General features: G+C 43.3%; 1 protein-coding gene across 1 annotated transcript; it reads left to right on the top strand.

Annotated features, from left to right (window-relative positions):
• Nucleotides 1-47,114: 47,114 nt before the first annotated feature.
• AZI2 (5-azacytidine induced 2) lies at nucleotides 47,115-121,168 on the top strand. Its single transcript, XM_089690803.1, has 8 exons — nucleotides 47,115-47,480; nucleotides 58,821-59,049; nucleotides 64,888-65,007; nucleotides 71,351-71,450; nucleotides 72,905-73,047; nucleotides 78,945-79,006; nucleotides 110,290-110,414; nucleotides 118,620-121,168. The coding sequence occupies exons 2-8, from the start codon at nucleotides 58,825-58,827 to the stop codon at nucleotides 119,015-119,017; spliced, it is 1,173 nt and encodes a 390-aa protein (XP_089546929.1). The 5' UTR covers nucleotides 47,115-47,480; nucleotides 58,821-58,824; the 3' UTR covers nucleotides 119,018-121,168.
• The last annotated feature ends 16,266 nt before the right edge of the window (nucleotides 121,169-137,434 follow it).

A 137,434-nucleotide genomic window follows, 5' to 3' on the forward strand; every position in this document is an offset into this window, starting at 1 on the left:
TCTAATATCCAGTGCTCAGGCAAATCTCAGTGCCCTCCCAACACAAATAATATTTTCAATAACCCCCAACAGCTGGAGTTACTTTATCCCTGTTGAAAGGTAGTGAATGTATTGTAAAATTTCAGGGCTATAGTAAAAACACAAACCATTGATCCCATAGAAAATAAAGAACAGAGCATGTCTCCGAAGCAAATAAAATTGTTTTATATGTGACCATATTATATGTGACCATATTATAGCACATATAGTTTACAGTTCCATGCAAATATCTATTCCAATCACTGGACATCACCTCCATGCAACGCACCACTTAAAGTTGGACTCTCACCAGATAATAAGACCCTTAGAAATCAGTGGACCACATCATGTACAATGTAGATAAAAGTACAGCATCAGACGTCTCTCTCCTTCTCTTAGGTCCACCTTCTAGACATGCATCCAAGTCCCAGATCACTCTAAGAAGTAGTCCAAAAGGCCATATCCATAGTGCATGAAATCGGTAACAACAAATATGGTAGATACATAACTTCCAGTTCCAGTCTTGATGTCACTTCCTTGACACATTTCACCATATAGACTATATTTTCTGTGCAATCATTGTTTTGTGGTCTAAATAAAAGCATGGAATTTTTCAATACAAACGCAAAAAATTACGTAATTTTTTGGCAAAAAAATGGGCTTGTGTCAAATAGCTGCAGCCATTTTTTTGGTAGAACCGTTTGCTCCCGGGGCCATATATATACATTCTTAGGACAGTAAGTGGTAAACAGTTAATTTGCGAAAAGCTGGCCCAAATAAACTATTTTCTTTACTAAGTGATTTGGCCGCTGTGTGTTTTCTGCAGACATATGGGCAACTTCCTGTCTGCTTCCAGATTAAAATCATTACTCCCTAATAAAATATGATACTTATAGGTTTAACCTGGTCTTTTCCTTTGTTGCTGATGTATTATCTTTCGGCAGGGTGGAGTGAATTACACCGAACATTCATTAACCGCTTTAGCACCGCCCTATAGCAGAAATGCTGCTACAGGGCAGCAGCTGTGCGCAAAATCACGTATATATACGTGATTTCGCATTTCCGGAAAGGACCCTACCCCCACCGCCATTCGCAGCCTCGGCTGTCAATCACCATGCGCTGGCCGGTGATTACTTGCTGGTGCCCAGAGATTGCCGAGCATCTCCGACGGGGGGAGAACTGTTTGTAAACGAAACAGTTCTCTCCCCTGTCAACTCCTGCAAAGCACAGCCATGCAAAGAGTGTGCTTACAGTGAAGCACACACACAGCACACAGTTATAAACGGCACACAGCACACAGTTAACCCTTTGATTGCCCCACATGTTAACCCCTTCCTGCCCAGTGCCATTAGTACAGTGTCAGTGCTTTTTATTAGCACTGATCACTGTATTGGTGTCATTGGGAATGTCAGTAACACCAAGTCAGATCCCCCAGTGTCAGAATGTCCACCGCAGTCCTGCTATAAGTCACTGATCACTGTCATTACTAGTAAAAATAAAAAATTTAAAAAAGCCCTGTATATATACCGGCATTTGTAAACGGTATAACTTTCATGCAAACCAATTAATTTACACGTATTGGGATTTTTTAGCAAAAACATGTGGCAGAATACAGTTTGGCCTAAATTTATGACGAAATTTGAGTTTTTACATTTTTTTACTGGATATGTTTTATAACAAAAAGTTAAAAATATATTTTTTTTTCTCAAATTTGTCTGCCTTTTTTTTTTAATAGCGCAAAAAATAAAAACTGCACAGGTGATGAAATACCACCAAAAGAAAGCTCTATTCATGGGAAAAAAAAGTACATAAATTTAATTTGTGTGCAGCATTGCATGACTGTGCAATTGTCAGTTAAAGTAACAGCGCTGTAATGCAAAAACTGGCCCGGTCAGGAAGGGGGGTAAATACTCTGGAGGGTGGTTAATACAGAAGTGCAGCAGCCATCTTTAACAGCTTCCCAACCACCCTATTATAGAACTGCTGCTACAGGGTGGCAGGGCTGCGCAAAATCACATATATATATATATATATATATATATATATATACATGATTTTGCATTTCTGGGTAGGGAGCGCGCACACTGCCCTACCCGCACCGCCATTGGTGGCTACAGATGTCGTTCACCAGGTTCCAGTCGGAGATTCCCCACCAGCACCTGGAGATCGCTGAGTATCACTGACAGGGGAGAGACCTCTGTGTAAACAACACAGGTTTCTCTCCTGCCAGCAGTAGCATGCCGCTGTGTAATTCTCGGCACAGCAGAGAAACACTCTGAAAGTCTGAAAAATATTGTTTGTTTTTTTCAAAAATGTCAGTTTTTTGTTTATAGCGCAAAAAAGTTAATGCACAGGTGATCAAATACACTGAAAGAAAGCTCTATTTGTGGGAAAAAAGGACATATCATTGATTTGGGTGCAGCATTCCATGTCCGCGCAATTGTCAGTTAAAGTAACGCAGCTCCGTATTGCAAAAAATGGCCTGGTCGGGAAGGGGGGTAAATGCTCTGGAGGGCAAGTGGTTAAGGAGACTACTTTGCAATGCTCATCTATGGAGTGTCTCCAGTACAGGGGCCAGCCATCTCCTATCCATCTGACTTGAACTTAATTTTTACTGAATCAGAACACATGTCCGGAGACCCAGAAGAGGGTGTCCTGGGTCTGGTAAGAGACTAACACTGTATACGTTATTCTGTTGTCTTCTGAGAACTGTTGGGAACTGTTGTACCGGCCAATGTTTTTTTTTTTTATCAATCACTGACCAGTGGGATAAAACTGGGACTGTGTCAGGGAAATCGTATGCATGGATGTGCACGAAGATGTGCACATGCTCATAATATTTCTCGAGTGACAACTAGATGTGCCCTAACTTGAGCAAGTGCCTGCACATGCATATTAGTGTAAGCGAGCGTGAATACTTGGTGAGTGTGAACACTCTCTTGCTATTTAAAGAGACCACAGGATTGCTGAGTGGTAGTCAGCTTCTACCACTTGTGACCTGATCCTGTACTACCCGGCTTGTCTTCACCCTGCTTGTTTCTGATACCCCGCTGCTGATTCTAGCTTGTGACCTGACCCTGCCTTCTGCCTGCTGCTTTTGTACCTTCTCTGCTTGTCCGATACCAACCCCAGCCTGGCTCTGATTCTGTTTTGGCCACTCTGTGCCCTTTTATATCCTGTCCAGGAGAAAAAAGACAGAAGATGTAAGGGAAAGTCCTCTCATCAGCTCGGCCTCAACCAGGTGACAGACTGTTATAGTAAGTTAGGACTGTCTTTATATATTGTTGCTAGGTAAATGCAGTTCTGTTTTGTTACTTACTGTTAGACGGGATACTGCAAGTTTTTAACCATATCACTCAAAGTAACAATATTAGGTTATTAATTGTTTTTATAAGTACACTTGCTAATCATTTCTCCTTTTTAGGCTATTTTTGTCTTACTACTAAACCCACAACAGTAAAATCAGTCTGTATATGCAATAAAGCATGCTTGTTATACTCACTGTGGGACCTAAGGGGTTAATCATCTGCATTGTGTAAAAAGGCTGTTTGATCCTTTCTTCCCTGCCCCTCCTCTTGTTGAAATGACCACCTGATACAGACTGAATCGTAGTCACATGCACATGCTCAGTTTGATGTCTATTGCTAGAGAGGTTTTTTTTTTCTTGGGAGAATGCATGTGATCAGCACAGGGCCAATCAGCACTGTCCAGACAGAGGGTCAGAGGTTTCACATCCAGCAAGAGCAGAAAGAAAACTCCTCCTACAAGCTTTAACCAGTGATCTGCTGGACACTGATAGAAGTCACAAGACTGCTCTAACTGCTGATGAGAAAAGGTATTTAGCAGTTTACATTTACTAAAATAATTGCATTTCCATGTTCTGTGTACTGTGGGAGACCAGATATAGTGAATGCAGGGTCCTGGGTTTAGTATCACTTTAATAGTTTCTTTGAAATACCTTAAGGTTTGTGGATAGGTGCTGGATGAGCAAGGTGTGTCATCTTCAGGTGTGAAGACAAAACAGTTCAGCGAATCCTCTTAGGGTAGCGCTACACAGGCTTAGGGGTTATGTTTTTTTTTATCCAAGAATCATGCAACTTTCATCCAAGATAGTTCATTTAGGAAAAATTATACATCCTGGGTTAAAGTTGTGTGAATCTTGGCTGAAGGTATTGATAAATAGACACCTTAGTAAACACTTTTTTTTTATGTTTTCCATTATATTTGTAAGGTCCCATACATTTTGTGAATCTCTCTATATAGCACTGATACAACACCCTCTTATGCTACCATATTTACTTTATATAACAAGGAATTGGCAGAATTTTTGAAAAAACCTTGAAGCTTGTGAGGGCAGTTTTGTCATATCCACTATAGCAGAAAGGCACATGAATAATTTAAAAGTGGAAAATTTAGTCTGGAGCAGTAAACAGGTTAATGACCCCAGCTGTATTTTAAGCATTTCATTGCAGACCAATGACTCATATATTTTACAAGCTTAGTTATCACTGTTTGCTATATGTAATTTGAAAGGATTGCATCTCATGAATTTATAGAACATTCATGGATGTCATCGATTTTAAAGGATAAGTTCACCTTAACCAACAAGTTAAATTTTTAAACCATTATTTAGGGTGTAACATGTAACATGTTGATAATCACTAGTCCTCCCTCACCCCTGAGAAAAGATTCCTCTCCCCCGCAGCAGCTGTAACATTTAAAATCAGCACAGCTGTGTGGGGCTCTACCAACACAACCGTGTCATTCAATCACAGGGATTTGTGAGTATAGAAACTATAATCCCATCTGCCACCATGGCATTAGTCCACTGACACTTCCTGCAGCACAGTAACAAAGAGTATGTAGGTATGGGCACAGAGTTGTAGGCGGTGTCTGCAGAAGCCTGACACTGCACCTGCAATCCACTGATCACGAGTGCAATGCTTTGCGGTCTCCTGGGTAAAAATAATAATAAATGCACTTTTTTTATTTTTTTTTTACTGCAAAATCATGTGCATTTATTATTTTTTACCAAGTATGAACGTTGCAGGTAGGTAGGTGGTCTTTTTCCTTTTCCTTGGGGGCCCCCTCAGGTACCAATGGTCACACCTGGACACAGCTATGAGATCTTGGAAAGTGAATGCACTCAAGTCACCTCAGCTGCGATTGCAAACACTTCAGCTTTATTGGCATAACATCAGAGTTTTTAAACTGTATCTGTTAGGCAGACACACCTTCAGACCATCCAATCAAATACATGTACATTATTTTTACCTTAACTCAACAATTATTTGTATGAGGTCTGCATTTACACTTTTCTGCCTTATCTCTCACACCATATCTGGTCTAATGCCCAGACCATGGCTATAATCTGACCCAATGCCCAAGCTGTGGATACAACTTTTCAGAAATGAAAGTAAAGGTTATCTGCTTTTTTGTAAAGTTTGCAAAAACACTTATTTCTACATGAAGCTGGCATGGACAGTTTTGTTAGTAGTGTACAAAGTTCATATATATATGTATGTTAAACAAGCATCTTGTATTAGTGTATACAGAATGGATTTGGTTATATTCCATTAATCCTTTCAAATGTAACCTTAAATCCTCATGCACACTGGGCGTTTTTACAGCAGCTGCTTTTGGCGTTTTTTTTCTACAGCCAGTAAACTCCCCAGCATGTTATCCTATGTGTCCATGCACACATACACTGTAATCAGCATTTTTTGGCAGGGACATTTTTTGGCTGGAAAAAAAAAACAAAACTAGTGAGTTTCTAGAGGAGTTGTTTAGCTGTAAAAATGCTCTAACGTGGTAAAATGCGGCAAAACGGCTTTTTTGGAGGGATTTTTTTAGCAGTAAAAAAACACAAACGAGACAAAAGCGGCAAAGCGCTGCTAAACGCTAATACAAAAACGCTGAAAAACTCACGTTTTTAATGTGACTTTACACAGCTAACGTTACCAGCATTATTAAAATGCCCTTTGTGCATGGAGCCTTAGCATACAGAAATATTTCTAATCAAAGGCAAAAACCAGGTGCACTCCACTGGAACTAACAGCAGGAAAAATACTCAATAATGTGTTAACTGCATGCAGTCAAGCACAGTCTCAGTGAATAACTATATAGTAATTGCAGCACTTCACTACCTTAACTATCACCAACAAAATGCAGAAAAGTAGATATAATGTCCCAAAGTGTGAAGAAGAGTTCAACATTCTTCCAATCAATAGTACAGTGCTTCATTAAAAAAAGGTAGACTCCTTGGTGTTTCAATATCTACCATCATCACAGCAAGAAGCTTACCAGTAAAATGGACCCCAAGATATAAGAGCTCATTACACATGTGTGTATGGATTAATCCCCATACTGGATATCACAAGGCTAGGTCCAGATCCTGACGATACCATACTCTACTTTCCCTCCAATGTATCCATGATTTAAAAAACAGAAAAGGTTCCAAATAGTGCATGATCCAAAAATTATTTTTATTATAAAAATGCCACATAAAACAGAACTAATATCAGGGTCCAGGAACAAACTTGCGACCTACGTGGTGTCTTCTCGCTGTTCCACCTGAAATTCTGGACAGCCTTCTGTCTGATGCCTCAGGACAATCTTATCTTGTCTCTTGGTTCTGGGGAACCTTGAGCTGTTTGCTCTTCCTATGAAATTCCTGATTTATGTCATGTCTCTGCACTTCCTATTTGCCAGATTACTGTGCTCTCTCCAGCAGATATCTCACTGCTTGGTGTACCTGCAGCTGTCCTCATCTCCACTACCATTTGTTATTGACATTTGGCTTGTTCCTCAACTATGCTTCTCCTTGATCCCAACCTGTAACCTCTTGTTTACTAACTACACTTCTGCTTGATCCCTACCTACAATATCTGTTACTAGACCCCGACTTGCTCACCTCCTAGTGGGGCATTCCTAAGGACTGCAACCTGGTACTAAATCCATCTCCACCATCAAGAGCTCTGGTGAATACCGGTTAGACCTTAGACCCCACACAGTGCGTAAACCCACATTCTCCACCAGGGTGACCTGCTTGTGTACTCATTGTGCTGGTCAGTGGGAGCTGTCACGATCGCACGGTCACCGCCACCAACATGCGACAATCGCACGACCGCGACTAACAGTAATACGTCCCGCCCGCGGCGTCAGACCCCAGACCTTCTCACCAAACTCATGACCAAAGGACCGGCCGATCTAAAACCGCGGTGTGACGCGCGTAACAAGGCCCCACCCAGCTGCACCCTGCACAGCGATTGTCCAGCTAATGGGCCACAATCGGTGCCTGCAGCCTGAATGCGCTTGTTACTGGGTCAGGTTTATTACACCACTAACCCTTTCAAACTGCCACCACCGTCTTTTGTACAGAGAAGACGGAAACTCTGTCAGAAATACACTATAATGATTGAAAAGTCACCTGTCCAATATGGTCAACTACAGGCCAATTGGGGAGGGAGTAAACAAACACAGTAGCGTCTCTTCAAAAGGCAGGAATTCGTGAATTGCAGGTAAGCGCTTAAAAACTGTTTAACACTTACAGAAAGAAAGATTTATTACTAAAAGAGTCAAACAGGTGCAATAAAATATTTACAAAGAGATGTCAAAAAAAAAAAAATATATATATATGTATATAAAGATACAGCAAAGAGATGATAGGAAGAAAGTTACAGGGTTAAGTTACTTGCCAATATGCCTTGGTTTGCAGATCCAAATTGCAGAGCAGGATGATTCTTTGATCTCCTTTTGTTACGATGTTCAGCTGAGGAGATCTGTTAAAAACTCTAACTCACAGGCTTGCTAGCCTGTCTCTTTTTAAAAAATCCCTCTGAAAGGGGGGTTGCTCTCACTACGCTGTGTTGGGAGGGGTCAGGGGAACTCTGAATTAAACTAACAGCTTCATACTCCATGATATGAAACATACAGTTGACCTGAGGAATGTTCAATTACTGCTGGTCAGTTTTATGATGTGTGAGCTTACACAGTTTTGGATCAGTGCTTCCCAATTCTCTGAGAAGTGCTGGCCTTATCAGAACGTAGGTGAGAAGGGTTACATTTTCCCCAGACTGCTGGCACCAAACCAGGGATGCCTTCACCTGTGTTGACCCCCCACCATCTGTCACTCAGGAGATAACGTTTGGCTCTCAGGAAGGGAGGTGGTAGGGAATGAGGGCTGAGGAATAGAAAAAGGGGAACTCTGCGTCCAACTCTGATGAGCAAGTTTGCTACAGGAGCCTCTCTACTACTATAGCTACCAGACTCTGAGCGTGACCCTTGACCACGACAGCTAAACAGAAAAAAAATATGTCGCTTTAAGCTTCCAATATGCACCGTAGAGTTGTCAATGTCCAGGTCTCTTTTTTACACATTTCATCACAACTTGACATCTTTAGGGATCAGACTAAGTAAAGTTAAATCTTTTTGGCGATTGAGAAAAAGCAGTCAGCTTGCTAACAGAATACCCAACAAGGAACTGACAGTGCAGCATGAGCTGCAGTGATTATAACTAAAGGAAGTAAAAATAATAATAAATATTTAAGCAGAATCAGCAGAATCATGCACATTAGAATGAGCAAAAGGCACCCTAGTGGCCAAAAAGGAGTAATACTACAACCATTACACACATCAGGGAAAAGGACAAGGAAGTTTGATGAAAGGGACACACATCCCACATCCAAATTATACTAATCATTAGAATTCCATGCAGCAGGGTGAGCAATAAGCACCCTAGTGGCCAAAAAGGATTAGTACTACAAACACATCAAGGCAACAGAAAATCAGGCAAAGAGAAGAGAAAAAAGGAGGAGAAAAGAGAAAAATAGAAAAAAGTGAGTAGATCATCCAATAGATAAAAGGGGGCAGTGGTGGGTGATAAAGCCAGTAAGGTAAATCAAACCAGCAATCCTTGTTCACCCCAAATGTAAATAAAATATCAGAATAATGACATGTGCAGAGAGCTCCACTGCAGAGGGCATCTGGAGGCAAAAAAGTGGTGCAAGGATATTACACTACAGAACAAAAAGTAAAAAATTAGTAGTGGTGCTAATAAAAAAAAAAACATATCAAAGAAGAGATGTGGCACAAACATATACAGTATACCCACTGGCAAAAAGGGATTAGAGTATGTGACATAGAACTCAAAATCAACCATGTTGTTCTCATCACATCCCCAAGGGACAACAGATTACACCACAGGTAAGTAGCTGCGAGGGGCGGACTGACCATATGGAAACTCGGGCACTGCCCGTGGGCCCGGGGTCAGTAGGGGGCCCCATGAGATGCCCCTGGTACCTTTTTCATAGGCTTTTTTGAGTTTGGGCAGGACACAGGGGCCCCATGATCCCCTATTGCCCGGGGGCCCCATGAGTTGTCAGTCCACCCCTGGTAGCTGCATAGTGTCCATAATGAAGGCAATGGTATGACAATTGTCTTTGAATGTTGCTGCAATATATCATACTGTGGAGAAAGTGCAGATTGTGGAACAGGGTTTGTGAAGAAATGTTGCACTCCCCATCATGTACCAAAGAGGTGTAGATCACAAGAAACAGTTCATGCCCAGTTGTTCGTTGACACCCCAGGGAGTCATGATGTCCAGATAAAAATTCCAACAACATTTTTTTGTAGTAAAGTCTTGTGGTAGTCACTGCACTGGGGATTAGGAACATGAGCAAGGACCATACATTTCAGAGTGGAAATAGAATGTTTGTGTTGATGAAAAATGTCAGATTACAGGTTGGTTACTGGTTCCTAAAGCAACTACTTGTCTGAAGTTTGGTTTACAAATCTTTCCTTGAATTTAGTAATTGTATTTCCTACTTAGTAGAAGCAATATGGGCAGTGCAGTAAGTAAACGACAAACTCCAATGTGCATCAAAGTCTATGTCTAATGTGAATATTAGAGATGAGCGAAGAAATGAAAAATTCGATTCGACTGATTCGGCGAATTCGTGGACAATATTCGATTCGAGTCGAATAAATTCGCTGTGAATTTAACTTAAAAAAGGGTGTTTCTAGGCTTCAGAGAGACTTAATATTAGTGCAGAACACTGTACCTTTAATTTAAATGCCCTTGGAGTCTGCTGGGGAAGAGAAATAATACTGTCTGTCAGTATGACATGCAGATGAGTGCCGTCGATCTTAGAATCACTGCACACTTCACTCCTTTGGCCAGTCACGGGGCCAAAACCAGTGTTTGGAGCCACAGTGTGGCGGTGGAGGCAGCAGCAATGGGAGGCCATACAGCAACCTATGACAAAATGGAAACCAGCAGGAGCGTGAGGAGACCTGAAAGTGGCACATGGCAGAGTGGGAGCAATGGGAGGCGGTACAGGGACCCAGGTCACACTGTGGGCCCAGCAGCAGCGTGACCAGGCGGTACGGGGGCCCATGGCCGATATGGGGCTTGGTGGCACCTATGGAAGGCCTGTAATCTGCCAGCAACCTATGACAAAATGGACAACCGCAGGAGTGTGAGGAGATTTCAAAGTGGCACATGGCAGAGTGGAAGCAATGGGAGGCCGTACAGGGACCCAGGTCACACTGTGGGCTCAGCAGCAGCGTGACCAGGAGGTACGGGGGCCCATGGTCGATATGGGGCCTGGCGGCACCTATGGAAGGCCGCTAATCTGCCAGCAACCTATGACAAAATGGACAACCGCAGGAGTGTGAGGAGATTTCAAAGAGGTACATGGCAGAGTGGAAGCAATGGGAGGCCGTACAGGGACCCAGGTCACACTGTGGGACCAGCATCAGCGTGAACAGGCGGTACGGGGGCCCATGGCCGATTTGACCTCATTCATCCCATAGTCCTGCCGACTCACGAATAGCGTGGCCTCCTCAAAGGGCCTGAGCAAGCGCAGGTGTCACACATGAGCTGACAATGGCTGACATCTAAGTTACACAGGGAGTACCTTTATCCGCTTTTAACATCAGGAAAACTGTGATGGCCTTTAGCTGTTCGTAAAGGCGGTCTAACATATGTAGGGTTGAATTACACCTTGTTGCAACGTCACAGCATGAGGAGTCGGTACGGGGGCCCATGGCAGATTACATGTCTGGCAGCAGCAATGGGAGGCCCGTAATCTGCCAGCACCCTATGTCAAAAAATTCAACACACCAGCAGTGTGAGGAGACCTGAAAGTGGCACATGGCAGAGTGTGGCGATGGAGACAGCAGCAATGGGAGGCCGTACAGGGACCCATGAGAGACTCTGGACCTAGCAGCAGCATGAGGAGGCGGTATATAGGGGCCTATGGCAGATTAGGGGCCTGGCAGCAGCTATGGGAGGCCCGTAATCTGCCAGCACCCTATGTCAAAAAATTAAACACACCAGCAGTGTGAGGAGACCTGAAAGTGGCACATGGCAGAGTGTGGCGATGGAGACAGCAGCAATGGGAGGCCGTACAGGGACCCATGAGAGACTCTAGACTTGGCAGCAGCATGAGGAGGCGGTATATAGGGGCCCATGGCAGATTAGGGGCCTGGCAGCAGCTATGTGAGGCCCGTAATCTGCCTGCACCCTATGTCAAAAAATTTAACACACCAGCAGTGTGAAGAGACCTGAAAGTGGCACATGGCAGCAGAGTGTGGCGATGGAGACAGCAGCAATGGGAGGCCGTACAGGGACCCATGAGAGACTCTGGACTTGGCAGCAGCATGAGGAGGCGGTATATAGGGGCCTATGGCAGATTAGGGGCCTGGCAGCAGCTATGTGAGGCCCGTAATCTGCCTGCACCCTATGTCAAAAAATTTAACACACCAGCAGTGTGAAGAGACCTGAAAGTGGCACATGGCAGCAGAGTGTGGCGATGGAGACAGCAGCAATGGGAGGCCGTACAGGGACCCATGAGAGACTCTGGACTTGGCAGCAGCATGAGGAGGCGGTATATAGGGGCCCATGGCAGATTAGGGGCCTGGCAGCAGCTATGTGAGGCCCGTTATCTTGCAGCACCCTATGTCAAAAAATTAAACACACCAGCAGTGTGAAGAGACCTGAAAGTGGCACATGGCAGCAGAGTGTGGCGATGGAGACAGCAGCAATGGGAGGCCGTACAGGGACCCATGAGAGACTCTGGACCTAGCAGCAGCATAAGGAGGCGGTATATAGGGGCCTATGGCAGATTAGGGGCCTGGCAGCAGCTATGGGAGGCCCGTAATCTGCCAGCACCCTATGTCAAAAAATTAAACACACCAGCAGTGTGAGGAGACCTGAAAGTGGCACATGGCAGAGTGTGGCGATGGAGACAGCAGCAATGGGAGGCCGTACAGGGACCCATGAGAGACTCTAGACTTGGCAGCAGCATGAGGAGGCGGTATATAGGGGCCCATGGCAGATTAGGGGCCTGGCAGCAGCTATGTGAGGCCCGTAATCTGCCTGCACCCTATGTCAAAAAATTAAACACACCAGCAGTGTGAAGAGACCTGAAAGTGGCACATGGCAGCAGAGTGTGGCGATGGAGACAGCAGCAATGGGAGGCCGTACAGGGACCCATGAGAGACTCTGGACTTGGCAGCAGCATGAGGAGGCGGTATATAGGGGCCCATGGCAGATTAGGGGCCTGGCAGCAGCTATGTGAGGCCCGTTATCTTGCAGCACCCTATGTCAAAAAATTAAACACACCAGCAGTGTGAAGAGACCTGAAAGTGGCACATGGCAGCAGAGTGTGGCGATGGAGACAGCAGCAATGGGAGGCCGTACAGGGACCCATGAGAGACTCTGGACCTAGCAGCAGCATGAGGAGGCGGTATATAGGGGCCTATGGCAGATTAGGGGCCTGGCAGCAGCTATGGGAGGCCCGTAATCTGCCAGCACCCTATGTCAAAAAATTAAACACACCAGCAGTGTGAGGAGACCTGAAAGTGGCACATGGCAGAGTGTGGCGATGGAGACAGCAGCAATGGGAGGCCGTACAGGGACCCATGAGAGACTCTAGACTTGGCAGCAGCATGAGGAGGCGGTATATAGGGGCCCATGGCAGATTAGGGGCCTGGCAGCAGCTATGTGAGGCCCGTAATCTGCCTGCACCCTATGTCAAAAAATTTAACACACCAGCAGTGTGAAGAGACCTGAAAGTGGCACATGGCAGCAGAGTGTGGCGATGGAGACAGCAGCAATGGGAGGCCGTACAGGGACCCATGAGAGACTCTGGACTTGGCAGCAGCATGAGGAGGCGGTATATAGGGGCCTATGGCAGATTAGGGGCCTGGCAGCAGCTATGTGAGGCCCGTAATCTGCCTGCACCCTATGTCAAAAAATTTAACACACCAGCAGTGTGAAGAGACCTGAAAGTGGCACATGGCAGCAGAGTGTGGCGATGGAGACAGCAGCAATGGGAGGCCGTACAGGGACCCATGAGAGACTCTGGACTTGGCAGCAGCATGAGGAGGCGGTATATAGGGGCCCATGGCAGATTAGGGGCCTGGCAGCAGCTATGTGAGGCCCGTTATCTTGCAGCACCCTATGTCAAAAAATTAAACACACCAGCAGTGTGAAGAGACCTGAAAGTGGCACATGGCAGCAGAGTGTGGCGATGGAGACAGCAGCAATGGGAGGCCGTACAGGGACCCATGAGAGACTCTGGACCTAGCAGCAGCATGAGGAGGCGGTATATAGGGGCCTATGGCAGATTAGGGGCCTGGCAGCAGCTATGGGAGGCCCGTAATCTGCCAGCACCCTATGTCAAAAAATTAAACACACCAGCAGTGTGAGGAGACCTGAAAGTGGCACATGGCAGAGTGTGGCGATGGAGACAGCAGCAATGGGAGGCCGTACAGGGACCCATGAGAGACTCTAGACTTGGCAGCAGCATGAGGAGGCGGTATATAGGGGCCCATGGCAGATTAGGGGCCTGGCAGCAGCTATGTGAGGCCCGTAATCTGCCTGCACCCTATGTCAAAAAATTTAACACACCAGCAGTGTGAAGAGACCTGAAAGTGGCACATGGCAGCAGAGTGTGGCGATGGAGACAGCAGCAATGGGAGGCCGTACAGGGACCCATGAGAGACTCTGGACTTGGCAGCAGCATGAGGAGGCGGTATATAGGGGCCTATGGCAGATTAGGGGCCTGGCAGCAGCTATGTGAGGCCCGTAATCTGCCTGCACCCTATGTCAAAAAATTTAACACACCAGCAGTGTGAAGAGACCTGAAAGTGGCACATGGCAGCAGAGTGTGGCGATGGAGACAGCAGCAATGGGAGGCCGTACAGGGACCCATGAGAGACTCTGGACTTGGCAGCAGCATGAGGAGGCGGTATATAGGGGCCCATGGCAGATTAGGGGCCTGGCAGCAGCTATGTGAGGCCCGTTATCTTGCAGCACCCTATGTCAAAAAATTAAACACACCAGCAGTGTGAAGAGACCTGAAAGTGGCACATGGCAGCAGAGTGTGGCGATGGAGACAGCAGCAATGGGAGGCCGTACAGGGACCCATGAGAGACTCTGGACCTAGCAGCAGCATGAGGAGGCGGTATATAGGGGCCTATGGCAGATTAGGGGCCTGGCAGCAGCTATGGGAGGCCCGTAATCTGCCAGCACCCTATGTCAAAAAATTAAACACACCAGCAGTGTGAGGAGACCTGAAAGTGGCACATGGCAGAGTGTGGCGATGGAGACAGCAGCAATGGGAGGCCGTACAGGGACCCATGAGAGACTCTAGACTTGGCAGCAGCATGAGGAGGCGGTATATAGGGGCCCATGGCAGATTAGGGGCCTGGCAGCAGCTATGTGAGGCCCGTAATCTGCCTGAACCCTATGTCAAAAAATTAAACACACCAGCAGTGTGAAGAGACCTGAAAGTGGCACATGGCAGCAGAGTGTGGCGATGGAGACAGCAGCAATGGGAGGCCGTACAGGGACCCATGAGAGACTCTGGACTTGGCAGCAGCATGAGGAGGCGGTATATAGGGGCCCATGGCAGATTAGGGGCCTGGCAGCAGCTATGTGAGGCCCGTTATCTTGCAGCACCCTATGTCAAAAAATTAAACACACCAGCAGTGTGAAGAGACCTGAAAGTGGCACATGGCAGCAGAGTGTGGCGATGGAGACAGCAGCAATGGGAGGCCGTACAGGGACCCATGAGAGACTCTGGACCTAGCAGCAGCATGAGGAGGCGGTATATAGGGGCCTATGGCAGATTAGGGGCCTGGCAGCAGCTATGGGAGGCCCGTAATCTGCCAGCACCCTATGTCAAAAAATTAAACACACCAGCAGTGTGAGGAGACCTGAAAGTGGCACATGGCAGAGTGTGGCGATGGAGACAGCAGCAATGGGAGGCCGTACAGGGACCCATGAGAGACTCTAGACTTGGCAGCAGCATGAGGAGGCGGTATATAGGGGCCCATGGCAGATTAGGGGCCTGGCAGCAGCTATGTGAGGCCCGTAATCTGCCTGCACCCTATGTCAAAAAATTTAACACACCAGCAGTGTGAAGAGACCTGAAAGTGGCACATGGCAGCAGAGTGTGGCGATGGAGACAGCAGCAATGGGAGGCCGTACAGGGACCCATGAGAGACTCTGGACTTGGCAGCAGCATGAGGAGGCGGTATATAGGGGCCCATGGCAGATTAGGGGCCTGGCAGCAGCTATGTGAGGCCCGTAATCTGCCTGCACCCTATGTCAAAAAATTAAACACACCAGCAGTGTGAAGAGACCTGAAAGTGGCACATGGCAGAGTGTGGCGATGGAGACAGCAGCAATGGGAGGCCGTACAGGGACCCATGACAGACTCTAGACTTGGCAGCAGCATGAGGAGGCGGTATATAGGGGCCCATGGCAGATTAGGGGCCTGGCAGCAGCTATGTGAGGCCCGTAATCTGCCTGCACCCTATGTCAAAAAATTTAACACACCAGCAGTGTGAAGAGACCTGAAAGTGGCACATGGCAGCAGAGTGTGGCGATGGAGACAGCAGCAATGGGAGGCCGTACAGGGACCCATGAGAGACTCTAGACTTGGCAGCAGCATGAGGAGGCGGTTTATAGGGGCCCATGGCAGATTAGGGGCCTGGCAGCAGCTATGTGAGGCCCGTAATCTGCCTGCACCCTATGTCAAAAAATTTAACACACCAGCAGTGTGAAGAGACCTGAAAGTGGCACATGGCAGCAGAGTGTGGCGATGGAGACAGCAGCAATGGGAGGCCGTACAGGGACCCATGAGAGACTCTAGACTTGGCAGCAGCATGAGGAGGCGGTATATAGGGGCCAATGGCAGATTAGGGGCCTGGCAGCAGCTATGTGAGGCCCGTAATCTGCCTGCACCCTATGTCAAAAAATTAAACACACCAGCAGTGTGAAGAGACCTGAAAGTGGCACATGGCAGCAGAGTGTGGCGATGGAGACAGCAGCAATGGGAGGCCGTACAGGGACCCATGAGAGACTCTAGACTTGGCAGCAGCATGAGGAGGCGGTATATAGGGGCCCATGGCAGATTAGGGGCCTGGCAGCAGCTATGTGAGGCCCGTAATCTGCCTGCACCCTATGTCAAAAAATTAAACACACCAGCAGTGTGAAGAGACCTGAAAGTGGCACATGGCAGCAGAGTGTGGCGATGGAGACAGCAGCAATGGGAGGCCGTACAGGGACCCATGAGAGACTCTGGACTTGGCAGCAGCATGAGGAGGCGGTATATAGGGGCCCATGGCAGATTAGGGGCCTGGCAGCAGCTATGTGAGGCCCGTAATCTGCCTGCACCCTATGTCAAAAAATTTAACACACCAGCAGTGTGAAGAGACCTGAAAGTGGCACATGGCAGCAGAGTGTGGCGATGGAGACAGCAGCAATGGGAGGCCGTACAGGGACCCATGAGAGACTCTGGACTTGGCAGCAGCATGAGGAGGCGGTATATAGGGGCCCATGGCAGATTAGGGGCCTGGCAGCAGCTATGTGAGGCCCGTAATCTGCCTGCACCCTATGTCAAAAAATTAAACACACCAGCAGTGTGAAGAGACCTGAAAGTGGCACATGGCAGAGTGTGGCGATGGAGACAGCAGCAATGGGAGGCCGTACAGGGACCCATGACAGACTCTAGACTTGGCAGCAGCATGAGGAGGCGGTATATAGGGGCCCATGGCAGATTAGGGGCCTGGCAGCAGCTATGTGAGGCCCGTAATCTGCCTGCACCCTATGTCAAAAAATTAAACACACCAGCAGTGTGAAGAGACCTGAAAGTGGCACATGGCAGAGTGTGGCGATGGAGACAGCAGCAATGGGAGGCCGTACAGGGACCCATGACAGACTCTAGACTTGGCAGCAGCATGAGGAGGCGGTATATAGGGGCCCATGGCAGATTAGGGGCCTGGCAGCAGCTATGTGAGGCCCGTAATCTGCCAGCACCCTATGTCAAAAAATTTAACACACCAGCAGTGTGAAGAGACCTGAAAGTGGCACATGGCAGCAGAGTGTGGCGATGGAGACAGCAGCAATGGGAGGCCGTACAGGGACCCATGAGAGACTCTAGACTTGGCAGCAGCATGAGGAGGCGGTTTATAGGGGCCCATGGCAGATTAGGGGCCTGGCAGCAGCTATGTGAGGCCCGTAATCTGCCTGCACCCTATGTCAAAAAATTTAACACACCAGCAGTGTGAAGAGACCTGAAAGTGGCACATGGCAGCAGAGTGTGGCGATGGAGACAGCAGCAATGGGAGGCCGTACAGGGACCCATGAGAGACTCTGGACTTGGCAGCAGCATGAGGAGGCGGTATATAGGGGCCCATGGCAGATTAGGGGCCTGGCAGCAGCTATGTGAGGCCCGTAATCTGCCTGCACCCTATGTCAAAAAATTAAACACACCAGCAGTGTGAAGAGACCTGAAAGTGGCACATGGCAGCAGAGTGTGGCGATGGAGACAGCAGCAATGGGAGGCCGTACAGGGACCCATGAGAGACTCTGGACTTGGCAGCAGCATGAGGAGGCGGTATATAGGGGCCCATGGCAGATTAGGGGCCTGGCAGCAGCTATGTGAGGCCCGTAATCTGCCTGCACCCTATGTCAAAAAATTTAACACACCAGCAGTGTGAAGAGACCTGAAAGTGGCACATGGCAGCAGAGTGTGGCGATGGAGACAGCAGCAATGGGAGGCCGTACAGGGACCCATGAGAGACTCTGGACCTAGCAGCAGCATGAGGAGGCGGTATATAGGGGCCTATGGCAGATTAGGGGCCTGGCAGCAGCTATAGGAGGCCCGTAATCTGCCAGCACCCTATGTCAAAAAATTAAACACACCAGCAGTGTGAGGAGACCTGAAAGTGGCACATGTTTGAGGCATGATTCATGGCGGATTTAGTCAGTTGTGTCAGGAACTGGTGGTTTGAAATCCAGACTAATCCACGCCTGATTCATTTTCACAAACGTGAGTCTCTCCACACTTTGGGTGGACAGTCGTGTCCTCCGCGGAGTTACAATACCTCCTGCCGCACTAAACACGCGCTCCGATGCCACGCTACTGGCCGGGCATGACAGCCTTTCAAGGGCAAATTCAGCTAGTTGGGGCCAAAGGTCAAGTTTCGTTGCCCAGTAGTCAAGGGGATTGTCTACCTCGGTTGGCAGGGTGCTGTCCAAGTAGGCCCAAGCCTGTTGTTTGAGCTCCTGCTCCAGGTCCACCTGATGCTGCTGCTGCGGCTGGTTAGTAGTTTCCTCACTGCGCTGGTGAAGAAAGCTACTCATCATCGACTGCAGACTGAGGCAGCCACTGCTGGTGGAGCTGCCACTGCTCCTACCACCCCACCCCTCCCCTGCTGCCATGCCAGCGGAACGCGAGCGCACAGGGCCCACAGTGTCTGAGGATGGACGTTGGCGCACAAAGGCAGAGACCAACTGACTACATAGGTGGTTTTTATAGTACGTAATTTTGGCCTCCCTCTCAGCAGGTGTGAAAAAGGCCACCATTTTGGACCGGTAGCGAGGGTCCAACAAGGTGGACAGCCAAAAGTCATCCCTCTGTCTGATGGTTATTATTCGGCTGTCGCTACGCAAGCAACCGAGCATGCTATGGGCCATTTGTGCCAAGGAATGCGAGGGACTCCCTGCCTCCATCTCCACAGCATACTGCCACGGTGCGTCTGGGTCCTCTGTCTCCTCCTCCTCCTCCTCTACCAGATGCTCCTGCTCCTCCACTCCTGTCCGCTGAGTGGAAAAACCACCCATTTCACTCAATAATTCCTGAGCACAAATGTCCTCCTCTACCTCCTCCTCTTCTACCTGTCCTGCCCCCACAGGGGTCATGTGGCGTTGAGATCTGTGCGCCACGTCTACCGCACCCTGACCAGCCATTGTTAACAGCATTTGTTCCAGGACGTGCAACAGAGGAATGACGTCGTTCATCCCATAGTCCTGCCGACTCACGAATAGCGTGGCCTCCTCAAAGGGCCTGAGCAAGCGGCAGGTGTCACGCATGAGCTGCCAATGGCTGACATCTAAGTTACACAGGGGAGTACCTTTATCCGCTTGTAACATCAGGAAATCGGTGATGGCCTTTCGCTGCTCGTAAAGGCGGTCTAACATGTGTAGGGTTGAATTCCACCTTGTTGCAACGTCGCAGATCAGGCGATGCTGTGGAATTCCGTTCTGCCGCTGCAGCTCAATGAGGGTGTTCTTTGCGGTGTAGGAATGGCTGAAATGCATGCACAGTTTACGTGACATTTTAAGGATGTCTTGCAGTGGGATGGTGGATTTTAGGAACCGCTTGACAACCAGATTGAACACGTGAGCCATGCATGGCGCATGGCACAACCTTCCTTGACGCAGAGCAGACACCATGTTCTTTCCGTTGTCAGTCAACATGGTTCCGATTTTTAGTTTGCGCGGAGACAGCCATCTGTCGATTTCTCTGTTCATTACACTCAGCAGTTCCTCCCCTGTGTGACTACGTTCGCCAAGGCATACCAGGTGCAGCACAGCGTGACACCGTTGCGCCCTGCACATGTGATATGCCGGTCGGGTAATGGGACTTGGCACGGGGGTGGCGGCTGAGGACACGGCGGAAAAAGAGGTGGTAGAGGCGGACATGCTTGCTGGACCAAGGACGTGCAAACGTGGAGGCAAAAGCGTCGTGACCTGTCCAAGTTGCTGGTGCGGCTGTGCCGGCACCACGTTCACCCAGTGGGCCGTAAATGACATGTACTGTCCCTGACCGTAGTTACAGCTCCACACGTCGGCGCTGCCGTGCACTTTGGCAGAGACCGACATGCTCAAAGACTGGCCCACCATCTCTTCTACATGTGAATGCAGGGCTGGCACTGCCTTTTGGGCAAAGAAATGACGGCTTGGCACTCTCCACCGCGGCGCGGCACAAGCCATCATTTCTCGGAAAGGTGCTGAGTCCACCAGTTGGAAAGGGAGGGACTGCAGCACCAGCAACTTGGACAGGAGGACGTTCAGCTTTTGCACCGTCGGGTGCGTGCTCGCAAACTGTTGTCTCTTGGATACGGATTCCAAGAAAGACTGTTGACGGAATCCGAGAAGAGGAGTAGCAGGAGAAGGAGCATCTGAACGAGCGGAAGATGCCAACGAGCGACAACTCCCCTCAGCAGAGGTGTTGGAGCCTTGACTGGCTGATAGAGGGCGATTGACGACGTCGGGTGACGGAGCAAGTAACGGAGCGGGTGATGGAGCGGGGGCTGGGGCAGGCAGAACCGCCGTATGTTTATCACGGTTTTCCCAGGCCACCGAATGGTGACGCTGCATATGCTGACGCAACGCTGTAGTCCCAACATGGGCCCCCTGGCCACGCTTGCATTTCTGGCCACATAGTCGACATACGGCTACGTTTACTTCCTCGGGCGGCTTGAGGAAAAATTGCCACACCACCGAGTAGGAAACTTTGCCCCCGCTACTCTTCACTGGCTGACTGCTACTTCCTCCGTGCGCACCGGCACCACTACTGGCCGTGGTGGTAGGCTGCAGTGGAGCTGGTGCTCTACTCCGTGGACGTTTGGCTCCACTGACACTGATGCGACCCTGCTGCTGTCTCCTGGGCAACCCACCGACTGTTTTGCTCGCTGCCAAGCTGCCACCCTCTTCTCCTGATGATGCGGAAGAAATTGCCTGATGACGACGAGGCTGCCAAGTGCGATCAACCTCCTCATCATCAAGTAGGGTCTCCGCCTCACTACTAGCCCCCTCGGCTGCGTCTGGGTCAGGAGACAGACCTGTCTCTAGACCGGCTACCGAGCCACTCTCCTCGCCAGTACTTGTTCGCTTGGCTGCTGAAAAGGCCGATGTCTCCCCCCGTTCCTGACCGCCCTCTGTTAGCTCTTCCTCACTGTACAGTGGGGCTGAGCCCACAGCATGCGATACTTCGCTTGGTGAGGGAACAGCAAAGGACAGGGGCAGGTAGAGGACACGTGATTTCAGTGGGCTTGGTCCCGGGCCATGCCAACTAACGGTTGTGTCTGACGTACCCACCGACCGTTGGCTGTAGGTGTCAGAGGTGACCTGGGAAGAGGAAGACGACCGAGCCAACCAATCAATGACGGCAGGGTTGTCGGTGGAGACACGACCGCTGGATGACACCGGGAGCACTGGCCTCTGGCTGCGAATACTGCTGCCTCGACCCCTTCCTCTGCTGCCACGTCTGCTCGCTCCTAAAACATTGCCTCCTCTGCCACTCCTCTGCATGTTGTCTGACATACTATTTAATTCAACGATTAGGTGTCCCTGAGTAACAATTCTCTGGCACTCAGTAACAATTCTGTCTGTCCCTGAGTATGAATTCTGTGGCCCTGAGTAACAATTCTGTGTCTGTGCGAGTAACAATTCTGTGTCTGTGCGAGTAACAATTCTGTGTCTGTGCAAGTAACAATTTTGTGTCTGTGCGAGTAACAATTCTCTGGCACTCAGTAACAATTCTGTCTGTCCCTGAGTAACAATTCTCTGGCACTCAGTAACAATTCTGTCTGTCCCTGAGTAACAATTCTCTGGCACTCAGTAACAATTCTGTCTGTCCCTGAGTATGAATTCTGTGGCCCTGAGTAACAATTCTGTGTCTGTGCGAGTAACAATTCTGTGTCTGCGCAAGTAACAATTTTGTGTCTGTGCGAGTAACAATTCTCTGGCACTCAGTAACAATTCTGTCTGTCCCTGAGTAACAATTCTCTGGCACTCAGTAACAATTCTGTCTGTCCCTGAGTAACAATTCTCTGGCACTCAGTAACAATTCTGTCTGTCCCTGAGTATGAATTCTGTGGCCCTGAGTAACAATTCTGTGTCTGTGCGAGTAACAATTCTGTGTCTGTGCAAGTAACAATTTTGTGTCTGTGCGAGTAACAATTCTCTGGCACTCAGTAACAATTCTGTCTGTCCCTGAGTAACAATTCTCTGGCACTCAGTAACAATTCTGTCTGTCCCTAAGTAACAATTCTCTGGCACTCAGTAACAATTCTGTCTGTCCCTGAGTATGAATTCTGTGGCCCTGAGTAACAATTCTGTGTCTGTGCGAGTAACAATTCTGTGTCTGTGCAAGTAACAATTTTGTGTCTGTGCGAGTAACAATTCTCTGGCACTCAGTAACAATTCTGTCTGTCCCTGAGTAACAATTCTCTGGCACTCAGTAACAATTCTGTCTGTCCCTGAGTAACAATTCTCTGGCACTCAGTAACAATTCTGTCTGTCCCTGAGTATGAATTCTGTGGCCCTGAGTAACAATTCTGTGTCTGTGCGAGTAACAATTCTGTGTCTGTGCAAGTAACAATTTTGTGTCTGTGCGAGTAACAATTCTCTGGCACTCAGTAACAATTCTGTCTGTCCCTGAGTAACAATTCTCTGGCACTCAGTAACAATTCTGTCTGTCCCTGAGTAACAATTCTCTGGCACTCAGTAACAATTCTGTCTGTCCCTAAGTAACAATTCTCTGGCACTCAGTAACAATTCTGTCTGTCCCTGAGTATGAATTCTGTGGCCCTGAGTAACAATTCTGTGTCTGTGCGAGTAACAATTCTGTGTCTGTGCAAGTAACAATTTTGTGTCTGTGCGAGTAACAATTCTCTGGCACTCAGTAACAATTCTGTCTGTCCCTGAGTAACAATTCTCTGGCACTCAGTAACAATTCTGTCTGTCCCTGAGTAACAATTCTCTGGCACTCAGTAACAATTCTGTCTGTCCCTGAGTATGAATTCTGTGGCCCTGAGTAACAATTCTGTGTCTGTGCGAGTAACAATTCTGTGTCTGTGCAAGTAACAATTTTGTGTCTGTGCGAGTAACAATTCTCTGGCACTCAGTAACAATTCTGTCTGTCCCTGAGTAACAATTCTCTGGCACTCAGTAACAATTCTGTCTGTCCCTGAGTAACAATTCTCTGGCACTCAGTAACAATTCTGTCTGTCCCTGAGTAACAATTCTCTGGCACTCAGTAACAATTCTGTGTCTGTGCGAGTAACAATTCTGTGTCTGTGCAAGTAACAATTTTGTGTCTGTGCGAGTAACAATTCTCTGGCACTCAGTAACAATTCTGTCTGTCCCTGAGTAACAATTCTCTGGCACTCAGTAACAATTCTGTCTGTCCCTGAGTAACAATTCTCTGGCACTCAGTAACAATTCTGTCTGTCCCTGAGTATGAATTCTGTGGCCCTGAGTAACAATTCTGTGTCTGTGCGAGTAACAATTCTGTGTCTGTGCAAGTAACAATTTTGTGTCTGTGCGAGTAACAATTCTCTGGCACTCAGTAACAATTCTGTCTGTCCCTGAGTAACAATTCTCTGGCACTCAGTAACAATTCTGTCTGTCCCTGAGTAACAATTCTCTGGCACTCAGTAACAATTCTGTCTGTCCCTGAGTAACAATTCTCTGGCACTCAGTAACAATTCTGTCTGTCCCTGAGTATGAATTCTGTGGCCCTGAGTAACAATTCTGTCTGTGCGAGTAACAATTCTGTGTCTGTGCAAGTAACAATTTTGTGTCTGTGCGAGTAACAATTCTCTGGCACTCAGTAACAATTCTGTCTGTCCCTGAGTAACAATTCTCTGGCACTCAGTAACAATTCTGTCTGTCCCTGAGTAACAATTCTCTGGCACTCAGTAACAATTCTGTCTGTCCCTGAGTAACAATTCTCTGGCACTCAGTAACAATTCTGTCTGTCCCTGAGTAACAATTCTGTCTGTCCCTGAGAATGAATTCTGTGGCCCTGAGTAAGAATTCTCTGGCACTCAGTAACAATTCTGTCTGTCCCTGAGTAACAATTCTCTGGCACTCAGTAACAATTCTGTCTGTCCCTGAGTAAAAATTCTGTGGCCCTAATAACGTTTCTGTGGCCCTAAGTAACAATTCTCTGGCACTGAGTGAAAATTCTGTCTGTCCCTGAGTATGAATTCTGTGGCCCTAACTAGCGTTTCTTTGTCCCTAAATAACGATTCTGTGGCCCTCATTAACAAGTCTGTGTCCCTGAGTAATGGTTCTCTGTCCCTAAGTAACTTCTCTCTGTCCCCAATTCTCGTTTCTGTGGCCCTAACTCTGTCCCTGTCCCTAGTACAGAGCGGTCTGCCTCTGTTCAATGACTGCAGGCAAATGAAGATTTCCAAAATGGCCGCTATATATACCTCGACCATTACACAGTGCTGGCTGGCTGGCTGCTGATTGGCTGATGCGATCACATGTCGTTGAGGAATGCATTATGGGGCAGCGCGCCTTGTCTGCGCGCCTTCCCCGACATCCCCGCTCCGTCGCCGCACATGTCAGCCGCCATTTTCGGAAAAATTTCGATTCGCGCGTCCGAATTAGGCTGTTTTTCGGATTCGGCACGAATCGAAATTTTTCCGATATTCGACTCGAATTCCACTTCGGATACTTCGATTCGCTCATCTCTAGTGAATATGTTTGCCAGAATGTGGATGTGAGAAGTGTCCTGTCCCATACTGGCAAGCTGTAGTCGAGGCACCAGTAATAACCTGGTCTACAAGTTGTAAACCATGTTGACTGAGAATTAGAGAGGGAGAAATCAGTTTTCAATAATATATCCTTGAGAGTATTCCCTCCTTGATAGCTCTTACTGGGTGGGGGAATTGGCAGTTTTTAGGTCCTGGTCACTGGAGACCAAGGGTCAGTATGATTCTATGACTTCCTCAGCCATTGAGCTGCCTGTGAAGAAGCAGGTGAGAAAGAAATTGCATTCAGGGTGGGGGGCATCTCTGCAAGCAGAGTTGGAAGTTCCCTCAGAAGAGATTGCTTTCTGCCTTTGTGGGAGGAGTAGGTTCTTAGGATAACCTCAATCAGTGAAGTGATTGATCATCTCATCAAGCTAAACTTCAGTGACAGCGGCATCTGAAATACTCCAGATGTTTACTAGCAGCTGGCAAAGCTATCATACAATCCCAAAGCACTAACTGTTGATTCACAATTGTAACAAATCCGTTAGCACTGCGGTGCTGTGTCATAGATCTGCTGGGTGCTAATAAACATCCATTGCACCAGATCACACAGCCCCTCCGCGCTGACTTATTTTTTTTAACCCTCCTTCCCTACTGTTCTGAATGATGACATTTGTCTCCAGAGTGTGCCTACTGCCAGAGATCAATTACCTGTCAATCAGCCCTACTTGCAAGCAACGAGATCAGGCAGCAGCGGGGGAAGGTGGGGCAAGTTGTCCAGCCAAGGGTGAAACAGGAAGGTGCTTCTAAGTACAGTATTCCAGGTCAACGTTAATAAAAAGCGGTTAAAAACACCTACAATGTAGTACAAACAGACTCTAATGTAATCCGTCAGTAGCAGGGCTTTGTTTTCTGAGTGATGGAGCCACTGTGCCAGCCAGCAGTTGCAGGGGGAGCTTGAGGAGAGGTGTTAAAGATGGCCGCCGCTCTGTTTGGACCACTGGAGCACACAGTGGAACGCACGCTGTCCACAGAGCGGAAGTGATGTGAGCATGGAGTGGTGACGTGTTTCGGAGCATGAGCAGAGCTCCTTCTTCAAGACCAATGTCCAGGCTTAGGGAAAGCCAGTTAAATAGGGTAAAGAGATGGGAAAAGGGGCAGTCAGTGGGAAGGAAGGTACATGCCTCCCAAAGACCAAGCTGGATGTAAATACAGAGCAGACTGTTTGGTGTGAAACAATAGGTAATATTGTTTCACACCAAACAATCCACTCTGTAGCCCTGCTACTGACGGATTACATTAGAGCCTGTTTGTACTACCACATTGTAAGTGTTTTTAACCATTTTTATTAAAGTTGACCTGGAATACTGCACTTAGAAGCGCCTTCCTGTTTCATCTTCTTCTGCACAGAGTTTGTCTCCACTCTTTAGAAGTGCTGCTCAGTACCGGTTTCCCTATACAACATCCATCATTGGCTGCCATACTTCCACAGCATCGTCCAACGACATGCCCTGCTACCTACCTTACAAGTTGTCCAGCCAAGCCGCTCAACAACTACAGGATGGAACAGAACATGCATTTGGTCTCATGTGGGATTTAATAAATATTTTAAAGCTATTGTGATACTTTGTCTTTAACAACACAATTAACTTGAACATTGAACACCTTTCTCAGACTTAATTATACTATGGTGGCTGGGTATGCAAATTAGAACATGGTGTTTCCCAAAGCCTCATGGCTTAACTGCTTCATCTTCAGATATATCTCTAGTTGGAGTACTTGAGCCCTGGGTTATGTTGTGACTATGATCTCTAGGTGCAAGAGAACTTTTAGGTTAGGAGGTATTATACACACCTCATAGTAGAGACTAGGTTCTTCAAACCTTGACCCAACCCATTAACTCTGAACAATTAGCCCTACTCACAACCTGCTTTTAAATTTACTCATGACAGCAACTTGATAAAAACCTGTAAACCCCAATATCACCAACCCTACTTTAACAGCTGCCATACTACACAAAGCTGCCAAGATGCAAAAAAAAAACAGCTACAGAATGACTGCCTGTGAAAAACTAAGGAACAGATAAACAGACCTACCACAGTTGATATAAATAATAACAATGTTTAATCACTAAAATAATTTAAAAACACTTTTTCCCATTTAATTATTTAGGGTCTCAGACTCAAACTAATTCAATCTGACAAAAATAAATAAAAAAAATATAAGAGAATTATGACCAGCAAGATAGATGATTAAAATAAACATGTCCTGTTAATCTTAATTGTACTTCATTATGTAAATCAGTTCCATCTAAAATGCATTAGTCATTTTCCCCACAGAAATTTCCCTCCAAAATGTTGGCATACAATGCAGCTAATTTAATAATGTTGGGCTTTTTACTTTGTGGCAAGTGATGCATGCTTGGCTGTGCATGCTTGCATATGAATGTTCACATGGGTAAACGTAGCCGTGCTCAGTGAAAGATTCTTGAAATGTAGTTTGATCAATTAACACATTATTAATTGAAGAACAGTCTGTTCTAATTTTTTTCTTTCAGAAGGCTTTAGATACTGTAGAAAAATAATAAAACCACTTAATAATATTAAAAATATATTGTAAAAATGTAATTTTATTAAATTAAAAAAACCTTACATATATCATATGTACAATAATTCCAGGGAACATGTCCCCACTGCTTTGAAGATCCCCCCCAACTTCCCACATACCTTATCCATTGGAGACAATCCTGCAACTGCCTGCCTGTCTCTGGACTATGCACACACAGCACAGAACAACAGACTATGCAGGACTATGATTTGGTTCTGAGGAAGAAGGAACCCCTTTGAAAACCTGCCATTTTGAGTGTCGTCCCAAGGTTGGGACTTGCACAGTGGACCAGGTCATGCAGTACAATGTGGATACTGATGTGCTTGAGATTTTATGCTGTTTGTGAATATACATGTTTTATCACTTCAATAAAAAGATATGACAAGGGTAGTGCGCAAGGCTGGTGCCCTTTCTGTTCTTGTTTTTACAGCACAGAGTTTTTGTTTTCCAGAAATTTCAGAAAAACAGTTGATTTTGTTTTGCCATTTTGGTGAAATACGTTCAACGGAGAAGGTGAATATATGGTAGTTTTTGGTGTTTATTAAGACTTCAGTGGGCTTTCAATGGCTCCTGGTGGTTACAGAAGTGCCTTTTAAACATTCTGACAGTTGCGGACAATTAGCTCTCATGCACACTGAACATTTTGATAATGCTGGTAACATTAGCTGTGTAAAGTCACATTAAAAATGTGAGTTTTTCAGCTTTTTTTAGCATTTTTGCATTAGCGTTTAGCAGCGTTTGCCATGATCAGCAGCGTTTTTCTGTGTTTGTGTTTTTTAGAATATTTTGGGTCAAAAACACATCTAAAAATGCCAGTTTGCAGCGTTTTACCGCATTTTGCCGCATTTTCAGCCTTATAACATTTTTACAGCTAAAAAATTCCTCTAGAAACCCAATAGTTCTGGGGGGGGGGGGTTTCCAGCCAAAAAACGTCCCAGCCAAAAAACGTTAATTACAGTCTATGTGTGCATGGACACATAGGATAACATGCTGGGGGGGTTTATTAGCTGTAGAAAAAAAAGTCAAAAGCTAAAAACAGCAGCTTTAAAAACGTCACGTGTGCATGAGGGCTTAGAGGATAAGTTCACCTTTGGAACATGTTACATGTTCCACCCGTTTTTAGGGTAGAACATGTTACATTTTCTACCCGTTTTTAGGGTGGAACATGTTACATTTTCTACCCGTTTTTAGGGTGGAACATGTTACATTTTCCACCCGTTTTTAGGGTGGAACATGTTACATGTTCCACCCGTTTTTAGGGTGGAACATGTTACATGTTCCCATAGCTGCAGCTGCTACCCCCTCTCCCTCTGACAGATAGTACGGGGAGAAGTCTCCCCGACTTCTCCCCGTACTATCTGTCAAATTTGAAAACAATGCGGTCATGCAGGGCTCTGCCCACACAGCTGCAACATTCATTGCCGGACATCCGTGAATGAATGAACTGCAAGTCCCGACAGTCTTAGCTGCTGTGGGCTTGTAGTTTTTTTATGAACTGTGGAGCACCATGGTAGTTTATTGAAGCTTCTTGTCAGAATATATGCTTGCTCGGACACTCGTACATCAAGCAGATCTTCTGACAGGTCTGCAGGAGATCTGAATGGCATGAGTGATCTACTGATCGCTGGTGCAATGCTATCCAGGCTCCTGTGGAAAAAAATAATTAATGCACATTTTTTTTACCCGCAAAAAAATTTGCATTTATTATTTTTGTCTAAAAGGCCAACTTATCCTTAAGGGCCAGTTCACACTACATGCGTTTCAGTTGCTTTTTGTCTGCATCCAAAATGCACAGAAAGTAGGTTATATGGTGGTCAATGTCATAGTTCACATCGTGCTTGCAGTTCATGTGCGTTCTGGTTGCAGAAAAAAAAGTAGAACATGCTGCATTTTTTCTGCACAGAACTGTACTGGAACGCAGTAAAATGCATTAAAAACGCACCAGAACACACTGGAATGCACCAAATACGTACTGGAATGCACATGTCCCTATTTATGCTGAAGAAAAAGAGAGGGGTAAAAAATTAACTAGAATGCATAAAAAACACACTGGAATGCGTAAAAAAAGCATAAAAAATGCATCGGAACACGTCAAAAACGTGCACGTGGAAACGCATCTTAAAGAATAAAAGAAATGTAAAGCAATAGTGAACAAATAACAATAAAATACACCAAAAATAAAACTCAAGCCTAAGCAGCTCATTTAATGAAATTGAGAGCTTCTAGTTTTGGAGCAAAATTATTTTTACCAAAATCAGTATGCTCATCCTCAGCTATGACGTGGTTCCTGGAGGCTTCTTCCTTGGCAGATAACCAGTCCCGGAATCTGCTGCTGATCCCTGATTGTGTGGCTAATTCCCCATGATGGGATCACATAACCTATATTCTAGTGATGATGTCAAAGGCTCACTCATATTTTAGGGTGGCAGAGGAGTAGACCGGATCACTGTGGGAGGCTGCCACTATTTATTTTTGCTGCCAACTCAGATTTAGATTTAAAAAAAAAAGAAAAGGATGATTTACATTAGAAGGTAAATATATTGCCTCTAGATTGCACGTTTATAAATGGCCACCCGCTCCTGCACTGCTCTCGTCCGGCCGTTTATGTACATGGGCCGGACGGAAAGTGGTTATCTTTCCCCGGCCTGGACCAGCTGGGTGAGGTCAGCCAACAGCGGGATTTAGCCCTCTGTCAGCTGAAAACAGGTCACAGGAGTGCTGAGCAAACTGTGTGAACTTCTACTTTAAAAACTTGAAGTGTATATGAAGCCAATATGTTTAGTTTAGAAAGAGTGGAAAATAATGGAAGCCTCTATAATGTTAATGTTTGCTGCCTTTGTCTCCCTCTAGAGTATTCAGTTAGTTTCCTCTCCTAGAGATACAACAGGAAATTAGAGGAATTCTCTCCAAAATGAACGGAATTCCCATCTTAGAGAGTTGTCACAATCTCTAGGTGCCCCACCTGGAGGATTTCCCACACTTCTTGCTGTGATGACAACTCTAAATTGTTTGGATTACTATCACTTTCAGTGACGATGGTCACCGGGAAAACCAGCAAGGGTGAATTTCCCCAACATGAACACAGACACAAAAACCTGGGTAGAAGTGGAAAACCCAGTTGGACTCAATGTCATTAGGACCACATAACGACCAAAATACTGAACAAACAGAGGGAGCACCGGCCTAGTGCATTACCTTAAAAATATGTTTAATTAATGTAAAAATAAGTATTGTACTCACAAATAGTCAATAAATAAAAGGCACATCATAAAGGAACAGCTCTGTCCAATTCACACTGCGTGTCTGTCTGTAGTGAGAACTCTGGACATACAAAAGGATGACGCATTTCGAGAACTAGCCTCTTCCTTAGAGCCATAAATAAAAACCTGAGAGGGGTTCTTAACCTTCCATACTCTAGAAATAAAATAAAACTTGTCTTCAAATACACGCTGTGTATGCACGCTATCTGCTGTAGGAGCTTGCTGCAGGGTGAAAAGGCTGAGAACGTACAGAACACTAAAAGGTGCAAGTGCTGTCTTTTTTGTTTCAGGGGACCCATTAGGTGGCACCCTGTCAATCAGGAACTTACCTGAGTTTTTTTAGTTATTAATGATATGCATATGTTTTGCCCCCCAATACTCCCCCCCCCCACACACACACACACTGAAATGGTGTTTCTTTGCTGCTTTGCTGAGTCAAAGCGCAGGACAAACCAGCTTGGACTGTTGCTTAGTGTCCCTGTCTATGCCCCATTCACCTCTGACAAAATCAACCCAGCCTGCCCCCCCCCCCCAACAATAAATAAATAATAAAATATATAATGTTGAAAGCTTTTTAAATCTTTATGCCTACACTATCTAACATCTAGTAGCAGATACATTGATATATTCGTAATTACAAGTTCAATTTAAAAATCTTTTATGTCTATGCCGTACCACTGCTTTTAGGGGAAAGTACAGACACATACACATATTTGAATACAAATGGAAGCATTTTGCACAGAATGCAGAGTCGTGGATCTCCAGGGCTATTATTGGAGACAATAAATGACTAGAATTTTTATCAGGAAATAAATACTCAAGGGGAAATTAGAGCAACCACAGCACTACTATTAGCAGTGCAGAAACATTAGCAGCTGGCAACAATTTTAACTACAAAGTGGCATTTGCTGGATAAAGGTTATAAAAATTCTATGTTTATAAACTATGTGTATATTTTAACCCTTTTGCTGTCAGGTACTACCTTACACTATGCACCTCAGGTGGGCAGAACATTTTTGCTTTTTTTATATGACACATTATTATGAATTATAATGTAACTTTACTGTCTCCTCCTATATTGTAAAGCGCTGAACAAACTGCTGACTGCTGATAAACCCTGTATAATAATAATTATCATTAAAGAGACTTCAACTGGCCATAGATGGTTGAATATCGGATGGACCCTGCTGAACTGGCTTAGATTCAAACCATCTATGGGCAGGCGGACTGTACCCAATTCGATTGTTGTACAACTTGGGTACAATCAGCCTTTCAAATTTTTTAAGCCACTAACAACAATCACTCTAGGCAGGGATAGCTCCCTTTCGTGCCCCCCTCCCAACTGGAAAAACACAATAGCCATGTGGGAGAGATTCCCCCATCAACACTGACTGCGTTAATGGGGGAATCGAGTGATTTTCTTTCTTGCAACCTGTGGCTGCAGGAAAAAAAATCTCATCATCTATGGCCGGCTTTTGTCATTAAAATGGAAAAAAGCAAAATCCTTGTCTGAAATCTCTTTAGAAACCATCACTTTAAGAAGTGATCTTCTGGCTCCTTGCTGTGCTTAGTGTTTTGTCCCACCAAATCCTTTTCTTCTGCCCCACCGCACTGCACTGTGCATGAACCCAGAAGTGCTCATATTTGAGAACTTCTGGGTTTTTCCTCAAAAATGCAAGGAGGTTGGGGAACACATGAAGCATTTCCAGCTAGAAAGGCAGAGCAGCAAGAAGGGAGCAGATTATCAAAAAAACACTGAATACCACTGGAACCATAGGGCTATTTTACCTCATCTGACACTAATATGGGGCTCATTTTTCTCCCATTAACATCAACAGTGCTTTTTTTCCCACTCACTGTGACACCATGAATAGACCTACTGTATTTGTATGCCACTGACAGCAATAGTACTTTTTTTTAACTATCACCGATACCAAATATGGGACTTGCATTATTTCCACTTATAGCAACAATGGGACTTATTTTACTCACTCTTTAATGGGGTTTGTTTCACTCTAAGGGCAACTATGAGATTTTTTACTCCCATTTTCTTTTCAGTGTACCCTTGGCCCTATTTTAAATATAGGAAAGCAAAGGGGGAACATGCTTGTAATGTTACTACAATCCATATGATGTGAAGCTATATCCTATACCCATTTATTTTAACTTTCTGGAAACACCCCTGTAAAGAAATATATCTTTAAACTGACATCCATTTTGTATAATCCCTCCATTCAGGGATGTAACAGCTTTAGCTTCATTTCTCAGGAATTGCTTTCATTTCTCTGTAAACGGATGTACCCCTCAGCCATTTGCAGTTTCTGTTCTTCACATAACTATACTAATGAGAGTAAAATGTTTCATTGGTTATCCTGACTTAGAAATGCCTTTTGAGTTTCTGTATATCATCTCTCTCTTTGTATTAAACTTTTAGAAAAACCCATTCACAACATCCAGACAAGTGAAGGACACTCTCCAGGAGGTGGGCGCATCAAGTCTACACTCAAGAGAAGACTTCACTAGAGCAAGTACAGAGGGTTCACCACAAGGTGCAAACCATTCATAAGCCTGAAGAATAGAAAAGCCAGATTAGACTTTGCCAAAAAACATCTAAAAAAGCCAGACCAGCTCTGGAAAAGCATTCTTTGGATGGATGAAACTAAGGTGTACCAGAATCATAGGAAGAGAAGAGTGTGGAGAAGGCTTGGAACAGCTCATGATCCAAAGAACACAACGTCATCTGTTAAATATGGTGGAGGCAGTGTGATGGCATTGGCATGCATGGCTTCCAGTGGCACTGGGTCATTGGTGTGTCTTGATGATGTGACAAAAGACAGAAGCAGCCAGATGGATTCTGCAGTGTTTAAAGATATACTGTCAGCCCAGATTAAGCCAAATGCACCATAGTTGATTGGACGGCGCTTCACAGTACAGATGGACAATGATCCAAAACACATTGCAAAAGCAACCCAGGAGCTTTTGAAGGAAAAGAAGTGGAATATTCTGCAATGGCCGAGTCAATCACCTGATCTCAACCCAATTGAGCCTGCATTTTACTTGCTGAAAGTAAAACTAAAGGCAGAAAGACCCACAAACAAAGAACAACTGAAGACAGCTGCAGAGCCTGGCAAAGCATTAGAAAAGAGGAAACCCAGTCTTTGGTAATGTCCATGGGTTCCAGACTTCAGGCAGTCATTGCCAGTAAAGTATTCTCAACACAATATTAAAAATGAACATTTTATTTATGATTATATTCAAATGTCCAATTACTTTTGGTCCTTTGAAAAAGGGGGGATGGCACTCTTAAGAGCTATAATTCCTAAACCCTTCCTCCAGATTGGATGTGCATACCCTCAAACTAAACCTGAGAGTGTGCACTTTCAGCCCATATCCATTATATAACTATAGCTTGAATATGTTTTGGTAAATACCTGAAAAAAAACTAAAATTGTGCCTGTGTCCAAATATATATGGACCTAACTGTATTTGTAGATGGTTCTTGTTCCAGGCCTTCAGATGATATCTTTTTAACAGGCAGTGGTTCAGCTACCTGATATTGTTCATGAGGCACTACTCCTCCCTCACAAGTCAGCACAAGCAGCAGAGCTTGTGAACTTTTTGAGAATCAGAATGTAAATGTTTACACATATTCTAGGTATGTTTTTGCGGTTGTTTATGACTTTGGAAAAATATGGCAGAAACAGAGATTCACTACTGCAGATGGAAAAGGAATATCATATGCAGACCTAATAAATAATTTTTTAGATGCCATTCATAAACCTAGGTCCATAGGGGTAATCAAATGCAAGGCACACACATCTTTCTCTGAATTTGTAGCCAAAGGCAATTTACTTGTTGACTGCACTGCTAAGAATGCCGCCTTACAGCAACAACTTTCACAAAACTCACATATGTCTATGACCATTTTAGACCCACCTATGCTACCGGAACATTCTTTTCTTAAAGAACTGCAATATACAGCAACTGAGGAGGATGTAAAATACTGGAAACAAAAAGGGTTGACATTAGATACAAATGGTCTAATGTCAAAGGGAGGTATAATAGGACTCCCAACATCACAGTGGGGGTTAGCAGATAGTGAGAGATGAAATAAAGAAAAGATTTTTTGCAAAGAAATCATCCTTCGATGGGGATGTTCGGTAAGTATAGACTCAGACAAAGGACCAACATTTACCTCAAAGGTTACACAACAGGTAACCAAACTGATGAGTATTGACTGGATGTTTCACATACCCTACCACCCACAAAGTTCTGCTCAGGTAGAACGGGCAAATAGGACCCTGAAGGAAAAATTAAGGAAGGCAACAGGTGGGACATTTAAGGGATATGAGGTGTACCTGCCAGCTGTATTGGCTGAGATGAGGATGACACCTAATAAAGTCACTAAACTTTCCCCTTATGGGCAGGCCATTTCCCACCCCTTGGACAAGAGGCCCTTTGGTAGTTATGCCAGGTGATTTAGAATTAATCCAGGAGATATACGTCCAAGAATTGATTAGGGTGTTGAATGGTGTTTACGGTGATGTCTCTCTCTCGTTTCCTTTTCCCACAGATGATCCAACCCACCCATACAAGCCAGGAGATCTGGTAGGGGTGAAGGAACTTCACAGATACAAGACCACAGATCCACTGTAAGGAAATACTGTATGTCTTATTAACTGGCATCCATTTTGTAAAATGCCTCCATTTCTAGATGTGTGAACAGTTGGTTTCAGTTTTGTAACTTCCCTCTCGTTTTCTTAGACTAGTTTCATTTCTGTAAATGGAACTACCTTATATGGTATCCCTCAACTATTTGCAGTTTCTGTCACATAACTATATTGATAAGAAAGGAATGTTTCATTGGTCATTCTGAGATTAAGCAATGCCTACTGAGTTCTGTATAACTGTTCTTGTCATGTATTAAACTTTCAGAGATTTAGCTTGCACACTTCGTTGTCTGGAGTTTTATTTCTCCCAGGCCTGAGGGTGGAAATAACGAGGAAAGGAAGAACTTTTTTTTGATTGGTTGGCTCTCGGTGATAACTTTTTCAGTGGCTTACTGGACTTGCCACTGCTACTATCACCAAGAATAGCCACCAATTTGTGGCCACAACAGTGAGACTGTGAATGACACTGAACTAATAAAAAAGGAACAGATAATATCATTGACTGAAAGTATATCACTCTTAAAATTTAAGTACAGGTATGCCAAACTCTTGGGATTTGAGAGCTGTTGGGTTTGCAATATGCTCCACCCTAAAACCATGAACATTCCTTTGTAAGCTGCTCTAAAAAATGTGACCTCAATGTTTGTTGGTAATCTGAGATTTATCTTTACGAATGTTACTACAAGGCCTAAATTTGAAGTGTTGAGTATTTTCATTTAGACAATAAACTAAATGAAGGGGAGGAATTTTGTAGCAAGTCTAAACTTAATGTTAATGGGAAGATAGTTGAAGATGGTAACTTTGTACAAGTAAATACCACTAAGAATAGATGGAAAAAAATATAGGAAACACAACTACAGGCGGGTCTTTTTAATGTTGAATTTGAATGCCTTTTGAATGTTGCATTGAGGAAACAGGTGCTCATAAATGAAATGAAAATAGAACAAATGGGTGCAGCATTGACTGGGCTTTGTGAGTCTACTACTGACTATGAGTGTTGTACATAGATACATAACACATCTTCTGAGATCCCAGACTACTATGAAGTCATTGATAATGATAAAGTCCAGGTAAATGCTTTACAAGCTTGAGCTCAATCCATAGCTGAGGATGGCTGGAATCCCTTTAAAGGGTTGGGAAGTTTTAGAGATTTTTTTTAGAAGGTTTAAGAAAGTAGGCATGCTGAATTTGTTATGTATTTTACTAATATTTGTGTTCTATGTTGTTGCTAAACTTTGCATGTGCACTTTTGACAAGCTTTTAAAGAATCCTGATGCATATTGGAAACAACAACTGTGAAATTTGGTGTATTGTCATGTTGTGACAAAAGGGAGAAACTGTAGGAAAATTTATATTTAAACTGGCATCCATTTTGTATTATGCCTCCATGTGGAGATGTAGCAGCTTAAGTTTTGTTTCTCAGGAATTGCTTTCATTTCTCTGTAAATGGATGCACCTTATATAGTACCCCTCAGCCATTTGCAGTTTCTGTTCTTAATGTAACTATACTGATAAGAGTATAATGTTTCATTGGTTATCCTGACTTAGAAACACCTGTTGAGTTTCTGTGTATCATCTCTTGCTTTGTACTAAACTTTCAGAAATACTGCTTTTGCTCTTCTATGTAGAGAGCTTGATTTCTCCCGGATATGGTGGTAGAGGTAAGCGAGGACAGGTCGGGGTACAGGCAGACAGAAATTGACCTTATCAATCCCCACATGTTTAGAATATGGCACAATTAGCATGGCACTCTTTTTCTTCTTAAATCCTTGAAGGTGTCACTCTTAATTATTTTCAATTCAATTTTCATTTTTAGGGATCAGTGACTTGGCCAAGTTCTGTTTGCAGGAAGTTCAGTGAACCCAGGAAAATTTCAACTAATCTCGAACATAGGGTCAAAGCCCATTGAAGTCTATGGAATCTTGCAATTTTTTTCTGGTATTTTTAAAGCCAATTTGTAAGCTTTTGTTTGGTTGGTTTTTTTTGTTAAGAACTTGATCGACTATAAGGAAGGACAGATGCATTCCACTGTATGGAAACCAGTGATGGCTTATGCGCTCATAGCATTGTGCATAGGTTAACTGCTGGGTGTGCATGTGTGTGCGTAAAAATTAGCGTGCATGCTTGGAATTGGTATTGGCTCCAACTGCCTAAATAAACTAGAGCAATGCTGAAAGAGGTTGAGTAGTCTTCAGCTTGTTTCTGTTGACCTGCGATTTTGCTGATTCTACTACTTTGTGTATAACCTGGCTTGCTTCCCAACCTGCATCTGAACTTTTGCCTCTTTGTTGTGACCTTGGGTTGCCCCCTGGACTTTGCTTACCATCTTCTGCCTTGTATTTTGTTTGCCAGGCTGTTACTAACTGTGGCTTGTTTCCTAGACTCTGTTTTTTTTTTCCTAACCTAGAACTATGTACATTCCTCGGCTGTTCCTGACCTTGGTTTGTGCTTCTGATCTGGTACCCCATTGCTTGACCATGTACACCCTTGGTAAAGGCCTCATCCTAGTTCCTGTAACCTGTGACATACCATGATTTACCCGGTATGTGATAGTCAGCCTTCTGCTCCATGCTTCTAGCAACAGCACAGCTTATGCCACTCCATGCCCTTGCACTCTCTGTCACCATCTTCAGGATTGTTGGGCAGGAGGTGCATGAGGAGCCCCTCACCTACTCGGTCTCTACCAGATATGTGATATCAATGTTGGATGCACAGGAGAAACAGAAGATAAGTGAGCGCTTATGTGACAATATATACTAAGCAGCAGCTGTACACTAGAAAAGGCACCGTATCAAACCTTCAATAGCATATATATGTAAAGGGAGGGAGGTGCAGCGCTATATATGCAGACAAATGATGAATAAACACCGATAATGCACAATAATAAACGGTGACTGTAAGTTAATAACGCCACTAAATGGTGGCTAAGGTGAGAAAAGTAAACAGTCCAATGAAGGAGTGCTCTTAAGATCCAGGGTGATCTTCAGACGTCCAGTAAAAGGACCATCGGGTGATAAAATATAAAGACTGCGCACTCACCAGATACGCAATCTTTATGCGCATTTGTGTAAATATCACTGGACCTCCTGTGTCATCATCCTGGTCTGGTCAGATCTGGTCAGCATATCCCTCATGGCCTGGTACCCGGATGAATGCAGCTTTTCTGTAGATTTGGCCGGCTCCCACCAGAACTCTGATGCTGATGCACGATGAATGGAAAGTAAAGTGAGAGCCCTGCTGTTGATGCCTTTACAATGTTGGATGCACATCACAGGCTTTGTTCATGGTCAGGGTGTTTTATTTACTATTTAAGTTTTTTTTAGAATGAGTAAATTAGTAAGTATTAATAGGTAAAAATAAGTAAGTAAAGTAAATTGGTAAGTAAAAGGTGGCAGGATGTGGGGACAAGGCCCTTGCACCCATCCACATAGGGACCATTCACCTACCTAGAACAGGTGAGGAGGCTTTGAAACTCTTCTGTGCAATGAACCCTCTCAATTTGAGGTCATGTGGCCTTATAGGGTTCTGAAGAGAGCATGTTTGCTGTCCCACCTTTCCTGGCCAACTAGATTGGGTGAAGCCTTCTACAATGCCAAATTTAAAGGGATCTTCTACCTGACTGCACCGAACTGATTAAAAAAAAGCAATTCATTAATTTTGCATGTAGTGAGGTTGAACGAGACCCAAGCATTGTGGTTCAGACAGAGTCATAGTGAACACAGCCAGTTTTAGATGAAACCTCTGGACAATAGAAGGGTGAGTACTGAAATAGGGTTGACTAGATGTGGGAAATGGGAATGTTGCCCATTTATGTTTGAAGGTTCAAAGTTATAGTTCAGCATAGTGAAGATCCTGAACTGTTATTAACCAATCAGTTGTGACATTTAGACAAAATGCTCAGGCAACTATAGCAATGCCTATACTGCATGATATACTATGGGCAGCACAGTGACTAAATGGTTAGCACTTCCGCCTGGCAGTACTAGGGTCGTTGGTTCGAATCCCAACCATGGCACCTCCTGCCTGGAGTTTGCATGTTCTCCCTGTGCCTGCGTGGGTTTCCTCCGGGTACTCCAGTTTCCTCCCACACTCCAAAGACATGCTGGTAGGTTAATTGGCTCCTGTCTAAATTGGCCCTAGTATGTGTATGTATGAATGTAAGTTAGGGACCTTAGATTGTACGCCCCTTGAGGGTTAGGGCCCGTTGCCATGGTAACCCGACTCTATGTCTTGGGTTACCACAGCAATGAGAATGCGCCCGGCTCCATATATAATGCCAGAGAGGGCCCCCGATCTGTGGTTCCTGGCTGCTTCCCCTGCCTGGTGTGAGCAAGGTCTGAGCTGTGGCCAGACCCCCACTGACCTCCCCCTCTCACTAGCTTTCTCCACTGCAAGCCTGTTATGGATCTCTCTGCCTGTGTGGATTTTAACCCTCTGTGCCCTGAGCTGCATCCCGTGGATGGGATTAACCCTGCAGTGCCCGGATCTGCCTGTGTGGATTTTAACCCTCTGTGCCCTGATCTGCTAGCTGGTGAGTTAAGCCCGCTGTGGACTCCAACCCCTGAGGTGCCCCGCCGCTCTGGCCTATTGAACCCTAAAGTCTGAAGGACAGTAAACTGGCCCTTTGTTTAGGAAGTTCAGAGTCCGCTGCTCTAGACCTCTTGGTATATGATGTGTGGCCTTTGGACCTCAGCAGTCTGTAGTGGAAACATTGATTGGGGTAATAGCATTGATCTCTACTAGTCTCATGTAACAATGTAACAGGTACCCAGTTCATATTGTTTTCTGCAGCATATTCCCAGCCAAAATGTAGCAAATCCACATTCTCTGACTCTCATTTTGTCTATTAGGGCTGCAATATCTGACAGTCCTCTCAAGCATTACATATATTAAACAAAATGTGTGGCCCTTTTGGTGATCTCAGGGGCTGCATTTGAGACCCCATTTAGCCCCTAGATTGACAACCACTGCTCTAGACCAAAGCAAGCAGGGATATGTTTCTAAGTTGCCATAAGTTGCGCTTTAAGGTGGTTCTAACAACATTTTTTTAATTTCTTTTGAAAGTTCTTTATTTCTTCAGTTTTTTTCTATGCATGAAGGTAAAAAACCTTCAGTTTTCAGCCCCCCTCCTCAATACTTAATCAAGCCCGATCCCAATCCAGCAATATGCATGAGAGCCAAGTCTCACCCTCCTCATTGGCTCTCACTGCTGTCAATCATAGCCAGTAAGGAGGGAGCAGGGGGCAGGACTGAGCCACATTCTGTGTGTTCCATAGCCACACAGAGCAGGGCTCAGGAGCATGGGCGGACTGACAATTTGGAAACTCGGGCACCGCCTGAGGGCCCAGGGTCAGTAGGGGGCCCCATGAGATGCCCCTGGTACCTTTTTCATAGGCTTTTTTGAGTTTGGGCAAGGACACAGGGGCCCCATGATCCCCTATTGCCCCATGAGTTGTCAGTCCACCCCTGCTCAAGAGTGAACACCCAAGTGCCCCCAGAGCAAGCAGCTTGCTCTAGGGGGCACTCAGCAATGGGGAGGGGTCAGAAGCACCAGCAGGGGACCCAAGAAGAAGTGCATTGGGGCTGCTCTGTGCAAAACCATTACACAGAGCAGGCATGATATGCTCTAAAGAAAAGAAGCATGCCTTCTGAACCACTTTAAAGATAGTTAGCAACTCTGACTAGCAGTTACGGAAACGTACAGTATGTTTATATGATTCATAGAGAAGTAACAGTCATCCCTGATTAAAAATTAAAGCTTTGTTCAGCTCAATACATAACATTGTAATAGAACACATAGGAATGGAATGGCTGGAGATCAAAACACGTGATCACAGTTAGAGCGAGGCTTGGAACGCAGTCATCCGGTGACGTGCCTGATGGAGGAGTTAATAATGCATCCCCAGCATCCCTTTAAAAGAGCAATCTTTTTCTCCTTCATGATGACCAATTGATAGTGTAGATCTCACCAACTGCCACTATTGTCAGTTATGCTGAGTAAGTGTTTTTTTTTTAGCTTTATACTCGCCTCTTTTTTATGTCTACTATTCAGTCAAGTAATGTTAAAAATAAAAAACACAGATACATCCTTTAGGGCCTATTCATACCCCAGTACTACACACTCCAATACATTTGTTGTCATGCATTGACTTGCATTGTGTTAGACAGCCTATTAAAAGTGAATGGCTGGAACACACAGCAACAAAGGTAAAACTGGGGCATTCTGCATTTTATTGTACCATGCGTTTTGCAGGTGCGTTGGGGTGCTATACACAATGAATAGCACTGCAGCACAGCGCATGTACTGTGTGCAACTGCAATGCAATGGTGTGAGTGGGCTTCACTGTTTATGCAGTCTGGCTGTAATATACTATGTGGATCTTTCAGCTAAAACAATATTATGCTCCATTCCAATCCTCCCCCCTTTCCAATAATAAAAAGCCAACTTTTTTGTGCTCCTAGTTACCATTTTTTCTTCTGTTAATTGCACCCGTTCCCTTCCTCGATTCTTGCCTAGGCAAATGTGACATTTTATCCTCCTCCCGTAGCCTCCTGGGATGCCCCCAACACATGCAGACAGATGTATGGACATGTGGTATAAAGTTTTAGTGAAAAAAAAATGGTAACAAAAAGTTATATCCAAGCATTTAAACCTCCCCCAAATAAACAATTTGGAGCCTGCCCCACCCACAACATACATGCTACATGCACACATGAAAATATGTTACATATTGAATGGAAAAAACAGAATGGTTGGCCGCACAAATAGCAATGTGGCGGATGAAATCCTTTATTGGAATCCTTTACATGCAATATGATAAGAACAGGACAGCTCCAGGACAGGGCAGAGGAGCAGTAGTTGCGTTTCACACAAACACGTGCTTAGTCATTAGAGACTGCGTGTCTGTGGAAGGATTATGCAGATTCGGCACTCACCTGGAGTGGATCTTTTGCTTTTCAGCTGGTCTTGGTAGCATGTTACATATTGCCAGGCATGCTGGACTGAGAACAATAATTCTAGACCAAGGGTCTCCAAATTTTCTAAGCAAAGGACCAGTTAACTGTCCATCAGGCTTTACAGGGGCCGGACTGTGGCCACTGGGAGTAGAAAATTCCCCATTAGTAGTGGAGGTAAACTGCACCCCATTATTGGTTTTTGTGGGATGAATAGTGCCCCATCATTGGTGTCAGTGGGAGGAATAGTGTCCCATCATTGGTGTCAGTGGGAGGAATAGTGTCCCATCATTGGTGTCAGTGGGAGGAATAGTGTCCCATCATTGGTGTCAGTGGGAGGAATAGTGTCCCATCATTGGTGTCAGTGGGAGGAATAGTTCCCATCAGGGGCGGACTGACAACTCATGTGGCCCCCGGGCAATAGGGGATCATGGGGCCCCTGTGTCCTTGCCCAAACTCAAAAAAGCCTATGAAAAAGGTACCAAGGGCATCTCATGGGGCCCCCTACTGACCCCGGGCCCTTGGGCAGGGCCCGAGTTTCCAAATGGTCAGTCCGCCCCTGGTTCCCATCATTGGTATCAGTGGCAGGAATAGTGCCTCATCATTGTTGTCAGTGGGAGAAAAAGTATCCAATCATTGGTGTCAGTGGGAGGAATAGTGCCCAATCATTGGTGTCAGTGGCAGGAATAGTTTCCCATCATTGGTGTCAGTGGGAGGAATAGTGTCACATCATTGGTGTCAGTGGGAGGAAAAGTGCCTCATCCTTGTTATCAGTGGGAGGAATAGTGTCCTATCATAGGTGTCACTGGAAGGAATAGTGTCCCATGAATGGTGTCAGTGGGAAGAATAGTGTCCTTTGACTGGTGTCAGTTGGAGGAATAGTGTCCCCTCATTGGTGTCAGTGGGATAAATAGTGCCCCATCATTGGTGTCAGTTGGAGGAATAGTGCCCCATCATTGGTATCAGTCAAGGAAACAGTGCCCCATCATTGGTATCAGTCGGAGAAACACTGCCCTATCACTGGTGTCAGTGGGAGGAATAGTGTCCCCTCATTGGTGTCAGTGGACAGAATAGTGTCCCATGATTGGTGTCAATGGAATATTGCCTCATCATTGATGTCAATGGGAGGAATAGTGCCCCATCATTGGTGTCAGTAGGAGGAATGGCGCCTCATCATTGGTGTCAGTGGAAAGAATAGTGCCCCATCATTGGTGTCAGTGGGAGGAAGTTTCCCATCACTAGCGTCAGTGGGAGGAATTGTGTCCAATTATTGATGTCAGTGGGAGGAATAGTGCCCCATCATTGGTATCAGTCGCAGGAACAGTTTCCCTTCATTGGTGTCAGTGGAATAGTGTCACATCATTGGTGTCAGTGGGAGGAATAATGCCAAATTGTTGGTGTCAGTGTGAGAAATAGTGTCCCATCACTGGTGTCAGTGGAAGAAATTGTGCCTCGAGGATAAAGGCAAGGAAAGGACCACATCTGGCCCCTGGGCCACAGTTTGGAGGCCCCTGTTATAAACCAATTATTCCCAATTTGGGACTGACTGGAAAGGGATGAGAACACCTGTCAGCTTTTATTGCTGTCTGTGCCCCCGTTAGGGAGATTTCCCCTATTTTTCCTGTGAAAATAAAATAAAATCCAAAATTTTTGGCTGTTGCCAAAAAAGTAACAGAGGGGAAATTTGCCAATAGGAAAACTGGTTTTGGTAACCTGAGGGGCCCCAAGAAATTCCTTTAATTTTCAGGGATTTTCTCCCATTTCTTGTGTACCTATCGGACAGGAAGTAAAGGGAAATCTCCCCAATGGGACAAACATGGCAAAAATAAACCTTACAGGGGTTATAATCCTCCCTTATGCAGGCCATAGACGGGTCGTTTATCGGCCGAATTTGCGTCTGCACGAAAAATCGGCCGATATTCACGCCGTTAGTGGGGCCAGCCTGTCGGACGTTTTTCGCGGATCTTCACATTTATTTTTATCGGTCATGCTGGAAAATCCACAAAAAACGGCCGTTGTTTCGTGGACATTGGTGGCAGCGTCGGCAACAAGGCCAACCGATTTGTCATTTATCGGCCGAAAATTCAGCTGATAAACGGCCCGTCTATGGCCTGCATAACTCGATCCAATAGTTTTCACAGTTTTGCCGATAGTTCTACTTTAACTCTAAACTGATGACCTGCAGGTGCTTTGAAAGCATTGTCTATGGAACAATTTAGGGTATCAAGGTTTGAGCACTGACAGGTTGACCCTCCCACCCCTTCAACCTCTGCAGCAATGCTGGCAGCACTCATATGTCTATTTCCCAAAGACAACCTCTGGATATGACGCTGAGCACGTGTACTCAACTTCTTTGGTCGACCATGGCGAGGCCTCTTCTGAGTGGAACCTGTCCTGTTAAACCGCTGTATGGTCTTGGCCACCATGCTGCAGCTCAGGTTCAGGGTCTTGGCAATCTTCTTATAGCCTAGGCCATCTTTATATAGAGCAACAATTCTTTTTTTTCAGATCCTCAGAGAGTTATTTGCCATGAGGTGCCATGTTGAACTTCTAGTGACCAGTATGAGTGAGAGCTAGAACACCAAATTTAACACACCTGCTCCCCATTAACACTTGATACTTTGTAACACTAATAAGTCACATGACACCAGGTAGAGAAAATGGCTAATTGGGCCCAATTTGGACATTTTCACTTTGGGGTGTACGCACTTTTGTTGCCAGCGGTTTAGACATTAATGGCTGTGTGTTGAGTTATTTTGAGGGGACAGCCAATTTACACTGTTATACAAGCTGTACACTCACTACTTTACATTGTAGCAAAGTGTCATTTCTTCAGTGTTGTCACATGAAAAGATAGAATAAAATATTTACAAAAATGTGAGGGGTGTACTCACGTCTGTGAGATACTATATATATATATATATATATATATATAATTATTATTATACAGTATTTATATAGCGCCAAAGGGTATGCTCAGCGCTGTACAGTAGCAAGGGGGACAGAACATGAGACAAGACAGTAACAAAACAGTACACGAGGGGTTCGAGGGCCCTGCTCTTTCGAGCTTACAATCTAGAAGATATATATATATATCAGGTGCTAGCAATATAGAAATAAGTGCCAAGGGCCGAGCCCAGTAACAGGTCTTGAGAAGTTGTCACCTAGCATGGACTACAATACATCATTTATAGAGAAGTGCCTTAATTGTATGACAAAGGGCTGACCAAAAGAAGGAAGAAAGAAAGGGAAAGTAAAGCAAGAGGAGACCAAGGATTCCAAGGAGAGAAAGTTGTGCTTAATTACGTTTGAAAGGAGGGCAAGGCTATCTTCATAGAGGATGCCCATGGTTCCCAGGTGTGTTCAAACATTGCTTGTTTATTACTGATCAAACTAGCAACCTTTTCATGGATCATGATCTAGAATATTATGGGTACAGAGGGTTTCTTCCCCTGCAATGTGTATAAACGTGATTTGCATTTCCAGGTAGGGGGCACGTGTGCACTGTCCTACCCATTGGTGGCTACAGATGTCCCAGCCTGAGATTCCCTACCAGCACCCGGCGATCACCGAATATCACTGACGGGGGAGAGACCTGGGTGTAAACAACACAGGTCTCTCTACTACCAGAAACAACATGCTGCTATGTATTTCTCTGCTGTAAATACACAGCAGCATGTTTCCCAAGTAAAACACACACAGCACACATAGTAAAACAGCACACAGTTAACCCTTTGATCGCCCCAGATGTTAACCCCCTTCCTGCCCAGTGCCATTAGTACAGTGTCAATGCTTTTTATTAGCACTGATCACTATATTAATGTCACTGGGGATGTCCGTGGCAATTAGTCATTTCCAGGGGCGGACTGACAACTCATGGGGCCCCCGGGCAATAGGGGATCATGGGGCCCCCTGTGTCCTTGCCCAAACTCAAAAAAGCCAATGAAAAAGGTACCAGGGGCATCTCATGGGGCCCCCTACTGACCCCGGGCCCTTGGGCAGTGCCCGAGTTTCCAAATTTCCGCCCCTGGTCAATTCCCCCCAGTGTCAGAATGCCCACCGCAGTCCTACTATAAGGCACTTTTTGCCTCCATTACTAGTATTAAAAATAAAAAATTCCAATATATATTCCGCCATCTGTAAACGCTAGAACTTTCATTGGGATTTAGTCAATGGCAGTTAGTCATTTCCCCCCGTGTCAGAATGCCTGCCACAGTCTTGCTATAAATTGCTGATCACCCCCATTACTAGTATATAAAAAATAAAAATCCCAGTATCTATACCGCCATTTGTAAATGCTATAACTTTCACATAAACCAATTTACACGTATTGAGATTTTTTCTTTAGCAAAGACATATAGCAGAATACATTTTAGCCTAAATTTATGATGAAATTTGATTTTTTTTACTGGATGTTTAATGGCAAAAAGACAAAAATATTGTTTTTTTTAAAATGGTCGATCTTTTTTTTACAAAAACCGCACAGGTGATCAAACACCACCGAAAAAAAAACTCTATTTGTGGGAAAAAAGGACATAAATCTCATTTTGGTGCAGCATTGCATGACCGTGCAATTGCCAGTTAAAGTAACAGCACCGTATCGCAAAAAATGGCCTGGGAGGGAAATGTTTAGGAGGGCAAGTGGTTAAAAAAAGCAGCATTGGCAGGGAGGGGGTTAAAGGCATATGTGATTCTATATAGGAGCCGGTAATGGACTATACACAGGGACATGGCTGTATGGAGCTCCTCCTAGGACTTAGCACAGGGAGAGCCTTGAGCCAGCACGTATGAAGGGATGCCGGGGATGCCAACCTCCGCACACCCTCCTACATTACACAGCGGACACAACACACCGAGTCTCCCCGCTTCTCTACTGCACAGCCCGGGGTGGAGATGGGAGGAGCCGGCGGTCCGGCGGGCGCTGTGTGTCATCAGAGAGGGCGGAGCCCTGGGATGAGGAGTACGGCCCGGAACATCTACCGCCTCTGGAAACAAAACCAAAAGTAACCTTTGTGTCCGGAAGAGGAGCGGCCCCGCCCCCCGAGGACTGGCAGGCCTGCCTGGAGCTCGGCGTATGGGGGGTGATCGGCATCCTATGGGGGGGCTGAGCGGCCGATGTAGATGACAGACGAAGAACCGGGGGATCAGATCAGCCGGGATCTGTGATACTTCAGAGGTAAGATCCCGATCACGAGTGATCAGAGTGTGGACACCTATGACTCAGGTCTTCTCGTCATTACTACAGGGACCTGTGCTCCGGGGTGACCACACCGTCCTATATGTACCCCAGTGTACACTGCGGGGTCACCGCCTGTCATTTGACACTTATGGTGTCATCTCTGGCTGGGGACACACTTCATCTACTAATTTCCTCTACTTCCGGGGGGCGGGGGTCTCATTATCTCATATATTCTCTAGAGGGGGCTCATTATTCTTTCTCATGTACTCTTTTGGGGAGGGGGGTTGTCTCATATCATATGGTTTCTGGGGGGGGGGGTGGGTTCTCTTTCTTTATCTCACTCTCTGGGGGGGGTATCTTTATCTCATACTTTCTGGGAGGTGGTCTTATTATCTCCTGTTCCCTGGGGGGGGGGGGGGTCTCTTCATTATCTCCTGTCCCATGCAGGGGGGGTCTCCTTATCTTCTGTACTGGGGGGTAGTCTCTATTTTCTGTACCCCCTGGGGATGGGGGTCTCTTTATCTCATGTAGGGGGGGGGGAATCTTTTTTATCTCCTCTTATACTCAGTGTACCCTTTAGGAGGGGGGTTCTTTATCTCCTTCACCATCTGGGGGGGGAGGGGTGTCTATCTCATGTATTCTCTGAGGAGGGTTTCTTGTGCATTCTGGGGATGGGGGTCTCTTTATCACGTGTACCAAGGGGGCTCTTTAGTCTTTATCTCATTTACTCTTTTGGGGGGGTTATCTCTATCTTCTGGGAGGTGGTCTCTTTATCTCATGTACTCTCTGGGGGGGGGGGGTCTCTTTTTTTCTTTATCTTCTGTCCCCTCTGAGGAGGGGTCTCTTGTACACTCTGGGGATGGGGGGCTCTTTATCTCATGTGGGGGGATCTCTTAATCTCCTCTTGTACTCTTTGTGGGGGTCTCTTTATTATTTATCTCATGTACCCTGTAGGAGGGGGGTTATTTATTTCCTTCACCCTCGGGGGGGGGGTCTCTTTATTCTTTATCTTCTGTCTCTGAGTGGGGGGTCTCTTGTACACTCTGGGGATGGGGGTCTCTTTATCTCATATACCAAGGGGCTCTTTATTCTTTATCTCATGTACTCTCTTGGGGGGGGGTGCTTATCTCCTCCTTCTGAGAGGGGGGTATCTATCTCATGTACCCTCTGGGGGGGTGTATGTTTGTTGTTTTTCTTCTGTTCCCTCTGAGGGGGGGGGTCTCTTGTACACTCTGGGGATGGGGGTCTCTTTATCTCATATACCAAGGGGCTCTTTATTCTTTATCTCATGTAATCTCTTGGGGGGGGTTATCTTCACCTTCTAGGAGGGGGGTTTCTATCTCATGTACCCTCTGGGGGGGTGGGGTGTATGTTTATTCTTTATCTTCTTTCCCCTCTGAGGGGGGATCTCTTGTATACTCTGGGGATGGGGGTCTCTTTATCTCATATACCAAGGGGCTCTTTATTCTTTATCTCATGTACTCTCTTGGGGGGGGGGGTTATCTCCACCTTCTGGGAGGGAGGTCTCTTTATCTCATGTACCCTCTGTGGGGGGGGGGGGGGTGTATCTTTATTCTTTATCTCCTGTCCCCTCTGAGGGGGGATCTCTTGTACACTCTGGGGATAGGGGTCTCTTTATCTCATGTACCGGGGGACTCTTTATTCTTTATCTCATGTACTCTCTTTGGGGGGAGACTCTTTATCTCCTGTACTCTCTGGGGATGGATGGGGGTCTCGTTTTCTCCTGTACTGGGGGTGGAGAGGGGTCTTTTATATCTAATATATCCTCTGGGAGGCGTCTCAATATCTTATGTACTACCTTCTGGAGGGGCCTGTTTATCTCATGCACTGTCTGTGGGGGGCGGGGTTGGGGTCACTTTATGTCTCTATCTCATGGGCCTTCCAGTGGGGGTGATTTTATCTCCTGTATCTGTGGTGGGGTACACTTTAGCTCATGTGCTCTTGTATGTAGATAACGTCTTCCACTGTTCTGGTTAATGTAGTTCATGAAGGACACATTTCCTCTGAGGTATTGCTTTTTAGGAACCTAGGACATAGATGACATCAACTCCCCAGGTGACCTGTATACTGGTATTACTGCATGCAAAAGACATTTGGAATAGTTCCTGTCAATCCTAATATTTTAGACTGAGCACAGCCATGTTTGCATAGTGTCTTACTCATGCAGTATATAATAAATTGTTAAAAAAAAATAAAGGAACACTTTTTAATCAGAGTATAGCATCAAGTCAATTAAACTCCTGGGATATTGATCTGGTCAGTTAGGTAGCAGAGGGGTTTATTAATCAGTTTCAGCTGCTTTGGTGTTAATGAAATTAACAGGTGCATTAGATGGGCAACAATGAGACGACCCCCAAAACATGAATGGTTTTACAGGTGGAGGCCACTGACCTTTTTCTTTACGTATCTTTTCTGACTGGTTTTCACTAGTTTTGCATTCGGCTAGGGTCACTGTCACTGCTGGTAGCTCCTGGTGGTGATACCTGGACCCTATAGAGGTTGCACAGGAAGTCCAACTCCTCCAGGATGGCACATCAATATATGCCATTGCCAGAAGGTTTGTTGTGTCTCCCAGTACAATCTCAAGAGCATAGAGGAGATTCCAGGAGACAGGCAGTTACTCTAGGAGAGCTGGACAGGGCCGTAGAAGGACCTTAACCCATCAGCAGGACCGGTGTCTTCTCCTTTGTGCAAGGAGGATGAGCACTGCCAGAGCCCTACAAAATGACCTTCAGCAGGCCACTGGTGTGTATGACCAAACAATAAGAAACAGACTTCATAAGGGTGGCTTGGGGGCCCGACGTCCTCTTGTGGGCCCTGTTCTCACTGCCCGGCACCATAGAGCTCGATTGGCATTTGCCATTGAACACCAAAATTGGCAGATCTGCCACTCGCAACCTGAGCGTTTCACAGTTGAGAGCAGGTTCACCCTGAGCACTTGTGCCAGACGTGAAAGGGTCTGGAGAGGCCGTGGAGAACAATATGCTGCCTGTAACATCGTTCAGCATGATGATGGCACCCTGACTGCTATTAGGTATCGGGATGAAATCCTTGGACCCAATGTCAGACCCTACTCTGGTGCAGTGGGTCCTGGGTTCCTCCTGGTGCATGGCAATGCCCAGCCTCATGTGGCGAGAGTATGCAGGCAGATCCTGGAGGACGAAAGAATTGATACCATTGAATTACCCCCAACCCTTGCTTGACCTAAATCCAATAGAACACCCCTGGGATATCATATTTCGGTCCATCTGACGCCACAAGGTTGCACCTCAGACTGTCCAGGAGCTCAGTGATGCCCTGGTCCAGATCTGGGAGGAGATACCCCAGGACACCATCCGTCATCTCATTAGGAGCATGCCCCAACGTTGTCAGGCATGCATACAAGCACATAGGGGCCCTTTAAACTGCTGAGTACCATTTTGAGTTGTTGCAATGAAATTTCAGCAAAATGGACTAGCCTGCTACATCATTTTTCACTTTGATTTTTGGGGTGTCTTTGAATTCAGTCCTCTGTAGGTTGATAATTTTCATTTCCGTGAAACGATGGGGCTTCCTTATGTTCCTAACACATTACCCAGTCCATATCAGTATACAGTTGTGACCAAAATTATTCAACCCCCACTGAAATTGAGTGTTTTGGCCAGTTTGACATTGCTTTTGATCATTCAGTCATCTTGCTTACATTTACATTAAAGAGGCACTTGTAGGTCAGACAAATATAACATAACAGTTATAATGAAATAACCACAAATGTCTTTTCTGTGCTCACAGCATTATCAGTTTTATTCAACCCCCAAGTGACATTCAATCTTAGTACTTAGTACAGCATCCTTTTACAGTTATAACAGCTTTTAAACGTGAAGCATAGCTTGACACAAGTGTCTTGCAGCGATCTACGGGTATCTTCGCCCATTCTTCATGGGCAAAGGCCTCCAGTTCAGTCACATTCTTAGGCTTGCGCACTGCAACTGCTTTCTTTAAGTCCCACCAGAGGTTCTCAATCGGATTTAAGTCTGGTGACTGCGATGGCCACTCCAAAATGTTCCAGCCTTTCCTCTGCAACCATGCTCTAGTGGACTTGGAGGTATGCTTGGGATCATTGTCCTGTTGAAAGGTCCAACGTCTCCCAAGCCTCAGGTGTGTGACGGACTGCATCACGTTTCCATCCAATATCTCCTGGTACTGAAGAGAATTCATGGTACCTTGCACACGCTGAAGCTTCCCTGTACCTGCAGAAGCAAAACAGCCCCAAAGCATGATTGACCCTCCACCATGCTTCACAGTAGGCAAGGTGTTCTTTTCATCATAGGCCTTGTTCTTCCTCCTCCAAACATAGCGTTGATCCATGGGCCCAAACAGTTCTAATTTTGTTTCATCAGTCCACAGAACACTATCCCACAACTTTTGTGGTTTGTCCACATGGCTTTTGGCATACTGCAGTCGACTCTTCTTATTCTTTGGAGACAGCAAGGGGGTACGCCTGGGAGTTCTGGCACGGAGGCCTTCATTACGCAGTGTGCGTCTTATTGTCTGGGCTGAAACTTCTGTACCCACATCTGACAAATCTTTTCTCAGTTCCTCAGCAGTCACACGGGGACTTCTCTCCACTCTACGCTTCAGGTAGCGCACAGCAGTCGAAGTCAGCATCTTCTTTCTGCCACGACCAGGTAGCGTTTCAACAGTGCCCTTTGCCTTGAATTTGCGAATGATGCTTCCTAAGGTGTCTCTTGGTATGTTTAACATCTTTGCAATCTTCTTATAGCCATTGCCCTTCCTGTGAAGAGAAATCACCTCTTCTCTTGTCTTCCTGGACCATTCTCTTGCCTTCACCATGTTTGTAACCACACCAGTAAATGTCTAGAAGGAGCTGAGTATCACAGTCATTTTAAAGCTGCCTAATTGGTGCTTATTATGCTTGATTGCTGCTCGGTGACATCCACAGGTGTTTTCAATACCTGATGGAAAGCACCTGTATGAACCTCTGTTCTTCAGAGTGGTAGTCTTTAAGGGGTTGAATAATTGTGGCAATGAAGAAACCACATAAGAACCATTTACTACTGTATTACATAAACAATTGATGTCATTTTAGTTGCATTTGGGTAGTTACAACGTCCTTGTAGGATTTGATTCTGAATACAATTCCAAATGTACACTATAGTCCCTAAACCCCTTTACAGCATTGGGGGTTGAATAATTTTGGTCACAACTGTAGATATCCAGCATGAAATTTTTCCCCGTTGAGATCCGATGTGTTTCGAAGTGTTCCTTTTAACTTTTTTGAGAAGTGTATTATTACATCCAGATGTCTGAAGTCTTACCTGACCAGGAAATGAATTTGCTGCCACCATTGTAGTGAGACCTTTAGCACCTGCTGACAGGCATATCTTTGCTACTTATGTCACTGAGTCATTTCCTTCTTCATGTTTAAATAGAACAACATTCCCTGCATTAAGGAAAAAAAAATAAGTTTTACCACTTGCTGTTCACCTCCACGCCCTTAAACACTTACTTGACACCACTCACAATCCAGCGCTGTCCCTGCCCTCAACCTCACTATCCTTCCTTCCTGCATTCACAGGCTTCACTTAGAGCAGCGGGAGGCATTGGCCATAGACTCATCAAAATCTGTCCAGTTCAGCTGGAACCTGTCGATCGACTTCAGTACAACCAACTTTTTTTTTTTTTTTTTTTCATTCAACCACTGCTAGCAGCTATATCCTCCTGCAGTGATCATTATATTCTGACGTCTGTGAACCCTCCTGCTGTCAAAGTACAATAGTGCAGCGGGAGGGATTCGCCCATCAATACTGACTGTGTTAATGTGGGATTCAAGGAATTTTCTTTCGTTATGGAGAAAATCGCATATCGTATCGCCTGCCTAAAGCTTCTGTCAGCCTTCCTCTCTAGCTAAGCCAAGACATATAATCAAGGATGGAAATGTACATATTTTAATTACAGAAAGTGAAATATAGTTTTTGAGAGCAAAGAGAGGGGGAGAGTTTCATTTAAGGATTGACTGCTCTGGGCTTCAAAAAAATGGCAGTTTCCAGCATGAAGAAACAGGAGCAATGCAGGAGGCAATTTACAGCACCATCTACTTATGTCTGGATAATTACTGATTTGCAATATATGTTATTTTGTTAGAACATTAATTGTTAAAGTTCTAACAAAATAACAGGGTAAAGTTCTGCTTTACATTGCAAAGGCAGCAGCTGGGGTGTACACATGCCAGACAGTACCGCCCGCTGCACTTTATTTTGGCTGGAGATGGGTTTTAAGCCTCCCCTAATCTATCCAAAACGATTAAAAAAAAAAAAATAAAGTTTGGGCTTTAGACAAAACCTAACCCCTTAATCCAGCAACTCCTGGCCCTTTAAGAGGTTTTGGATGCCGGGAAGCAGGGTGGGGTTTTAGATCATGTGACTGCCGTAGCGATCGAGAGCTTTTTGTCAGGATCCGGTAATCGGGATTGTGCAGGGCATGTGCTCTAGGCACATGTTTGTTTACAAGGCCCACCCCAACCCGAGAGGTTGCATATTTGTGAACTGACAGCACAAACATGTTAACTAAAGTGCAACACTTTTATATACTGTAAATAACAGTAACCCCCTTGTTCACATCTACTTGGTCTGTTGTACCTCTTAAAAATGCAGGGAAAAGGTCCATACACCTTTTCCAAAAATATGGCTGCAGGGAAACTGCATAGTGCAGTGTGGCTTCCAGTGCGTGGTGGTGCCATTCGTATTAATGGTACCCTCACACATCTCCTAAGCAGCAGTGCATTTTGCTCTGCAGGTGCGGGAAGGTGTGCGATTACACACCTTCCCACACCCGGGGAGGGAGGGGCAGAGGGTACCTGAATTTTGACAGGTACCCGCTGCCACTTCCGCGGAGTTGTCCTCCCTTTAGTGTGGGCACCCGGCTGACAGCTAGGTGCCCAGTGCGCATGCGCGAGAAGCGCTGCACTTTGTGATTGGTCCAGCGTCTTTTGGGACCTGTCCTGTCACAGAAGACACCGTACTATGCATTGGGCACCCGGCTGTCACAGCTGAGAGCCCACACTAAAGATGCCGACGCGGGAAGCCTTCTCAGTACTGGACCGAGGAACAGGTAAGGTCCTGCTGCAGAGAAGCGACGAGCTGCCGGCCTGATATTCTGACGCGGCGGTGAGAATACCGGACCGGCCGCTCCATAAGACGCACTGACATTTTCCCCCCTTTTTGTGTCTTATGGAGCAAAAAATACGGTAGTTGTTGCTACTACCATCCTAGCTGTGATCTTTCAGCTCCTTTGCAAATGGCTTTCTTTCTGCACACTGGCCACAGGGGTCACTCTTGCTCAGCACCCCATCATTCATAGAAGCCTTTTTTTTTTTTTTTTTCATGAATGCAAAGCAATTCCTGATTGGATGAGGAGGAGCTTGTGGTATCACTACCCCTCCCCTTCAGTTTTACCAATTAGGGAATGCCTTGTTCTCATTGAAAAAAATAAAAGGCATCCTTTGAAAGGCAGCAGTGCCGAGCAAACAACCCCCATGGGGTCCATTTTCAGAGGAGAAGCTGCTCACACAGAACATCAGCGGGACCCAGAAAATCACATCTATCACTATAGTAGAGCCGACCACTACAGTGTTTGAGCTTCTGCATTGATCCATCATGTATGAGATATGCACAATTACATTGTGCCAAGATGGACCAATAGAAGTCTCCAGTCCAAATAATTCCCGGAGTTCAGCTTTAAGAACAGTCTGTATTGATGATTACCAGAGAAGAATTCATTTTTATCTTGCATACCACTTTCAATTTGGACGGAAGCTACTTCTGAAAATAGCTGTGTTATTGATTTGGTCATGTACAGGTTTTGTGACTTTGTTTGCTCTTCAGACTTGTTTAAATGCCATTACTTTGCTTTATCGACATTTTTCTAGGATGCTGGCAGCAAGAAAAAGAGCTTTAGTTAAAGTGGGGTGCTTTCCTTGTGCTCACGTTTTGTTTTCATGGATTTGCATCCACCACGAGGTGAACAGATCTCCCTTGATAATAGACCCTGAACCCTGCTGGAATTATATCAAACAATGCTAATGAGTGCTAAACAGTGAAAATGGAAGACTGTGTCAGAGAGGAGATAATGGGACTTACAGATTCAGCTGCCTTGTAAAACATGCATTTTGTTTTTTTTCCTCCATTGGTGGGTCTTTGTGATAGTAGTAGCTTGGCTTCCTACTCTCATTAAAATATCTTCATAAACTCCATCACAGTGAAAGTAACAATACTAGAGGATTTCAATGAACAGACATTTTTGAGGCAAGTTGATATGTTCTTCAGCACCCCCCAAAATAATTAAAAGACAGCAGCTACAGATACTGTACCCACTCCTTTTTAATTAAAGGACACTTACCTGTCCAGGGGTCCAGCGCTGTCCTCACCCAAGCCAGTTTTTAGCCAGTCTACGGGTCCGCCATGCCTGCTAATGATTCCTTGCGACTTCACAGCCAACTTCACAATTCTCATGTGCAAATCGCACTGCTTGTGTGAATAGTCCTGCAGCCTTCTGGGACCTGTGATGTGTCCCAACTGGCTGTGGGTGAGAAAGGAGCTAAAGTTCTACTCGGACCAGGTACCTGCTTCTGCCCCCCCAAAAAAGAGAAAAGTTGAAGACTGGGAGGTCCCACTTTTATGTCTTAACCACTTCCTGTCCGGCCCATGTACATAAACTGCAAGACGGGAGCAGTGCCGAAGTGGGTCACCGTTTATAAATGGCTCCCGCATTCACTGCCTGGGAGCACATGGCACTGCGATCTGGTGCCTGCATGTGTCCAAACACCACGGAACACCGATCACTGTACGGGACCTCTGTTTGGCCAATTGGTGGTCACTTAAATAGTAGTAAGCAAGATGTCGTTTCCTGACATCATTGCTTACTACTAGTGAAATCTGTGAATGATCAGAGGTCACATGGTACAATGCTATTCACAACAGCCTTGTACCATGTGACAAGCTGTGACCAATCACAGCTTGCACAGTATTTATCAGTGACTGCAAGAATGCAGCCAGAGAGGAGAAACAATTGCTTTTACAGCCTTTATGGGTGGAAAAGCAATCGGTGTAGAAAAAAAAAAAAAAAAAAACCTTCATCACCCCCCATAAGTAGTACAGTGTCACTATGGTGTCACTGTACTGCTAGGGTGACAGTATGTTAAAAAAAAAAATAAAAAAATGTAATTTTTGGTTATAAACTAATTTGGGTTAAATTGTTTTTTTTTTTTGTTTTTTTTTACTAAAAATCTGAATACATTTTGGCCAAGATTTCTGAAGAAATATTATTTATTTCCAAAATTTTATAAGAAAAACTTTTTTTTTTTTTCAAAATGTTTGGACGTTTTCATTTATATAGCAAAAAAATTAAAATCCCAGTGGTGAATAAATACCACTAAAATAAAGTTTTATCTGTCTCAAAAAATTCATATGGGTACAGTGTTGCATGACCACGCAATTTGTCATTCACAGTGTGGTAGCATTGAAAGCTGAATATTGGCCTGGACTGGAAGGGGGTGAAAGTGTCCGGACCTGAAGTGGTTAAAAGAAGTCTCATTGACCTCTTTTACATGAGAGAATTGTGGTGTTAAAAGGGCACATAGAAAACAATTGTAGTGTGTACAAGCCCTTAGCACCATGCGTTTGTTGTGTTAAGGTAAGCCTATTAATGTTGAATGGGCTGCCACTATATTACAGCACAGCAAAAAAGAGGACATGGACCAATATTGCTGATGCAGGGGCACAGTTTGTGTGGTGTTTTGTGCCGCAGTGCATGTGGTAATGCATTGGGGCTCCATATAGAATGAATGGCTCTGCACCTCAGTTCATGTTTTGCCGTGTATTGCGGGACTTAATTAGTGTAACTCGTAAATGTGACTGGGCCCTTGAATAATGTAATGTCATCTTTGTCATTAGCCCTTATGACTGGAATAGCAAAGTTGTTTTTTTTTTTTTGTTTTGTTTTGTTTTTTAACCAATTTCATACCCGGCAATTTTACCCCTTCCTGCCCAGGCCATTTTTCAGGTTTCAGCGCTCTCACACTTTGAATGACAATTGCGTGGTCATACAACATTGTACCCAACTAAATTTTTATAATTTTCTTCACACAACTAGAGCTTTCTTTTGGTGGTATTTAATCACCGCTGGGGTTTTTATTTTTTGCTAAATTAACAAAAAAAACCAAAAAAGTTGAAAAAAAAACACGTTTTTCTTTGTTTCTGTTATAAAAGTTTACAAATAAATAATTGTTCTTCATAAATTTAGGCCGAGATGTCTTCTACTACATGTCTTTGGTGAAAATAACCCAAATTAGGATGTATTTTTTTAGTTTGTAGGAAAGTTATAGAGTTCACAAACTATGGGATAGATCTGAATATTGATCAGTCCTGAAGTACTGACGGCCAATCTAATTTCTTAAGGTCCAAGAATGTCAGAACAGTACAGATATCCCCCAAATGACCCCTTTTTGTAAAGTAGACAGTCCGACGTACTTCATAAGAGGAATGGCAAGTTTTTTGAAGTTGTGTTTTTTTTTTTGTTTTTTTTTTTGTCGTTTTTCAGAAAATGAAAAAATAATTTTCACTTTTTTTTTTTACATATGGTCACCAGTGCAGTACAGCATCATATAACTGGCATGGCTGTGAACAGGGACACTGACTGGTGACAGTATGAGAAAAAAAAATATATTTATTTATTTTTTTTTTTCTTTCATATTTTACTATGACCAAAGTAGTACAATGTTACCATAGTAACATTGTACTACTTTGGGGAAGTGATCAGTATTTTTTTTTTTTTTACACAATTTGCTTATAGCAAAGAATTACTTTTGCTATAAGCAAGCATTTACCTGAATGACATCGATTCATTCAGGGGTTTGTTTTTTTTTTTTTTTTGTGTGCTTAGCGGTGATTTGGCCACAGCTAATCACATGACATGTGCATGTGACCTGCTGTGACCATTCACAGCTAGACACTAGTATACAATGGATGGCATGAATGAAGCCATCCATTGTATACAACTGTCATGTGACCTGCTGTGATAGATCACGTGGTACCTGCAATAGGGGCTGGTACTCAGATCTGTCATCGGCCGTGTCCGAGGTACACGGCCGGTGACAGATCGTGCCGCTGCGCGGCTCTGAAACTGCGCATGTGCGGGAGGACGCCAAATGGTTAAACTAGAGAAGTAGGCTATATGATTTCTTTTTTTTTTTTTTTTTTTTTTTTTTTTTTTTTTGTGAAAGTGGTACATGTGTGGAAGAATAACTTTTATTTATTCCAGGATCATGGATTCCCTACTTGATGATGATATTTGTATTCTGAATCATGAAAATGAAGACTTTACGAAGGGAAGAGATCAGGACACTCCATTTTCTGCTTCCTCAGGAGAGGCATCTGTGGCCTCACATTTTGCACTGGTTACAGCATATGAAGACATAAAGAAACGACTGAAAGATACTGAAAGGGAGAATTACACGTTAAAGAGAAGGCTAAGACAAATGGAGGATAAGGTATCATTCACAGGAGACAAATGGTATTTGTCTTGGATTGTGTTAAAATTTTGATCTATATTTGCTCTCTTTACCTGTGAGGACATGCGAGGATAGGTAAATGATGCTGACAGACTGCTGGAAAACAGGTTAAACATCTGTTTTGCCACGTTTGCAGAACACGTTTATGTGCGTTTGCATTTAGAAGCGTTTTTTTTAAAGATAAGCACAGGAGAACTTCCCAAATGCGCAGAATGCACTGCAAAGTGGTAAATTATTAACTATTGCAGACTGTTTCACAGAAATACAGAGAGTAGAAGCAGAGACAGTAGTATGTGTTGAGATTACCTTAGGTGTGAGTTGCTCATTAACATTTCTTTTGTTTCCAAGGGTGGGAAAGGTGTCTGGTGGAGTGAGTCATTAAGGCCACCTGGCAGGGGGTCTTTATGAGGAATTTGAGGTGTGAATGGTCATTAACATATCTTTTGTTTCCAAGGGTGGGAGAGGTCTGAGGTGTGAATTGGTCATTACAATGTGTGACAAGCTTGGTAGGATCATCCTGTGTTCAGTGTTTTGTCCATCTGAGTACCTTGAAAACTCTTTACATGCATTTTTCATGATGAAAAAAGGCTCTGAACAGCATCGGGAACTGGAAGAGTTAAAAAAAAAAATTACAGACGCAAACGCTTATAAACGCGATTGGCAGTGCTTAGCCGCGTTTAGAAGAGTTTTGTGTTTGAAACGCTGATAAAATCAACTGCTGAACACAAGTTTTCTGCGTTCAAAAAAAACGACTGTAAACGAAGATGTGTACATGGACACATAGGAAAACATTAGGGTGAGTTCAGGGACTGCTGAAAAAAACTCTGTACAGCTCCTAAAGGATCAGCTGCAGTGTACAGGAGCCCTAAATGAGTAAGACCTTGTGCATACGGGGCGTTTGTCCATTTCTCCTAGATACTATTCCTCCTGGAAGCAGCGTTTTCCAGAAAAAATGTTTGACTCTTGCAAATGCCTGTAACACTTTTTTAGGTGTGTCAAATATTTAATACTGAATTAGTGCGTCAACCGTTAATTCTTTTCATTGGCCAGCATAATCATTTTTTTTTTTTTGGCCATTAAAATGAATTAACGTTCAAGCACTGAGCACGCCTAGTGTTGGCGTGCATTTAGACACGTCAAACCGGTTTTCTGCCAAAATGCTACTGCTCCTGGACACGCTGGCAGTGTGGTTTTTTTTTTTTTTTTTTTTTTTTTTTCTTTCTTCTGTAATCGCTACTGTCTCTAAGTGCCTATGTGTGCGTGGACACCTAGGCTAACATGTAGGGGTGTTTAGAGGCAGAAAAAAAAGCCAGACGCCCCTAGCAACATTAAAAACGTCCAGTGTACATGAGGCCCAAGACACTCCATGTGGCAGAGGGTTAACAAACTTTAAAGCCCAACTGAAGTATGTTTAACCACTTCCTGTCCTGCCCATATATATATATATATACGGCCGGACGGGAGAATTGCAGGAGTGGGTGGCCGTTTATAAACTTGCTCCCCGCCTGTGCGTGCTCCCTGGGACACTGATCGCTGTACGGGACCTCTGTGTGAAGTCCCGATCATGTGATCACTGATTGGCCAATCAGTGATTGCATGAATAGTAGTAAGCAAGATGTCACTTCCTGACATTGCTTACTACTAGTGAAATCTGTGAATGATCACAGAGATCACATGGTACAAGGCTATTCACAACAGCCTTGTACCATGTGACAAGCTGTGACCAACGGCCTCCCTGATTGTGCACGCTCCCTGGGAGTGCGAAACACCGCGATCTGGTGCCCGCTGTGTCCTCCTATTCACAACAGCCTTGTACCATGTGACAAGCTGTGATAAATCACAACTCGCACAGTATTTCTCAGTGACTGCAAGAATGAAGCCAGAGAGAAGGAGAAATGATTGCTTTTACAGCCTTTATGGGTGTAAAAGCAATCACTGTAAAAAAAAAAAAAAAAAAAAAAAATCTTCATCACCCCCACAAGTAGTACAGTGTCACCATGGTGACACTATACTGCTAGGGTGACAGTATGTTAAAAAAAAAAATGTCCAAAAATTTTTTGAAAAATTATATCTTTTGGTTATAAACTAATTTGGGTTATTTTGTTTTTTTTTTTTCTTACTAAAAAGAGAGATGAATACATTTTGGCCAAGATTTATGAAGAAAGATTATTTATTTGCAAAATGTTATAAGAAAAACTTTTTTTTTTTTTTTTTCAAAATGTTTGGAATTTTTCATTTTTATATAGCAAAAAAAATAAAAATCCCAGTGGTGAATAAATACCACCAAAATAACGTTTTATCTGTCGCAAACAAATGCTAAAAAAGTCATACGGGTACAGTGCTGCATGACCGCGCAATTATCATTCAAAGTGTGATAGCGCTGAAAGCTGAAAATTGGTCTGGACAGGAAGGGGGTAAAAGTGTTTGGACTTGAAGTGGTTAAATATGAGTGAAAATTATTTATTATTGGGTTTTATGTAGTACTGACAATTTATGCAGTGCTTTACATATTGTTCAGATCAGTCGCTGCCCTCAGGGAGCTTCCAATCTTGGGTCCCTTACGCTCATTCCTACATACACAAACTACGGCCAATTTAGAGAGGAGCCAGGTAACCTGCCAGCATGTCTGTGAAAGGAAACCCACGCAAATACAGGGAGAACTTGCAAACTCCATGCAGTTACTGTATGTTATAATGAGGGCTTTACTTTTTGTTTTTTGTTTTTTTTTCTCTCATCCTTTTAAAAGACAAGTTAAAAGTGCAATGGTGGAAGGGGGGTGGGGCAGGTTAGAGACACAAAGAAAAGTAGGACAGTAAGAAGAATGGTTTGTCTCCCGGTTAGAAACCTACACTTTACCCTTTGCTGTGATCAGACTCAAAGAAGGGTCAAGAAAGACAGAACTTTTGCTTGATGCTTCTCTGATGTCTGTTTTTGTGACAAGAGTTTATAAAAAATGTAAATAATTTATAGTGTAGCTCTACCCTTTTACATGCATACATAAAATGATTATTTTAAATCCACAATCCTAGTGCTGCAAATCTTTAAAAACACTAAATATATCTAGATAGATAGATCCGTATATCTATCTCTATATATCTAATAGCATACTACAAGTTAATAAATTAATGCATCAACATTATGTATCCCTGAAGAAGTCACATGACCAGTGACGCAACACGTCAGATTAAGCTGGGTAACGCCACTTTCAGTTTCAGCCGGGACCAGAAGTAGGTGAGAGAATACCGCAAATCTGATGTAATGAGGGGTAGCAGACACTGTGCTGAGTGTCCATTGTTTTTGTTTGGCATTACTTTACTAAAGTGAGAGTTTTCTCATTCCCAGTACGGTGTTACACTATTGGCAGTCCTTTTTTTTCTTTTTTTTTGAGTACCACTAGTTAACAACCACAGAAGGGAAAATCTCTTAAAGGGACACACCCACATGGACCCATACGTGGGAAGCAGTGAAGGAAGATTGACCCATACTTAAATGGATTAAAGGATAAGTTTACCTTTGGGAACATTTTAGGGTGGAACATGTTCCTGATCCTTCAGCTGCTCCTTGATCCCTGCACTCCCTGTGACAGCAGTACGGAGAGAAGTTCCCCATACTAACTGTCACTTTTTAAAAACCGTGCCCTGCTGTTTACTTTGAAAACAGGGAGCCCCGCACGGCTGCGTCATTCATTCAGTTTTGTGATTGAACTACAAGTCCCAACAGCCTTTGCAGCTATCAGCTTGTAGTTCTTAATGAACTACCACGGCGCTGTGGAGCACTATGGTAGTTCGAGTCTGGTAGTTCGAGTCTTCCTGTCAGACTCTATTTGCTTGCCTGTGTGGGATGTACAGCACACAGATACACTGACAGTCTGCAGGAGTCCTGCATTGCACCAGCGATCTGCTAATCGCTGGTGCAGTGCTTTCCAGGCTCCAATGGAGTTGAGCTGGCCATACACTGATCAGATTTTGTCTGGTTCCTGCTGACATCCTTCCTTTGAAAAAAATGAAGGAACCAGGAAACAATTTGTCGTCTGAAACAACAACTGAATCTAATCCTATGCAGCCTCTGATCAGCTGCTCTGCCGGCATCAACAACAGCAGCCTCAGTAGGTTATTCATCCACCCTTGCTGTGTAGTGTGGATGGAAGAATCTGTTAGATTTTGTTTTCTGTCTGCAGGCTGAAGGAAAAGATCTGTGTGTAGCTAGCCTTAGAACCCTTGTCAGGTGATTATCACTGTTTGTGTTTTCCTATCTCCTTGATAACAGCTCCCTGTGACAACAGCTCCTCTCTGTTACATGGACAGGAAGTGAGGTGAAATCCCTTCAGTGGGGTCATGGACAGCAATAAAAATTTGACAAAAGCAGTAATTGTCCTGAAGGCTATCCAAAAAAAGAAATTTTTATTTATTTCAGGTGCTTATATAGCTCTGTCAATTTTTGCAGCGCTTTACACATATATTGTACATTCACATCAGTCCCTAACCCTCAAGAGGTGTACAATCTTAGGACCCTAACTTACATTCATACATACACATACTAGGGCCAATTTGGACAGGATCCAATTAACCTACCAGCATGTCTTTGGAGTGTAGGAGGAAACTGGAGTATCCGGAGGACACCCACGCAGGCACAGAGAGAACATGCAAACTCCAGGCTGGGATTCGAACCTATGACCCCATTACTGCCAGGTGGAAGTGCTAACCATTTAGCCACTGTGCTGCCCACAGCCACTTGGTTGTAATATAACTTTAAATGCAGCACTATATAACTGGTACATTTTTTGATGAACTGTTACAGGTAAAACCATCTTTTTCTATTCCAGCTGTGCTAAAATTAGTTCTTTTTAATTAGCGTTTTATAATTAGTTGCAGCCATATAGTTACAACTGTTTTTATATTTGTTCAAGTTCACTGTCACTGATCACATAGCTGTATAAATGAAAAAGGGGCTCATGGCGATGGCTGTATCTGGCCATATAGTGTAAATTCCAGAATATTTCCCTACCAGGAAGCCTGTGTGTGTGTGTGTGTGTTCCCTTATAGAAGTCAATGGCTGTATGTGGTTATACGCAAATACCAGGGTTGTACGCATATGCATGTTTACACAGGTACTTGCGTATTCATGTGTTTAGCTGCGTACAGCCACTGACTTTTCTAAGTGATGGTGTGCAGCACCCCTGGGCTCCCTGGCAGGGAAGTATGCTGAAATGTATCAAAGAAAGTATCCCAAACATCGCACACCAACATACCTGACAGTCACTTGAATGAAAGCAGCCTCACCCCAGTTCCACCCAGGGCACGCCACTGAAGCATTTCACCCTGCCCACAGGGCTTAATCATGCAGGTGGCCTCCATGGGCAGATCGAAACGTGTCAGTAGCGTGGCCTGGATGGAGCTGGGCTGAGGCTGCTTTCATTCAAGTGACTGTCAGGAATGTTGCTGTTCGGCGTTTGTGATACCTTCTTTGCTGGATTTAGTGTACGGAGCCGGGACAGGTTCTCCCTAGCCAGGGCCCACAGTGCGAGCCACTAGATTGGGACAAGGGAGCCTGGAGCGGCACCTCCTAGTTTCCTGAAGTGGGTTCATGCTGAAATTTATGTTCTACAGCCAGGTACGTTTTATGGGCATGAGCCATTTTTTAGGATTGTATTCTAGAAGATGCTCATGACCTCAAAATAAAATTCTGCTGATGAACACACAATTGTGTTTTTCATCATTTTGCATTTGCTATAATAGCTGGTAGCTGTAGGTTTTAGAATATTGATTATAAACATCTTGCTCATTTTTTGAACATAGTTATTGTTACTCTTACTTTTAGCTTTGTGGCAGTTGTGAAGAACACAGCAGAGAGGAGAGCGACAAAGTGAAGAGAGCTTACGGTGCCTTTCGTGAAACGTCTATTGAGAGAGACAATCTACAGAAGCTGCTAAGTGCAATGGTATGTATAGCTGTTAAACGGCACTCCTTCTCGGTCTTAGTACAGCCGGCTTCAGCCAAGGTATAATCTGGAAGGAATTGTTCATAGAATTAAGAGCTTGGAGCATACTTCTAATGCACAAAGTGCTCTCTTTTAACCACTGCATGGAAAGTGTGTTAGATTTATGGCTCGGAGAACCATTTATTTTGCTTAGAGCTGCATTGTCTTTAAATAGGCGTGAACTGCAGCACCATGCTGTATTGACACTGTCCTTGTTCAGCCCCTTTACTCCCTTGCCTAAAGTGACGTTTGTTTAATGTGATGGGAGTCCCTGTGTGAGTTTGGGAACAACTCCTAAAACTCCCCATATCCTCCTGATTTAAAGGAAAACTGGAATTTTTTTTTTTTATATCACTAAGGCTAACTCCACCTTTTGGACCATGTTACATATTACATATGTAAGAAGTGCAAATGGGACCACCAAGATGCCCCTGTGACAGCAGCTGTTGCTTTTGAAAACTCCACAGCCACTCTCACTTTTTAAATTTGCATGGCTGAACAGTGGCACCATTTATTCAGAGATCTGTGAATTAAAAAACTACCATGGTAGACAGACTTGTAGTACTCAATGGAGTTTGAGGGCAGTGATTACCTTACTTGTACCTCACTAGCTGAAAGTCCACACCTCAGATAGAGTTGGAGGAAGAGTCTGCAGGAGCCTAACATTGCACCAGCGATCCACTGATCACAGTTGAAATGCATTGCAGCCTGACTTGCAAATAAATAAATGCACTCCCCCCCCCTGCAACTATGTGTGTTTATTATTATTTTGTATAAGGTGGACTTAGCCTTTAACACCTTCCCGTCCGGCCTATAGCAGATTGACGGCCAGGCGGCACACTTGCCGTTGTGACTGGGCGTCATATGACGTCCTGTCAAAACGAGCCGCTCAGCGGCGCGATCTGTCACCAGCTGTGTCCATGGGACATATCCCTACATCGGCCCATTGCCAGTGTCATGTAACTACTGTAACCAATCACAGCAGATCACGTGTTACTTGTATACAATGGATGGCTTCCTGTCATGCCATCCATTTTATACAATTAAGTTATCTGTGACTGGTCAAGGCAGTCACATGATACAGACAGGGCCAATCACAGCCCATCTGTATCATGTGATCAGCTTTGCCTAATCACAACAAAAGACTGAATGAATCAGTTTCATTCAGTAACAATGATTGCAAATATCAATGAAATACATTGGTATTCGTAATCATAATGTGTTAAAAAGAAAAAATTCCTGGGCACTTGCCCAGAGTAGTTCAATGTTACTATGGTAACATTGTATTGCTTTGGTCACAGTGTGCTGAAAAAAAAAATGTAATAAAAAATAATAGAAACATTTTGAAAAACAAAAAATACAGATTCAATTATTATTATTTTCACCAAAGAAATGTAGCAAAATACATTTTGACCTAAATTTATGAAAACATTTTATTAATTTGCAAAAACGAAGAAAAGTGCGCCTTTTTTTTTTTTTTTCAAAAGTTTCAGGTTTTTTTTTTGTTTTATTTAGCAAAAAATAAAATACTTAGTGGTGATTAAATACCACCAAAACCACAAAAAAAAGTAACAATACTCTAGGAGTGATTGAATGATGGTAGGCAGTATCTTGAATGTTTAAAGCAGTGAGCATGGGTTAAGTGCTCCTTTTGTCTTGTCTAGGGGCTCAGGGAAAAACTGTACTTACCCATTCCTCTGATCCTCCGGAAAACCATGCTCCCCCACGTCCAAAGCGGGTCTATAGGCGTGAGAACGTCAGGAGTGCAGAACAAACTGTGCTCCACAGGAGAAGTACAGCCAAACAAACTTTGGCTGAACATCTCCTTTAAGCCCTTTTTGCATGAATTGCAAACAAGTAGGTGTTTTTGTTTTTTTTCAATGCTGTAGTACACTTACCCAGTTTTCATACTCTACATTTTATGGGAAAAGATAAAGTTTGAGGATGCCCCACAGATGCTCAATAGAGTTTAGGTCTGGAGACATGCTTGGCCAATCCAGCACCTTTACCCTCGGCTTCTTTAGCAAGGCAGTGGTCGTCTTGGAGGTGTGTTTGGGGTCGTTATCATGTTGGAATACTGCCCTGCAGCCCAGTCTCCGAAAGGAGAGGATCATGCTTTGTTTCAGTATGTCACAGTACATGTTGGCATTTATGGCTCCCTCAATGAACTGTAGCTCCTCAGTGCCAGCAGCACTCAAGCAGCCCCAGACCATGAAACTCCCACCACCATGCTTGACTGTAGGCAAGACACACTTGTCTTTGTACTCCTCACCTTGTTGCTGCCACACAATCTTGACACCATCTGAACCAAATAAATTTATCTTGGTTTCATCCATCAAACCACAGGACATGGTTCCAGTAATCCATGTCCTTAGTCTGCTTGTCTTCAGCAAACTGTTTGCTGGCTTTCTTGTGCATCATCTTTAGAAGAAGCTTCCTTCTGGGATGACAGCCATGCAGACCAATTTGATGCAGTGTGCGGTGTATGGTCTGAGCACTGACAGGCTGACCCCCCCACCCCTTCAACCTCTGCAGCAATGCTGGCAGCACTCATACGTCTATTTCCCAAAGACAACCTCTGGATATGACGCTGAGCACGTGCACTCAACTTCTTTGGTCGACCATGGCAAGGCCTGTTCTGAGTGGCACCTGTCCTGTTAAACCGCTTTTGTCTTGGCCACTGTTCTGCAGCTCCGTTTCAGGGTCTTGACAATTTTCTTATAGCCTAGGCCATCTTTATGTAGAGCAATAATTCCTTTTTTCAGATCCTCGGAGTTCTTTGCCATGAGGTGCCATGTTGAATTTCCAGTGACCAGTATGAGAGATTGAGAGCGATAACACCAAATTTAACACACCTGCTCCCCATTCACACCTGAGACCTTGTAACACTAACGAGTCACATGACATCGGGGAGGGAAAATGGCTTATTGGGCCCAATTTGGACATTTCACTTTGGGGTGTACTCACTTTTGTTGCCAGCAGTTTAGACATTAATGGCTGTCTGTTGAGTTATTTTGAGAGGACAGAAAATTTACACTGTTATACAAGCTGTACACGCACTACTTTATGTTGTAGCAAAGTGTCATTTCTTCAGTGTTGTCACATGAAAAGATATAATAAAATATTTGCAAAAATGTGAGGGGTGGACTCACTTCTGTGAGATACTGTATATTTGGACAGGTGGTAAGGAGGTGATATGTCACTTCCTCACTGCCTGTTTTAACCAACTAAATGCAGCACCATTGTGCTACAACTGCATGTAGCGCACGTGGTTGCTGCGAGGCTCCATTCATCTGTAATGCCTGCCAAATGCAACAGGTTGTATAATTTCTGCCATAGCCACAAAGCATTGTGGCTACAGCATATGTACAACCCTGGGTGGTTCCTCTGCAGGTAAAGGAAGAGTAGTTCGGAGGTGGCAGAAATGTGGCTCAACCACATCATTTTACCCCCCCCCCAACCTTATGTGTAAATGAGCTCTTAGGCTAGGTTCAAACTATTGCGGCTCTGCGAACCGCATTTGCTTGGGCACGGCAGCTCATTGATTTGAATGGGCTTCTGTTTCATGCAGGAAATTGGTTCCTGCTCCATTTTTAAACAACATTGGCCAGGAAATTGCATAGTGCTTTTGCACCTTGCAATTTCCCAGTAATTCCTATACCTGGAAGTGCGCTGTGTTTTTTAGATGTGTGGGGGTGTCATTAAGAATTAATGTGAGCCCCACACTCCCCTAAAGAGCAGTGCGTTTTAATTGCGGATGCGAGAACAGCCATACCCGCATTAGTATGAACCTAGCCTTAGATTGGTGTGCCTTGAGACTGAATATGCTTTCAAAGGGGGCCTTGACTGAAAAAAGGTTGAGAAACACAGGGAGGAAATGATCACTTACCCTTCCAAAGCTTTCCTCTCCGAGCACGTTGTGCAACATGAAGCTTGACAGAGTTGTTGTCATGTCACAGTTTGGTGTGGTGTCTTGGGAACCAGCCTCGGCCAAGGCAGGATGGAAAGGATTGCAAGGTCCTGAAAGGACACTCTTTGCCCAGGTTGATGTTGGTCCCATCTTCAGCTGGACATGCAGGGATGCAATGTGCTGAAGATTGTGAATGGACCTCCATGATGCTGGAGATGCTGGTATTAGTCCCATCCTTAGCCAAGGTGGGCTCTGACACCCTGAGGGTTTTGCATATGACTGGTGATGGTCATCATCTCCAGATACAGAATTGGTGTCAATCACCTCAGGTGAGGAGACAGGAAGGGCTGCAAGGCCCTGAAATGACACTGATGCTCATGCGGGTGTCATCAGTTCCAGCCTCAGCTGGATTTGCAGGGCTGCAGTGCCCTGATAGTACTGAGGTAAACTCCATCAGGTTGGAGGTGCTGATGTTGGTCCCAGCCTTAGCCAATGTGGGACTGGCAGTTCTATGACAACCTGAGGGTTTTGGTGATGATTGATGGTAATAGTCATCATCATCATAATCTCTGGATCGGTGATGTCTATAGCGGCACCCCATGGCTGAAATAGCAGAAACTCGAGTGAAAAACAAGGAGCAGAAAAAAGCGATGCTTCTCCTGAACCTCACAGCTAGAATGAGCTGCCACACTGAGTGTGGTGTCTGGAGAGCTGCTCGTCTTGCTGGTTGTATGGAAGATTTTCAATTTCTTCCCTCCAAAGCTTTGTTCTGCTCTATAATTAACCCCTAGACTCCGAACACACGCAAATATGCGGCCTATTGGTGTCTGGGCCTCGACACCAAGCGGCCGCAAATTTGCGTAGCATTTGAAAAAAACACACTACCATGCATTCAAGCAGCTTCTCCGTTGAACTCTGCTGTAGCAAAAACGCTATTTGCTTTTAAAAAAAATCCATGACGCTTTCCAAAAACACAGCGGCTCAAAAAAGCATAGATGTGAACATGTTCCACAGGAAACAATGGTAAATGGACAGTAGTGCATTTCTGCAAAAAGCACTAAAAGATGCATTGGTGAACAAAGCCTTATTGTCTTCTTCACATTTGTACGCTCAGTCGCTCTCTGCTTTATGCCTGAAAAAAAAACTCATCCAAGTTGCCAGGAATACGCTCTGCTCAGGTGTGAGTGCAGGCTAAGGCCCCATTCACATTGCGACACGCGATGACACGTTTTTGTGTGCTTTTTTTTTTTTTTTTTCTTTTTCATGCTACATGCATAGGGCAGCCCATTCACCTCAATCAGCTTCCCTACATGTGGCAAATTTGCCAATGTAGCTCATGCAGCTTTGAGCTTCACACAGTTTTTAATAGAGGTGCACCGACATTTCGGTGGCCAAAATGTTTCGGCAGAAAAACACCCCTATTGACCCTTGGCCAGTATGAAAATAACCACCGATACAGTTGTCGAAAATAACCTGTGTCCAAATGACCTTAGACTGGGGCGACGGTTCATCTTTTAACAGGACAATGACCCTAAGCACACAGCCCACATAACAAAGGAGTGGCTACGGGCCAAACTCTGTGAATGTCCTGGAGCCCAGACATGAACCCGATTGAACACCTCTGGAGAGCTCTGAAAATGGCTGTGCACCAATGCTCCCCATCCAACCTGATGGAGCTTGAGAGGTACTGCAAAGAATGGGAGAAATTGCCCCAAAATAGTTGTGCCAAGCTTGCAGCATCATACTCCAAACGACTTGAGGCTGTAATTGGTGCTAACGGTGCTTCAACAAACTATTGAGCATAGGCTGTGAATACTTATGTACGTGTGTGTTTTTTTTTTTTTTTATTTATTTATTTATTTATTTTTTATTTTAAATAAATTGCAAAGATTTCCTAGTTACATAGTTAGTCTGGCTGAAAAAAGACAAACGTCCATCCTGTTCAACCATAGGAAAAAAAAAATTATAATCCTATACCCGCAGTTGATCCAGAGGAAGGAAAAAAAAACAGCAAAGCATGATCCAATTTGCTCCTGCTGGGAAAACATTTTCCTTCCTGATTCCCCAAGAGGCAATCGGATATTCCCTGGATCAACTTTACCTATAAATGTTAGTATCCAGTTATATTCTGTGTATCTAAGAAACAATCCAGGCCTTTTTAGAAGTTCAAAACGAACTTCTTTGGTACAACCACAATTCTAAAAAAAAAAATGGTACAATCTGCATAAAAACAGAATGCAATGCTTTGCAAAGCTCATAAAATATTTTATTCACAATAGAACATAGAAAACATATCAAGACGTTCAAATTATGATTTTTCATTTTGTTAGGTTTTCTCTTTAAAATTAGATAATTTCTTGTTCTTTATAACTATTGGTTATTTCTTATCTACAGGAAAAGGAAAAAATTGAATGCACAAAGCACCTGAATGAACAGCTGCAGTCTAAAGAAGTGGAGCTTCTGCAAGTGAAATCTGAACTGGAAACACACCAAGGTGCAGTATATTACATAACGGCATCAGTGTGTGTGCTTTTACATGCATCGGATTCTTCCACCTCAACAATCACTAACTTTCTAAATTTTGTTTTTTGAAAATCTGCGTAATCATAGAGGTGAGGCAAAAGGTGTAATTGGTGGGGGCTTACAGAAGGCAAGCCCAGCCATTGCAGAAAATGTCAGATTGACCAGCAGTTAGGTGTAACAGAGGCCTCTGCAGGTATGTGCAGGCTCCTCTAGTGTGGCAGTCAAATTGCTGTTGATTTCATTACCTATAGCCACATACCACGTCTGTGTGCTCACCCCATCCACATGATCCTGCTGATTGTCTGTCTTATCTGTTTACAGAGAGCAGCATACACCAATCAGCCATTACTTTATGACCACCCACCTAATATTGAGTAGGGCCTTTTTTTTTTTTCACCAAAACAGCCTTAAGCTGTCATGGCATGGATGACACTAGACCTTTGAAGGTATGCTGTGGTATCTGGCACCAAGCTGTCAATAGCAGATTCTTTAAGTCCTGTAAGTTGCAGCCTCCATGGATTGGACTTGTTTTTCCAGCACATGCTCGATTGGGTTGAGATCTGGAGGCCAAGTCAACTTCTCATACTGCTTGTGTTCATCAAACCATACTTGAACCATTTTTGCAGTTTTATCCTGATGAGAGGACCTTGCCTATAGGCACAACCGTTTTTAAGAAGGGGTGTACTTGGTCAGCAACAGTGTTTAGGTAGGAGGTACATGTCATGTAACAAACACATGATTGGGAAGGATCCAAGGTTTCCCAGCAGAACATTGCCCAAAGCATCACAAGCCTCTGTCGGCTTGAATTTTTTTCCATAGTGTATCCTGGTGCCATCTCTTTCCAATGCAAATACACACAGCCATTCACATGATGTAAAAGAAAACGTGGTTCATCGGACCATGCCACCTTCTTCTATCTCTAGATATATATATATATATATATCAATCAGCTTCTAACTTCAGCTTGTTCAATTAAGCTTTCACAAAAAAAACAGACAAAACTATAAGCAGGATTGGTTTCTCAATCCTGCTTATAGTTTTGTTTGTGTTTTTTTTTTTTTTTTTTTTGTCAAAGCTTAATTGAACAAGCTGAAGTTAGAAGCTGATTGGTTTCTATTCACAGCTGCACCAGATTTTACATTCTTCAGTTTTAGTAATTCAACCCCATGGAGTTACAGAAGGAGTTATAGTTCTATTATTATTATTTTTTTCATATTGGCTATTTTAGATACAAACCGTGCTTAGCAGTTCTTCTGTGAGTCTGAAGTAAGCCTGAAAGCTCTGGGTAGTTTGAAACTGGCAAAAAAGGTTTTCTAATTGCTGTCTTTTTATGTCTAAATTGAATTAGCAAAACACGACACAGATGTATTCCTTGCTTAGCAGAAGAGCTCTGTTCAGGATGGATTAACATTTCTCTTTTTACAGTGATGAAAAGCTTAAGCAAAACTCCTACTGACTGGGAGATCGAAAAACTGAACAGCGAGTTGAAAATCCGGTCAGTGGAGCAAGAACTTAAATTGCTTCAGGAAGAATGCGGACGCCTCCGAGCGGAACTTCAAAGGACAAAGGTAATTGTCCATGTTGAGAAAGTGTGCAGTGAAAACCTGATGTGCATAAAGCCATCAAGCATTTATTGTGATCTCCGCTCTAGGCAGATGCTTTTTATAGAGGAATCAATTTCACTTCTCACAATTAGTTTCAGCAAATCTTTTACTTGTAAGACTATACATATGGATTGGAATGCAAGGCTTTGTGACTGTAAGAGTTTAGATTAACCACTAGGAAACCAGATAATAGTGAGGACTATGCAGAAAGGTCTTTTGGATTAGTACTTTCAAATGGAAAAATGGAACAGTCTGTTTATTGATGTGGTCAGACACATATGAATTGGACCAAGTCTAGAGCTGCATCTCTCAACCAAGGTTCCTTCAGAGGTTGCTAGGGATTCCTTGAGAAATGAGCAGTTTCTGCCTATCGGATAAATTACCACTGACACTAATGATCTTTGCAGCTATCTGTAAAGGAAGGATTCTTCCTACTGACCATCACATAAATGTGCTCTGAGCTGTAGATATAGTAATCATTAGCAGGAGTTTCTGGAGAAAAATATTTTCCAGGTTGCTCCATATTAACACCAATCTGCTATAGGCCGGGTGGCAGGGGCGGACTGACCATTGGAGCACTCTGGCACTGCCCGAGGGCCCAGGGTCAGTAGGGGGCCCCATGAAATGCCCCTGGTACCTTTTTTATAGGCTTTTTTTGGTGTGCTTTGAGTGTGGTCAAGGATATAAGGGCCCCATGATCCCCTATTGCCCGGGGGCCCCATGAGCTGTCAGTCCTCCCCTGCTGGGCGGGATACTCCCCGCTGTGACTGGGCGTCATATGACGTCCTGTCAAAACGCGCCACTCACACAGCCACAGGGCTGCGCAGCAGCGTGATCTGTCACCGGCTGTGTCCACAGGACACAGCCGATGACATATCACTACACCGGCCTGTTGCCAGTGTCATGTCACCGCTGTGACCCATCACAGCAGATCACATGTCAATTGTATACAATGGATGGCTTCCTGTCATGCCATCCATTATAAACAATTATGTTGTCAAGGCAGTCACATGATACAGACAGGGCCAATCACAGCCCATCTGTATCATGTGATCAGCTTTGCCCAATCACAGCTAATCACAACAAAAGACTGAATGAATCAGTTTCATTCAGTAACAATGATTGCAATTATCAATGAAATACATTGGTATTAGCAATCATAATGTGTTAAAAAAAAAAAAAAAAAAAATCCTGATCACTTGCCCAGAGTAATTCAATGTTACTATGGTAACATTGTATTGCTTTGGTCACAGTGTGCTGAAAAATAAAATGGTAAAAAAAAAATGTAAAAAAATAATAGAAACATTTGAAAAAAAATACAAATTCAATTACTATTTTAACCAAAGAAATATACCAGAATACATTTTGACCAAAATTTATGAAGAAATGTTATTTATTTGCTAAATTTTATAACAAACAAAATAAAACAAAAAACACCTGAAACTTTTGAAAAAAAATGCACTTTATTTAGCAAAAAAATAAAAATTCAGTGGTGATTAAATACCACCAAAAGAAAGCTCTATTTGTGTGAAAAAAATGATAAAAAATTTCATATGGGTACAGTGTTGCATCACCACGCAATTGTCATTCACGGTGCGACAGCGCTGAAAGCTGAAAATTGGCCTGGGCAGGAAGGGGGTGCCTGGTATTGAAGTGGTTGAGAGAGCCTGATCTAGAGAAATGATTTTATGGGAAGGTCAGCTATACAATAATTAAATTTAAAAATCCATCATAGCGCAAAAAAAACAAACCGGTAGACTCTAGATTAGTGAAGTCCTAGCTGAATAGTTCATAATGCCAAATAAGGTATAGCATCTGGCTTCAAAGGACTTAGTGCAGCTCCTCAGCAGATAGAAGGAATATCTGTAGTAATGTAAAAGAGACATGAGAGGGCACTTCTAAGTGCAGCGGATTAGTCAGCAGTCTTGAGAAGGAGGAGTTGCTTCATTGAAATGTGTAGCCATGCCCACTCCACGCCCTCCAGCGTCTGATTCATTGGCCAAGTTTCCACGCTGTCAGACTGACTCTTTAGTAGTTCTATCCTCTGGTATTGAGCTTGTGCATCTCCTAGCACTGGCGGTGTTGCTCCCATCTGCTTCAGATGGTCCAGGTCCTCATGGATGGTGGCTTTTAAGCTTGATATGTGCTTTAACCTCCCTGGCGGTATTCCCGAGTGTAGCTCGGGGTAAAATTTCAATACCAAGAGCGGTAACCCTGAGCTACACTCGGGCTTACCATGCGGCGTTGCTCAGGGGGTCCCTGCAGCACTTACCTTGTCCTTCGCTCCCGCGATGTATCCCCTGCAGCGTCCCCGTCCATCTCCTCCGGCCGATGCCGGCATCCGGCTTCCGTGTTGCGGTCCCTGTGACGTCGGGACGTACGGGCGGCAAATTTGATATTTTTAAAAAATGTCATTTTTGCTGTCATTGCTGTTTCAATGCATTTCACATACATTTTGTCCCTACTGCTTTGTCCTGTGCCCTGCCTGCATTTTGAATGTTTTTTCTGCCTGGAAACTTAGAAAGGTCCATGGCGTCCAAAAAGCGTCCCTTTTACGTCAAAAGCGGTTTTAGAACAGCGATAGTAAATCAGAACCACTTGCAGAATTGAGTGATGATTCGTGGGGAAATTCGTCATCAGACACTGAAAACGATTTTGCGACTTTGCTCAGCGATGTGCAAATTTGCCTCTGTATTTCAAATTTCAGTGTTTTTGGTTTGATTATATTATTGAATTACATTTATTAGTATTATTATTTTTCATGATTATTTATTAAATGATAATTTATGATTTCGTGTTTCAAGCTTTATCATATCCGGAATGTTTACTAGACTCTTGTTCGGACAGATTTCAGTGAGTTATTCCTAAAAATTACAGCCTACAATAAAAAACTACATATTTCCATGCAAAAAAATGGTACCGCTTTCAGCACAAAAAATCGGAAAGAATCATACCGCTGAGGAGGTTAATTCCTACTTCATGTGTTTGGCTGATTTGCATTTTTTACTAGTAAATGATTTAAGCTGCTGCACTTAGACGCTCCCTCTTGTGTCTATTACAGTACTTCAGCATACACATGTGCGAGGACCATGTTTGACAGCCATGCAGGTACAAGGCCCTAAACACACACTGCTGTGTTTTGGGAGCCGTACACCCACGTGGAAGCCAAAATGGGAGTAGTGTCTGTCTGTGCAGGTGCTTTGTCCCAGGTAACATGAATGGAATCCTGCCCAAGGATGCATGCAACACCTGTGTATCACGTGTGGGCAGACATGGCCCTCGCACGGGTGTATGCTGTAGTTCGCCTGCTTGAAGGAGTCCTAAACCACTGGTAGTACACGTGTCAGGAGAGAAGTGTGGTACAATAACTACCATTCTTGACCTTCTTAGAATGCTTGATGCCAAAATGGAGTAGGTTCTGCGCTGCGAGGAACAACTGGGTTAGGTGGCTTTTAAAAATGGAGGATCTTCCGGATGGTACTTCAGATAAAAGCTGGGAAGTTGAGGAAAGCAAGAGCACAAAACCAATGGTTTTGGAGACTTGTATTTATTTAATCATACAATGTAGAGACAACAAGCAACACATTTTGGGAGTTATAAAACACCCCCTTCATTGGTACTGTTATTTCTATCAATATCTCACCGTTAAATGTGGATTAAATTGTCACGCAGGACATGTGTGATCATAACATACTCCTCCACTGTGCCCATTGCATATGCGGGATCTGGAAGAGATTGTGTCCCCACCATACATTAGCTCAGCATTTCTCAATCTTATTTTTTTAGATGCAGCTCCCTTTAACAGTATGCAGAAACTCAAGGCACCCCAAGACTAAAATGTAAATGTTATTTTTGAATAGGAAACCTGAGTCCAGGACAATGCACACAACTACCTTAATGAAACCAACTTCACATTGAAAGCCTCCCTTTACATCAAAGGTCCCCCTATCACATTAGAGCCCCCCCTGCACGTCAGAGTCCCATTACCACAATCAAGTCCCCCATATACATCAGAGGCCCCTTATCACCACACAGCACCCCCTCACAGAGTCAGAGGCCCACTTGTACATTAAAGACCTCCGATTACATAAGAAGAGCTCCAAGACAGTGTTTCTTGCATCAAATTATAGTCTACCCATCCTATCAGAGTCCCCTGTCACCACCGTTTCCCCTTCAGAACAGAGTCCACCCATCAATTTTTGACTCCGGGCAAACTGGATCTTGTGCTTGAGGAACCCCGGGAGAACTCAAAGGGCACTCCAGGATGCTGTGCATCCAGCAATAAGCGAGTTAATTTGGGGTGGATTAGAGGTAGGGTTGAACAGACATTGAGGCAGGGTAGATCATCTGCTGGTGCAAATAATCAAAGTGTAGGATATGGATAACAATGAGTAATATTTGATTAGAAATTTTCTGAAAATGTATTAAAATGTCTTTTAATATTTGTAAATGTATACTGTTTTCTGCAGTGTCCACTAGATGGCACCAGATCTAACCATATGGGTAAAATAAATACTATTGATTTTTTGTTTTCTTCTTGGATTCAATTGTTTAAAGAGTAGCATGTATAGATAGTATGTCAGTGTACCTATAACACATTCATTATGTATTTTCACTGTTTTTTTTGTCCAAAACTTTTGAGGCATGTTTGGAATTTAGAAGGCTGTTTAAAAATGTTTTTTTGTTTAGATGTTAAACTTATATTACTTTTGTCTAATGATATATCAGGATGAGATAACAAGTCCAAGTCTGAAATAGGCTGTTTCTGTATTTTACTTTTAAGAGGCAACTTAGCCAGATCATCAGTGATCTAATTGTTATCATAATTGTAAGAGGTGTGCTTTAGGATAGTTATATCTTTAATCTGCTCTGCTCACATGTCAGAGCTGCATGCATTGGGTGAACTGGGAGATATCACATACACTGAAGCAGAACATCTGTTTAGATAAAAGTTCTATTGACTTGCAGCTGAAGATAAGCCCTGTGTATTCTTCAGTTATACATCATTTTCACATTGGCTATTTTGCTTGTGTACTTTTGCTTTAAAGTATAACTAAAGGCAAAATGTGTCCTTCTTTTTTTTTTTTTTTTTTTTTTTTTTTTGGCCAGAGTAGAGATGAATTAGAACACCTATTAAGTTTTAGCGCAGTCTATGCCCCCGTTAGGGTCATTCACTCTCTTTTTGTCCTGTTTACCATTATCATTGGAAGTGAAAGTAAAAGAAAACCTTTACTTTTCCCTGCAAGACCGGTATAAGAAATGTGTGGTTGTCACTGGGACAGGGAGGTATGGTGGAATCATTGTCAGAATTTCTAACCCTTCTACATTGAACTAAGAATGTGGTTTTGTTCCTGCTTGGCCCCAGTTGGACAGATTTGCCATCATTTTCTGTCCTGACAGTGAGAAAAAATCTCTCTGACAAGAACGCATATGACAATAAAAACCTGGCAGAGGCTCTGATCTATGCTGTATCCAAAAATGGAGAAAAAAAAACAACCTATAACTAAATATATTTGTTGAGCTGCAAAGCAGCTTGGTCACCAAACTTCCAAAAGCCAGTTGTTGCACAGTGAAAAAGAGGTCCACTGATGGGGTCATCACTTTGCTCTTTTTGTTCTCTCCTGTAAAGTGTTCATACTGAGTGTGCAGAGCAATAGAGCTGTGATTGATCAGAGTGCTGATTCCCCCTCTCAGTGCAATAACTAGGGGAGGCTTTATATTCGAACATAACTGCTGTAAGCAGCACTTTTATAAAACCTAAGCAGGGAAACCTGCTGTTTTAGTACAAATTGTGTTTAATTTTTACTATTTTGAAATCTTGTCTAATTTTTTTAAACTATTGCATTCATTTTGTCTTCCAGAATATGAATGCTGACAAAAGCTTGTTTGGTGATGAGTATTGTCAAGCCAATGATACAGAAAGGTAATTCTTTTATTTATAGTAGTAGTAATATAATATGTCTGTAGTTCTTTCCTTACTTTTTCATACATAGGAAATCTGCTTCAGCACTTCTTGAAGATTGTTGAAAGCCTGCTAGCAGCTTGTTTAAAGTGGCAATCAACACCCCCATTAGGATCTGTGTTCAACATGTTAAAAAGATGGAACTGATTATTAAAAAGTAGTGGTGCACCGAAATGAAAATTCTGCTGCTGAAAACGAAAATTCAAAAAGCACTTGGCCGAACACAGAAACCAAAATGCGCAGTTTTTAAAAGTGAATATATATTTTTGGGAAAAATGCACTGATTAAAAAAAACAATATACCCCAATTTTTTTGTAAAATATGTAAGAATGTTACGGCAAGTAAATGGATACCCCACATGTCCCGCTTTAAAATTGCTCAAGCTCGTGGAATGGCGTGAAACTGCAGTACTTAAAAATCTCCATGTGTGATATTTTAAAAATTTCTACAGGTTAGCAGTGTAAAGTTACAGAGGAGGTCTAGTGCGAGAATTATTGCTCTTGCTCTGACGTTTGTGGCGATACCTTACATGTGTGTGGTTTGAACACCATTTACATATGTGAGCATGGCCTACGCATGCATACTACGTGCGAGGACGGGGGCACTTTAAACTTTTTTTTTTAAATGTATTTAATGTTTTTTTGTTTTTCACTGTCCCTTTAAAAAAAATTTGTAATCACTTTTATTAACAAGAAATGCATGCATCCCTTGTGATAGAAATAATTTGTGACAGGTCCTCTTTATGGAGAGATATGGGATCAATAGGACCCCATATCTCTCCTCTGCAATGTAAAGTATTGATCCTAGTGCTTTAGAAAAAAATAAAAATAAATGGCCAGAACCAGAAGTGACATCTCTTCGGTCCTCTAAGGGCAAAGAGATGAGTGGAGGCCATCTTTCCTTCACTAAGCTCTATGCCCAGTGCCGGGATCATTCGATGGTTTCTTAGGTAAGGCTGAGAACTACCTGTGCTGCGGCGGCGAGGGGCGACGGTGATGGGCGGTGGTTTTTTTGGCACCTGTATCGGTGCTTTTTTTTTCATATTGGCCGAAAGGGGTGTTTTCGGCCGAAACGTTTCGACCACCAAAATTTCGGTGCATCCCTAGTAAAAAGTCAAGCAACAGATTCAGGATTCCAAGAAAGTTATTAAAGTGGTTGTTAGCACTTCCATACACCCAGTGAAGTGACTAGCCTTAGATGATACACAGAGATGAAGCTAATTATCCTACATAGGTTGTATTCGTTTATCGGAAGCCATCTCTCCTGTGCATTCTAAAATGCACCGATCAAATTTTTGTCAGCTCCAGCAGGCATAGGGTGGGGATCTGATGTCACACACTGCTTTGACTAGAGAGATCAACCTGAGACCTGAGTTGGGGGGCACCCTCCCAGCCCCACCCTTCCGCACAGATTAATTAGGAAAGATGCACAACTGAGTTGCTGTCAATCCCTTGCTGTGCACTTGAGGGGAGTGGGGCTGTCAACCAGGATTCTGTGTTGTTAAGCTAGACTGTCGGAAGTGAGTCAGGCAGCTAGAAGGAGTTGAGATCACATAGCAGCCACATTTGGTGCTTTAGATTGAGGCTAGTACACACTATAGAGCAGTGTTTCTCAACCGGGGTGCTGCAAGGGGTCCTTCAGGGGTGCCGGGGCAACAGCCCAATCTGAGAGATTCTCTGTTAACTCCTGTGCTACAGAAGGGAGAGAGCACTGCTAACTTCGGTGTACAGAGGAGGCAGAGAGCTTAACCCACACCTCTTCTCTTCTCTCTGTACTCTTGCCAGCAAGTCTCTAGCAACCGATGATGTCATTGGTTGGTAGGGTGTGGGCAGGTGGTTAGCTCCGCTTTCTGTTTTGCCAGCAAAAGTACAGAGAGGAGACAGGAAGCTCTGCCCACACCTCCCTTCACTTTCTGCTCCTCTCTGAACTCTGGCAAAACAGAAAGCTTAGCTAACCATTAACAGAGGACTGCCTAGATCCAAATGTACAAGAAGAAGAGTTTGGGGGGGGGGGGGGGGGGAGTCACTTGTGCAAGGAGGAGGGGGAATTTGGGGGAGGGGGTGATGCTAGTTGGGGATTCCGGAGCGGGTTGGGGGTTGTGCTAGGAGGGGGAATTTTAGGGGGTTGTGCTGGGAGAGTGATTTTGGGGGGAGGGTTATTTTGTGCAACGAGGAAGCATTTGGGGCATTTTCCTAAGAGGGGAGATCCGAGGATCCGAGGGGTTTATAACCTACAGATCACTGAATTCTGCCTTACATTTTGGGCTTGTTCACTTCAGGTGCAGTGCGGTAACAGGTGCTAAATTGCACGTTTTCCCTCACCACACAAAAAATGTGCTGACTTTTGCAGATCTGCGTCGGTGCCAAATAGTTCTTAATGACACACATCCAGCAAACGCGCATATGTTTGCGCCTGCTAAAACGCATAGTACCATGGTACCATGTGTTTTGTTGCTGAGCAATTTAAAAAAACCATGACAGTACCCTTTGGTGTGTTTCATATACATAGAGCAGCTCATTTAAAAAAAAAAAATGCAAAGTGTGGTTATGTGCAAAAAAGCACTTGAAAGCACCTGCTGGTGTGAATGAGCCCTCAGTCTGGTGTGCACCATGATCTTGCATGATTCTACAGTGTGCCTTGACTGAAAAAAGGTTAAAAAATACTGCTATGGAGAGATATTCTTCATTCATTTATTGCAGAGGTTTGGTGATAATACCAGCAAGTATATTGAAAGGTTTACAGACTGAAGATGTTCAGTTTCAATTCAAGATGATTTGTCATTTAAAGTTTACTTTTTTGAACATTTTGCCTGTGCCTAAAGCCGGCCATACACGGGTTGAATTCCAAAATAATCTTCTTTCGAAAATAATTTCTAAGAATTTTCTAAAGAATTTTGCACCATTAGTGGGTCAAAGAAACAGCCAATTTTCGTGTGATCATCAAATTTGAGTGATCGGGCATGTTGGAAATGTTTTGAAAAACGAACAAGTTTTGAATCAATGATGGGAGAATCATGCGGGTAATATAAACGAAAAAGAAATGAGCGTGAGCTGTAAAGAAAAGAAAATTCGTGGCCACGAAAATTATTTTCTGTAGCAACATGAGGGGAAATTGAATGCTTGGTTGGTCGAATTTCAAAATCATTGGTGGCACCATTGGATTACAAAATGTAGGAAAATTACAATTTTCTAAAGAAAATTCATTCAGAATTCGACCCATGTATGGCCTGCATTACTCAAAAATCATTACTGGAAATATAAACAGGAGGCACATATTGAACAAATGGCCAGTCCAATTGCTGTTTTCCAATTGGAATCATTTTTCTCTTGGCTCTGCAACTTGGAAATTAGGAATGTTCAGACTACTGTGGAACTGGAGGTGACCTCTTACTGGCCTTACTAAGTGTTGCTGTCTTTCAGATGATCAACTGCAGCCTCCAGCTATCATACATATTGCTAATACCAATACCATGAAACTGGTTCTTGATTCCATAGACTATTGGGTGCAAGCTTTGAGGCAACTTACTGATTCCTTACCTAAAACCTAAGTTTATTTTAAAGTCAGCACAAGGGATGTTACTGCCATTTAATGGGAAGTGATCTAGTATACAGTACATATTAGGAAATTATGGCATTGATGTGCAGGGGGGCTCGATATTTCTTTTTCTAGGAAGAGTTTACTGCCACTTTAAAAATTTTTAAATCTGAGCACCACAAGCTGAAAACCCTATTTAATTCATGTTTATTTATTAACCACATGCCGCCCAGCCACTGTATAAATACGGCGGCACGGCTGGGCAAAAGCACGTTTTAAAACGTGTGTTTTGTAAACAGGTAGGGGGCGCGCGCGCAAGGCGCGCCGCCGCCCTACCTGTCCGGCCGATCACAGCCGCGGATGTCAGTCGCCGGGTCATAGCCAGTCGTTACCGGCTATGTCCCGGCGATCGGCGGCAATCGCTGACAGAGAGCACAGCTGCAGTAGCTGTGCTTTCTGTCAGTTCCCTGACAGCTCCAGGACAGGCTAATCGGGACAGAAGAGTTTCTCTCCCGAACAGTGATGTTCCCTGCAGTACACACCCCTGCCCCCTAGTAAAACACTCCCCTCACACAGTTAACCCTTTCCCTGAATAATAAACTTAACCCCTTCCTCTCCAGTGCCATTAGTACAGTGTCAGTGTTTTTTTTTTTTTTTTTTTTTTTTTTTTTTTGTACTGATCACTGTATTGGTGTCACTGGGGATGTCAGTGACCCCAAGTCAGTACCCCCCAATGTCAGAATGTCTGCCGCAGTCCCGCCATAAGTTGCTGATCGCCGCCATAAGTTGCTGATTGCCGCCATTATTAGTATAAAAAAAAACTAAAAATCCCAGTATCTTTCCCGCCATTTGTAAACGCTATAACTTTCCTGTAAACCAATTAATTTACACGTATTGTTTTGGGTTTTTTTTTAGCAAAGACATGTCGCAGAATGCATTTTGGCAGAAATTTGACTAAATTTGATTTTTAAATTTTTTTTTTTTTTTACTGGACATGTTTTATAGCAAAAAGTCCAAAATATTATTTTTTTTCCTCAAAATTGTCAGCCTTTTTTTTATAGCGCAAAAAATAAAAACCGCACAGGCGATCAAATACCACCAAAAGAAAGCTCAATTTGTGGGCAAAAAAAGGATGTAAATTTAATTTATCTACCGTATTGCATGACCGCGCAATTGTCCGTTAAACTAGCGCATCGCTGTATAGCAAACAAATGGTGTAAATTGCAGTATCTATACCATAGTTTGTAGACGCTATAACTTTCACACAAAGCAATCAATATACACTTATTGGGATTTTTTTCACCAAAAACATGTAGCAGAATACATTTTGGCCTAAATTTATAACCAACTTTGAGTTTACTATATATTTTTTATAGCTGAAAGTAAAAAATATTGTTTTTCTTCAAAATTTTTGGCCTTTTTTTGTTTATAGCGTGAAAAATAAAAGCGCACAGGTGATCAAATACCACAGAAAGAAAGCTCTATTTGTGTGGAAAAAAAAGGACGTAAATTTCGTTTGGGTACAGCATTGCATGACCGCGCAATTATCAGTTGAATTAGTGCAGCGCCGAGTAACAAAAAGAGGCCTGGTCATTAAGGGGGGTAAATCCTCTGGAGGTCAAGTGGTTAAAGAAAACTCCCTCATCCATTCATGTCTCCATGCTTTATTTGAGAAATCACTTTGAACCCCCCCCCCCCCCCAGCATTTCTAGCTGCACCTATTTTAATTAAGGGCAACTGATGCATGTAACATTTATTCATCTGACCTTAGCTCAGGCATACCGACAGGAGGGTGTGCTTAGCTGAAAAAACGCCTCCTCTAGATGAAATAACAAAATGCCCATGAAGATTCCTGTGATGTATGACGACATTTGGGCCTAGGCCAAGAAGACTCCTGTGATGTATGACATCATTTGGGCCTAGGCCATGAAGATTCCTGTGATGTATGACATCATTTGGGCCTAGGCCAAGAAGACTCCTGTGATGCATGACATCATTTGGGCCTAGGCCAATAAATTAATATACCTTCCTAACTATTTACTAAGGCTAGTAGCATAAGGATTAAAAAAAGGGAAAATGTTCATTGAAATAGATTAGTTCTGGGGTTGTGCATGCAGGTATTCTTCTTCATGCAAGAACTGATTTTCTCTTCATACAGTTTAATGGGATTGCAAAAGCAGCTTGATACAGCTCATGAGGCCAGAAGCATCTCAAACTGATCTGTAATGCAACCAAAATGCACATGAAAGCATGGTACTTTTGCCCTTTTGGAACATTTATTAGAATTTGCGACAAGTGCTACTTTGGAGTCATTTTTAGTACGATAAAAAATAAAGGCAAGTTTCCGATCTGTTTTTTAGGTATACTGATGATTATAAAATGGGCTTTACATCTTTGCAGAAGAGGAAAAGGTGTGATTGGCATTCACACTATGAGCCTCAAATTACTGTAACATTACAGTAATATTGCATACCATGTGTTCTGCTTCATATGGGTTATATATGAGTCATCACAGGGGTTTACTAATTTGTGGTTTTTGAATGCTTTCTCAAATGCTGTAATATAGCAGCTATATGATGAAGTTTGTATGAAGGAGTGTGTAACCAAGTGCTTCCCTCATTCCATTGTGTAATCCGCCTTGAAGATTTGCCCACTCTGTTGTTTTTGTAAGCTTGTAATAGACTGCAGCACTTTAAGTCATTAAGGTTAAGAACCTAATTTCAGTGTTGCACTGGGGTTACGGAGCCCTCATCCCATTGCACTCTTTTGCACACAGTCAGGTAGACAATTTTACATGCTGCTATCCTATCCAACGTATAAAATTCAAAATGCTAACCAAAGCTTACCAAGCCGTCCACAACACTGCCCCTAGCTACATCGCCAACCTCATCCGCAGATATCGCCCACTTCGCTCCTCCTAAGACATCTTCCTCTCTAGCTCCCTCATCACCTCCCACGCTCACCTCCAGGAGTTCTCCAGAGCCTCTCCCATTCTCTGGAACTCCCTACCACAGTATGTCTGGTCAGACCCCACCCTGTCTGCCTTTAGGTGATCTTTGAAAACTCACTTATTCAGGGAAACCTACCCCACCTCCACCTAAGAACTGTACTTGAATCACCTCCACCAGATCATCCCCTGCAGCTATCACCTTTTGGATCACCTCCCCCTTACTTTAGATTGTAAGCTCCATGAGCAGGGCTCTCATATTCCTTATGTAGTGAAATGTACATAAGGAATGAGCAAACTATTGGCGCTATGTAAATCCTGTATAATAATTGTACTGTCTCCCTTATATTGTAAAGTGCTGCGCAAACTGTTGGCGCTATATATATCCTATATTATAATAATAATAATCCTAGTGTATGTCAGGGCAAAGTAGAAAAAAAAAAACATATGCATTACATGTCTGCAATATGCAATGCATGCACATTTCTCATGTTTTTTTTATCTCCCTGCAAGTACAAAACAAGTACCAGTCAGTTCTCCAAAAATGCACTATTGTTGGGGGCCAACAATACACATCATCAAGCGTTGTCGGCCCTCCTAGTGTGTTTTGCATAAATGCTCACTTTTTGAAACCTGTTGTGTTCTTGACACGTATTTAGGGTGGAACATGTAACATGTTCCAGCTCCTGCCCCCAGTTCCCCTGATCCACCATTAGTGCGATAGCGGGCGGGGAATCTTCTCCCCACACCTGCTGTCACTTTTAAAAAGAGCACCGCCGTGCGGAACTCCGACCACACAGCCGGCATCATTCATTCACAATTTCCTGTATTGTCGGCCCCTGCGGTTGATGACTTGAAGTTCAGAATGAACTGTGTGGGCACTGATGACCAGTCTTAGTTCATTTTCAAGCCCTGCAGGTTTTTTTTTTTTTTCCTTTTTTAACGTAGAAACCCGTGTAAAGATATGGGCAGAAAGCTGCAGGGCTTGTCTGTAGAAGCCTGACATTGCACCCCTTAACCCCTGATCATGGGTGCAAAGCTTTCCATACTCCTGCAGGAAAAAATAATAAATGCACTTTTTTTTGATCTGCAAAATTATGTGCATTTCTTATTTTTTCAGGAAAGGTGAAATTCTCCTTCAACTACTCAAGCACCCTACTCTGATCATTCTGTTGTTCAAGATAAGGACTAGGAGGACTCTGTCCCTGTTCCTAATAATCCACATACTAGTTCCTTTTATCTATACATTGAAATACATTTGCACGTAGTACCTGGCCATCTTGTACGCTCCCTTTCTTTCCTGTAGGTTTCTGGCCATACAAAGCAGGGGAGCAGATCCATGCTAGCGAGGTCCTTTGCTTCCCTCTATCTGATGCCTGCACTTTCATATTCACCCTGGCTGACATGCTCCCCCCTCCCTCAGCACTGCTCAGCTTGATTGATCAGGGAATGCTGTATGGAATGTAGTAGCCCTGCTATATAGTATCTCACAGAAGTGAGTACACCCCTTACATTTTTGTAAATATTTTATTACATCTTTTCATGTGAAAACACTGAAGAAATTACACTTTGCTAATTGAGCCCAATTTGGACATTTTCACTTAGGGGTGTACTCACTTTTGTTGCCAGCGGTTTAGACATTAATGGCGGTGTGTTGAGTTATTTTGAGGGGACAGCAAATTTACACTGTTATACAAGCTGTTCACTCAATACTTTACATTGTAGCGCCAATACCAGTATAGCTTCTATAGCTGTATAAATTCCAGTATACATACCAGAGTTTTAAAACGCTATAACTTTCACACAAACCCAATAATACACGTATTGGGATTTTTTTTTTTTAACCAAAGACATGTAGCAGAATACAATGTGGACTAAATTTTATAAAGAAATGTATTTTTTTTTTTGGTCTTTTTTCGTTTATATAATAAAGAATAAAAAAAACAGTGCTGATCAAATATCACCAAATGAAAGCTCTATTTGTGTGAAAAATTATGTAAATTTAAATTGGGTACAGCGCTGCATGACTGAGCAATTACCAAAAAAGTTGCACAGTGCTGAATAGCAAACAAAATGCCTTGGTCATGAAGCGGGTAAAACCTTCTGGAGGTCGTGTTTTTTGGGTTTTTTTTTTCTCTTTTAACCAAGCAGTCATACTCATCTAAGTGGATGCAGCATGGATCCGATGCTGCTTCTGTCCCCTGCGCCTCTAAGACCAAGAACTGAATAATCAAAAAACAGCTGATCGCTCAATCTTCAGTAAGCAGGGAGTGGTGACTGTCAGTGTTGACTGGAGTGCGAGGCTGTGAAGGGAGCAGCTGGCTCAGGCTCTCAGTGACTCACTGAGAGGTGTAGCCAGCTGCTGGTCCAGGCATCTTGGTGGATCCCCACTTTAAAATCGGGATCTCTCCACAGTCTGGATTGGCTCAGTGATGTCAGCTGACAGTAGACTTTAGGAGTGCAGAACTAAGTGCACCCCTGTGATCCATAGGTGAAGCAGGGCAGAGCTTTGGTCCTACTTCTCCTTTGACACGTATTGTCAACGACCCAGTTCAATAGACCTGAACAGAAAAATGCAAATCGTGCAACAGCCAGAACATTGTTTTCAGTGCATCTCAGTAAATCATTGGTCTTACCATGGCTCATTATAAAATATTGGATTTTAGCAAGTGCATACATCTTGTGTGTTCTCGTGCATGCAGCAAAATTCTGAAAATCGCTCCTAGTGTGAATGAGCCCCAAGAAACAGAACAAAGACATACGCGTTCAGTAACATTGGTGTTCTGTATATAATCCAACATTTTTGTATAACCCTTCATTTGCAGTCACAAATGCGATCAAAAACCAAGAACAAAATTTTATATATTACACTTACCAGTCCTGAGATGTGGTGGCTGCATTAGTTTTATTTCTTAGGCTTTTTTTTACCTTTATTTTCACCTGGTGATTCTGCTAGTAACACACCTCCTATCCTAGGATGACAACACTAATTCACTGTACTGTGTCTGAGACAGACAGCATTGTTATTTAGGAGAGCGAGTGTTAGAACTACAGAACACCTCCCCCTCTGTAATATAGGGGGGGATGTGTTCTGTATCCAACATAGAGAGCTGCAATCAGTGTTAACTGATAATAGTTCATCACAGGAAGTTATCAGCTCACACGATTTTTGGCAGGATCGACAGGTATTTTTTTTTTTTTGCACTTATCGAACATAGTAAAACCCTTTTGGTCAGTTAAATATGCCATTAAAAAAGTGAGAAAAATACTTTTACATGTAGAATTAGTGCAGCAAAGCCTGTTCTCATGAAGCCCTGCTCGCGTCCTGGCTGGAGAACTTTCAGTGTTTTCTAGTCCTTTCTTCCCTAGCCTGACTGTCCCTCACCCACCCCTTTCAATGAGAGGTTCGTCATTAAATGCAGGTACTACCTAGGGCAGTCTGCTTACGGTCTCCTGCTCCTGCCCCCCCCCCCCCTTTCCCCTAAAGGTATTTTTTATCTTTTCATAATTCCTCCCAAGTGCAAGACCATTGCCTACATCAGGGATGAAGGCTCTTGAGAGGAGTACTGAGTGGTGCAATGTTTTCAGGCAGCTGTGTACAAAAACCTGCCACCCCCTCCCCCTAGTCATGATCTGCCTGCAATGCTTAGAGAAGCACAGAGACTTGGTGATGAGGTCACTGGGACTAAAATAAAGTGTGCAATGAAATTCGGCTTTAACAATTTTATTAGCATGTTAAATAAGTGGGGAGCAAGGGGAGGTGAGCCAGGGAAGGCAAAATATAAACAGATTAAACTTGACTAGGTCCATTGTAGTCAAATTTGAAGGCTTTTCACCGATCACCTGGATAGGGCTGTAGCCTGTTATATAATATTCTGTGCATCCTCTCTCATTTGTTCCAATGGGTGTGAGCAACGCTACAGTACAGTGGGAGAGAAGTGTATGAAGCAATGAACCATTGACTCACATTTGAACAGCTTTAGATTTTGGCTCCATTTAGTCCTCATGCACACGGGACATTTTGATAATGCTGGTAATGTTAGCTATGTAAAGTCACGTTAAAAACGTGAGGTTTTTTTTAGAGTTTAGCGGCGTTTTGCCGCGTTTAGTAGTGTTCCGCATTTGTTTTGTTTTTTTTAGCTTTTTTATCGTTTTTTGTTTTACCAAAAAATAAAAATTGTTTTGGTTAACGCTGAAAAACGCCGTAAACCAGCATTTTTGGATTTTTTTTTAAAGCGTTTTTACAGCTAAAAAACTCCTAGCAACCCACTAGTCCTGGGTTTATTTTCCAGCCAAAAAACATCCCAGACAAAAAATGTTGATTACAGTCAAAAGCCAAAAACAGCAGCTGTGTGCATGAGGACTCAGATTGCGAAAACAGAAGCAAGTATAAAGAGTTAAGTAGTAGAGGTGCCAGGTAGCAAGATGAACACCAGGATCAAATTTAGAGCCAAAGACCAGGTAAGCTGTTCCTCTTGAGCTGGTTCAATTTTCATAGTCTCTTAAACTGATAGATTGTTGCAGCCGTATTATGGGGTACTCTTTGTCTAACCTACATGGGGGGAGATTTACTAAAATTGGAGAGTGTAATATCTGGTGCAGCTGTGCATGGTAGCCAATCCGCTTCTAACTTAGGCTTGTTCAGTTAAGCTTTGAGAATAAAACCTGGAAGCTGATTGGTTACCATGCGCTGCTGCACCAGATTTTGCATGCTCCAGTTTTAGTAAATCAACTCCAATGTGTTTCAGGTACCTGAATGTTATTCGCCATATAGGGTTCATCCTCATCCTTGCCAAACAACATGTTTGATTTTAGTGACAGATGACACCCAAAGGAATATGTCTTGCTAAGGTGCAGGGTAACTTGGCCATCATAATCTTTCTTTGAAAAAGGAAGGGATTTCTTTACCATATCGTCGTGTTCGGACTGGATCTGCAGTATTCTCTTACGAGCACATTTATGGACCCCAAACATCATCCTGCTGCTCAGTACGAGATCTCTGACATGATGTTACTGAGCCTCACAATATACTTTTGTAGCAAAATCATTTCTTGTCCACATCCACACAGAGATGTCTTCAAGATCATAAGCTTGTTGAAGGTAAACGATGCCGGCAGGACTGGCTCCTGATCATGTGACCACTGTGAAAGCCAGTCACAGTAATCACATGATGGGCTGATCTTCCCCACCCACCCAGCATTCAGAACTTTTTAAAAGGACACCAGGGTGAGCGAGAGTTCGAATTAAAGTTAGACCTATATTTTAGAAGATAAAGTCATTTGTGAAGAAACAAGATTGAAATGGTAGATAATATACTTGTTTAATGCAGCAATTAAGGTTTTAATGTATTTTTAAGGCTGAATACACTGGATGAGAATATCGGACATATGATTGTGTTTTTTTTTGTTTGGGGGGGTTTTGGTTTTTGGGGGGGGGGTTTTGGTTTTTGCATACTAGTTTCATCGAAAATGAAGTCAAGAAAATTCTCGTACGACAGTAAACAACTTCAGAAGTCATGTTTTGTAATGTATTCTTTAGTTTCCAAGCACAAGTGGTCTTGGTCACTTTATTATTATTTATTTTCGGACGAGAAAATCATATAGTATTGTACGAGAAAATTTTCTGTGCTTGTCCCTTTTGGATAATTTTACATGAACCATCACGATCAGCTTTCGAAAGCTGTGTAGTAACAATCAGATTTTTTTCTTCGTGTGTACTAAGCTTAAAACAATACTTGTAAGACTTTCTCTAGTCATGTGCTTTCATATTGTGTCTTTTCTTATCATAACACAACAATGAAAGGTTGTAGGAGGTTTAAACCGGCCATAGATGGATCGAAATTCATCTGGTTCAGCAGGACCAGCGGAGTATCTATTCATCTATGGGCAGGCTGATTGTACTGAAGTTGATCCATCAATCAACTTCATTATAACTATTATTATTATACAGGATTTATATAGCGCCAAAAAGTTTGCTCAGTGCTGTACAATATAGTGGGAAACAGTACATGAGACAGTACAGTAACAATACAATACTCGAGGGACCTGCTCCTTGGAGATTACAGTTTAGGAGGGAGGGGATAGTGGTACAGGAGGAAATGGCTGTGGGGGATGGAGTGGTAGGAGGAGTGGAGGAGATCAGCAGTTAGGTGAGGGCGGGGTAAGCTTCCCAGAAGCGATGGGTTTTCAGGGTGCGCCTAAAGGTGAGGAGGGTAGGTGACACACTGATGGATTGGAGTAGTGAGTTCCAGAGGATGGGGGAAGCCCTGGAGAAGTCCTGGCGTTGGACATGGGAGGAGGAGACCAGGGAGCTAGAGAGTAGGAGGTCTTGTGAGGAGCGAAGAGTACATGTTGGGTGGTAACTAATCTATTTGGTATTTTCACCCGATCACTGCTGGGGGCTATAGCCGTCAGTGGTGCTCATTGTCTTCTGTAGGTGGGGAAGGCTCCCCACTCGGCAGAATACCATAGTGCTGCAGGAGGGATTCCCCCATCAACACTGACTGCGTTGATGGGAGAATCAAGCAATTTTCCCGAGTCATCTTCTAGGACAGCTCACTTGAGAGATAGGGCTCCTCCCAGGAAACACCCGCTCCACCTTTTTTTCCCCTTTATAGGCGTCCTCTCTCCCATTGGCCCCCAGTTTTAGTGTTTCCTCCAGCCAGGAAGGAGCTACGCCCGTTTTTTATTTTTTATCTGGGCTCTCTGGCGGAGTACAGAGGGTCCCTGGCTGGGCCCCCCCCCCCCTTCCTCCAAGCAAGGCAGGGGCCTTGTGAGGGGGGGGACCTTTCAGCCAGTTTCACTAGGGATGCCCGTTGTGGGGTGGGGGCGTCGGCCCCAGATGGTCCCAGCGGGGCTCTCCAGGGGGGTAGAGCCCGCTCCGCCGACCGAGGCATTGGTGCCTTTCCCTGGGGGTTTCAGGTAAGTCTTACCTGCTCCTGGATCCCGGCAGCATGGCCAGGAGGCTCGGCTGCGGTGGGTCTGGACGCTGCGATCGCGTCACTTCCGGGCGCCGGGTGTCGTCACTTCCGGCGCAGGAGCAGGGAACGGCCGCCGCCATCTTGGAAATGGGCGGCGGGCCGTGGAAGGAACCCGTGCCACGGCCGCTTCTCCACCAGCCCCTGAAAAACCGTCGCACCGAGGCAGAGTCTGCGGCGGCATGGAGGCAGATCTGTCAGGAGCGGGGGAGGCCTGCAGTAAGGTAAGGGCCTTTGTTTGGCAACTTTCTTTTGTTTTTACCCCCCCCCCCTCCCCGGGATGATTGGGTACCCCCCACGCACACACAGCCCCCCTCTCCCCCCCCCAGGCCCACAGCTGGAGCTTTCACAGTGGCACGGGGGGGAGGCGTTGCTGTTACAGACGCATGAACGCGTGTATCTCCTTGTCCCCAGATGGGCCCACAGGAGGAGGATAGAGGGGAGAAAGAAGCTCCTTGTGAGCAGAAAAAGAAGTGTGCCACTTGTAGGAAGAAACTGGCGAGCTCCTGGAGGAAGCAGCTCTGCCAGGGGTGCATAGACAAGCTCATCAAGAAGGAGTCTGGATCTCTTTTTTAAAGACTTCCTACAGAGCATGACACAAGAGATGTCCAAGACATTTCAAAGCTTCAGAGAACAGAAGCCGGGACCGGCCCAGGATGAGCCCCAACCGGGCACTTCTGGCACCCAAGGGGGGAAAAAGAGGAAGCTGGTAGCGCCGGTAAGGGACTGGGAGGACGAACAGTCGGACACCTCAGACTCTGAGGAGGGTGAGATTGAGGCTCAGGGCCCAAAGGCAGACAGGTTCCTTTTTCAGGTGGAAGACACGGAGGACCTGTTAAAGGTGATCTATGAGACCCTGGATCTGGAGGAAGAACAGCAGGACCTCTCCCTCCACGACCAACTGTACGCAGGGCTACAGGCAAAAAGCAGCCGTACATTCCCAGTACACCCTGCCCTATGGTCCACGATCAGGAGAGAATGGGAAGAGCCAGAGAAGAAGGCTTTCCTTCCCAAGAACCTCAAGAGACGTTTCCCCTTTAAGGAGGAAGATGCCTCGGTTTGGGAGACTTGCCCAAAGCCAGACGCCCCTCTCTCGAGGATCTCGAAGGACACGGATCTGTCCTTTGAAGACGGTGGGTCCCTAAAAGACCCGATGGATCGGAAAGCGGACGCCTTCCTGAAGAGGGCATGGGAAGCGTCCGCAGTGAATTTTAAACCTGCAGTGGCAACGACCTGTGTGTCCAGAACCCTGGATGTGTGGTTGGGGCAGCTCCGTTCGCATCTGGAACAAGGCACTCCGGGGGAAGAGATTCTGAAGTCCCTTCCGGTGCTGGAGAAAGCGGTAGCCTTCATCGGGGACGCATCAGCAGAGACCATCAGACTCTCTGCTAGATCTACAGCGCTCATAAACACGGCAAGGAGGGCTATCTGGCTGAAATCGTGGCAGGGGGATCTGGCCTCCAAATCTAAACTCTGTGGCCTGCCGTTTGAAGGTAAACTCCTTTTCGGCCCGGAGCTGAATTCAGTCCTGGAAAGGTCGGCCGACAGGAAAAAGAGCTTCCCGGTCCCCAGCAGGCAGGTTGGACGGAAGGGGTTTCGGCCATCCAGGCGATACGCGTCCAGGGAAGCTAGGTTCCAAACCCAGCGCCCAGGCTGGGGCGCAAGAAGAGGCAGGAACGAGCCGAGAGGCAGGGGAGGTTTCCTTTTCAACCCCGGCCAGAATAGACCCAAAACCCAGCCGAAGTGACTGGAGAGGCCAGGTGGGAGCGAGACTGGGGCGCTTCCACGCACAATGGCTAAGGATAACCCAGAACACCTACATTCTGGAGGCCATCCACAGGGGGTACAGAATAGAGTTCACAAGGGCCCCCCCTCAGAGATTCTTTGCAACACCCCTGCCAAAGGACAGGGCTATGGCGGATGTGCTGGTGGACCTCCTACAAAATATGCTCAGTCAGAACGTTATCTGCCAGTTGAGAGAAGAGGAAAGGGGAAGTGGATTCTTCTCCCATTTCTTTCTAAGGAAAAAACCGTCAGGTACTTACAGGATGATATTGAATCTGCGGAAGGTGAACGAGTTCGTAAGGCCCAGCAAATTCCGTATGGAATCCATATACACGGTGAAGGAACTCCTTTCACCTGGGGTGTTCATGGCCTCGATAGATCTGCAAGACGCATACCTACATGTCCCGATAAGAGAAGATTCCAGGAGATTCCTGAGGTTTGCGCTGGAAGGAGAAAAGGGTCCGGTGCTATTTCAGTTCAACACACTCCCCTTCGGCCTGTCGTCGGCCCCGAGGATATTCACCAAGATTTTAGCGGAGCCTTTAAGAGTTTTGAGACTGGAAGGGATAAACATTATCCCCTATTTGGACGGCCTGCTTTTATTTGCGGACACAGAGGGAGGCCTGAGATCGCACATCGAACGTACGATATCTTTTCTGGAAAGTTTGGGGTGGCTTATCAACAGTCACAGCTAACCCCCTCCAAGAGGATTACGTACTTGGGGTACGTCCTGGACTCCGCACAGGCCCGATCGTACCTAACATCAGAAAAAGCCCTCAACCTGCGGCAGGACACAAGGGCCCTCCGGAGGATGTCGACTTGCACGGTCAGGACCGCGATGAGAATAATCGGGCGGATGACAGCGGCAATACCAGGGGTGCAATGGGCGCAACTTCACTCCAGGGTGCTGCAAAATCACACCCTTTCCCACTGGGACGGCAGCCGAGCAGGTCTGAGTTCCAGGATCCGCATCACGCACGAAGTGAAGGAATCGCTAAGGTGGTGGGGAAGCAGCCTCACCTTGGAACGAGGAAGAAGTTGGAGGCTGGCCAACCCACTGCGGATCACCACGGATGCAAGCATGACTGGTTGGGGCGCCCATATGGAAGACGGCCTGGCCCAGGGCACGTGGAGTGCAGTAGACTCCAGCAGGTCGTCAAATTACAGGGAGCTGTTGGCAGTTTTCAAGGCACTTACGACCTTTCAGGAAAAGATAAGGGGGAGAGGTGTCCAGATTCTCTCCGACAATACCACTGCAGTGGCGTATTTGAACAGGCAGGGAGGCACAAGGTCCCCAAGGCTGATGGAGTTGGCCGGATCCCTCCTGAGCTGGGCGGAGGAAAACCTGGAGTTCATCACGGCAGTACATCTGAAAGGGGACCTGAACCAGTTGGCGGATCAACTGAGCCGAAGAGAGGTCATCCAGACAGAATGGTGCCTCAGCCAGTCAGCGTTCGATCAGATTTGCGCCAGGTGGGGCTCCCCCTCTATCGATCTATTTGCCAACGGCCAGAACACAAAGCGGGAAAGGTACTTCTGCCTGCAGAAGGACCCCAAAAGCGAGGGGATAGATGCGCTAGCCCAGCAGTGGGAAGGAGACCTCCTTTATGCCTTCCCTCCATTCAGACTACTGCCGAAGGTGATTCAGAAGATCCGGGTGTCTCAAGCCAAAGTTATTCTGATCGCGCCATTCTGGCCCAAGAGATCTTGGTTCTCCCGGTTGAAGGAGCTCAGTTTAGCAGACCCTTGGATGATACCACCCACACGCGATTTACTCAACCAAGGGAGGGTGATGCATCCTCATCCAGAAAGGCTGTCCTTAGCGGCGTGGCTTCTGAGCGGGACAGGCTAGCGGAAAAGGGGCTCTCGGCAAGAGTGGTCGCCACCCTTTTGGATGGCCGGAAGAGGTCGACGAACGCCTTGTACGACAAGGTCTGGAAGAAGTTTTCCGCCTGGAAGGTCAGAAACGAAGCACCGGGCACGCCCATTTTGCATACAGTTCTTGAATTCCTTCAAGCCGGGGCGGATAAGAGTCTGGCCGCCAATACCCTCAAAGTACAGGTAGCGGCTCTGTCGAACTTTCTCGAGCTGAGGTTGGCGGCAGACCCATTAGTAATCAGATTCCTGAGGGCTATCTCCAGGCGCCGTGCCCCGTCCTTGCCAAAACTTCCAACATGGGACCTGGGCACAGTCCTGAAGAGCTTTCAGCGGGGGCCTTTCGAACCGCTGGATGAATGTTCGCTCAGATCTTTGACTCTTAAAACCATCCTCCTCACGGCACTAGTTTCTGCCCGCAGGGTCAGCGAGTTGCATGCCCTTTCAGTGATCGAGCCGTACTGCACCATCTTATTGGATAGAATCATCCTCCGCACGGACGCGGCCTTCCTACCTAAGGTCGCGTCACACTTCCATAGATCTCAGGAAATAGTAATACCTTCCCTGGAGGCCGATCCGGGCAGCGCGGAGGACTGTAGCAGGTTAGACGTAAGACGGTGTTTGATCACGTACATCGAACGCACAAAGACATGGAGACACTCGTCCCGGCTTTTCGTCCTATTCCAGGGACCAAGGAAGGGGGACGGTGCCTCCAAGGGCACCATCGCCAGATGGATCAGGGAGGCAGTTTCGGAAGGTTACAAGTCGGCAGGCCTGTCACCACCGCCCGGCCTAAAAGCCCACTCCACAAGGGCCACTGCGGCCTCCTGGGCGGAAAAAGGGGGGGCCTCCCCCGGACAGATCTGCAGAGCCGCGACGTGGTCCAGTTTCGCCACCTTCACTAAGCATTACAGGCTGGATCTGATCGGCAGCAAGGACCAGGCATTTGGCAGGAAGGTCCTACAAGCAGGATGCCCGCCCTAATGTACGTATTTCTATTCTACTCCTCTCAAGTGAGCTGTCCTAGAAGATGACTCGGGAAAACGCAGTTATTTACCTGTTAACTGTATTTCCAGGAATCTTCTAGGACAGCGTAACTCCCCCCCGATTACTGTTTGATCACACAATTATGTGCAGGTATGTTGCGAACCTATGGGGGATATCTTTATTACTGGTTTTCTTCTTTGTTTTTCTCCTAGGCCTTCGGTCATATTCTTATACTGGGGGCCAATGGGAGAGAGGACACCTATAAAGGGGAAAAAAAGGTGGAGCGGGTGTTTCCTGGGAGGAGCCCTATCTCTCAAGTGAGCTGTCCTAGAAGATTCCTGGAAATACAGTTAACAGGTAAATAACTGCGTTTTCTTTCCTGCAACGCATGGTTGCAGGAATAAAAATTGCAGATGTGTTAGTCTGCTGTCAATCAACATATTAGGAAATCGCTGTGACAGCAAACACTTCTACAACCTATACAAAATCAATGCGCTAAAGATACGGGGGCAGGCATTACCCAGTACATACAGTGGATATAAAAAGTCTACACACACCTGTTAAAATGTCAGGTTTCTGTGATGTAAAAAAATGAGACAAAGATAAATAATTTCAGGACTTTTTCCACTTTTAATGTAACCTATAAACTGTACAACTCAGTTGAACAACAAACTGAAATCTTTTAGGTGGAGGGAAGTAAAAATAAAAAACGAAAATACTATGGTTGCATAAGTGTGCACACCCTCAAACTAATAATTTGTTGAAGCACCTTTTGATTTTATTCTAGCATTCAGTCTTCTTGGGTATGAGTCTATCAGCATGGCACATCTTGACTTGGTAATATTTGCCCACTCTGCCTTGCAAAAACACTCCAAATCTGTCAGATTGCGAGGGCATCTCCCGTGCACAGCCCTCTTCAGATCACCCCACTGTTTTTCATCAGATTCAGGTCTGGGCTCTGGCTGGGCCATTCCAAAACTTTCACCTTCTTCTGGTGAAGCCATTGCTTTAATTTGGATGTATGCTTTGGGTCATTGTCATGCTGAAAGATAAAGTTTCTCTTCATGTTCAGCTTTTTAGCAGAAGTCTGAAGATTTTGTGCCAATATTGACTGGTATTTGGAACTGTTCATAATTCCCTCTACCTTGACTAAGGGCCCAGTTCCAGCTGAAGAAAAAAAGCCCCAAAGCATGATGCTGCCACCACCATGCTTCACCATGGGTATGGTGTTCTTTTGGTGATGTGCAGTGTTGTTTTTGTGCCAAACATATCTTTTTGAATTATGGCCAAAAAGTTCAACCTTGGTTTCATCAGACCATAACACGTTTTCCCACATGCTTTTGGGAGACTTCAGATGTGTTTTTGCAAAATTAAGCCGGGCTTGGATTTTTTCCTTCGTAAGAAAAGGCTTCCATCTTGCCACTCTACCCCATAGCCCAGACATATGAAGAATATGGGAGATTGTAGTCACATGTACCACACAGCCAGTAATTGCAAGATATTCCTGCAGTTCCCTTAATGTTGCTGTAGGTCTCTTGGTAGCCTCCCAGACCAGTTTTCTTCTCGTCTTTTCATCAGTTTTGGAGGGACGTCCAGTTCTTGGTAATGTCACTGTTGCGCCATATTTTCTCCACTTGAGAATGACTGTCTTCCATGGTATATCTAATGCAACAGTGTAAAGAGTTCCATAGGAATACATAGTCACACATTTTTCTTCGTTTTTCTTCCACTTTTGCGTTAAAAAAAGCAGGAGCAGTGTGAAAGCAGCCTTATGTTTCTTAGATCACTTTTTTTTTCTGTGGTTAGATGTTCCTTCTTTAGCCACATTTAGCATTTTCTAATTGAATCCTGGATGCAAAGAATTATGTTATTTCTAAAATGAAACTAAACTGAACACCCCTAAACACTAACTTGAAATGACACCATTGGGAAATCATTATCCGCTTATATGCTTGTTTAGAAATGTCCTGTAAATGCAGATTTGACACTGCCAATGTGGATGAAGCTTTAATAATAGGTCTCCATGTTGCAGTACAGTATAGTGTAGCTATGTTAAAGTGATATTAAAGGCAGTTAAAAAACATAAAAAAAACAAAACAAAATAGCAAACATGTCATACTTACCTGCTCTGTGCAGTGGCTTTGCACAGAGAGCAGTCCCAGTCCCGAACCTCCCCTTCTTGGGTTCCCCACCAAAGCCCTTGGCCACTTCCCTCCTACCCCCAGAGCAAGCAGCTTGCTATGGGGGCACCCAAGCAGGCTTGCTCCTGAGCTGCTGCACTGTGTGTTCATTCACACACAGAGCTGCGGCCCCACCCCCTCTCTTTTCCTTATTGGCTCACTGGCTGTGGTTGACAGCCAATGGCTCCCACTGCCATCTCAATGTCAACCAATAATGAGGGAGTGTCCCCAGAGAGCTGAGGCTCTTGTGCACATCTCTGGATTGGGATGGGGCTCAGGTAAGTATTAGGGGGCTGCTGCACACACAATGATTTTTTTTTACCTTTATGCATAGAATGCATAAAGGTAAAAAACCTTACGTCTTTTCAACCACTTTTAAGCAGTCAAAATCCAGCTTTGGCTTTAACTTATAAAGACATTTTTTTATAAGAGCCCTTAGAATTATAAGGAGACATTCAGCAGTAGGTGACAAGTAGTCCTTGAAAAGAAATTCCCATTAACAGTCATTTCTAGATGTTTGTGTCCGTCCCATAACTTTTGTGTGATATCTGCTGACAGAGAAACTGATCTGTGGGCACAATGAACAGTCTTTCTATGCCAATTTGAAATATTTATTAATGTTTTTGTAGGCAATATGAACTCTTGATATGAGTCATGCGTCCAAACAGGGATTGATAATATGATCGTACATCATGATTCAGATTTAGGGCTGCCCTGTAACCTCAGCTGTGGTTCAAGGCTTTGATGGTAATAACTGTTAATTGCTCATTGTATTAGGTAGTCTTTTTTAATATATTACTGTGTGTTCCATAGGCGCATTTGCTGAAGGCGTGTGATATTCTAGATGACTGTACCCCTGTTGTACAAATGAATCATACTACACACAGTGTTTAACAATTATAACATAAAAGCTGAACTTCAGGTAAATAAAAATGACAGTTTAGGAATGGGTTAATTTAAAATGTTTATTTAAAAGTAAATATTATATGTATCTATATTTGACTTTGCATTATTAGCCTTTTGCAGTCTCCTGTACAGCAAAGCTGAGACTGGAAGGAGAAGAAGCAGAACAATGATTCAAGTAAATATTTGCATTTGAAAAACCGCAGCACAAATATTGCGTGGCATACACAACTGCAACACCCACCATTTAATTCTCTAGGGCCTCTGCATAACAAAAAAAAATATATATGTAATATTATTATTATTATTATTATTTTTTTTTCTGTGTGTGTGTGTATATGTAATATAAAGTGTGTGTGTGTGTGTGTGTGTGTGTATAGATAGATGTGTGCGTACACACACAGGAGGATGTTTGGGTCTGCTCTGTGTAAAAGTGCAAAACCATTGCACAGAGCAGGTAAGTATGACATGGTTGTTTAAAAAAAAAACAAAAAAAAAACTTTTGGTAACACTCTCTCGCTATAGATATAGATATATATAGATACATACATACATACATACATACATACATACATACATTTTATATATAGATATAGAGAGAGAGAGAGAGAGAGTGAGAGAGTTAAAAAAAAATTTTTTTTCATAAATAAACATGTCATACCTGCTCTGTGCAATGGTTTTACACAGAGCAGACCCAAACCTTCTCCTCCCAGTCTCAGTGTGTGTGTGTGTGTGTGTGTGTGTGTGTGTGTGTATGTATGTATATATATATATATGTGTATATATAATAAAATCTGTGTGAGTTTGGGGGCTCTAAGTAATTTTTCTAGAAACAAAATGATTTTTACATGTAGGAGAGAAGTATCCGAAAAGGCTTGGTCTTCGTATGATTACAAGAGAGCCTGATTTTTTGAATGTTCATGAAAACATGAACTGTCTGTGTTGCCGAAAACATCCAATATGTTTTTTTTTTTTTTTTTTTTTAATTTTAAGCTTGTACAGCAGAACGGCACATGAAAGGATGAAGCCGATGCATGCCTTTAAACCACAGGCCTTGGCTTTTGCATTTCTTCTTGATTTTCACAGTTTTATCCACAAGGGGGAGTGCTAGTACTTCATATTGCCATCAACTTCATTAGTAACTTTCTGTTTTCTTCTGAGGCGAATTAAAAAAAAAAAGATGCAAAGCACTAAAAATAAATTAGAACAAATGATCTGTGCTGCAGATTGTGCAGTTTTACTTGCCTTACAGAAACATCTGTTTGCCTCTGAAAACCCCAAAGTGTTTTGAACATAGGTGTAAACCTCTTAATTAACAACCTGAGGCCTAAAAAAAGCTGGAATTTTTTATGTTTATCTTCAAATTCTTAGTGGTTTGCTAAAGTGAAATATGTTTTTTGTTTTTTTTTGTTTTGTTTTAAATATGTTTACCATTAATATTTAGTCTTAGTATTTTTATTGATTTTAAAATGTAGCACAGTTATAAATACGATCTAGACACAGTAATAAATATAGCAGTAATGAATTACATATTAAACAAAGATATCTGTAATATAATAATACAATTTAAAATCATTATTAAGTGTTCATGCATGGCAAGACCACTTAATGTTATTTCACATATATATATTCTTATTATTATAGCCAAATTTACCACCCTAACTCCTCCCACAGTTTTTACACTACATAGACAGTAATATACCGAAACGTGCGGATTGTTCCCGATTGGTGTGCTATTACTTTGTGGAACGTTTCGCCGAATGGTTTACGAAATATCTGCATTTTTGTGGTGAAATTGGTCCCATAGGAATGAATGGCGGAATGTTCAAAACTACAGTGGGAGCTGACAAAAGGTAGAGTGTGAACTGAAAAATCAGGACATGATTTGTAAACTGCCACCACTCCCTCATTTTCAAGCCCACCTACACAAATCTTACATGAAAACGTTCAGCTATCCCTGCTGCCACTAAAAATGTCCACGGCTAAGCCATAGTCCTGATAGTTTTCACAATATGACCATTTGTTTGCAACGCAGCCCATTGACATTCATTGAAACTCCACTCTAGCCACCTCAAATTTGAAGGGCAATTTCTAAACTGCGACTGTGCCTTCATTTTTAATATTTCAGAGACATACTATGCATCAAAATGTAGGTCTGGGTCTTGTGATTCTCACAATATAAAGCTCTTCAGTGTAGGAGTTATAATTTTTAAACTACAACCGTTTGAATATGGCAACCGCCAGTGAAGTGAGCAAGTTGGAGCAGTTTGTTTTTAACCGCTCTTCTCTGCCCTTGCTGTAGAGTGAGTTGCCATAGGAACCCAGGTGTGTGAGCAGGCAGCAGAGTGACAAAAGCTAGAGTGTGAGTTGTAGACTACTGGTGGAGGCGAGAACACTTCACACAATTTCCCCAGAAATTGTAGCTTTTCTAGTTTTATATAAATCTTGTTTAAATGAGAACTGTTTTTGGATATCACTCTTGCCACACTGTTTCTATTCAGAATTTATATAGAAAATACTTAAAGTAGTTCTAAATGCTAAATGTTTTTTACCTTCATGTATTCTCTGCATTAAGGTAAAAATCTGCTGTGTGCAGTCCCCCCCCTAATACTTGCCTGAGCCCGATCTCAATCCAGCAATGTACACGAGAGCAGCGTCTCTCTCCCTCTTCATTGACTTAGAGACAATGGCGGGAAGCAATGTCAATCACAGCCGGTGAGCATTTTCACCTGGTGCGTTTTTTGGAAAGGGTGAGGGATTTTTTGGTGCGTTTTTTTTTAAATCTGCCTAGCAACAAGAATAATTTAAAAAAAAAAACGCTGGTGAAAAAAAAAACGCAATGCAGAAACAAGTCAAACGCAACCTGCATAGGTGTGAACCTAGCCTAAGGAATTCTAAGGTATACCTAAAGCCTGGATGATGTTGTATTGCTACAGTTCAACAGGAGGAGTGGGCTGGGTCTGTTCTTTGACATGGGAAAGTGATTTGATATGAGAAAGATTTGATGATGCAAAATGCTATGTACTGTTTGTAGTGGCTGCACCAAAAAATATATTTTATTGGATTTTTTTTTATCCTTTACAATTGTCGGCAGCATAATAAACCAAAGTTTGAACTTTTTAGAGGGAATTGAACTTGGAGAAAAAAGAGCAATGAATGTTTGTGTTCATTGATTGTTCTCTGGCCACATTTTCCACCAGACCTAAAAGGATCTGTTTCCTTAATTACACTTTAGCAATGATTTTTGATGGTTTGTGGTCAAGTAACTGGCTAATTGGCCACCACTTACCTCTGAAAAGAAAGGGAAATGACCATCCGGTAGCTCAGAAAAGAACCTAGACACTGAAAACATCAGATAACGGCAACATTTTTACTTTTTTACTCCTTGCATTTTGTGATATTTTGGTATGAAATGTGCGCTCTGAATTTTCTGATGTCCAGATATGTTTTGTTGCCTTTATATAGTCTGAAACTTCTCTTTTTTTTTTTTTTTTTTTTTCTTTTTCTGCTCTTGCTAATGCATTCTTGTTTGCCTGTTGAGGACTCATTCATGCTTGCCTTGCCACATTTCACTGCCGTTGTTATGTGATCACATTTTTTTTAATGCAACCCCAACGCACCTGCCTGATGGATGTGCATTGCTGTGAAAACTTCATAGAAGATCCTTTATACATAAATCTGTTTGAGTTTGTAGGTATTCATGTCACTGTTTGAGTTATAACTTATCAAATTACAAGTACTGCAAAGGAAAAGCTTTTAGTAAATCAACCCCACAGTGTAGTAACACCTGACCCTGTTATACCTTTAGGCCTCTTTCACATGGGGCAGAGTACGTTAAGACCAGCAGGGGATCTGTCCTCCGATTTCAGGCTGAATAGAGCAGAACAGGCTGATGACCTGTCCATGTCCACTCAGTTTCTGCAGAGTGGACACAGAGCCCGCTCTGCTCTGTGGGCGGCTGGGAGTAAATGGACTCCGCTGTCTGTTTACACCGGACTGCCCTCCAATCTGCCTAGAAAAAGCATCCCCTTCTGTTTTTTTTTTTTTTTGTTTTGTTTTTTTTAGTGGATGGGATCAGATTGGAGGTAGGCAGGTGTAAATGGACACGTGCCCATTTACACCTGCCAGTCCGATCCTCTGGACTGTCCAATCGGGTCCATCTGAAAAACTGACAGGTGGACCTCATCAAACCCTTCATGTGAAAGTGCTTACTGGTGCATTGCTACATTTAATCATTGCATACAGCAGGTGTGTACTTGAAGCATGAGATGGGTAGAGTTTGCCCTTGTTATGCTGTAAAAGTACAGTGGGTATAGAAAAGCATCCCCCCCCCCCCCTTTAACCACATTTTGTTCATTTTGTTGCTTTTCAGCTTGAAATGAAGACACAGGTTATATCAAATTTGTGTTGTTCCTCTAAAAAAAAATTGAAGAAAAGTGAATATTAGACTGTTCAAAAAAATAGCAGTGTTTGTATTCTTCTTTACAAACTCAAACATTCACTATATAAACTGAAAAATGTTTGAAGATTTTGCTTTCCTTTGAATCACTTAATTAATATTTCGTTGTATAAGCACTGTTTCTGAGAACTGCTGTACATCTGTGTTGCATGGAGTCAACCAACTTCTGGCACCTGTGAACAGGTATTCCAGCCCAGGATGATTGGACTACATTCCACAGTTCTTCTCTATTTCTTGGTTTTGCCTCAGAAACGGCATTTTTTATGTCACCCCACAAGTTTTCTATTGGATTAAGATCCGGAGATTGGGCTGGCCACTCCATAACGTCAATCTTGTTGGTCTGGAACCAAGATGTTGCACGTTTACTGGTGTGTTTGGGGTCGTTGTCTTGTTGAAACACCCATTTCAAGGGCATTTCCTCTTCAGCATAAGGCAGCATGACCTCTTCAAGTGTTCTGATGTATTCAAACTGATCCATGATCCCTGGTATGCGATAAATAGGCCCAACACCGTAGTATGAGAAACATCCCCATATCATGATGCTTACGCAACCATGCTTCACTGTCTTCACAGTGTACTGTGGCTTGAATTCAGTGTTTAGGGGTCATCTGAAAAACTGTCTCCGGTCACTAGACCCAAAAAGAACAATCTTACTTTCATCAGTTCACAAAATGTTGCGCCATTTCTCTTTAGGCCAGTCAATGTGCTCTTTGGCAAATTGTAACCTCTTCAGCACGTCTTTTTTTCAACAGTGGGACTTTGCGGGGGCTTCTTGCAGATAGCTTGGCTTCACATAGGCGTCTTCTAATTGTAACAGTACTCACAGGTAACTTTAGACCTTCTTTGATCTTCCTGGAGCTGATTGTTGGCTGAGTCCTTGCCATTTTGGCTATTCTTCTATCCATTCGAATGGTAGTTTTTCGCTTTCTTCCACGTCTTCCAGGTTTTGGTTGCCATTTTAAAGCATTTGTGATCATTTTAGCTGAGCAGCCTATCATTTTCTGCACTACTTTGTTTTCCCCTCTCCAATCAACTTTTTAATCAAGGTACGCTGCTCTTCTGAACAATGTCTGGAACGACCCATATTCCTCAGAATTTCAGAGCTGCCACCAGCATGTACAACATTTGCTGCTTTCCTTTCTTAAATAAGGGCAATAATTGCCACCTGTTTTTCAAAGAATGAATGACCTCACTAATAGAACTCCACACTGCTATTATTTTGAACATGCCCCTTTCAATTAGTGATTCAATTACACAGAATCAGCAGCATGCATGTCATGACTGTTGGGTCTGTTGGATTTCTATTACTCTACTATACCTGCTAGTAAATTATTTTCCATGTAAAAATATTTCTACCAAAAACCGTGATTGATCAGGTTAGTGATGTCTGACTGCTATTATTTTGAACACAACTGTATATCACCAACATGTCAAAAAAATGTTTCTACAAATTCAAAAACAGAATCACTGAGTTGGAAAAAGGATCACTCCCTCCTAAAAAGGACTTAAACTCAATCAGATGTAGCTAATCACCTCAATGGTCATTTGACTTTCAACTGTGGTAAGCTGTGGTCATTTTGATTAGCTCAGCTTAAAAAGAGCTTACCTGGAGCATTTCAGTCCCTGATATGAGTGGCAAGACACGGTCAATAGATCTCCGGGATAAAAGTTGTGGGCAGGCACAAGTCAGGAGATGGATGTGGTTGTTTTAAAGTGAGGGTGATGCTTTTCTATACAAACTTTAGCTGCTTTGGCTAGGTTGTATAACAATGATGGTTAGTGGTGACTGCCGTGGTGGTTGTTTCCAATCCTGTCCAGCTAATTACTACTAATTGGGGTCTTAGTGGATAGCTTTTTCTCATATCACTGTAACAACGTTGTTGTTTGTCAGTATATATGCTTTTTATTTACCTTTCAATAAACTCCCTTGGGAAGATGCGCTAGACCAGTGTGCCCTTTTTTTCTGTTTTTTTTTCTGTTGATGGGCGAAAGAGGGGGCTGGTGGAGTGAGGGGCAGCTAAACACTGTTAATGTAACTTGTCACAAGGGGAATAATAACATAGGTTTTCTTACATACAGGATACAATTGACCATTCACTAAACCTATAAACTTCTCAAGCTAACTGCACTGTGTTAGATTTACTGATCACACCAGTAGGGCTTGTGTTGGGGTTTTGTGTGTATTCCGCATGCAATTGAGATCAACTTGAGATAATTTTGAGATGCTTTGGAGGTACTTTTGACATCCTTTTAAGCTGCTTCAAGCTAATTTTGCATTCCTGTAGGCTTACATGGGGGAAAAAAGCAGTTCTGTCTGTGTACACAAACCTTAAATCTGGCCACACATGGATCAAAATTCACCTGGGACCAGCCAAGATCCTATCCATGTATGGGCAGGCTGATTGTAGCAAAGTGGATCCATCATTTGAATTGATTCTAACCAGCCTGTTGGATTTTTTACATTCAATTACTGCCAGTGGCTATAACAGTTAGAAGTAATCCTTGTGTTCCTTCAGCCCGGAAGACTCCCCATGTGCCCCCCGCCTCACAGAACGTAATAGTACTGCGGGAGGCATTCCCCCATCAACACTGGCTATGTTGATGGGAAAATCAGGGTCATCTATGGGCTGTATTAGTCATAAACTTAAAGCAAGACCGTGCTTTGCATGATCATGTCTACCAAGGAAGAGGTTTACTTCAACCCTTCCATCACCAGCAACATATACTTTCATTTTCTTTACTCCACTGCCAACTCTTTTGGCTGGAGGGAATACCCAGTGCTTCCATATTTCCGGGTCAGTTTTCACACTACTTTATTATACATCTCCAAGATACACCCATTCTTAACCTCGGAAACTACTAAGCAACGTATTCGCTGCCTTCTTATCTCTCGCCTTGACTACTGTAACTCCCTCCTCATTGGCCTACCTCATCGCAGGCTATCCCCTCTTCAATCTATCATGAATGCTGCTGCCAGACTCATCCACCTTACTTACCGTTCTGTATCTGCCACCCCTCTCTGCCAATCAGTCCATTGGCTTCCCATTGCCCAACGGATAAAATTCAAAACATTAACAATAACCTATAAAGCCATTTATAAGACTGCCCCAAATTACATCACCGATCTTGTCTCCAAATATCACCCAAACCATACTCTCTGTTCCTTGCACGACCTCCTGCTCTCTAGCTGCCTTGTCTCCTCCTCCCATGCTCGTCTCCTGGACTTCTCCAGAGCTTCCCCCATCCTCTGGAACGCGCTACCCCAATTTATCAGACTATCGCCTCATCTGCTCAGTGTTAGGTGATCTCTGAAAACCGATCTCTTCAGGGAAGCCTATCCTGCCCTCAGCTAATAATGGAATCTTCTACTCCTCCTACCAGTCCATCACCCACAGTTACTACCTTTTTGTACCAAGAGCTCCTCCCGCTTAGATTGTAAGCTCCAAGGAGCAGGGCCCTCCTAACCCTCTTGTATTGTTGCTGTATTTTCTCCCTTTATATTGTAAAGCCCTGAGCAAACTATTGGCGCTATATAAATCTTGTATTATAATAATAATTATCTGTCTAGTAAGAGTATCTGGATCGCAAGCCTGGGTATACACTAGTAGAATTTGTGTTTTGATATTTTTCATTGTAAGTATGTTGGAAGACTGTTTTCTTCATTTTTCTAATCTTTGTTTTTGACCACAGTGATGAGACAATTCAAAGAAACAGGATGGAAATTTTTTCTCGACTGTATGATTTTTCTAACAGCGTATGCTTTTTTGCATACAAATAAAGTCCAGTCATTCCAAAATCAAATGTTAAAAGCAAACAAAATCTTGAACTACTTTTCAAAAACATTCTTAACTCTGAGATTTTTCGTATGAATTTTTGTTCGAAACTCTACTTGTGTATACCCAGCTTTCCAGCAGATCACAAAAAAACGTTCACATATTTTAACTGTCATTAGCTGTTTGAAGTTTAGCTTTAACTCCTTGTTCACAAAGCAACACTATGTGTATGAAAAATGTCTCCTACTTGCAAATAAAACAGTATTTTAAAAGCCTTAGAATGAAATAAACCTAAAACACCTTTGTATATCATTACAGGAAAGAAAGACAGTATATAAATGATAAAATAAAGATGATGCAGAAAAACCTGTATCTTAACTGCTTGCCACCTACCCACACTACATTTACTGTGGGCAGATGGCACAGCCACGCTGGATCAGGTATATGTACGCGATCCAGCTTCTCCCAGATTCAGGATGTGTTCCCCTGCTGCGGCTGTTACTGGCTACAGCACGATTTTGTCAGCAGGTCCCAACCACTAATTGTGACTGTGGAACTGCTGATTGGCTGTAGCCAATCATGGCACAGAATCCCATGTTTACAAACAGAGCTCTGTACACAATTCAGTGATTTGGCTGTTTCTTCTCCCTGCAAAGCATGGAGAAAAAAAACAGCCGAATCTTCGTAAAAGCAGCCCATATTAGACACCTAACACTTGATAGGCACACAGGTAACCCTTTGATTGCCTGTTGATGTTAACCTCTTCACAGCCAGTGTCATTAGCACAGTGAGAGTGTACAATATTATATCTGATCACTGTACTGGTGTCACTATTGATGCCCGTGTCGGTTAGTCTATTAGTGTACCTCCCAGCGAGGGCTTGTTGGTGCCAGATTACCCGCTGCAGTATCATAGTCCCACTTTAAGATGCTGATCATTACCAATACCAGTATAGCATCATAGCTGCATAAACTCCAGTTTAATATTGTTTGTAGACACTATATAACTTTCACACAAACCAATAATATACTTCTTCTTTTTTTTTTTTTTTTTTTTTTACTAAAGACATGTAGCAGAATACATTTTGGTCTGAAGTCATGAAGAAATTTGATTTTTTTTTTTTTTTTTTATTGAATATATGTTATAACAGAAAGTAGAAAATGTGGGGTTTTTTTCAAAATTCTCTGTCTTATTTAGTTTTTATGTAATAAAAAATAGAAAAAATGGTGATCAAATACCACCAACCGAAAGCTCTGTTTGCGTGAAAAAAGTGATATAAAATAATTTGTTTATAGTGTTGTATGACTGAACCCTTTCCAGTTAAAGTAGTGCAGTGCTGAATGGCATCAAATGGCCTGGTCATGAAGGGGGTACAACCTTCTGGAGGTCAAGTGGTTAAATTACTTGGTTTATATTCAGCAGTTCCATTTTAACTGTTTGGTAAAGCAACTGATCTCTAAAACATGTACATAAACTATTGTTTGTTCTCGGATTTTCATCATAAAAACAATAAAATGGATAGTTTGTTATTGTGTTTCTTTTAAGCCAAAATGCTTTTTGCTTTTCACGTATATAATTAACATGCTGTGCTTTTAGAGAACAGATTAGAAATACATTTGCAGCAGTTCACCTAGACATTGGAGTTTAATGAATTATCGTATATCCATTTATATGTTTTATATGTTTAGTGCTATTAACTCTTTACAACAGTCCATAAAATAAGAAATTGTCAGTATGACTGCTGGTAGATCGAGGTTAAAGTGAAGATGAAATGAAGATGCTACTGGGCAGCAAATGAAAGCTTTCTCTTTTCTGTCTTTACCAGCGAGATCAGCGCGCGGCAGGCGTACTGGGAGCTGAAGAAGGAAATGTCTAATTTACATCTAGTGACTGAAGTACAAGCTGAGGTGCTAAGAAAGCTGAAAGGAACAGTGGCTGCAACCAAGAAAGGCAAGTCACATTGCCTACTGTAATAGGACTACTCGAAACCCCCAATCCTTGCAATGCCATTTAAAGAGCAAGTGGCTATCATATCTCATCAGAATCTCGCTGCGTGAGGCTGATGCGTCTGAGTAGATTAGAGCTGCAGCCTACCCGGTTTCTGGTTTGGCTTCTGTCTCATACTGGTCAAGTTCACACATAAAGGTGTTGCTGATGTGTTTTTCTGCTGTGCTGTATTCAGTTCCCCCTTGTGGCTTTTTTTTCTCAGCCAGCCTTAAGTGTACAGGCAGAGGTGTTAACAGTTTATTTGTATTTGACCTTTTACCATATCTGCCTCATGTAAAAACAATGCACACATTTCACATATTAATGCCGGTTGCATTCTTTGATGGTCATTGTCATCTGCCAGGTCTATTTTTTCGTCTTGGAAAAACACAACACTGATAAATAGCAGGCTTTTTTTTTTTTTTTTAATATAAATTAACTGCACGATAATACTACATGCACTTATGATTTATATGCAAAATCCTTTATATTCCCCCCCCCCCCTTTTTCTAGAACTTGTTTTAGGTTTAACCGAATAACAACTTTGTGATTTGATATTTTATTTTTTTAATTGATTTTGTTGATGTTTGTTTTTTAATTTTACCTAAAATAATTTGTAATTCTGATTTATCTGATAAAGGTTTAGATTTTGGGAATTTTTTTTTTTTCTTTTTGTGGTTGTGTTTTTTTTTTTTTTTTTTTTTTTTTTTCTTGCATAATTTAACTGTGTATTACATAGCTTTGTTTCTCACAGTAAACAAAGCAACAGTATCCTTTTTTAAAATTTTAAAAGTTAAAATTGTTCCTTCCTCTGATTTATTATTACACAGGATTTATATAGTGCCAACAGTTTGCTCAGCACTTTACAACATAACAGTAGACAATACAGCAGGGCCCTGTAGAGCTTACAATCTAGTTTCACTTTGTCACAGAGGCTTGACTTTTGATAACTTCATAGGAAAGCCCTGCCAACAACAAATCCTCTGCTTTCAAAGCCAGTAAAGGCCTCATTGGATGGAGGTGGTTGCTAGAGTTCCACTATCAATACATGGGAATTCAGCAGAAACAAACAGAAGTTTTCCCAGCACATCAGCTGGTCTTCAAAATTAAAACAAAATGGCACTGTCTAACAATTTGTGTAGAGGGTTTTAGTTGCATACATTTGCAAATATATGTGGCATCCTCACTGCCTCTTCAAGGTCCCTCTGTATAATGCAGTCTTAACTCTTATATTTGAAAGTGTCCCATTTAAAGCATATATAGCATTGCATAAATTAAAGGCAGGTATGCTTAGAGGCAGCCCATCCCACCTCAAAGACACAGGGACACATTAGAAGCCCTGCACATGCACAATGACAGCTGAAAGCATCCAGTGTGTCCAAACGCTAATTCCAGTGAGCATGCTGTACTAAAATGGCAATAACTCCTATTTTATAGCTTGATTATGAAGTAAAGTACACATGGAAGGGATTTGCAAAACACAAAAGGTTTTCCAGCACACTTGCAAGCTAACCTGCTAAAAATCAAAATGGTCCATTTTAACAATTTGCATTAAACAAGGTTTTGGTTGCATACATTTACAAACATGTGGAAGATTCAGTGCCTCATCAAGACCACTCTGTAAACTGCAATCCTAACTCTAATATTTGAAAGTCTCCATGGTAGAGTGTATATATAGCAATGCATACATTCAGGTTAGGTATGCCCCTGCAGACAGCCAATTCCTCCTTAAAAGTGCAGGGACAAATTAGAAGCCCTGCAAAGCACCATGCCAGTGGAAGCCATCCAGTGTTCCCCACACCAATTCCAGTGAGCATTGGACTCTAACTGGATGGGGAAGGGGGTGGTTGGTGTAGCTCTGCTATCAATACATGGGAAATCAGGCCCCAGAAATGGGGTACTTCGGATGTGGACATCCTAGCCTCCAGATACAATAACAAACTACGTCCTGTTTGTATCCAGAACCAGGGATCCTTTACTTCTGGCCTCGGATTCTCTAGTTATTGCCTAGTCTCAGTTCAGTCTATACCTTCCCTTCACTAATCATTCTACCTCGCCTTCACCACAAAATAGAGCAATAGAGGAAGACTGATTCTTCTAGCACAGAATTGGCCCAGGAGATCTTGGTACACAGATATATTCCTTGCAGTCGACCCCTGGCCTCTTCCCATCAGGCGAAATATGCTATAGCAGGGTCCTCTATTCCACCCTACTTCAGTGTCTAGCTTTATTGGCATGGCTGTTGAAACCCTGTTCTTAAAGCGTAGTAGAGTTTCTTAGTCTGTGATCCCTACTTTGCTTATGGCAAGAAGAGCCACTTTCAGTAACATTTAGTATCATACCTGGAAATCTTACTTCTTCTGGTGTAAGCATAATCAGTTCAGTATTAGAAATTACTCTGCCTCACATTTTGGCCTTCCTACAACCAGGTCTTGAACTGAATATAGCTCTTAGCACCTTGAAAGGGCAGGTATCAGCCTTATTCACTTTTTTTCAAGGTCTTTGGCTGTGCACTCCCTTGTAAAAACCTTTATCCAAGGTGTTTCTCATGTCAGGCTCTTCTTGCAGCACCCAATGCTTTCTTGAGACCTTCAGTTGGTTCTCCCTGCCTTGCAGAAAGCTCTCTTTGAACGCGGCAGGGATATTCCCTTGAAAGATTCATGCCAGCAAAGTAGCCTTTTTGGATGCTATAGCATCTGTCAGACCTGTTTCTGAATTAGCGGCCCGCTCCAATAAAGAGCCTTTACTCACACTATACAACATTAGGGTTGGATTATGCCAAGACCATCTTTTCTTCCAAAGATGGTTTTATCATTCCACCTCAATGAGAACATGTTCTGCCAGACTTGTGGCCTGCTGCTGACCATCCAGAGGAAGTGTCTCTACCATGCCTGGATGTAGTCAGAGCCATTAGAGGGTACCTAAAAGCTACTGCTTCTTATAAACAGATTCTTTCTTCTGGACCTCTCAAGGGGCATCCTGCTTCCAAATCCACCATTTCACAGTGTTTAAGAAATTTAATTTCAAGAGTTTAAGCTCAAAACCAAATGCCTCTGTCTGCGCTGCTTAGCGTCCACTCTACCAGATCTGTTCATGTTTCATGGGCCTTTAGGCACCCAGTCTCAGTTGCCCAACTCTGTAAGAAGACGTCCAATGGTGTATGAGTAAACTGCCTGTCATCCCACTAGAATGTCGGTCTGTCTCCCCAGGTGCCAGGGAGTATAGACTCCCCTGGCCTGCTTGCAGTCACAGTTATGGCCTGCACTGCGCACCCGCCCTTTTCACTATACTTCCCTGTCTGCAAATACATGAAAGCCTTGGAGCAAACTGGGATCGCTGTCCTTTTGAGCATGACACAGCCTGTTCCGCAGTTTCCTGCTCTGCATATGGTATTTTACCTGGGAAACATTGGGTGCACACGGCCTGGTTATGGCAAGTTTCTCCTGCTGGGACACACACTCTCCTCTGTGTTGACCTGGCTCAGGTGTTCTGATTCATGGGGCATGTGGCAGGCCAGTCGCTGGGTGACTTAGGGTTCCAGGGACAGTGCCTCCTTTACGTGTGTGTGTGGGGGCTTTTTGGTGCTGCCTTTCCCAGTAACTCACTCTGCCCTGCCTATAAATCATCCCCTTCCATACAAGCCTCACCTCACTCCTTCACATTAGGCTTTGGATGTCTCAGAGTCTGCTTTGACTTTTTGACTTCTTCCACTCTCCCATGGACAGGTTTGTTTCTCACATTGAGAGGGTTTTCATCACAGAAATAGTCTAAGAAACGCCTTCCCTGGCTGTTGTCCTTTGAGCCCTCTGGTGGCAGATGCAGAGTTGCACCCTTTAGGTAACAGAGGAGGTGCCATTGGCAAAGCTGACAAAAAAAAGTATTGGCTGTTATCAATTCCTGAGAGAAACTCTTCAAATTGTGGAGACCCCTTCCTCTTTTAAGGACTCTGCTATTCTCTTTGTCTCAAGTTTGACAAAGGAGCGCACGTCCGCCTTTCCCGGTCAGCGCATGCTTGAAACGCATCACAGTGCACCTTGGGTATCTGATGTCATCACGGCCATGCCGCCGCTACGTTCCAGTGTGCGTTTCACCCGGCTCTGAGGGAGGACGTGCACGTTGGCCGGCCTCACAGCTGTTCCCCTGCAGCCACCACACTGCTCCAGCGTCACGCTGACTTCTCCATTACCCACACACATGACTGCTCTCACCCTGGATACCCACCTACTGATGGTTACACCAACCACGGTTTTTATGCTTATACTTACCTTATCTATGTGAGTGTTCCTACCTATATACCTGAATAAAGAGATATATATATATTGCACTTAGAGGTGCTTCTCTCCTTCTCTCATCCTACAGTCTATTTGATAGCCTTGCCCTCAATGCTACACGGACCCCCCTATCCCAAGCTCATCTTCCTTATACAGCCATAACTACCACCATTACCCCAAACCAGGATTACCCAGGACTTCTAGCAGAGTTTGAATTTGTCATCTTTAACCACTTCCCGACCGGCCGTTGCATATAAACGGCCGGACGGTGGCACTGCAGGGTTGGGTGGCCGTTTCTAAATGGCCTCCCCGCACCCTGCTTGTGCGCACTCCCTGGGAGCGCGCAGCACCGCGATCCGGTGCCCGCTGTGTCCTCCAGACACAGTGAAACACCGATCGTCGGACGGGACCTCTGTATGAGGTCCCGATCATGTGATCACTGATTGGCCAATCAGTGATCACATGCAAAGTAGTAAGCAAGATGTCACTTCTGACATCATTGCTTACTACGTGTGAAATCTGTGAATGATCACAGAGGTCACATGGTACAAGGCTATTCACAACAGCCTTGTACCATGTGACAAGCTGTGACCAATCATAGCTCACTCAGTACTTCTCAATGAGTGCAAGAATGCAGACAGAGAAGGAGAAATGATTGCTTTTACATCCTATATGGGTGTAAAAGCAATCGGTGTGTAAAAAAAAAAAAAAAAAAAAATCTTCATCACCCCACACCATGGTGACACTGTACTGCTAGGGTGACAGTATGTAAAAAAAAAAAAAAAAATGTAAAAAAAAAATGTTTAAAAATTATAATTTTTGGTTATAAACTAGTTTGGATTTTTTTTTTTACTAAAAAGATAATGGAATAAATTTTGGCCAATATTTATGATGAAATATTATTTATTTGCAAAATGTTATAAAAAAACACTTTTTTTCAAAACTTTTGGACTTTTTCATTTACATAGCAAAAAAAATAAAAATCCCAGCGGTGAATAAATACCACCAAAATAAAGCTTTATCTGTCTCAAAAAAATGGTAAAAAATTAATTTGGGTACAGTGTTCCATGACCGCGCAATTGTCATTCAAAGTGTGATAGCACTGAAAGCTGAAAATTGCCCTGGTCAGAAAGGGGGTAAAAGTGTCCGGTCTGGAAGTGGTTAAAAACAGAAGATTTTTGTACTCGCCGTAAAGTCCTTTTTACTCTGCGTTTAATTGAAAAACATAGACCCCACCCTCAAATATGTGTGCATGACATGTTTGCCTTAATGCTATGTACTACTTGTTACTAACTAAGTTGGTTGGTGCAGTGTTGGAGGGGTTGGCCATCAGTAGGGGCTGCCCCTGGGTTTTCTTTTGTGTGTACCTAGCATCCTACTCCTATAGATAGTAACATATATTCCATTTGTCAAGATGTAAAGAACCTTCAATGAACACAGAGAAAAGGATTTTATTTTTCTTAGCTACCAGATAAAGCTCCTAGCTACTTTTTAGATTTGTAGTTATATCTAGTTACAGCCTGTTGAGAAAAACCTATGTATTCATGTCAATTCCATTACATAACCTGAAAACAAGAAGAAGTGAATGGCTCATTAAAGTGACTCGTCTCTTATCAGAAGGCTCAGTCTGAGGATTCAATCTGGGGAAAAAAAGAGCTGCAAAGCAAGCATTATCTGGCAAGCTATGCAATAAACCTATAATGCCTAGTAATCCATTGTCAAGTAATAGTGGTTTTAAAGGTATGGGTTTTTTTTGGTTTTTTTTACCTTCATGCATTCTATGCATGAAGGTAAAAAAACCTTCTGAGTGGAGCTCCAGCCCCCCCTCATGCTTAACTAACCCCAATCTTGATCCAGCGATGTGCACAGAAACAGGGGCTCTCTCTGCTCTTTCCCTTCTCATTGGCTCAGACACAGCAGCGGGAGCCATTGGCTCTCAATGCTCTCAATTACAGTCAGTGAGAAGGGAGTGGGGGGGCGGAGCCGAGCCGCACTCTGTATGTCTTATAGAGCCAGTTTGGGAGTGAGCACGCAGGTGTGCCACAACAGGAAGCTGCTTCCTATGGTGGCAGACCAAGAGGAGGAGGAGCCAGGAGCACCGGCGGGGGACCCCAGAAGAGAAGAATCAGGGCTGCTCTGTTCAAAACCATTGCACAGAGCAGGCAAGTATAAAATTTTTGTTATTTTTTGAAAGTAAAAAAATCAAGGTTTACAATCACTTTCAGTATATACATACATATACAGGGGTTAGCGAAAAATAAGGAAATGCTACATGATTTACAGGTGTGAAAGTGACATGTTTCGCATTGAAAGCAGAAGTGATGTAACATTCTTTTGCTTCCACTGTGTGATGAGACACCTAGCTAACAGGTGGGAAGCTTCACTTTCAGCTTTCACTGCGTGCGCTGCTAGTAATATGGAGTTATGTCCGAGTTTACGGAGCTTCAAAGAGGGCAAATTGTTGGTGCTCACTTAGCTTGGGCCTCTGTGACTGAAGTTGCCAATTTATTTGCCGCGTCGAGAGGTACAGTATCCAAAGGTTTATGACTGCATATACAGTTTCTAGGAAAATGTCGTCTGATCAGCATAAGCATAGTCGACCTGGTCAACTGACTGAAGTCAAAAGGACACTGCACAGGGTTGTGACCTGGAATAAAAAAATTTCTGTAAAAGTGACTGCAGAGCTCAATCTCAGTCTTCATGTATTACTAGCACTGCGTGCAGTAAATAACGAAAGCGAGGCTTTCTACCTGTAAGCTAGGTGTCTCATCACACAGTGGAAACCAAAGAATGTTACTTCACGTCCACTTTTAAGGTGCAACATGCCGTCCCTTTCACACCTGCAAATCAAGTAGTGTTTCCATTTTTTGTCTAACCCCTGTATGTATGTGTGTTTCAATTAAGAAAATTGACCAAAAGCTATTCTAGTTTCTCCTAACAGAACATTGGAAAGTGTAGGAGTACTGTACCAAACAATTGGCCAGTGCAAGGCTTTTGTTTTGCCTTTTAGTAACAAAAGCCTTTTTTTTTTTTTAAATCCTATTTAAGAACAGAATTTGAATCTCACAAATACATATCCATTTGCACTCACCTCTGTGTACCTTTTTTTTTAACCTCCTAAAGAATAAGTCAGATGTCATGGCCCACCAGTGCATTCACAGATTCTTGCTTGCTTTAGTCACAACTTCTTCTACTAAACATCCATCTGAAGTGTTTATTATGCTTTGTGTATATCTTGAATTATTTTGTTAACTGGAATTTTTTTTTTTAGAAATTTTATTACAGGAGCCTTTATTTTTTTTTTTTAGCAACACAATTATGGAGAAGCCGATGTTTTGATATTAATGCTGCATATTTTTCAAGTCACTGGACACTTCATTAGGACTGGGTCATACAGGCTCTTTATGTTTGTAATTTTTTACATTCATATCATATGAGTCGGTACTATAATATGTAACATATGGCTAACATTAGTTGTGGAGCACGTTCATGCTGCAGCTGAAACTAAAAGCTGGGAGTCAATGTAAAGGTGGGTATATAACATTTAAAAAAAGAGATGTGCTAATACTTGCTTAGACCTCTCACAAAAATATCAGCAGTGACACCATTTCTTTGAAATAGCTATTCCACGAATGAACTATCAACTAAAAAAACTATAGTAATGACATTTGTAAGCTAAGGTCTGAGAACTTTGACTCCAGAAAAGGCACTCATGGCTTTTTCAAACTTTTCTTTTGGAAAGGACAGAATAAAACAATTCTTTCCCAACAGCTTTGCATACAACACCATATTTTAATCCAGGTAATTTTGGACATGTAGGTGACAGCTTTGCTTTATGGAAAGAGAAATTGGGCTATAAATGCTCTTTATAGTAATTGTAAATACTTTCCTTTGGCAGCTTCTCGTGGCCCTGTACAGTGCGAAGAGGACTTGGAAAAGACTTGCAGTAGACTGCGTATATCAGCTGCTGGTGTTTCATATGAAAAAGCACCTTATGTGTCATCTAATGAACACAAGATTTCTGATGGTGCATCTGCACCTCAGCCACATGTAGTGATCAATAGACTGCAGGAAAAGACTGGCCGTACCCAGTGGACAAACGACAGGCCAAGCCCAGTAGGTGGAAGAGACTGTGACGAGTCTGACTCATACCAAAGGTTTTCCTCTGAAGAAAATTCTTGGGTAATGCCAAGCCCACCAAAGCCAAGTGAAACGCTTTTTTGGGAAACAAAAAATAATTCTTCACCAAACAATACAGGACAATATTACAATCAAAAATATTCATTTCAAAGCTAAATAACTGTTTCACGCCTGAAAGTATTGGACTTCAAAGCCCTTCATCATACATATGTTTTGCCAGTAAAATCTGATCAGCTGTCATACTGTCCAGAAACTGTGCTGTGTAGATTATTTTCTGTACAATTTGTTGATTCTTCCTTTTTATTTTTTCATTTAATAGGTTTAATTCCTTTTTATTTTTATCTTATTTGTAGTGTTCACCTGAATGCATATGTGACACTTGTAAAAACAAAATACACTGGATTTATGTGGTGTGTATCATTTGAAGTGTTTCACAATTTTGTAACATATTTCTTTTCTGATAGTCACTATAAGCCTGCAAGTAATGCAGAACTTGGTTTCTGTGTGCCCCTTTTTGTTTCCTGGTCAAAGGCGTAGACTGCTATGCTGAATGTTACTACAGGGACAGGTGATAAAAACCACATAGAGTCATTTAGAACTTTCTTACGCTCCTCTGATACTATCATTTCCAGCATAACTGAAACAGAATGCTGTATCTATGCACACTTTTATCCCTACTAGACAAGTAGCTGCAAAGACACTATGGGGACACTAAAACAGCAGAGTGCAAAATCTGGTGCAGCTCTGCATAGAAACCAATCCGCTGCCAGTTTTATGTTTTATTAAACAAGCTGAAGTTAGAAGCTGATCGACCATCATGCACAGCTGCACTAGATTCTGCCCTCTCCAGGTTTAATAAATCAACCCCTATTGGTTTTGCCCTGCCCAGTCCATGTACTGAATATACACAATTTATTGCATAGAAGCACCATGGCATTTATACACTATACAGGATGAGTCTATACAGTGTATATGGAAGACTGAGAGGCTCATTAAATAGCACAGAATAGTGTGATCCAAAATGCCTTAACATGTCTCACGCTGCAGCACTTATGAATCCTCTAATTTGATGTTAAATGAGAACTAGTGTCATTCAACCCCTTGTATGCCAAGGCTGTCATGGACACACCCCCCCCCTCCCTGGGTTCACAGGTCTGCTGCACTGAAGAGAACTCGCACATCATTATATGAGCTCTGTTCAGTGCTGCAGTAATGAGTGCTTCTTTCCTGCTTGAGAAAAGGAAGGGACTGTGATGTCACCAGACCAGCCAGAAGACCACTGGATTTAAAGTATATATATTTAGGGGATTGTTAGAGAAGTATTGCCTAACCTAAAAAAAGAAAAAGTATGCTCACTTAGGCGGATGATGCATCTGTCTCGTGCCGTTTCTAAGACTGACAACTGAGTGATTAAAGACCACTGTCACTGGCTCTCTGCTTTGCCCCTCCATTGCTCGCTGGTGCGCTGGGCTGTGGAGTGGACAGGAGAAGCTGGCTCAGTCTACCGACAGCTTGCAGTGCATCCTGACTTTAAAGTCAGGATCTTTCCTGAGCCTGGATTGGCTGAGTGATGTCACAGGAGTGCAGGACGAAGTGCATTCCTGTGATGTCTAGGAGAAGTATATCCCAAAAAACTTTGGCCAAACTTCTTTAAAATAGATGCTGGGAGGAGAGATTATTATTATACAGGATTTATATAGCGCCAACAGTTTGCTCAGCGCTTTACAATACAACGGGAGACAATACAGTTCAATACAAGAGGGTTTGCTCCTTGGAGCTTACAATCTAAGAAGAGGAATGTACTTTTAAAAGTAATAAATTGTATTTACTGTAGGACCCTGCAAGTAAGAGAAATCTATAAAGTATGATTAAAAACATAAATTGACAGATGTTTCATTGTGTCACTCTTTCCATTTAAACATGATAAATGTATAAAATGTCCGTGAATCACAGGTCAGGTAATGCTGAATATGATGGAAGGAAAAGAAATGATTTATTTTTGATAACCTTGTTAGAAATATAACATTTGATCCTGTGCAAAAGAGCATTGCATACTGTTTTGGGTTTTTTTTAATTATTATTTGCCTTTTGACAATACAGATCCTATTATATAACACTGTTTTAAAAAAAAAAAATGTGTCTACTACATTAACAATGGGCCTTCCAAAAAGCAAAAAATATGTATCTGAGAAACTTCTATCTAATTCTTCTACTACAAAGTTCCACTTTTCTATGCTTCAGTATTGTTCTCTGTCACCCCCAAAGTAATATATCAGTGATAGGAAATAAAAGGGCCTGTGTGTTTGATGTTTGTGTTGTTTTTGCCAAATAGTGGTCCGAGTACAGCAGGCTTTTCAAAATTAGGTGATAAGCTTTCTGAACACCAAATATACGAAAATGTATATACCAGATACAAGGATGGATTGATGAATTTCTGATGCAGTACATTCTAAAGTGTGGCTGTAATGGCATTAAACTACACCAGCACATTCAGTTACAAGCATACAAAATATAAGAGAATAAAGTCAGCATGCTGGACATTGGGTTGCCTATCATTTAGTGAGCAAATGGTAAAATATTTTGGAATGTACTGAACTTAATTGTGCTAAATGAAGAGAAGCCATGCTACCTGAAGCTGTTCTGAGATCCTGGTGCTAAATACTTAAAGAAGTAGATAACCTGATTTTTAGCCACACACACACTTTTTTTTTTTTTTTCCATAAGAGCAGTAGCTGAATGTGTGACAAACAGAAAATTCTGATTGCATACAAAAACACAACAAACATATGACAAGGGAAAATAAGACTAAACCGGAACCTATTTGGACCACTTGGAGAGTGCAGTAAACAGCCTACTCATCCAGGGTTAGTCACTGACAACAGACATGTTATTGAAAACATGTATTATTGCAGCCAATATCAACTACAGCACAAAAGTAGTAACTTTAAAGCAGATCTGTAGTGCTGTAGCCACAATGTGCAAGTATGCACCCCATACATGCAAATTATAGCAGACTTACCTGCCTATTTTTCCTGTGCTAACAGATGAGAGCTGTCCACCATAACTTCATTTGTCATTTTCTCTTGTTCTTTTTCCATTTTTTTTGTCACTTCTTTTTGGACATTGGCAGCCACTAGATAATAATGCATTATCCCAGGTGGATGATGTTATATATGCTGGGAATGGACCTCAGATGATGTGCACTGTCACATGCACCATGAGTCAAACCCAGAGTTTCAGGAAATAAAGGGAGATGGATTTATCTGCCCTTGGTAAAAAAATGGACACTGTGAGAAGAATTGGGAGAAAAAGAAAAATAAGTTATGCAATGAATAAAAAGCCTGCAACTATCTAGAAGTATCTGTTTTTAGATGGCAAATACTAGATGTTTCTACAGCTTTACAAGCTTTGTGTTTGGTGGAAATAAAATATCATATTTGTACAGTACAACACATCTTCGACTACACAATCATATACAGTGGGGATCGAAAGTTTGGGCACCCCAGCTAAAAATTTGTATTAATGTGCATAAAGAAGCCAAGGAAAGATGGAAAAATCTCCAAAAGGCATCAAATTACAGATTAGACATTCTTATAATATGTCAACAAAAGTTAGATTTTATTTCCATCATTTACACTTTCAAAATAACAGAAAACCAAAAAATGGCTTCTGCAAAAGTTTGGGCACCCTGCAGAATTTATAGCATGCACTGCCAACTTTGCCAAGCTGAGACCTGCCAGTGTCATGGATTGTTCTCAATCATCGTCTGGGAAGACCAGGTGATGTCAATCTCAAAGGTTTTAAATGCCCAGACTCATCTGACCTTGCCCCAACAATCAGCACCATGGGTTCTTCGAAGCAGTTGTCTAGAAAACTGAAACTGAAAATAGTTGACGCTCACAAAGCTGGAGAAGGCTATAAGAAGATAGCAAAGCGTTTTCAGATGTCAATATCCTCTGTTTGGAATGTAATTAAGAAATGGCAGTCATCAGGAACAGTGGAAGTTAAAGCAACATCTGGAAGACCAAGAAAAATATCAGACAGAACAGCTCGCAGGATTGTGAGAAAAACAATTCAAAACCCACGTTTGACTGCACGATCCCTCCAGAAAGATCTGGCAGACACTGGAGTTGTGGTACACTATTCCACTGTAAAGAGATACTTGTACAAATATGGTCTTCATGGAAGAGTCATCAGAAGAAAACCTCTTCTACGTCCTCACCACAAAAATCATCGTTTGAACTTTGCAAATTAACATATAGACAAGCCTAAAGCATTTTGGAAACAAGTTCTGTGGACCAATGAGGTTAAAATTGAACTTTTTGGCAGGAATGAGCAAAGGTACGTTTGGAGAAGAAGGGGCACAGAATTTAATGAAAAGAACCTCTGTCCAACTGTTAAGCATGGGGTTGGATCAATCATGCTTTGGGGTTGTGTTGCAGCCAGTGGCACAGGGAACATCTCACGAGTAGAAGGAAAAATGGATTCAAAAAAATTTCAGTAAATTTTGGATAGTAACTTGATGCCATCTGTGAAAAAGCTGAAGTTAAAGAGAGGATGGCTTCTACAAATGGATAATGATCCTAAACACACCTCAAAATCCACGGGGGATTACATCAAGAGGCGTAAACTGAAGGTTTTGCCATGGCCTTCACAATCTCCTGACCTCAACATAATTGAAAATCTATGGATAGACCTTAAAAGAGCAGTGCGTGACAGACAGCCCAGAAATCTCAAAGAACTGGAAGTCTTTTGTAAGGAAGAATGGGCAAAGATACCTCAAACAAGAATTGAAAGACTCTTGGCTGGCTGCAAAAAGCGTTTACAAGCTGTGATACTTGCCAAACGGGGCAGTACAAGATATTAACTCTGCAGGGTGCCCAAACTTTTGCAGACGCCATTTTTTTGTTTTCTGTTATTTTGAAAGTGTAAATGATGGAAATAAAATCTAACTTTTGTTGACATATTATAAGAATGTCTAATCTGTAATTTGATGCCTTTTGGAGATTTTTCCATCTTTCCTTGGCTTCTTTATGCACATTAATACAAATTTTTAGCTGGGGTGCCCAAACTTTCGATCCCCACTGTATACTGTGTGTGTGTAATATGTATATATATATATATATATATATATATATATATATATGATTGTGTAGCCACCATAAAAGGCCTATCTTTGTATGTATTTAGCTTGTTTTGTGTATTATGATATGTGGTGTCTTTGGTCCTCCCAGTGTCTACATATTCTGTAGATGAAGGGCTTGGCACCTCTACTTGACCTTAGAACTCAGGGCATCCAAGTTGCAGGTTATCTAGACGATCTTCAGATGGACTCAACTTCCTTACAGCTATCAGAAAATGTCCAGAAGACAATTCAGATGCTCCAGCTCTTTGCCTAAGTCGTCAATTTCAATAAAACTGCCTTCCAGACTTCATTTCTCCCAGAATACTGGGGTTTGGATCTGGACACATCCCAAGCAAAAGTATTTTTCCCAGAAAAGAAAGTGTTTTTTTTTCTTTTCTCTAAGAGTACATGCTTGAGAAGTGAGATCAAAAAGACATCCCAAATTTGGATTCTTTATGAGGGTTCTAGGCCTAATGGTAGCTTTCTTCTAGGCAGTAACATTTGTCCAACTCCATTCAAGAGCTCTCCAGCTAAACATCCTGCCTACCTGAACAAAGCATGCTCCTTCCCAACCAAACAAAGAATCCCCTATCTTAGTGGATCGCCACCAAAGCCCTGACAGTGGAGAGGTCCTTCCTTCCCTATGACTGGAAAATTATCACAACAGACGCACATCTCTTAGGCTGAGGAGGAGTGTTTCAATCTATAACAGTCCAAGGAGTATGGTCCCTGGGAGAAGCCAAGCTCCCCTCACAAAATCTACTATCACAACTGGTAGGCATATTTCTCTTGGTGCAATGCAAGGAAGGCCCTAGCTGATACTGGCTTCAGTCATAACATTCTTCAGGCAGCTCTTTTGAGTCAACTCTGTTAACCTGTTATTGTGGGCTTGTTTGACTTTTATTGCTCTGTCGCTCACTCCTGAGTTGGACTGCTTTTGAAGATCCCAGTGCACCTGAATACTTACTGTATTTTTCGCTCCATAAGACGCATTTTTTCCCCCCAAAAATGGGGGAAAATGTCTGTGCGTCTTATGAAGTGAATATGGAGCGGCCGGCCCGGTCTCTGGTCATCTCCTGTAGTATGTCCACAGTCTGGTCATCTCCTGTACTAGATCCGCAGTCTCTGGTCATCTCCTGTACTAGGTCCGCAGTCTCTGGTCATATCCTGTAGCATGTCCGCAGTCTCTGGTCATCTCCTGTACTATGTCTGCAGTCTTTGGTCATCTGCTGTACAATGTCCGCAGTCTCTGGTCATCTGCTGTACTGTGTCCGCAGTCTCTGGTCATCTCCTGTACTATGTCCGCAGTCTCTGGTCAGCTCCTGTACTATGTCCGCAGTCTCTGGTCAGCTCCTGTACTATGTACGCAGTCTCTGGTCAGCTCCTGTACTGTCCGCAGTCTCTGGTCATCTCCTGTACTGTGTCCGCAGTCTCTGGTCATCTCCTGTACTGTGTCCGCAGTCTCTGGTCATCTCCTGTACCATGTCCACAGTCTCTGGTCATTTCCGGTACTATGTCTGCAGTCCATTGTTTCAGAATATTTTTTTTTCTTGTTTTCCTCCTCTAAAATCTAGGTGCGTTTTATGGTCAGGTGTGTCTTATGGAGCGAAGAATACGGTAATTCTGTGTCCCTTAATATATGATTAAACAAAATAGAATTTTTGACTTACCAAAAAATCCTTTTCTGGAGAACATTAAGTGACATTCATCCCTACCCTCTGTTCTTACCATCCATTCCTACTATTTCTTACTGCACAACTGAGGCAGGCTGGGAGTTGGAAGGGTTACATTGGGCTGTCCTTACAGAAGCTGTTTTATAGCTTTTATGAATGAAAAGTGATCTATGAATGGAGAAGGACCTTTAATTAATTTGCCCGTCCTCCATTCATAGATAAGGGAGAGATATCACCAGTTTTAAATAGTTTGTGCTGAGAAACGTTAGCGACAAAATGGCAGGGTTGCCACAATAAATAACTCCGAAATCCTCTGCCTCTAAACTCATATGTACTGCAGACTGTGTTAATAAAATCCAGGAACCAGTGCCCATGTCTACGTAAAAACCCTGTCCTACATTATGCATGATGCTTGGCCTACTAAGAGTTCAGGTTTCATCTGTCACAGTAGGTATACCCCTAGAGGAGTCTTCAGGGCTGGGAACCATAGATAAAGCTGTACAGCACCCTTGACCTGCATAGCACCCTGCAGCTCTCTACACATGTTGCTGTATGTACCATGTTGAATACCTAATGCAGGATCCAGTGCTTGAAGCAAACATAACAGACAGGCCCCACATAGTGGGATCCAAGGATGATCCTAAAGGTACACACTGAGGGTCACCGATCTGGAAATGGATTGGTAGTCATAGGCAGTAAGCAGTCAGATCTTGATAGAAGCTTCAGAGAAAAGAAGTTAATTGTTAAAAAAGAAACAAAAAGGACAGCAAAAAGTGAAATCTCGCATAATGGGCAGGGTCACAACAGTACACTCTGGCACATTTTTTACCAGTTTCCAATCACCTGAAGGTAGCCTGCATATAAACCATGCATTTCTTCCACTATACAATTAAGATAATCCTATTAAGTGCTCTATACTTCTCCTATAAAAGGAAACGCCATCTTTCCCCGCTTCCCCGTTAAACCTCCCTCCAATCTTTTTCTCTGCAATCTTCAGGCTTAAATAAATATTACAAAAGGGAAGAGGAAGCTTGTAAAAATCTAAAAGTCATAAACACAACTTTAAGGTAAACTCTGCAATTATACCCTACTAAAAGTGCGCTATACTTTACCTTTAAAGTGAATTCCAGTGTCCCCCACCCCCTGAAGCCCCCTTACCTTTACTTATCTTTTTTCTTCAATAGTCGAGGCTGACATGTAGCAGAATACATTTTGGCCTAAATCTATGACGAAATTAGATTTTTTAAATTTTACTGAACATGTTTAATAGCAAAAAGTCAAAAATGTTTTTTTCTCAAAACTGTCTTTTTTTTTATAGCGCAAAAAAAATAACCGCACGGGTGATCAAATACCATCAAAATAAAGCTCAATTCATAGGGAAAAAAAGGACATAAATTTCATTTGGGTGCAGCGTTGCATGACCATGCAATTGTCAGTTAAAGTAACGCAGCGCCATAATGCAAATAATGGCCTGGTCAGGAAGGGAGGTAAATCCTCTGGAGGGCACGTGCCGAGTTTGGGTACTTACATAGTTCCTGTTAAAAATGAATGTAATTATTTTTTATTGAATACATTTTATTAATTGGTGTTTTTATCTGCCTGGAAGTCACGTTAAAAAAATACTCTAAAAGTATATCTTTTATCATAGGTTGACTATAGCTTACTTTTTTCAAGCTAATATGCTTTCCTTGGTATAAAAAAAACAAAAAAACATAGGTGGCTGGTGGAGAGGAGTACTCTTTCCTGACCGACTCATGGCAGCATACGTATGGGTTAGTCCCGCCCTCTCATCTCCTATGGGACCCCAGTCCCATAAATCTTTGCTCCTCGCCGGAGGCCATGTTCCTTTTTTGTCCTCCTCCTATGGACCTAGTGCAAGTCTTGCCTTGTTCCCGCATACAAGATGGTCTGCTACCAAAGCCTGGCCAGCCTCTCCAGGAGATGTGGGGTGACGCACCGCTTGTCAGCTCCACGGGTCCCCAGCTAAAGGTGGGGCATTAGACGCGGAGGATGGATGTGGTGCCAGGAGTGGCAAAGATGTGTCCGCTCATCAATTCCAGCTTTCCCCAACTAATAGCAGGGTGGAAATGGGCGATCAGGAGACGGTGCCTGGAAGAGCTCAGGTCTGCCAATGGCAGGCGAGTGGCAACTTGGGCCGGATAGCATGCTAACAGTGGGTGGCCATGCAGTACACCAAACAGACGAGGCGGTCTCCAAGGCAGGTGGTCGTGGCAGTGCGGTGTCAGTAAGCAGTGCCCTGCGCCCCCGTTTGGGTCTCATTTTTCTTCCTTTTTCTTTCTTTACCTTTCCCTGGTGTTAGTGGGTGACTGGAGCGCAATGCTGTGTTCCAGGCCGCCACTTCCTGGTCTGAGGGGTCCTCTGGCGCACTGCGAATGCACGAGCCAGCCTCAGAATGAGGCTTGGCTTTGCGCATGCGCAGTACAGCACTCATGCATGTGCGCGGGTGTCACGGGTTCCCAAGCGCTGTGGTCCACTGAGAGAGTCAGTACTTACTCCCTTCTGCCCCCCTGGTGGTCTCCTGGGATTCTGCATGTCATATTTTATTTTTTACTGCTTGGTTGCCTTCGCCGCTGATCCGGCATGGACGTGTCACCACCTCCTTCTGGCCAGCCCTTGCGCAGTAGGTACGGACAGACGGACGGCTTTATCCCCTTGATACCCCACTGGCGCCTTTCTGTGGCTTTTGACTATTCCCTGTTCTGTGTTTCTTTTTTTTTTTCCAGCCCTTCTAGGTCTAATCGCCACTATACGGCATATGATGACAGAGGTGCTTCCAAGTCTCTACGCCATTACTCTTCCTCTAAATCCGGACGCCACAGATCTCCATCCAGCTCCAGGCATCATAGAAGAAGTTCTCATTCCTCCTCCAGGCATCAAGTTAATGGACAGTTTCTGGGGGTGCGAATCTGACGACAGGTTATTATGAGACTCCTGTTTTGCACGGGTGACCTGTGAGAGAGAAAGTGCCAACCAACAGGTAGAGACTTTGGTCAGATGGGTCGTTCAAGAGTCCCTGAAGGAAATTGGAACTAGTCGCGCCTGCAGCCCATCAGTCGGGTTGTGCTCCCCTCCCAAAGATCCCCAAGAGGGATTGGAGCCTTCATAACCTAGCCACCTGTCAGCTGGAGCCCCAGACAGTGAGGGAGAGAGTGAGGATCCGTGTGTGGGCTTCAACTTCGCTTTGGTCTCACCCTTAGTCAAAGCAGTCAAAGAGGCCCTGAATTGGGAAGAAGCTGTGGAGTCTCCTCCTAAACACAGGAAATTCTTCAAACATCTAAGGAAGGATCATCCAAACTTTCCATTCCTGGAGGAACTAGGGGAAATTTCAACAAAGTGGCCAACCTTTATCCATTCAAATCAGAGGACTTCAGAATCGGCCCTTCTGGTGAATGCGGCCCTGATGAGGCTAGCTAAGCACATTACCTCCCTCTCGTGGATTTGGTGTCCTTCAAGGACAAACTGGAAAGGAGAATCAATTCCGATCTCAAGTTAATCTACGCTACGGCAGGGATGGCTTGCAAGTCAGCACTTGCCTTAGCGGCCTTATCTAAAGCTATGGAAGTGTGGTCGGATAATGTGGATGCAGCCCTTAGAGGAGTTCCAGAAGAGGTGGCCAGGAATTCAGCTATCTGGGATCTAAGGTTGGCATCTGCTTTTCTGGGGAAGGCCTTGATCGACCTTACCCATCTGCTGGCTCGGGTTATGCTGTCCTCAGTGACAACCAAGTGGGCGTTGTGGCTTCGGCCCTTGTTGGCCTCTAAGCAGACATTGTGCAAGATCCCCTTTCAGGGTTCCTTCCTGTTTGGGAACAAACTGGACAGCGCTATAGCCTGGGCTACAGGATGGAGGTCCGGTTTCCTGCCCCAGGATCGGTGTCTGCTACGCCAGAAGAGGGCTCAGCACAGATGTCAAGGCTCAGAACGAGATAGGAACGCGCACTTCTACAAGCCAGGCTGCAAATTCAAGAGAAGCTTTTCAGAAATCCTCCAAGGGCTCGACCTCTGGAAGTGGAATCCAGGCAACATGGGCCAGGTCATTAACATATCTCTGTCCATGAAGGAGAGCCTTCCTTGGTCGCTACAGCAGAAGAACCTGCTCAACTGCCACTCGATTGCCCCCATCTCCTTGGTCACAATCACTACGGATGCCAGCAGCTCCTGGATGGGGTGCTCTCTGCCAGTCAGAGTTAGCTCAGGGCAGATGGAGCTTCCCCCCCCCCACAGGTTGGGGTCGAGCATCTTGGAATTACGAGCGGCGCTCTGTGCCCTACAGGCCTTCCGCACCTAACACGGGAAATCAGTCCTCCTGAGTTCTGAATATGATGGCAATGTCCTACATAAGGAGACAAGGTGGAACCCACAGCCTTCTTGCGAGAGGTAGAGCCAAACTAGGCTTGGGCTCAGAGAAACCTGTCCAACATATTAGCAGTATACACCCCCGGAGTCCAGAACTCACAAGCAGACTTCCTATCCAGGGTTCAATTAAACAGCAACGAGTGGTCTCTCCACACAGAAGTTTTCAAGTGGATTCTGACCCTCGGGATCAGTCCGGAAGTCGACCTGTTTGCAACAGCAAACTGGAAATGTACTACACCAGGAATATGCACTGAATAAAGAACTAAATAAATTCGATACATATGTCAGTATCCAAAAATTAGTCAGGAAACTTAATCTCAAAAAGTATTTTGTTCAGAATCCTATTATACAGAATAGTCGTGAGGTTGATCCTATTATACATAGTAATTTAAGAAATGTCAGTTTTCAATCCCAACATTGGAGATAACAAATATATAGATACTTTTAAGAAATTGGTACTGGAAGATTTAGAGGCTTTGCATATAAAGAAATATAAAGAAGAAATGTTATTGAAAAAAGGTATTGACAGTCCGAAAAAAAGAAAGGATATAGTAATACGCCCAGCAGACAAGGGAGGGGGAATTGTGGTGCAATCTAGAGAATACTATGAATCTATTATGACAGATATGTTAAAGGATGTTGATACGTACAGTGAAGGAAATAAGTATTTGATCCCCTACTGATTTTGAATGTTTGCCCACTCACAAAGAAATGATCAGTCTAAAAATCGAATGGTAGGTGTATTGTAACACTGAGAGACAGAATAGCAACAAAACATTCAAAAGAAATGCATGTCTAACAAATTATGCACTGATTTGCATGTTCATGAGGGAAATAAGTATTTGATCCCCAATCATTCAGCAGGATTTCTGACTACCAGGTGTCCTTCATACAGGTAACAAGCTGAGATTAGAAACAGTCTCTTAACGGGAGTGCTACTAATCTCATTTTGTTACCTCTATAAAAGACACCTGTCCCCGGAAGCAATCAAACAATCAGATTCCAAACTCTCCACCATGGCAAAGACCAAAGAGCTGTCCAAGGATGTCAGGGACAAGATTGTAGACCAAACGATCGCCAAGCAGCTTGGCGAGAAGGTGACAACAGTTGGTGCAATCATTCGCAAATGGAAGAAACAAAAAACAACTGTCAGTCTCTGTAGGTCTTGTGCACCATGCAAAATCTCACCTCGTGGAGTGTCAATGATCATGAGAACAGTGAGGAATCATTCCAGAACTACACGTGAGGATCTTGTCAATGATCTCCAGGCAGCTGGGACCACAGTCACCAAGAAAACAATTGGTAACACACTATGCCGACAAAGATTGAAATCCTGCAGTGCCCGCAGGGTCCCTCTGCTCAAGAAAGCACATGTCTAGGCCTCTCTGGAGTTTGCCACTGAACATCTGAATGATGCAGAGGAGGACTGGTTGAAAGTGTTGTGGTCAGATGAGACCAAAATCGAGCTCTTTGGCATCAACTTAACTCTCCTGTTTGGAGGAGGAGGAGGAATGCTGCCTATGACCCCAAGAACACCATCCCAACTATCAAACATGGTGGGGGAAACATTCTGATTTGGGGGTATTTTTCTGCTAAGGGGACAGGAAAACTGCGCCGCATCAAAGGGATGATGGACAGGGCAATCTACCGTCAAATCTTGGGTGAGAACTTTCTTCCCTCAATCAGGGCATTTAAAATGGGTCATGGATGGGTGTTCCGGCATGACAATGACCCAAAACACCCAGCCAAGTTAACAAAGGAGTGGCTCAAGAAGAAGCACATTAAGGTCCTGGAGTAGCCTAGCCAGTCTCCAGACCTTAATCTGATTGAAAATCTGTGGAGGGAGCTGAAAGTTCGAGTTGCCAAATGTCAGCCACCAAACCTTAATGAGTTGGAGAGGATCTGCCAAAAGGAGTGGGCCAAAATTCCTCCTGAGATATGTGCAAACCTGGTGGCCAACTACAGGAAACGTCTGACCTCTGTGATTGCCAACAAGGGATTTGCCACCAAGTACTAAGTCATGTTTTGTGAAGGGGATCAAATACTTATTTTCCTTATGAACATGCAAATCAGTGTATAATTTGTTGAGACATGCATTTCTTTTGAATTTTTTGTTGCTATTCTGTCTCTCAGTGTTACAATACACCTACCATTTGATTTTTAGACTGAACATTTCTTCGTGAGTGGGCAAACATTCAAAATCAGTAGGGGATCAAATACTTATTTCCTTCACTGTATAAGAAACTGGAAGGTAACCCTATTAAAACCTACAAAAAATAATTCATCAGGTTAATACAGTATGGGAGTAGAAAAGGGGTTTTAAATAGCAAAGAAGAGAAATACTTGATACCATCAGTGTGTAAATTACTGATTATTTACTCTATCCCTAAAATACACAAAGACAGTCTTAACCGGGTAGATCAATAATTAATGGTATAGACTCATTGACCTTTAGACTAGGTGAATATGTGGACAACTATTTGCAACCACTAGTGACTAAAACAGCAGCATTTTTGAGAGATACAAAGCATGTTGTACAAATTTTACAAAAAGTTAACGTTAATTCTGATACCCATCTTAGCACAGCAGATGTTGCATCATTATATACAAATATAGATCATGAAGGAGCAGTGGAAGCGGCAAAATGGGCCCTTAATAGATATTCTGAAATTCCAAGTAAACAAAAACGATTTATACTAAAATGTTTAATATTTTGCTTAAACCATAATTATTTTTGGTACGATAAAGAATATTTTTTACAAGTGAAAGGTGTTGCTATGGGTGCCAAATTTGCCCCTAGTATAGCCAATTTATATATGGCTAAGTGGGAAGAAATGCATGTCTTCCATAACATGAGAAAAGAAATACTAGTATACAACAGATATATTGATGACCTACTGATTATATGGGATGGAGATAAGACACAACTTAATGATTTCGATGGTAGTCTTAATAAGAATGATAAGAATATAACGTTGAGTTGGGATATACATGCAGAATAATTTTTTGGATATTCAAATAAGAAAAGAAGGATCCCATTTCTATACTAAGAATTTTTTTTTTTTAAAATAACAGACAGAATTGCATATATTACAATTAATAGTTGTCACCATAAATCATGGTTGAATAATATACCTAGGGGTCAATTTATGAGGCTTAAAAGGAACTGCAACAAAGACAGTGATTATGTAGATCAAAGTAGAACACTCTCTGAAAGATTTATTAATAAAGGATATAATAAAGAGAAAATAGAGGAGGAGAGAAAGAAGGTGGGACAGATGGATAGGAAAGTCATGTTGACTAATGAATATAAGGGAAATACAGATATTGGGGAATTACCAGTGGTATTACACTACAATAAACAATATAAGGCAGTTCAGAACATTATTAGTAGATACTGGAAGGTGCTGAGGTTGGACAAACATCTAAAAAATATAATTCAAGATAAACCAAGATTCATTTACACTAAAGCTCCCACTATCAGAGATAAGGTGGTAAAAAATATTTTAGAGCCACCAATAAGGAATAATAATATGAGCTTCTTTCAGGGCATAGGACTCTACGCCTGTGGACGGTGTTACAGCTGCAGTAGAGTGTCACGTAATCCTAAACGGAAATTTACATTTAATAATACACACAATGGAAAAGTGTAGAAGATCAGACAGTTTATTTCTTGTGACACTAAAGGAGTAATATACGCCCTGAAGTGTCCATGTAAATTAATTTACATAGGACGAACTAAAAGACCACTGAAAAAACGCATAAAAGAACATGTGTATAATATTAATAGAGGGTACAAATATCATCATGTGTCTCAGCAGTTCAAACAGTACCAGAACAAAGATGCTAGTTTACTGGAGTTTTGGGGTATAGAGAAACACATCCATCATTGGAGAGGAGACAATATTATTAGGGAAATCAGCAAAAAGGAGTCTTAAGTGGATTTATGAAATGGGTTGCCTAGCCCCTAATGGTTTAAACAAAGAATTTGATCTGTCTTGTTTTTTAAGCAATTATTAGAGATTTTTATATTATTGTTGGGATTAATTGATATACATTATATTCATTTATTATACTTATTTCAAACATCAGGGTGGTATGAATTTTAATTTTTATCTTATTCCTATTTTTAAATATTTAAATAATTTTAAAAAAATATTTAAAAAATAATAAATAATTTTTGGGGGGTCTTAAGGAGTAGTAGTTACCATGATCAATTTCTAGGAGGCTCAAACTTAAATTTGGAATATTTTTTAAATTAAGTGGGTTATATATATTTTTTATTTCTCATTATAAATCAGTATATTATAGTGCATTTATTAGATCTATATTGAAAACGGTGTAGATATTAATTTATATATTAATTTAAAATAAAATATTCTATTTTATTGGTATATGTAGGGATTATGGTTATTAGTACAGAGGGTTTCTAATCGCTATTTTTAATTATTGTTAATTTTATTTTTATCTTTTATAATAAAGGGATATATACACATTTTAACATAATTAATTTTTAATGAGGTTTGTATTAAATAGTGTAATTATAATTGTACTTATTAAAGTCATGTGGAGTATTGATTGTATATACATATATATGGTAGGTGTGTTAATTATGTTAGCTTATATGTATGTTCAATATGGGTAAGGATATAGCCTTTGTGGGTAAGCACATAGTATTTTTAGCCGACACAGTACAGTGACAGAATGCAGGGTACATATCGTTCACTACTACACATTCAGTGTAGCCTCTATAGACCCCAGGAACATGGCCGCGCCCGTGCGGAGTCCAATAAAATGGCGTCCGAGGGTTCTATATAAAGACAATGAGTGCAGTGTGATCCAATCATATCCCCCTGATGAAGCCACGTCACCCGGTGGCGTAACGCGTAGGGGAGGGGCTCTGACATCACTACGTTGTCGGCTATTCACGGCGAGTACAGGAAGTGTGCTGTGCACACACAAAGGTTTTTTCTTAACAAAAAGGCGCAATTTTATTTTTTGAACTGTGAATGATATTATGCACCTTGTATGAATAAAACACTTAAGAGGATAAGGCACGATGTGTTTTTTTCTTTTTCTCTGATACTACTTATGTGGAGTACTGGAGGGGGCATAAGGAGGAATTAGATCCCTGGAGGTGAGAATGAGAAATCCATCCATAACCAATACAGGGATCAGAGCATTGGAGAGACACCAGGTGGAAAATAAGAATATTACAATGTTATAGCATCTGAGGATTTCTGGCACAGGAGGTTTTCATCTGTCCATATAGGATAAAAAGCTATTTTAGCCTAAATATTAATTAGGCTAAAAAGGTGAGCGAATAGAAAAATCATATTTGATCCATTTTTTGAAAGCAAGTTTTTAGAGTCATATTCAAAGAGGACTATTTATATATTTATGTATGGACACATTGTATATGCAAATTTCCTATGATATTGATTTTTTCATTTTTTTGCTTATGGATATATTTTTATCAGCATTCGATTAGTATATGAGTTTTGATTTATCACGTACACAAGGATATATATTTTCAATCACATTTATATGTATATAAATATTTTATTTAATTTAAAGATTTAGATATATATGGATAATATATAAATAATAATCACAGAAGTGCGATACTATTTTTATTTTAATTTTGAGTTATAAGCACTATTTATGAGTTGGTGTTGAGTGTCAGTGAACTAAATGTGCATTCATTTGATTTAATTGACTATATTTAGCACAATTGAAATTCACCATAAGTAGCTCACAAGCACCTAAACACTTTATTGGATACTACACCAGGAATCACTGTCACCAGGCTTTCGGGGTGGATGCTGTGACGGATCAGTGGAGGTTTCGCACAGCTTATGCATTTCCACTGGTCCCTGTCATTTTCAGGTTTCTTTGGAGGAAGCAGTGGAGGTAGTGGCCATAATTCCGTACTGGCTAAGCAGACCATGGTTTCCCTTACTGCTGCAGCTCAGATTTAGGGATCCAGTTCCTCTCTCTCTCAAGCCAGACCTGCTGTCGCTGGGCAAGGGGGCCATTCTTCACCCTTGCCCAGCCCGGCTTCATCTAATGGTCTGGTTCTTGAGAGGGGGAGGTTGGAAACCTTAGGCTGTCCTACTGAAGTCATCCCTACCCTGATGAATGCCAGAAGACCACGTACCAACAGAGTCTATGGAAGGGTCTGGTCTCAGTTCGTGGACTATATCTTGACTGTGAGCGGATCTCTTAGTAATCCAAGGGTTCAGGATGTCCTGGGATTCCTACAGTCAGGACTGGACCTGCCCCTGTTGGTCAGCACCCTCAGGGTCCAAGTGTCAGCCATCTTGGCCTTCACTGGAGTATCATGGGCTTACCACTCTCTGGTCAAGCAATTCTTTATAGGGGCAATAAGATTAAGGCCCCAGAGGAAACTGAGGTTCCCAAAATGGGACCTTCTGCTTGTCCTTGTCCTGCTGTGGAGGTATCCCAGAATCAGCTAGTCCACCCATAGTGAGGGAGCTCTCCAGCAATGCGTCCTTTCTGGTGGCGGTTACATCAGCAAAAAGAGTCTCCGAAATCGGGAACCTTGGCTGAAAAGAACCCTGAGATGATCTGCAGAGCGGCCTCATGGTCCTCAATCCACACTTCTATTGCTCATTACAGTGTAGAGCCTGCCTCCTTATCCTCTGTTAATTTTGGTTTGAAAGTCCTGTTGGTTGATGGGACAAATTAAAGTCTTTGTTTGGGAAACTGCTCACCCGTGTGTGTATGGCTAGTTATTTCCCGTACATATGCTGCTATGTAGTCTGTCAGGGAAACGGAAAATTTCCTATCAAATACTTACCGTAATGTTGCTTTCCTGATAGACTCCATGGCAGCAGGAGTACCCTCCCAATGCCATGAGTAGGCTAGTTATGGAACACGGCCTCTTGCGAGGAGCAAAGATTTATGGGAGTGGGGTCCTATAGGAGAGGAGAGGGCGGGACTAACCCATACACATGCTGCCATGGAGTCCATCAGGAAAGGAAAATTACGTAAGTATTTGATATGAAATTTTCCATTTTTCCTAAAGTAGTCACATTTCATTGCTGAGGGTAAGCCTAGCAGGAAGTGATCATACTGATTGAAAGGTGTGGAATGCCCCGTAAACACTGATAAAAGCAACTGTAACTAAAACACATATATGACAGTATTCTAAGTCTACGCAATTAACTAGCATGCAAAGAGATGTAGCAAGTTGAAATCTTTTGTAAAGCTATATATTCTCAACAAGGCTCACATTTTTATGGAATATAACTATATATAATTAATATATGTTACCATCTGTAAATATAAATATATGAATGGAAGGTCTTTACAAGGTGTACAATACAACAAATATCCATTAACTATTGGACCTTGACTGTCTTACTACTCTCTG

This window comes from Staurois parvus, unplaced genomic scaffold (genome assembly GCF_062004578.1).
Source record: "Staurois parvus isolate SC_StPar_1 unplaced genomic scaffold, SC_StPar_1.0 ptg000021l, whole genome shotgun sequence".
Taxonomy (NCBI): Eukaryota; Metazoa; Chordata; class Amphibia; order Anura; family Ranidae; genus Staurois; species Staurois parvus.

Excerpts from the sequence above, each read along its gene's own strand:
- AZI2 (XM_089690803.1), top strand. The coding sequence starts at position 58,825 with ATGGATTCCCTACTTGATGATGATATTTGTATTCTGAATCATGAAAAT. Across the intron at positions 59,050-64,887 it reads TAAGACAAATGGAGGATAAG|CTTTGTGGCAGTTGTGAAGA; the intron begins GTATCATTCACA and ends TCTTACTTTTAG. Across the intron at positions 79,007-110,289 it reads CAAGCCAATGATACAGAAAG|CGAGATCAGCGCGCGGCAGG; the intron begins GTAATTCTTTTA and ends TGTCTTTACCAG.